General features: G+C 44.2%; 2 protein-coding genes across 2 annotated transcripts; one reads left to right on the forward strand and one right to left on the reverse strand.

The window, feature by feature from the left end:
- Positions 1-43,086: 43,086 nt before the first annotated feature.
- On the reverse strand, positions 43,087-101,252 carry T265_00122 (hypothetical protein; the record flags this gene model as incomplete). The annotated part of the gene is made up of 9 exons (XM_009163779.1): positions 43,087-44,410; positions 51,249-51,602; positions 54,690-54,976; positions 55,544-55,811; positions 65,642-66,067; positions 81,361-81,537; positions 83,446-83,943; positions 90,066-90,239; positions 101,172-101,252. The coding sequence occupies 9 exons, from the start codon at positions 101,202-101,204 to the stop codon at positions 43,724-43,726; spliced, it is 2,904 nt and encodes a 967-aa protein (XP_009162043.1).
- Positions 51,193-54,821, forward strand: T265_00121 (hypothetical protein; the record flags this gene model as incomplete). The annotated part of the gene is given in 4 exon segments (XM_009163778.1): positions 51,193-51,661; positions 54,044-54,151; positions 54,165-54,285; positions 54,704-54,821. 4 exon segments carry the CDS (start codon positions 51,193-51,195, stop codon positions 54,819-54,821), a joined length of 816 nt encoding a protein of 271 aa, XP_009162042.1.
- Positions 101,253-103,151: the final 1,899 nt, after the last annotated feature.

The raw sequence follows: 103,151 nt of genomic DNA on the forward strand, positions 1-103,151 counted from the left end.
TGGGAATCGCATCTGTTCTCTGTTATTATTTGATCAACCTTTATGAAAATGCGCTTTTTTACCTTCGTAATTACGTTCTGGTTAAATATAAATTGTTTGTGGACATATTGTCGGATAACAGAAAGCATAACCGTGTCTATCCTCGTCGCCATGGTAATCGTATTAGGTGATCCTAATGATAACGTTTTTTACACTCAAACTAGAATATCATAAACGAGAGTTTCAGTTGAGTCTCTCGTGAAATCCAAATTGATTTACAAGTGAATGTATTTCTGGGAAACATAGGCTGTGCTTCCAGTGTCACGCCGTTGACTGCAGTCTGGTGACTTACGCAACAAGAGAGATGCTGAGGGTTGCCGTACAGGTTACCCACACTGTGACAAGGCAACTCGTTAGACAACGTTCAAAAGCTGTAGCATTCCCCTTGGCCGCAACAAACAATGTTAGTACACGCGAATCTGTTAATCATTCGCGGGGAATTTCATCAACCAGCTTCATACACCTATTATAGCATCCGTATGAATAGCTCTACATAGCAGGAAACATTCCCACTAGGAAACACTGTTCTTTCTCCCAGACTGTCTTCGCTATTGGTGGGAAAACATTTGACACCGATTACGGTAGTGCCATCAAATAACAGGACGACCACCCTATACCTAAAAGCCGTGAAGCACTGCACAGCTGTTTTGTCCTTATTGCGCATCTCAGAAAACTGCAGTGGGTTCCAAACGTGCGACAACCCAGCTAGTAGTCCGAACATCCAATCATTCGGTGACGACCGGCTGATCGGCAGGATGACTGTCTCGAGCTTAGTGAAGATATATTGCCTCTGAGGCTTCAATCAAGTGTCCTACGTCACTTGGTCTCCTGTTCACCTGGTCACAGACGGAATTGTCACTCGTCGCGTGAAGTTATCCTCCCTCCGAGCTACTGATAGAATTATTTTTATGAAACTGTCCCCCATGACAACTACCTGTGTAGACGAAGCGAATGGATTGTTCGAACTTGACAAATTGTGGAATCCATGAGACCGAACTCTTTAGTACACCCATAAGGAGAAAAACCTCAGCCTTGATTAACAATGGCCGTAGCCTCGAAGTTTCCTTATGCCGTTGTTGTAGTCCCTAGAAAAGCTTTCAGAAGAGGTGATTTGCGATCCAATAGGTTGTTCATCCGTTTCCAGATAATTACTTCCGCATTTGAAGACAACACCTTTTGAATAAGGCATTCCTCTTTTGACTCCAATTTAGGTTGTTTGACTGCAGAATTCATCAATATTATGAACCCTTCCAAAATAAACCCTTGTTGTGTCTCTTGTTATGGACGACATGGGATAAAATTGCAACGTTGATAGATTGTACGATAGTTAATAATCTTCTGGGCTACGTGCCACCTCGAAAACAAACTTTGTTATTTTGTGCCAAGTCAAAGACTATCGTGGCCTCAGTTCAGGGGTCATTCTTGTATGGGGTGAAGTTTATTGGAAGGTCCGCTTTATACAATTGGTCATGCTGTTTTCCCTCACAACTTGTGGATTGATTGATGGCGAATTTCGTTCTGTGCCGGAAAATATATTGTAGGTTACTGTGATTATTATGAATCCTTCATTATTGCGTATGTTCCACTAGGGACAAAATCTTTCGTACATTGGGAATCCAAGTTGGCAGTATGAAAATCACTCACTCGACGGCTAGATCGTCACAGCTTTTCAGCGGTGGTCAGATGGCCATTCGCATATGTCAGCAAGTGAATGTAAGTTTTTGCCTGTGCTATTCTTCTTGATTTCGAACAAAAGAGGAGTAGCAGTTGGTTTCTCTAAAAGAAGTTACCAAAGGATTTTCAAGCGAAGAATCAATAATAGAACACATGATATGAGGATCACCAAAACAGAGGCATGCAAGTCGGTACTTGAAAATCTATCGCAATTGTTTACCTAAATAGTTTAACCAGTTCATGAGAGAGCAAATGGCAGTGAGCATATACATGTGCGTTGTCAAGGGACATGTATCCCTCAGAATTGTCGGTCTGTCAGGAAACTAAATCTCGGTGAAAATATTCAATGTGTCCTTTAGAGTTGAAATGTGGGTACTCGACTGAAGTGAAGTATATTTCTCAGAATGGAGCGCGAATTTCATCACGTGCTGTTTGCAGTTTTTCGTGTGCTTGAACACCGTTCGTTCGTTTCCACCTGCCGCCATCTTCGATATTTTAAGCCATTTCCCTTGTGCACGGTCACGTGCCATACACTATCACAGATTCATAGAGATATGGTTTTGTTTGACGTGTTAAAAAATAGCTTAACCATGTGAGTATAGTTGTTTTTATCGTTCATTTCGAAACCATGACACTGATCCAGTTGAACATTTGCCGATAGAGCAGCCAGCACTGTATTCTGAATTTACAGATTGTGTGAACAAGCTTCTTGCTTCCAGCTACGGACCTACCATCAAGCCGTTCTGATAGCGGATACACACGTGTTTTGAAAGGACGCCTCACGCGTTTCACTGGAATTTTCTCTCTGAAACAGCTCTTTTTCACAAGTAATTAAGCAAGTGGGGAACTTAGTGCGTAGTTAAGTAAATGAGTACCAAATGAAGTGAGTGGGTTGGTAGGGGATTTGAGTAATCCACATTAGTGCATTTACACAGGCCCTGTTATTGTGTTACCCTACTTGCACTAACTGGCTGTGCTTGTACGAAGACAAACACTGAATTGAAAGCAATCTATCGGCATGTGCTAACGGGTTCTAACAACAGCTGTATTCTCTTTCATGGTTAGGGTGATTTTGTGGACACCAAAAATCCCCAACTCCTCGCGCGATCACTATTTGTGTGGTTGTGAGAGCAGACGAGCGCTCAGTGCCTGTCTCAGATATCGATCCTTGATTCATTCAACTGCATGTTTGTCTAACCCTCTTGAATTTGATGAATTTCGAAGCGATTCATGGTGTCTCGTGGCCTGAATTCTGAGGTGATTAAATCCTACCAAAATCCAGGTAGCGGCTTCGTTCATCAATTAAACCTACTCCACGACATTCAATAAATTTACGCCAATTGCTTCAACCCGTCTATTTCCAGACACATTCCCCCCACTGTGGAGAAGCTAAACACAAGCCTCAAAGTCACCTGGTGGCCGTGCTCAAATTAGATTGACTCTCGAGTTTTTCTGTTAATTATTTATGTCAAACCCGAACCGCATTAATTTGAGGCGAACTTATCAGATGTTGGTCCACTCAACTGGTTTGACCGCAGAAGACAAAACTGCTAAATTAAATGTCAAGTAGCCGATTCCACAAACATGATGAGTTCAACTGAGAACAAAAGCGCTCTTACGGACTCGTCTTGTGAGTTTGGAAAGAAAGCATTGCTTCCGGAAAATGAGTTCAAAGCTTCTTGATGAGAGCTGTCGTTTCGGAGGCGAGAAAAGCTCGGAGGCTCAGCATAAACAAAAATGAGATCAGTGAGCTTTTGCGGCACATTTCATGGTTGTTGTGACTGTGATAAAAATCTCGATGAAAAGTCCTGAGTCGGCTCTCGCGGGAGTGGCAACATTGAGAATCATGTAGAGATCACGAATGGTTTGGATCGTCCAGGCAGAATGAAAATTCAGAAGTAATCTGCGTCTGGAATGACAATGAAATCAAGGAATTTCCTCAGGAATATCACCGCCGATTTTTGATTGTCTATCAGGAAAACATGTGTGATTTGATAGCTGAGTGCAAGCACGGATAACAACCATACTTTCGGCTGACCAGTTTGAGTTCACGTAGTTGCGCGAATTCCCACAGGAATGTAAACGGCCGTCGCATTGGACGTGGGATGTTTTGAAGGCATTCCAAATTCGACCAAAAAGCTTTTGATGAATCCTACAGAGAAGTGAAATTTCAGTCAGACGCGGTATTATTTCATATGACTGACTTGCTGCCAAAGTGTCATTTCTAACAGAACATACTGGTGATTTGCTGAACTGATATGTTCTCGAGTGCCGTCAAGGCCGGCTGTGGCCAATCTACGCTTCCGTCTCTCTAGATTACTATGAAGAGGAAAATGTGAAATGCTCTATTAGGTTACACAGAGTGTCCGTAAGGCATGGATAGTCGTTTTAGTCATTGTTCATTATCTTGTTCCGTAGCATTGGGATAAGGAGATGCTTTGAGCTTGTCCCCATCCTTCCTGTCCTTTATCCGCTAAAAAAACTAAATACTTCCCTTCTATGTACAGTTGCAGATGTGCTTCCCGATAGGTTTTGGAGCCACCTTACTTTATCCAGCCATTTGGACTTGCGCCCATCCCCGTAGACTTGGGCTATTGGAAGGTTTCTGATCATGCCGCACTCTCCATCCCCCCATTACAGATGGATGAATCCAAATTGTCTTGAGTCCTCCAGACCTTGTGATCTCCAACGCACATAGGACCTGTTTTTTTTCGGCACCGCCATTCTTCCTAATCCTTCTTAGATAGTTTGATATGTGATGATGTAAAACTACCGTTGTTTGAGTAGCCTGATCACTCCTGTCGAACAAAGCTACTTCGAATTCCCCATCCGGAGTAGATATTAGCAGGTCTCCGTTGAGGCATGTTTGGCGCAAACTGGTATAGTCCCTGTGATTGAACTGTAAATTCCGATGCTGAAGGACCTTGTAAACAGTCTCTGATTTAAACTGAGTGGTTTTGTTCCCCTAAATGAGTGCCAGCTTCATCAATCTGTGTGTGGCCTTTCACAATATGTGCCGAACTTTCTTGGCCTAATCAACTCAGAAGAAAGTGCAAAAAATTCCAACTGGTTGGTTTTTCTGCTATACAGGGCGCGATCAATACCTGCAGAAAGTTTGTTTGGATTTTACTTCGGAACCTTCGAAAAGCAGACAGAACTGGGCCATTAGGTACAATCAGATGTATTAGTCCAAGCCTCACTTCAATAACCGGTTGCTGAGGTGTGATAATAAATCCGAATGCATCTCTCCGATTGTTTGCATCAAACTACTCACAACCAGGAAAACTACGCTGGTGTTTGATAACCATTTTCCTTTTGCAAAACTGCTTCACTTGAGTTCCTTGCTTTTCAATAAACAATTTCTGATGAAGGAGCAATTTGGCTTTTCCGGTAGTGTTGCGCTCGCATTAGACACCATTACAACCACCAGTTTCCGAATTCTTAAGTACATAGGAAACGAAGATGCCTTCTATCAATTTTCTCACCTTCAGAAAACATGCATCGCATTTCCGAACTCAAGTTCAACAGGAAATAGTGTTTGAAATGCAAATGTGATTTGAGCTATCAACACAGCCAGCACACTGTGGCAGTGAACGCTAATTATCCTACCCTCTCTCAAAATCTGGAGTTGTTCCTACCCTGTCTCAAAATCTGGAGTTGTTCACGAAACTAGCGTAAATATGTCAACAGCGAATTAACTGTTAGACTCAAAGCGTTCGAACAGAAGATTTTTATACATGGTTTTGATATGGTATGCAATTTTAGTCGCTAGAAAATTAGTTCATGCATATTCACAGGGAGTACCACTCAAAGCGGAGAGTTGTGGGACATTTTGGAGTTGCCGTTTGAGGTAAACCTTTGTAGGTCTGTGCTTACATGCATTTCCCTTGTGACTTCTAATTTGTGCCCTGGGGGCTGGGTTTTGCGCTCTTTAATGGATATCGGACAGTCGTTACAATGTTCTTCTGTTTTCCCTTATTTTGTTTGTTGAATTAGCGTTGGTCTTCAGTTCACCAGAGATTCGACCAGTTCAGTCGGGTGAATTGTGCCCATTATCAGAACACTTTAAAACGGGGGCGGATAGTGGCTGCGTCAGAACGAAGTGTCAAACAAAGGAAAACATCTGTGCGGGCTAGCTCTGTTTGTAGTATACTATGGGGTGACGCTTCAGGTTAAAATGTTCCGCAGATTAAGGACGGGTGACTGGGTCTGTTGGTTTGGTTTGCTCACATAAACACATAAAATATACCATTTATCGGTCAGTCTAATGACTTAACAGTTACATATAGCGAGAAAGTAAGAATTTCAGCTTTACCGTGGTCACAAACCAAGTGAACTACTGCAGATAAGCACCAGTGTTTGTGTTGCATTGAGTTTGTGATTAGTGAGGCTTAGAATAAACATTCAAATCCGTAGAGGTGGTGATAGTTGATTTTACCTAATATGACGGTGGAAAGAATGTTGTTATATCGCACACTAGTTCACGGCTCCAACATCCACTTTGGTTATTGCGCACTACCGATAGAAAATTGAATCCCACTCTGGAAGCTGAAAAATACCCACAAAGAGGAAAGAAATGGTCCAAATATTTCAACTTTCCTAATATTCCTTTGAAGTACTCAGCGGTTTGGTCTTGATATTTAAAAAAAACATTTTTAAGGAACGAATTCCCAAGGGAAGCAAAAGGAGGGCACTGGTGCTTACTAGTGCACCAAGAGAGGAGAAAGATCATTTAAAACTAAATGTCCTTGCATCCCAGGTTGTCTTTCCGGTTTCTTCCGAGATTGCAAAGGTTTCAGCCCAACCATAAGTGAACGCTCTGGACTTAACACCCAGTTCGTGACACCTCAGGCGGACCTGATTCTTAAATTAAATTGGCTTACAAGCCAACTGCCCAGCGCGACGAACAGATCAACAGCCAATAAACTCACCCGAGCTACCAATATTTCAACAAGTTACCAACATTATGGTAGCTGGTCACTGACACTTCAGTAATCTCAACTCACTTGATTCATGGCTGTTCTGTGTGTGCCACCATTGAGGCGATCATGAGGACTTGTGTTATGTATACACTCACTCGCCTTAGTTCGGTTTTCCAGTCAAAATATCTGTCCAACCTAAGCAACTGAGTAAAGGCCAGTTTTTCTCATTTTTAATCATCATCTACCAGTATCATCCGACAGATGAAATCATATCAAACAGCGGATGGAGGTAAACAGGCGAATTGACCCAGTATTCATTGCCACGTCATCATATCCATGCCAGCTGAGTATTTGCAACGGAACTCTACATTTTTGCCCACCGACCTTCTGTTCTCGTAGAATCAAACTTGTTTTCACCCAAACCGTCTTTAATTGTCCAACTGGCTAGGCTTCTACTGGTTCAACCACTGCTGACCATCAGATCCAATTCGTATGTTAGTCACCGAAGAGGTCTGGTGAATCAACCAACAGTCACTCAGAAATAGTAAGATCTCCATACCTCAATGAAGCAATTTGGCCGCACTGTAGCTCTATTTTGCCAATAACAAAGTTCCGGAATTCAGGAGAGGGCTCAGACGATTTTCCTCTACAGCCAAAATGTATGGATCAATTTTGAGGCGAGATATCATTTCCGTTTTATTCTTCGCGCGTTTTGTGTTACAGCTGTTCAGGAAGAGGTCTACTGTTCCTAAGTGGACTACAGGTTCAGTTCAGTCCTCGATCTGATCTTACATCCAGAAGTTTTCTGCGAAATAACCATCAGATGTACACTGAACGGACTGAACGCCCAAAGGTCAGATCATGTACAGTATGTCGTATTTAAAGTTTCTGGAACGATAGTATTCTAGAAATTCGAACGACATCTTGGCACGGCACTCGTGACTGGTAACCAGCGAATACCGTGATACTGCCGGTTGCTTGGCCCACATTTTCGACCTATCAGGATCACTTTGATGCCGGACCGTTCAGTGTCCCGATGTTTTGGTCAAGCACTTGCGGATAAGGTTTACTAGCCGTTGGGATGTCTAACTATGGTCTGTAAAACCGTTTGAGTCAACGTCCCACCTAACAACACTGGAATCTAAAAGTCAGAGAGTGATGATTTGCCAACTGATCTGGATATGAACCAGTGTGCGCCCATCGGATTTTTCGGCTTTTTGCAGTGTTAGGTCTAAAAAAGGCGAATAGCATGACAATCAGTGCTACTTCCAGACGGAGAAAGTTTAGAGGAAAAATTGGAGTTTAGGTTGACATTCTTCTCTCACAGTTTGAATTAAATCTCGTCTGACTTGTTAGGTAAACCTGGCTCAAAAGTATGATTGCTCTTGACAGGGCACTCTACTCATATGGCTGCTGGAAACTCTTCACAAGTCTTATGGATACCCTGTTTCGTCTGAACATTCTATTGAGATATCTCTTTTACTCTATCACCTGAAATATGAGGTTGTCTTTGTGCAACAGTTTCAGTTGAAGGATGCCATAAGCGGCTGATTTAACTAAAATTTAGCCAACTCTCGATGAAATCAAATTCTTGTATCAATCCTTGTAATTCTTGAAATGCGATTGCCCTTCATATCTTCCGTTCATTACTTATTGTTTTGTCCTAATCTCTCTCAGATAGCTAGTTTCTTAACTTACCACAAAGTGGGCGGTGCGTTGATTGTACGTCAAGAATTTCATCACTTGTCTGTGCCTACTTTTCGCATAAAGTGCAACTGGAAAAGCGTCATGAATGTCTGCTTAAGATCACTGGGCTGTGTAATCAAGTCACGCGGAACAAATCGACCACAGTCACGTGGCTGCGTACGGAGAACAGCAGGAGTCCACCAGGTCCCCGAGGAGCTTGTTCCATCCGTATCTGTTTACACATATTCAGTAACTGCACTCCATGAATTCGCTGCATTCGGAAAAAGCTGCGTGTAGATGATAGTTCACAATGCTGAGGAGACCTTATGGGAAAACGACTATCCGGGTGGTATCTGATCTGTATTTTTGCGCAAGCAAGCTTATTGTAGATACCCAAGATTCGGGACACATCCCTATCTACCCTTGTGCCCGGCTTGTCAAACTTCGAATTATCGACCCTTTAGATACGCTAGCTTCGTGTCTCCGGAACGTCAGATATCACCTTCCTCGCCATCAGCTCTGACTACGTTTGAATTAAGACAGGCGCTGAATTACTCGGCCAAATGTCATACGAAAATGGTCAGCGTGCTATCATGAATGGGACTATTGAAGGGGACCACGTAATGGTCCGCGTTAAGGTACGATAGCATGCTAGCGAGCCGGATCGGAGATCATCTTAGCCGTGATGGCATTCTGCATCGTTGTTGCAACCTATTGTTCGGAGGCCGCACAATCTGGAGGCGTCAGAGATGCCAACTGAATTACGCTGATGGCACCAATGTGTTCCAGGAAGAAGACTAAATAAAGCAAGCATGTGATGAGGTTGTGACAATTATTACAAGAATCCAAGTGCACATAATTCGGCTTTCAGTCCCACCCAATGACGTTTGTGAAGTTGCGTTCCCATTCAAGGCTGTCCGAATTTTCTCCTCTTCTAAAAGAACGGTTGGTTCTGGTAAGTCCCACATACTTTGTGACATACCGTTACACACAAGTGAATGAGCTGTAGGAAATTTTATACTTGCATTGACTCAAAATGACTCTCTCAACATGGTAACTTGAAATTTTCCGCCGCAACTTATCCATCCTACAAATCGACCACAGTCACGTGACTGCGTACGGAGAACAGCAGGAGTCCATCAGGTCCCCGAGGAGCTTGTTCCATCCGTATCTGTTTACACATATTCAGTAACTGCACTCCATGAATTCGCTGCATTCGGAAAAAGCTGCGTGTAGATGATAGTTCACAATGCTGAGGAGACCTTATGGGAAAACGACTATCCGGGTGGTATCTGATCTGTATTTTTGCGCAAGCAAGCTTATTGTAGATACCCAAGATTCGGGACACATCCCTATCTACCCTTGTGCCCGGCTTGTCAAACTTCGAATTATCGACCCTTTAGATACGCTAGCTTCGTGTCTCCGGAACGTCAGATATCACCTTCCTCGCCATCAGCTCTGACTACGTTTGAATTAAGACAGGCGCTGAATTACTCGGCCAAATGTCATACGAAAATGGTCAGCGTGCTATCATGAATGGGACTATTGAAGGGGACCACGTAATGGTCCGCGTTAAGGTACGATAGCATGCTAGCGAGCCGGATCGGAGATCATCTTAGCCGTGATGGCATTCTGCATCGTTGTTGCAACCTATTGTTCGGAGGCCGCACAATCTGGAGGCGTCAGAGATGCCAACTGAATTACGCTGATGGCACCAATGTGTTCCAGGAAGAAGACTAAATAAAGCAAGCATGTGATGAGGTTGTGACAATTATTACAAGAATCCAAGTGCACATAATTCGGCTTTCAGTCCCACCCAATGACGTTTGTGAAGTTGCGTTCCCATTCAAGGCTGTCCGAATTTTCTCCTCTTCTAAAAGAACGGTTGGTTCTGGTAAGTCCCACATACTTTGTGACATACCGTTACACACAAGTGAATGAGCTGTAGGAAATTTTATACTTGCATTGACTCAAAATGACTCTCTCAACATGGTAACTAGAAATTTTCCGCCGCAACTTATCCTCAGGATTTTATTGTTTTATATTATTTTATATTATATTATTTTTTAGTATTACTATTATATTAATTTATATTGTTCTATTAAGATCAGAAAACGTATTTTGTTATGTAGGACAATTAAATACGGCTTTATACGCGTCGCTTAATTCAACGGAATATAATTGGTTTGCCCTCTCGTGGCACCTCACATAAGCTTATTTTCTGGAGTCGTGCAAATAAGGCCATGAAATTGCACCTTAAGTGCTTTGATCTTCATGTCAGCGCCTTGTGGTTGCATATATTTCTTCCTCCTCATCATGTACTCCCGTTTTTTCCAGCCACAGTACAAAATCTTCCGTAACCGTGCAATTTATTAACTCCAACAATTATTACAGCAACAAGAATGAATACCGGTCATTCTCCTAAGCTGAACTTGATAGCAGTCCACCTGATGACGGACGGTGGGAATATCACTCATCCCGGTTACCTCCTTTTTCCAGCAAACGAAATGACTTCACCTAGGCAACAAGTTAATGTTTACCATTGTCTACTTACCAAATTGATTTGGATAACCCAAACTCATTTTCCGGATGGCTGAATTCTTTTGGGATATCAGTTCTCAGAGAGGTCGCATTGTCGTGCTCTGTCTCAAAGATGAATATTACTACGCAGTGATGTGCATTGTTTTCGAGAATGAAGACATATAACCGCGGAGTTTAAACGAACACAGAAAATAGTCAGTACGATGTTCTCCGAACTGAAGATAGTATAGCTTTATCTGGGCATCACGAACTTGGTCGACTGACCTCCCCGTCGTTCCAATTTCTAAATTGTCTTCTGGTGCAATCCGCTGCTGGGACACTTCGGTTTTAGGTCCGCAGTGTACCCGACTACTCAGCGGAATATAGGATTTCAGGAAGAGGGACGAAGTGCTGACGATCAGGTTTGGTGAAAGCCTTTCCCGTGCACATGCTGCATAGTAAAAAATGCGCGATAATTTTCGCTCGCGTAAATTCAAGCCCCACACTGAATATATCCCATCGGAGCAGTCTCAGTGGTAATCTGATGACGTAATACTTGATTTTTTCTGCCCGAACCGCATTTGTGGAGCTTAAAATGAAGATTTAGGATAAAAGTCAGAAATTGGTGTCAGACGTTTACGTTTCTAGCCAGTTCTGGACATTGCAGGAGAAGTGGACAAAAAGATTTTGAACAGCCTCATTTTCCAAATTAGGGATTTCTCTGTTGATGTCTCTGGTAACATATTTGTGTTTAGCTAATGTTATTTCCTCAATATGCACTGAGGATAGAACAAGCTGTCCTCTTTTACGTAAGCCGATGTCGTGAATCAGACAAACCATCGGATCTTTACGCTAATATCAAACTGGAATCCAATGCTCACCCGTCGGGTCTTCCGCGACTACTGATGCTAGTGTGACCCTATCGTGGGGAAGATTGGTAGTCTGGGTAGTCTGGTAGTCTGCCGAAGAGAGTGCTGTTTTCCATGCCCAAATCAGAGTGGCGTAAACAGAGAGGCGGCCAACCCTTGACTTGGCAGAGGAGTATGAAGGAGATCACGAAACGCTTGGGTGCTGTCGGTGCTACTGCCTTCCAGGATGGGGACCGCGTGATCCTCACTGTGCCTGGTTGGAGACACTACAATATATGGCTGCCAACCGATGTCAGTGGCGTTCTTGTTGTCAGTTTCTATCCAGATTGCCTGAGTGAATGTCTGGAGGTGTAGGCACATCGGAATGATTGTGGTAAGCTAGCACTAAGTCCCTCTCCTGTCCACATTTACTCTTTTCTTTACAATAAGGCTTTCAAATAAATCATGGTTGTACGACAGTGAAGCATCGGTGCTGAACACTGATGTCATGCTGTCGATGATGATGATGATGATGATGATGATGATAATGATTGGTAGTCTGGTCACTACTGCCTGGGCCCGTTACAAATGCAGTACGTTCGAAAGTCAACCTGAAATTCTCCCCTCGCTAAGTAAGCTTCAGTGTTTGGACTCAGCATTGGGGTCTGTCTGTTACACACCATCCGTACTTCACGGATTTGTTACATCTCTTCAATCCACTTACCGGCTTTGTCAAAACCATTCTTGAAAAATTTTACACGAGGATAATCAACGCATTGTTACCTCTTGAAATGTTAGGTACTGACAAAGGCATGTTGTTTCTGAGATTACAATAACAGACGCCATTTTTTTCAAGACTGTTTACTGGTTCTGCACTTGAATTGTAAAAAACAACACGTGTCGGAAATTCCCCAGCCACACAACAACGGCATCTGTCTCCCAAGCCTTTTATAGTTGTAAACAATAAATTATGCGCCAATTTCCCCGAAGCTTCCGAATTCTTGTTTGATCTACGCCAACGAAAGTCTAAACCAACCAGCTTCTCATGACCGAGACTATTTTGACTCTTCTCCGAATATGATATGCACGAAAAAGGTCACATATTTTCATCACCATGTTTCCCTCGTTTGCAGTGACACACAAACAATCACAGTTTTTCAGTTTGGGATGAACGGCCTAGAATGAGGTACAACATGGGGAGCTAAGAGAACCGCGTATACAGGAGAATAGGTCACTTCAAAAAGCTGAAGAAATCGTTTTTCTAATTAGAGCAGGTGTTTCAGCCACCGATCTGACCAACGGACCCCAAACCCTCACCAAACATGACAAAATTTGCAAATGTGCAGTGAAAAAATTGAAGCAATTATAAAGTCTAACCATATGCAGGGAACCAGAATTTTCAGCTGTGTATAAAAAGGGAAGAACATGTGCAGAACAACTGCGAACCTAATTTGGGGAACAGTGGGAGCTTACACGTTTTCAACGGTATAGAAATGTGTGTGAACAAAAGACAAATGCTGAGGATTGGGATCAAACCTACCCAGGCCATATGGACAGATGCAAAGTAATGTAGCATTAGCGACAGATCACCTGATACCGCACCCATCGTGCACGTAGGAGGTTGCGAATTCTAACTCCGTCATTGTGGTGTATCATCCCGTCTGGTGTATTCTTACTCAAAATGTTTACTAGAAACACACCGAATCTGTTTTGCGTACTGCAAAGTAATGTGGCATTAGCGACAGATCACCTGATACTGCACCCATCGTGCACGTAGGAGGTTGCAAATTCTAACTCCGTCATTGTGGTGCATCATCTCGTCTGGTGTATTTTTTAATGAAAATGTTTACTAGAAACACACCGAATCTGTTTTGCGTAAGCATCGATTTAAACGAATATCCACCGCGCAATTAAGTGATACCAACAACTGACGCACTGTGGAATTTACTGGTGACACCGACAATTACGGAGGCGGCTACTGAATCCTACCCAAACAGACACTAGCCTTAAAAAATGTCTCCTTTAGGTAATCTAGTACTATCCTCAGTGAAACCGATGCCTTCTTAGAGCACCTTCTAAAACTTTGATCAAGACTATTCTCTGTGCCTCCGTAACACAATATGATCTCCAAACAAGGAGCAGGACGCCATATTCGCGCGTTATGCCTTCTCAGTCGTACATCAGTCAGGTCTGTAACAAGTGTAAGTCACCTGAAAAATTCATTAAAGAGTAAATTATGCGATCCTGACATTTTTACTAACAATATCTAACTGACAAGCTAACCTTCTGGCAAGTGTGTTCTTCCAGGAAACACCTCTCTAAGCAGACATATCTGCACCTGAAATAAAGGCGAAAAAATTACCCAACCCCACAACCCGGAGTGCAGCAAATTTTGCCGTGGCACACTTAATACCAAAAGCCACACTTCGGATTATGCCGCTGTTATATAGCGACGTAGTAATTCTGTGGAGTACCACAGTCATACGGAGATTATTCACAGGCTTCCAAATCAAACGGTTTCTGGATAGCATCTCATTCAGTTTGTTCCTTGGGTCACCTATCCTCTTGGGTTTTCTTGGCTGCTCCACTCATCTACAGCCATTCTCCTACCGATGATTCATCTTCCCATTCGTGCTCATGAAGGTGTGGGCATTATATTAGGTATTAGGCATTATGTTTAGGTTACTGACACGCAGTTCCTGTATTCTACACGTGTAAGGAGCCCCCAAGTACGTCCGGATGCCCGGTAATTTGTGACCTCCCTATTGTCCGGCGGGATACGCGCACTTGGCAACTGCTCTGACGTTAACGACAAAACCTACTAAATTTGTCTTTTATGCTGTTCATTGAGAAGGGCAAAACCAGCAGTAGGCTGTTGAATATTTTTCAGTAACATCGTTAAAAATAAGTTGTGTCAGAAAACCTTTACTATACTTTCACAGTCAAATCCCAAACTGCATTTTCCATTCCAAGGATTATCGTTGGACGAAGACGTGGGATGAGTTGACAGTTCTATAACCACAGTCTAGCCTTAATTCATGAGCTTAACCTTAAAAATAACTTCACTTAATTCAGAATCATCCTGGACTGAAGGATAACAAGAGGACCCCGATGACCGGTTCATCCACATCGGGACCAATCCTTGTTGAGCGTGTGAGATTGTGCGTAACCCTGTAGGTCAGGCAATAGCAGATTGCCGTGGCCATTGAAAGGAACAGCCGATGATTCATATGCGACGACTCAGGTCACATACATGAGCGAAAAAGCACCATCACCAAATTCATTTCCCACATGGTTGGCAACATGAGCCTGAAGAATTCCAGTAAATAAGCGAGAACATGTGCGGACAAAGCGCCGTGACACACGCGCTGATAACTACAAACTTGTTTGTCGGACGATTGTCATGATAAAACAAGATATAGTGAGATAATGGAGCTCCAGTTTTTAGACAAAAATGGCCTTTCAGTAAGTCCGAGTAATCATCAAGGGAGTTCTCTTATCACCGTCCCGAAATTCAATCAAGATTCATAGTTCCAACAGTTTCCTGCAGAAATGAGCAGTTGATAGACTGAGCTATCTTTACTTTGACCCAGTTTTCAGAGAAACCGCATGAGTTGGTCATTCTCCCGCAGGAGTAAACAAGTTCGTAGGGTGATAACACGCCCTCGTCTTCTCCTCTGAAAGCAAGTTTCAAAGATTAGCTGCTAATTTAGAAAATGTGATTTGAACGGACGACTTTGCAATGTGTGTAAACAGTACGAAGCAAGATGTATTTGGATGCGGATGTTCTAAAAATAATCGATATGAATTTCAGTAATTGAGTGGTGGTTGGGAAAGCACGGAAGTTGCAAGTCACAGGGTCAGTCATACAGAGTAAAAAGATGCCGAATCCGATGTGAGAAGTAGTAAACAAGACAGACGACGATATTTGGCAGTAATGTGTGCTGGACGCCTGCTTTTGTAGTAGATCCCCCCTCTAACAGCTCTTCTCCCCTATCAAGATCAATATTCTCGCTGTCACTCTCTCGCCCATAACTTCTAAAGTGTCTCCAGAAAGCTCATCTTTCTTAATAAGACATGCGGTCAATTTGTTAGTTGCTGACGCTCTCAGTGGAGAGTTTTGATCAACATTCATGAGATGCACATTCGGTTCCTAGGTATTTTCCAATCCATGGAACACCAACTTTAAAGAGAAAACGAGATCGTATATTCATCCCCGATGAAAGGTCTTCCTTCTCGAGAGGCTTCAGGCAAGCGAACGGTCGAAAGACGTTCCTGTCCTGTTCCAACTTTGCACTTGGTTTTGCAGCTGGTATTGGTTGATTATACACCCATGTTGCATCCATTTGTATACCAGTATTTGGAACTTGGTAGTTGATTTGTGTACGGTGATCAATAATGGTGCATCCAGTCCGCGATCAACTAAGGTAAGTGGGTCACAACTAAGCAAGGGATTTCGGGATCTGCTGAGGATAAACTTCCACTAGTACTGGTTAGAAAACCGTTATGAACTACCGGTGGCTAGAGCTGTGAGTTGGAGTGGAAACAATTACATAAAAGTCTATCAGTAACGAGTTTTTGGTTCCCTCACTCGATGTGGTAAATTAATTTGCAAATGCGTGTCCGCATAAACTATCGATCACCTCGAAGTCGTTATTGATCGTCTATAGATGCAGCTGAATTTGAAAACGATGGGGGCGATCATTTTGATCCAAACGAATGACACCCAAGCAATGATGAGCAAGAAAGAATGATAACAAAAAGACCCGAGACTTCTGCAAACCTCTCCGTAGACAGAATTGACTCTATCGAGGCTAAACGAACTTTATTCAAGAAAATATCACCTACAGACGATTGAGTGATGTGACTGTCGCAAAGTTCTGATATGATTGCGTCGCATGCAGGAAAAGGGGAAAATTATTGGAAAATCTCCATTGACTAAGCAGATATACAAAAAAACGACGCAAGGCACCTAGTTCTAATGGCCTGAACCAAACTGAGCATTGTAATTATGTACAGACACATAAACTGACAAAACGGAACCGCAAAACTGAAACATCCAAAGCGGTGCCGCCGAGATGACATGTTACGCTCAAAGAGCAACTCATTTTGTCTAGAAACATCGGTGGAATCACTAGGCCTGGCATTGTTTATTGGAACGAAACAGTTTGTGTTGAGTAGAACGAGGGACTTGGTTGATCACCAAGGTATCCTTAAAAGTGGCCAAAGCAATAATTTGAAGGCCAATACTTATTTCTTCCAGCAAATGGAGTCAATATGTAACAAAAAGCCGGGGATTTGTGCACAGCCATTTCAACCATATCTGCATCTCACTAATCTTTATGGGGATTTGAAGACACGATGAGTGTACCTTCCATCGGAAAAGTCGTCACTTGAGGAACCATTCAGCACTTGACCACGTGATGTGGATTCTATGACTGAAGGATGATTAATGTTATATCCTATGAGCAGGTTTATCGCACTGATGAACTACCGCTCGTGGCCGAACGGTTTCGTCTTCAACTGCTAACGGCAATGTTGTGAGCTCAAATCTTCTTGAATATCGTTAGATGCTCTCTGCACATTAATCCGAATAGGGATGGAAAGACGTCTATATAATGCTTTTTCCGCCAGGGGACGACCTCGCTTCCGGAATAGAATCTCTGTCAAAAGCTCAAAAGCTTTTCCATACTATCGACACCAATGAGTTTCGCGTTTGGACGAATTCTCCTTCCATTTTTCCTTAAAATTTTAACACCACCACCTCCGGTTGGAACTTTTCCAATGTTTGCTCCTACGTCATACTGAGAAAAAAAGCCCAAATCAGAAAGCGCTCGAGACTCACAGTTTTGCCAAACGAGTATCTTGTCACACACATCTAGCAGAATTTGTCGCTTCGTCAAACGAGTGGACTTTACTGTCCATTTTTGTAGCCGTAATTTCTCCACTGCTTTGTTTTTCTCCAGATGTCACTTAAAACATGGACGTGACACCTACCAACGACCACCTGTCGTTCATGCACCTGAAGTGACGCCTAGCAGTAGAGAATTGTGAAATTGTCACACGTTGGACAAGAAGATGGTGTGGCCAACAGTATTTATGTTGTCACATGCCCAAGGTTTCCCACAGGTTAGTCAAAGAAACAAAGCGCTGGACGACTGATGCTTCCGTTGTTTTACACCACGGGTGAATTTTCCAATGAACAAGTTGCTTCTAGAAAAATGTAGATGTAGAAGTCAACAGCCAGTGCGTCAAAATGTTTTCGGAGCAGTCACATCCGCTGAACTGGTATGTCAACTCATTTTGAATTGGTGGGAGACAAGTGGATTTGTTGCTTCATGATTTGTGGACAAGAATGTAGTTCTCAGAACTCATCGATACTTTCCAGGGAACACACCACTGGCCTTTAGTCTCCATTATTTTGAACCACCTTTTGTGGTATTTCATGTGTTACTTGATCGCTGTTTGACCTGAGTCATCAAACTTGAATTGCATAGCCCTGAAAGACAAATATTTGCGGTCAAAAGGTCTAAAGCTTCACCCACCAAAGTTTTCCACATGCTCGAAAGACACAAACAGAAGCTGTAGGTCTGTGCGTGCTGAACTGAGTAGGACAGATTTAACACTTAACAACATGTAATCTGTTATCTTAAAAAGTACGTCTTGAAATACGACCATCAAGTAAGCAGCTGGCGATTCCGTGGCGGTTTAAAAATAGCACTGGGATTTACTTACTGACGGTATCCAATAAACAAATAGGTCATTAATATGAACCCGAATAACCCGGCTGCCTTGCAAACAGTTACGCCATCAGCGAACGGTAAAGACTGTGGGGCAAGAGTGGAGATCAGCTGGTTGTTTGATATTTAGATCGTCTTGGACCCACAAGTGGGCCTCATGGTATACTGCAATCCAATCTGACTGAGCTTCAAAAATGACTTCTGTTTTTCCAACTTAGTTTAAAATTTTAATTTCAGAGGTTTTGTCACCAGCGCAGGTGGTACCAACAATGCACATCAGGTTAATGTTGCACCACTTTTTGACGGTGCGGAGGAAGCCCTAGTCGACGTCATCAATGATCCATGTGTTTCGTAGGTCTGATACCTTACAGTAGGGGCGGATAGACTCATTCGAACACTCCTGGGGATCCCAGCTAGGTTACAAATAACCCCATGTCTGCACCCACCGTATGAGTCTAGGGGTCCCTGGTTCCATGCAGTACATCAAACGGGGACCGTGTTGTTTAGACGCTAACACGTGCAAGCTGGTCCGTAATTCTGTCGGCTATTTTGACCTCTGCAATTTTGGGTATCGCGGAAAAGGAAGTTTCAGCATTCTAGCTCCTTTGATCTACTCTCTTCCTAGACTGGAATTCTAACACGATGATTCACTGTTCTCACACAAGGAAACAAAATTTTCCAGTGAGCTTCTCCTTACTAACAGGTTCAAAGCTGCAGCCAGCATTTTTCCAGCGACTTGAAACCTGCTGATATAGACTTGACTTACTGGGGTCGACTTCATCGACGCTTGGATGGATACACTAATGAGGAGAAATATATATGCTATATATATATATATATATATATGTTTCCCCATGTATAAAGATGTATACACATGTTAGCACCTGTGTTTTCTGCTTCACTAATCATTTTAAATGCATTGATTAAACACTATTTTATTAGTGGTTCAAACTTTCCAAAATATCTGGCCACAAATCACCTGAGATCAGCCGTAAGTAACTCCTGTTGCTCAGAGTGAAATGTCCCGAGCTGGTGGAGACACCAGTACCAGCACTACCTGTTTAAGTAGGTTGTGTGCAGTTTTGCTGCATAAGATAGTGAAAATGTCCGAGTTTGCTTAGGCTTTCTGTAATCGAAATGAAGCCGGAAAACAGTAGTGTGAACGTCATGCACTAATGCCGTCGATCGATATTGCCGTCATGAGACAGATAAGTCCAGCGGACATACTTGGCATGATGCAGCGGTTTATTTGATATTTCGACAAACTACGAAACAGCTGGCGGAACGTGGATGCCTGCGCAGCCCCTGTCAGCAAGGCGTGACCTTAACAAATCAACCATACGTAGGAATGCGTCATATTTCGTCACCCTGCATATGGACATCAGTTTGTCGCCCGCTGTGCGTTGAAATGCGAAGCCATCGATTCCAGCCCAAATGACCAACATATTCGCCTTAAATGCAAGGCATTTAGTCACACGTTCTCTTGCATGTGATTTGGTAAACCCTTTGCTGACAAACCTGTGTCTGTTCGACACCATAGTAACCGGCCCGTTTGTTTGCTTACCTGTTTGTTTGCTTACAAAAATTCCTAGTTACATCAACTCGTAACTGAATCGTCCATTCAACCTGAGGCACATTACAGCGGTAATCTTCCAGTCAAAAGTCGTTGGTTCAATCCTTTTAATCAAATTCTTTTCCAAAGAGCATCAAAAACTTGCACCCGACACAATATTCGGCTTCTATGCGAAATAACCGTAGAGGGCCATCAGGGTAAAAGGGTTCAGCGGTTCAAACATCAGTGACACAATTTCGGAGATCGCTTACTAAGAACATGGTACCTCATCTATTCAGACTTACATACGAATTCCTTAAAAACTAAACATGAAGTATTAATTCGAAAAGCTAGTGTTACGAATTTTTATGATTGTGTTTTAGCTCAAGCGTTCCCGAAATTGACTTGCCACATGACAGTGTTATTGACATGACATGTAATATGCTACTCAAATTTGCACTATGCACTAATGTAACCAGGTCGAATTAACTCAAGATATGTTTTATACAGCTGGATCATTCACTCCAATGCTCCCCGCCGACAACGGCCTAAAACGATTTATTCTGCATCAGACAGTTTTTATGTTTCAGAATGAACTGATGTGAGGGAAAGCACGGGAAAGGCTCACATTTGGCGGTTATCATAAACAACACCGCTGTTATTCTATAAAAGAAATGGTTTGAAGATCGTGAACGTAATCAGGGTGAGATCAGGTTAATTCGGTGTTCAGCTACCTGCACTGAGTGCTCAACTATTACTCAGGAGATTTCCGGTGGGATTCCACCTCGTTGTACGTGAGATATTTGTCACCGTTTATTCCACTAAAAATAAGACGGCTGTACAGTACATCTCGGATTCCAAAAACTGGCTTATTTCAGTTACAGCAAGTAGTTCCGAAGTGAAGCGTTATTATCTGTTCAAATATGCTCAGTTGGGGTGTTTAGTTGCACTTCTGTTTGGGAAAAGCCGCACAACAGGTGGATGGATAGTCAGCTATCAGAAGCCGGGATTCAGAGTGTTGTCAAATATAGGGGTATATTTCCCCCATCCATGTAGCCGATCAGGACTGGTTACCTCTGGAGCTCGGAACTATACAATTTCCGAGATTACCTCGATAAGTCCTTATACTTTTCAACTTACTACAACAACTATACTTTTCAACACTCACTTGTATACCAATTTGACTTTCATTGGAGACTCGCCTGGAAACCAGCTGTATCTCTACTTTGTAGTGCCCTGTGCCTAACTGGTGAGAACCAAAAAGGGCGAAACCAGTTGTGGGCTGTAGAAGAGTTCTCAGAAATCTTATGGATAGTGCATTAAGCCTATTTTCTACTCTTCCCACAAAATTCACCGGCTGTGCAGCCAGAAACATGAAATTCAGTGATGCACTTTTGGGGAGCGCATCATATTTTGCCTGCCTGCCTGCCTGCTTCTTAATCATCACTTGACGGAGTCCAATTCAACGGAGTCAGTTTGCGCTAATCCTTTCATCCGTAGGTTGGATGTCTGCAGAATGGGGCAGTTTGTCTAGAGGTGGAGGTATGAAAGAGAAGGACGTTCCCGTGTTCATGGCTTCCGTGAAAAATTTCAGCTAAACATGCCTATTTCGGTGCAAGATATTCGGTGCCATTTGACACAGAAATAGATGGACATTAGAGCCCATCTTCACTCTGTAAACGTTCAGATTCCCCTGAATAGTGCGAGCCGTCAGCCGCGACCGAGAGTCGTCCTTACTGAAAAGTGCATCTGGCGATTCGTTACAGTGCGGCAATTTATTACAAATATATCGATATTATATATCTTCACACCAAGCGTTCGGTTGCTAATTATATCACTCTTGACGTCCTCTCTTGACATTTTCTCATGAATCGCTTACGGCAACATATATGACGCCTTAAAAACCTATATGACATTTAATTTGATACAAACGACTCATTTAAGTACATAGGTTCTTTTAGTGATGTGAGGATTTTTTCGGGGGGTGGGGAGTCAGTCCCAATGCATAAACTGACTGTTCTTCCGCAGCACTCTGTACGCTTTACCTGCACTTTGGTGTTTACTTTAAACGAGACAACAATTTCAGGGACTGTCTGATCAGTACGGTGATTTTCCTCAGAAGAGATGAAGAATTAAAAAAATCTCGCACGACTTCAGTACACGGATAGATAAAAAAATTTGGCTACTTTGTCAAAGTATGGTGGAGTTTTCCACCTCATTCGGAGCAAATGTTTCCGATACCTAGTACATTACCAGAGTTATTACGGAAACGCATCTTCTAATGAATCTGAATGAGTGGAGTTCCGGCGAACTTGCTATCATAAAAATGACCGAGCTTATTGTTGGGAAACGCTTCGCTCCTGACAAGTGAGTTTCCGCAGTCCAAGTGAGTAGGCCGTAATGGTGGTTGCATTTCGATGCGCATGGAAGCCAGTCATCGGGATGTGTATCTGACCACTGACTATGTGAGTGGTGCATCCCGTTTACAAGTTATTGTTGGTTAGTTTTGGGTGCATCATTGTTACGAGCAACAGTTACGATTCGAAAATCGCAGAAATTTGGGTTGGTTCGGGGAACCTTATTAATCAGATTCATGGCATTCCAGCTTGTTATTTATCTTTATCTACCATCGACTAGCAGTTGCCACGATGACTGGGCAAGATAGGGAAGATTGAATGAAAATTGGTTGTTTTTTAATTTCAGTGAGTTCTCTTGCGTGAGAGCTGAATACTACGATATGTCAGATAGACCAGTTCAAATGCTGGTGAACTATTCGCAAATTTACTTCAAAGGAGGAGATTGGAGAAGGATGACTCACGGCTTTTTCATGAGTAGGATGACCAAAGTGATCGGGCTTGCGCAATGAGCTGATTCTTCCTGATTTATTGAAAGATCGTTCATTAACGAGAGATCTCGCTTGTTATTTGGGTCTCTCGTTAACCCCATGAAGTTGGTTGAAGTTAGTTTGCAAATAGGTGTTAAGCTTAACTTGATTGTGATTTGGAATTATGAATCGTTCTCGCCATCAGAAGGATAGCATGTGAAAAGTGATGAGCTTTACATGTTTAAGCTCATCCAGCTTCGAATAGATGGATGAGAATCCAACAAAGTTTCGCCAATCCAAGTTTCAACTTATACCTCTAATCTCACTCGTGAAAACAGAAGTCGAGATTGGAAATAAGTGAGTTGAAGGAGGATGTGAATCACCTGACGCTGGCGTGAACCCACGGTATATTCAAGAAGTAGTTCGTTTCTGTTGGTCTACCCAAACCATCAGTGAGAATAACCGGGACGCAGAACTCTGTGCCACTGTTCCTTAACAAGCATTGTTAACTAGCCATTGCTAAACTGTTTCCGAACAGATGTAGTAGCATTCGGTGGTCAGACAGCCATGCTTGAAACTTTTCGAGGCAGCCATCTGATAATCAACTGCTCAGTAGTTTAAGATTCAAACAGAATTTCGAGTCCTTTCATTCATATAATTGTTAGCTTCGGAAGTGAAGCATTTGTTAACTTGCGAGGTGGTGGCTGTGCAGAACATTACAGCCTGTGATACTGCTCATGGTTTTATCTAACAAGAAAATGCCACGCCAAGCAAAACTGGCCAGACCGCCAGGCAATCGTCCCTGATTACAAGCCGAGAGATATTAGGTGAGAAAGTGGCAAGGCATGGACAGGGCTGCGGATGATCATGAGGTCGCTGGTTTTCGTAAATGCCAGATAAAACTGAAATAGTTGAATAGTTTGATGTTTTACACCCATCCTTATTTATGTTCACCTGAGCCAGCGAAACACCTCGATTAAAGGCTATCTGAACTGATTCTTATAAACTCTGAAACACAAGGGGCTGCTGGAACTGGTGAACTTTTCGTTTGGTGGTGTACAACATCTTGTTACAGTTAACACTAGAGGTGGCTGTGGCGATGTATATTTAAATGCATAATCAAATGTTTATTTTTCAAGATGGAGTAGTTTTAAGCGAAACACATTGATTTTAGTGTAGCACGAAACTAATGTACACGCGTTTCATTGATTTGAACCGATTTAGCAAGTAGTAAGGATTTACTAATATTGAAGTGAATAATCGGGATGGAATACAACCCGATAATGTTGGATTTACAACAGCTGAGATTGATCTTAGTATCAGTCAAGTCAGTACATTATAACCTTTGTGTTTTCAACTCATCCAATCTTATCCCGAACAATTGACGTATAGGTCTACTCTTAGAGATTAAACTACAATGATCTTCCTTAAGGAGTGCTTGTCCCTCCCTGGAGATGTTGTCAAGAGATAAATTCACATTGAAACTTGGGTGAGGAAATTCCGGCACGAAGGCATAGTCGTTGGTAAGAAGCTCAGCTCGAAGAAAACTGTTAATTTACGCTTCGTCAATGAACTTTTCTCGTTTCTCCCTTCATGTTTGATTTCATTTTATCCCGAAGCGTTAATAAAAATTTTAAAAATAATCCTTTCCAGTAGAAATATCCGTCTGTAAAATTCCTATAAACAACTGTCCCAAAAGTTCCATTTCCAAGAAGTCCCGCCAGTCAATCAAAGTTTAAAAATAACTTCTATTTCACAAAAAGACCAAAAGCTACTTTCTAAAGCGAAAGGATAAAAAATTTCCCCGGGACAACTGAAAAAGCCTTCCTTGACAAACTCAGTGCGGGGAGCGTAAGGATGGTAGTCATGACGGATATACCTTGCACTGCATTACATCCAGCTTCATCGCAAAAGTCCAACGCACCTACGCGTTTTTCAGTGATATATTTGGCAAGAAAAGTGTCCATCAGTTGTTTTTGAATATTATTAAATGTATTCCTTCGAATATGAGCTTCATCAGGGTGCTTTACTTCGACAAAATACTCAAGTGTTTATTTCTGATCGATTTCTTCAAAAAACTCAGAGCGTTTTCCATAAAGTCTCCAGCCTTCTTACTTTTTATTCAAGGAAACACAAATAACTGGTCTCTTCGTAGTTGCACGGCGATTAACCCCAAGTACTTAAAACAGTGCAATCATACTTTGGGATGATATTTCAGTAATAATGATGATAATCACGGCACCGACGATGCTGATGATGACGACCTCAACAACCGGGTCCGTGTACAGTAGGCTTAAACGTGATCCATATCGAAGTAGGTGGTTTCAAGTTCATCATTATACTCTGAAGAAGATTCCATCCGAGCCGATTGCGAATCATATCGAGCGAAGTTGTTTTTGTGGGCTTTCCTCCCTAGAATATATTACAGTGCGGTGTTGGAGTTTTTGTTTTGTCGGGCCAACTGCAAGAGCTCCTTACATTGTTGGATGTGAATAGTAATACAATGATATATTATTGATAATGATATACTGATAAATGATATTAATAAAAATAATAAGATGACACTAAATCTTCCTTTGTCCTGCGAAATTAACTGATGAGCAATACGTCATTGACCCGTTTACGTTGGAAACAGTAGCACCGTCCGACATCAAACCAAAAAAGTTGCAGCATTATTTAAGTTGTATGTAACATTTTAGCTTGCGTGCATGTTTCTTCCATCTTGGTGGACGATGGCCGACCACGCTAGTTGGTTGGTCACCTCACCCATCTACCACCTAATCAGCATGCGCAAGTAGAATGACCGAAAACTCCAAACACCTGTTCCAACATGCATAATCAAACAGGTAAGCGTAGTTTGGTCGCTTCATCGCAAACATTGGGTTGTGCCGTAAAGTGGGAAAATCGATACACCCCTACTGTTATCTACAGTTATTTCCACGTTTTTAGTAATAAAACACCGGTCATATGTCTACTAACGTCAGACGACCACTGTGAAGTGTGATCCCTATCCACGTAACCAATGTACGATGAAAGGATGGTTCGAATCAATCCAACTGTTACTATAAGCCCGACCCAACGGTACGGTTGGTTTTTACAAAAGAAAAAGGCATGGCCAACGCACGAGGTGGTTTTTTGGATAGCTTCTGCGGGAAAAGTACGTAGCGAAAAAATGCCGTGCGGTGAAAATTCGTTTCTCAAAGATAACTGCCCGTTTCCTGGGTTCTCAAAGGGTGATATACTGTATATACCGTTTATCATCGCATAGAATTCAAGGTCTCGATCGCCTTATGCGCAATTTACCAGCACTGGTTGTCTGTGATGAGAAAGTTATGCTTGTTGCTTCAAGAAGTTGAAAATAACGATCAGTGTTTCAGCTGATCAGCCGGGACTGTTACATAGGATAAATGCTAATCGACAGTGCAACACAATCTATAGGAATGATGAAATTCCTCCCTCATTCCATTGCCGGTTTTGTCTTTTTTCTTTCTAGGTGGGCTGAAGGTACGCCCCTCATGTCAATGCTGTTTCCAGCTTCAACGCTAAGCTTTGTGCGAGCGAACTGTACTGTCATTTGTAGGTGGTATTCCGTCAAGAAAGATGCCGATATCCTCAAAATGGTTCCAAATATACCATGGCAGTGAACTTGTTGAGCACATCCAGTGAGAAAATACCACCATAATACAAATTTGAAAAAAGCAATTGACTGATCATGCAACTATGGAGCAGTCCCCGAGTCAATAAGCTCACTCCGACTGGAATCAACTCCTTGCCGCGTAGAGCCATCGACTGAGAACCACTGAAACCATGGTAACCAGTAACCTGTTGGGAAATTTTCCACTTTAATGTTACTAAACAATAGATACTTCAGCAATGTTACACATATTTCCCCACGTCACACAGACCGCTAGAACTGAACAGTTGAAAGTACTATCTTCCGAGTCGGACCTAACTGTCAACAGAAGACTGAAGAGCGGTCTCCTCAAGGGATGGGNAAGGGATGGGTCTGCACTTGAGAACTATTTTCATTCTAACTCCGAATCGGTAATTTTATTTTCACCAGTTTAGCCCAACTTGCAAGAAAACGGTAGATTCATGGGACATTAAGAATGTCACAATAGTAAGCATGAAAAATGAACAGACAGCCACTTCTTTGGAACCATTTACTAGTCCCCAGCTGCATGCATTTGTGCACAACTTCCATTGTCTATCACGTCAACAAATCATAAATTTTCTGGTTGGGCATTCAAAAGACAGCAACAACCTCTTGTCTCCAACGTTAAATTTCCACGGTTTCGTTTGTACATTCTTCGTTAATGCCGGAAAACCAATCGCCGGATAGTTCATTCATCAGTTCGTAAGCGGCCAGCACTAGATTTTTACGGACGTGAAAGCCAGTTGAGATAAACTTCGTAAATACGCCTTTTCCCGTTATTTTAAGAGAAACAGTACGCTTGCTTCCATCGTGAATGCTGTCTGCGAACGACTTTCAATAGTAAACCTAACATAAAGTTTGGAAACGGTGTTAAACCTCTTTGTGATCAGGGAGACGTAGATATTAAATTTCCAAACGAATATGACTAGCAAGCGGTACACAGGGTAAATGAAAACGCAGAGTTTCGCAGAGTTATTAAAATCAGTTTCAGTGCATAGTTCTTGTTGTGGGAGCTCGATATGACTCAGTAGTTAAGGAGCGAACTTAGTGACCGGTGGGTCCGTGGCTCGAACCCAACCTCTGCATCTCGACTGCCCATGTTTACGCTTGGGCAACCTCGCAGTATCTCGGCCTTCGTACTTGCTTCGGGTGGAATGGCAGCTAGGCCCTGAAGGGGTGATAAAGTCGAACCATTTCACTTTTTCTGCTGCGCCAAGATAGGTTTACATTCTTATGTTCAGTAGTACACTAACTATACCTGAAGCAATAAAATCAGGGCCAGATGCATGCGGAATATATGTACCTCGGTCGTTAGACTGTTTGCCATTTCATCACCGTGGGTTCATCACTAATCGAGGTGACATCGGCAGTGTGCATTGATGATGTCAGCTTGACATGTGCTGAAACGTTTGTAATCCAACTGCTAATCTTGGAAGACAGGCCAACAATCAGGTTTAGATGCCAACAAACTGTCCATTTTGCACCGTGTTTTAGGTGCGCATATGTATGCCTGTATGCATCTACCGCATTGAGGCTGCATAGCAAAACATCAATACATCACCGTTGTCATATCTGTAGTAAAGGAATGAGCGAGGCTTCCGAAATACGACTCCTTCGACCGTTCTTGTCATTCGTTTTATTTGTTGAGACAGTGCGATTTCTTCGAGATGTCCGAATACAGGAAGCGTAGTGATGAATAGGAAGGAATAGTTTTAGTACACTGTGTAATAACCAATAACCCGATTTTACACCTAAGGATAACACCAAACTAAGACATGATTTGTAGGCTTCATTGGGTTAGAAGCATGATCTTTTAATTCCCTTGGATGAACCTCCCGAATTCAATAGCTTTAGATGCACCAAACAAATGTGTAAGTGCCTGATCTTGATTAGGGGAGCACTGATTTATCTAAAAGGCCCTTTTTTTATCCTCAGGCCTTCAACGTCAGTTTTATACTCTACTGACTCGAAAATATTATCCGTAAATTAATATTAATGTATATTCACCCCCCAAAAAACATTAGAAACTTTCTTGATTTCGATCGCCAAGCAAAACGGACAGGTGTTCATTAGTTCATACAAATTTTTAAATTTCTAATTACATTCCGAATTCAAAGAACTCTTTTCGGCTTTGACACCACCCAGTAAGTAAATTTCCAATGAAACGCTAAAAAATGGCCGAAATTTTTACGCGAAGCTCTGGGACTACATCTTGAAGGAATTTATTCGTTTGTTCTTACTCCCGGTTTCGTTAATCCATTCACCCTTGGGACACAGCTCATTTTGACAGCCCTAGAAGGATTTTTTTCTGTAAACGCATCCGGCACAAGAGAACCAATATCTTCCGTTTTTATACCACCCGTTGCTGACGGCGCAACTTACAAGTGTGGCAACAAACAGGCAGCCTTGCGAACAGTTGTTTTCTATAGTTTTTCAGCTGACAAGTGCCTGCGTAGATAAGAATAAAATACCGAAAATGGGAGCGGGGAAATGTTGTCTAAAGTTGTCGAAATATGGATTATTATGTATGCTGGTCGGTGTCGATTAGAGTGTAGTGACTGGTTGACCAAGGCACAGCCCATGTAATCACGTGAAGCTTTTAGTGAAATCCAGATGGTCAATACAACCTAATCGCAATCACTTCGGCCGTCCCGAGTGCACGAGACCCTTGAACGACTGGGTGCCACTCACTGAACAACTCAGCCAAATCGAAGTGGTCATTTTACTGTTCTCATGACCCGAAATATCATTCGTCACCTGTCCGACATTGCAAGTTTCACCTTATAATGACGTATGCCTAGTCATTTTTTGTGACAAGCATCAAATGGTGAGATTCACACAGTGGAAAAATATAATTAGACTCAGCAGTTAAAGGTGAAGCTCTTTTGGTACCTGGACTGGACCCACAAAGTAAAAGATTCCATCGAGAAATCGCTGACTTGATACATTCACACGTGAATCGCAAACCAGCCCAAAGAAACGATTCAACTATGTTAGTTTAAGGCACAGAAAGGCCACAGTGGATTCATAATTGTTTCTTATACTTAGTATAGATGACGATAGTCCCAGTCACTGGGAAGCAACACAATAGCATACTGCTAATCAAACCTGCATTTGGTAGGACGCCACACAAGCACATAGGCGAAAAAACAGGTGAATTCCATTCCATACAGATACAGCGACTAAAGCATGATCATGAACAGCCGCACGATGTTATGGGCAACGAAATCACTCATGTACGCGCACGATAACACGCAGCTGGTAATCATAGTGTGATAATAATAAGACGCAAAAAATCCCCAGAGGAAGGTGTTTTCACTAGGTTCACTGCAAACATGAGTCGACAGACGTAGTTTTGTAGCATGTTTCCATACTACAGGCTCCGTACTTTATCTTGGCATAGGACCTTATTGTCCGCGTTATGGTCCCTCGTTGGTGTCACGGAGAGCTTAAAAGTAAATAAAGTCGATGCGTTGGTCCATGAGACCGCGTTGAGTTGTATCCTGTATACTTACAGACAAAAATACGAATTTAGTGCCTTTGGTCGATTAGCTTGTTGTGTGTTACCCACTCCTCATGGCTGTGTTTCGTGCACAGGCGACGATCGACATCGGTCCTCAGCCGTGGTAGTACTCAGGTTGTTACGCTAACGTCACAGGCCATACGCCTGGATAGTTTGGAGACGACATGACCAAGAAAACATCACGGTCAGTGTGATAAATTCATTTCGGGTGAAGTGTTGCAGCTTGCGGAAACAAGTAAGAAATGTGATAGGTTTATATGTGCTTTAGGACAATGATGGTAGCTTCCAGTTTGCCTAGTACCGGGAGAACGAACGATGTAATTTTGGTTTATGCCAGTTAGTTTAAATTATCCGCAAAACTCCCTAAATAACAAACTCTACTACTAATTCCAGTCTCATTGTTCTCGTTACTTAATGTTTTTAGAGATATCGGTGAACCTGGTGAAAAACCATCTTAAGTAGAGAGTAATATAATGACAACGTCATAAAGTATAGCTCAAAGTTTACGAGATCAAAATCACAAACAAAAGCGCGTTTCCCCCGTGAAAAAATGCCTTTTTTCCACAAATACACTGAGGAGTTGCCACGTACACTACGAAATGTTCCAGAATGAGGCATTCGAATGCATTGCTTAGTTGTCAGTATGTTCGCTAGCTTTCGCGCCGGAATTGCTGAACAGAACAGCAGTTGAACACATACTAGTAACAGAATGGCGAAACAGTTATTCAAAAATGGAAAAATGCGTTTCTAGTAGTTTCGAAAAGTCCATAGCCATTTGACCATGATCAATTACTTTGGCATTATGTATATTTTACTTGTGCAAAAATTCAACTAAGGGCTTAAACATATCCACTGAATGTCATCTGTAAACCTAAGACGGTACCATGAACGAATGCTACCTTTTAAAAGAAGAAAATATATAATTAATTCTCCATGATCTAACAAGTGGTGTGCTTTGACAGTGTTTTTGAACAACAGTTTCTACCGAAATGGAATGAATGTAGATGGTAGATAGATGATGATAATAGATTATATAGATGTTCCGTTTCTAATCTTTGAGATCTACAGCTGTCGATTGAGACAAGCTAAAATACTGGATTGTCCAAACTAAAATGGGGCATCCTTATGTGATCTGAGCAATATTACTCGCGATTCTAAACAAATCAGATGGCAGTGAACCCTTAAGCGTAGTCCACTGCTAGCGAGGCTTGTACGAGAAGACAGAATATCTACTGACTATCTGACTACCTACGATGAGCTAACAGCTGAGGAAAGGCCTCGTCCAAAAAGCCCTTACAATCAATCCAGTTGGTGTGCAGCTGACTGTTAATCGTTATCGCTCGTCCCGAGGGTTGCCGCAACTCCATGGTTTCCGTATGCAGTTATCTTGGCATCGCTTTCTCTGGTCAGATTTCTCAGGATTGCAGCAGTCCTGAGCTTAGAGTGAGGCGACACCGACAGTCGTATGGCTTTCAGGGAATTGACCAATCACAGAGAAGTTCGTTCCGAGTGGCATGACCCTTAGGGAGTACATGTGAACGTAGAGTCGCTATATCACGGACATCTGGTCTGGCATTCGAACTCACCTAATGAGTGGGTCGAATCGTCTGTAACTGTAAAGTTAACTTTGCATCGAAAGAGTTTCGCCAACCAGTTGTTGCACGAAATATCAAGACTTTGTTGCTACTGTACGCAAAACTTTCTAATGTAATTCAAATAGCATAAACAGCCTCTACTTTCAGAAAAAAAATCAGACGGTGTAGGGAGTTTTACACAACGGAAAAGTCACGGATAGCATAAAAGCCTCTACTTTCAGAAAAAAAAATCAGACGGTGTAGGGAGTTTTACACAACGGAAAAGTCACGGAAAATTCAAAATGGAATCAAGACTGATTTGGCCAGGTACAATCCCGTGGACACAACATAACGAACACAATTCAGATATGGCGTGATGCGACCATCAATCTGCCAGCGGTCAAGGTCACAGAAGTCACAGACACTGTTTTGAATGTTCTGTGTATTTTAGGACCATTCTTAAACCACATTCCGCTCATTTTGATGATACTTTTCTGGTCAGCTATTAATTTCATCTGGTAATTCAACCCATTCGTAACCAGCAGCTGATATCGAGGCAGTAAGTGACAGAAAATTTGGAACTAATTCCTTTGACTTAATCTGGATGTAGTGTGGCAAGCAGAGCATAAACCGGATGAAGTTTTTCCGTTGTTTGCAGTTCTTTGAGCGCTCTGCTGATACTCACGTGAGGAGGCCTCATCAAGGCTAAATAAGTTTCGTATAAAGAGTAATCGAGATATTTCCACAAAGAATGCTGTTTCGATATCGTCGGAACTCGGCCCAGGTTTCATGTGACCCCTACCCCCAATTAAGAAGAAACACAGAGCTACAGTATCGCAATGTTAAGGTTAGTAGCTAAACCACTGTTGCATATGTTGAGGAACAAACTTAGATAGCAACTTTCGTTGGTCACATTTAGGTCACACAAGAGACCATTTTGAATCGCACCGACGACTCTACGCTACTTTCGCATCTCTATCGTACATGCAGCATCTACCAAACTATTTGATTGCATCGAGATCTGACTGCAAACTGTGAGCATTCTAGCTTACAAAAAATTGGCCAACAAATGAATGATGTTCCAAGTCCAGTATCGAAATTCCAGTATGATTAAGAACAAGCGCCACTGGTTCGGTATAAAGAGAGTAGAATTCGAGATATAATTTCCTCTTTGGGGTAGGATGGCCGCAACATTAGCACTCAGACGATGAGTGGATCCAAAAAGACACGTAGTGTCATTTAAAAGGAGAGTTTTCTATGCTTTGAAAAGCATAACTGGACATGCAAATCTGATGCGCTCGCGAGGTTTAGACCGGATGTTTCAAACCTAAAACCCGAAAGAGTCGATTCAGCTCATCCTGATGACATGAGACGTTTATATTTTGCATCTGCGTTACGATGAATGTAACGGACAGAACTTATTTAAACGGCTGTTTATCTGTTAACTGAATCCAATAATTGCTTTGCAAACGCTTCCTCATCAGTTGAGAGGATACTGTCAGAGTGCGACCAGTTTTCCTTCTCTATTACACAGGTCTATCATTTTATTTAAAAAGGAAACAAGGCAATTCGACATTCCGAGGATAATTCCCGTGACCCGTTTACAATTCTAATTGCGTCCCGCTTTATCTTCACGTATCATACGTTTCCTTGCGTTCTGACCATTTTCGGACATTATTCCGGGATTTGACATGAATTTTCGTTCTCAAAAATGCTACACTAAACTAGGCAAAGCATCAGATAGCACTTTTTATTCCAGCTTATAGGCCACACAACGTTTTCAGGAAAAGGGGAGCAAGTGAACTTTATTCCTATCACAATTATCACTAGACGGAAAACTGAAACCAAAGGCAAAAGTCCACATTCATTGGACTCGTTGGGAATAGAGGAGCGCAACGTTGTTGGTAGGCATGTCCGGGGTAGAAAAGATCAGTTTCACAGCGAACAAACACCAAGTCTCGATAAACGGAGTCTTAATTTAGACGGCGTTTACAGGAATCCCGTATCTTCATCTTGTATACAATAAAATGAGCAAAGGAAGAATAGAATCACCCAATTTGACGTTGAACGCTCTGATGTTTGAATCTATCACAGACGAACCTCAGCTCACCTTTAGAAATCAACTGATATGACGGAGTGTGATAATATGATCCAAGTCTAGTACAGACCCGGAGAGTTAGTTCGAATAAACGAGTAAGCCATATTCAAGGCATAAGGTCATATGGGATGGAGTGGCACGTAACGTCATGAGGTTCTTTTCATTTTGCATACAGAATCCTCCAACTCTGCTCTCTGAATTTTCTCCAAGCTGAAATTCTCACTCGCAATAAGTGCAGCTGCAGTGTACTTGTATACCTCCTTAAGTTTGACACAGGAGAAAAATTAGGCGAAACTAGTCTGTAAGTCCATATACACGTCCTTGTTCAGGTAATGTTAACTGTTTCTGTTTATGTTTTATGCCAGTGTAAAACGGGATTAATTCGCTAGTTTTATTTCTGAGTGAATCCCCTATAGTTTAGGATATAGCACATATGACTTCATTTTTCTCAAAGTCAATTTCGAAACCTCGTTTGATTCTTCTTGTCTTGATTTTCAACTTGGCAATGGATGCCATGTGATGGGCCTCTGGCACCATTCTGACCTCTGGATGGGCAACAGGAAAATACCCTGAAGAGATTCCGGAAGACCGGATAGTCTAGACATGCGAAACTTTATAAGTAAGAAGGCGGTGGTGAAACGAACTTTTCGACTTTCCTGGGACTGGCCTCTCACCAGCGGAGTAGATTTCACGCAAAAACGTCACTGATTAGACGCATCATCGTATTCTTCTGATGAGTGACTCCTCCTACAGGAGTATCCCCCAGGGAGATAAAGGCTGTACGTCCCATCGATTTTAAATCCAGTTGTACTTACCTCCGTGTTGAACACAACTTTTACTAGACACAGTGAAACTGCATAACACTTTCAAAGTATTTTTCTTGATGAAATGGAGTGGAGTATGTCACACTGAAAGTTCCAAAGTAAAGAAGAATCTGCAATTTCTGAAACAAGTTGGCCGTACTGTTGACCCACATAAGTCTTTGATGTGACCAATTGCCAGTCATTTCTCAGGGTAAGTGATATTACTAACTCGATCGAACCCACTGCAACCTACTCCAAGAGGCTTTCTTTCTCAAATGTCCACAAGGCATATGCTGCTTTTTACCCCTGAAGTCAGAATCGCAATACAGTAGCCCGTAAAAGGGCATCATTACGAGGAAAAGAGTCTATTGCTCTAGTGTAGGAAGATGACGTTACTTTATAAGTGATTTTAAACTGTATGTTTCAAGAAGAAATACCGGTTTAAGGGGACTGGTACTAAAGACTGATATTTCGGAAAATATCTTGCAACTACTCAAAAAGCCATTCGATGGGACTAACCTGGACTCGGATGCGAGGATAATTTATCTGTAAATACTGGGATACAATGACCACATTCCAGGTCGAGAAATCTAAGGACGGGCCGAAAGCGAGTTCGTCTAAGAACCTCATCCGTACCGAATATATGGAGTCCGTCCACTTGAACTTGTCCGATGCAAGAAAGACGCCACTTTATCCCACCGGTCAACAGGTGCATTTGGCTTTATCAAACTAACAACTTTGTTTAATGCCAGACCTTGTCCAGCAAGTTGGGGAACAAGATAGGAGTGCAACCATAAGTGCTAAGACCTAGTTCTATATCATATTCCAGACAAATTTAATGTCGGTTTGCTTTTACTAAGCGTCGATAAATCCCAGACGGGCAGAAAACATGAGAAAATAACCCGCCTATCTGCTGTGTCACTACAGGGCGAAATGACCGCGGCATAGAATACACCATAAGCCAGTACGTCCCTTATTTAATCTCCAATTGTTTTGGTATGGTATACGTGAGAGAGGGAGAGAGTAAGAATGTGGCCAGATGAATCAGAGCATGACTTATAGATCTCCCATCTTCGGATGTCTATACTTATAGCAGAGAAAAACAACACGGTTTAACATGATAAACTACGGTTGAAAAGCGAGTGAAATCGAAATTTGCAGAATGCCAGTAGTAAAAGAGAAAATGCTCGATGGTGAAGGAAGAAGAAAACGTGTAGCTCACATTGGAAAGATTAATGGCACTGACGGAACTACGGATGAGAGAGGGGTAAGCGGATTGTTCACACCAAACGCGACAAAGTATGTACACCAAACTGTCAACGGGCTTGCAAAGTAACTCAATGATTTGCAGTTCGCATTCATCTTGTGTGACCGCTCTCCTACCATCCGTAAACCGAACAAAAGAAAACCTTTTTTGCCACCTCAGTCGGTCACCAGACTGTTGTTGCAAAGTAAACCCAAACGAAAAGTTAGGAGAATTTATGACACTGTGTAAAACGTCGGTACCACACACAGACTGGACAACGTGAAGCCACAAAGGTGAGTGGGACACACCTCTATATCAACCGCCTGTCGAGAACTTTGTGGTATACATCTAACAACCAAATATTATGAGCCTCATTGTCAACTTATGCCATTACTGTGAAGCTGTGGTCTTTCAGCTATGCGTTGCTTACTGCGCCATCGTAAGGATCCGCCAGGGGTGCTGATCCAGAATCATGGAGTCTTTGTAATCGTTCTGTTGAGTAAGTTGTCGGTCACAAACAAAAAAAAACATAAAAAGCGTTCCTCCCAACAAATACATGCTTTCCGCGATGCATATGTTGATGCTGTTCTGGAGCAAGTGTTGCCATTCCACATAGCCTATGGAACCTGCATTCTACAGCTAGCCTTTTCAGGCGGACTGATGGGTTTTGCTAACCTTAATATACCCAAAGTTAACCTTATTACTTTGGGTCTCAATTCAGATTGGTACAATCAGTTCAGGCGACACAGTTGTGTGTCTCGCAAAGGAAATAGGGACGATAATAAGGCATTTACCACGATGGTTTACAGGTTTTTCTGGAGAGAAAGTTAATTCAAGATCATTCAGATAGGCAATTAAAACTTCATGTGCTAAAAGCGAAAGCCCCAAACACAAGAGCACTAATGACCACACGAATTTCTCAGCTCCCTAAAGCTACAACAAGTCCCGTTAGAGACCCATCCAAAGGGATCTCATTCCGATGCGAGCGAGGATGATCCTAAAGGCTTGCAAACTCAACTGTTAAGTCAAGACCATATATAGATTGTTTTAACACAGCAAATGTCTGGATGGAATGGACTCCGTGGGACGGAAGTGCATCTGGCGCGAGCCCGGTTGCCCAATTCAAAAATGGGATATGGATAATTAATTAGCTAGGCGTCAAACTCGGTTTTAGTGAGACATTGACTTATCCGGACGATTAGCTAGCTCCTGGTAAGTAGGAAAGCTGTTTTCTCGAATGAAAATCAATTCCCGGGGAGAAGCAACATAATAGTTGCAAACCAGCGGGCTTGGATCTAACCGGAAGTTTTATCGGAGACGGCCGTAAACAAAACCGTAGGAATAATTTGGTCCTCACAAGAACCCATCAAGGGTCGTACAATGATCAGACAAATAACCGTTTGATTCGGGCTCTTGCAGTTCCGTATGACAGTTTGAATCAGGTGACAGATAATATGGACAGTTATCTGATTGCTGGATGAGCTGTTCTCCAAAGGAGGATCTTTGATCCACTTGAACACTACGGAACTACCGTTCACATCCGAGCCGGCTGACACTTTTTGTTGTCCTGTGCTTTGCATTCACTTCTAACAAACATGAGTGTCACGTCGAGGTATAGATTTCCATATCGAATAAATGGCACCACTTTTCGTCGGATCAACAGGAATGTTCCGAATTCCCAAGCTGACGGATTTGTCACTCGGCCTGTTCGAACGTGTGGGGTTTATGTTTAGATGGAATAAATTTGACCAAATGATGTGACGCTGTCATTTAAATGCCAGAATTATTTTAAGAAGAGAATATTCAAGTTATTTGTAACAGCCGGCGCAGTAGCCGATCCAAAGTTCTAGAATGTCAGCAGGCTCACTACCTGTCCCACAAACTTTGGAAGCATTTATAGCTCGAATGCAACAGAGGATTACAGTACTATGCCAACAAGAGGTGTGGGGAGAAATGGGCCGAGAGACAGATTACCCGACCACTGGATGTGGCAAAACGTTACGAAAGCTTGCGCAAACCTACAGAAAGTTTGAAATTCGGGGGACAGCACCTGTGGATAGTATGAATGTTTGGGTGAGACACCACTAACCAACAGACATTACGGTAATATCCGTTGTTATGCGAATGAAAACTCCGCTCGCATTAATGAGGAAGGGCCGCTGAGCAGCGTGATTCAGTACTTGCCACAAAAGAACTCTAGAGGCTTGTGCAACTCACTGGGGATAAAACACGCACCCAGCGAATTCGGCTGTCTGGCTAAGCAGATGACCTGATCAGACTAGTACCACAGCGTGCTTTGGAGGCTATGATTACTGGATTGAATCCAGGACATTTTGCACAAGATGCCTTGTTACCACATTGGAAACTAACACCATAATAGAAGTACACGTTTATGTAGCCTTAACGGTTATACTCTGGAGATATTTATTCCCTTCTTTGGTCCCGAATTTTTCATTTTTCAGAGTTCCCGTACAGCATAATGTCTGTTCACAAATCAAAGCATGCAAGGACTGCATGGAGTGGTCGGCAAAGACCACTAGGTGGTACCTCCAACAAAGTTTTATCGAGGCGCATCCAATCTTTCCTAATACAGTGAACGCCTTGTCGATAATACCTCCTATCATATTAGGGATGAATTAGCAATTCTTTTAAGTCCAATACCGCATCACTCCAAAATTGTTTTGTTGCCTATGAGACTGTTCATCGAACACTGTGTTAGCGGAGTAATTGTTGCCAAGTATCAAGTAGTTGGTGAAGGTTTGACTACGGGAGAACGACCTTGAGCCACTCGGCCACAAATAAACATTCACTGACAAGTATGAGTGTTCCAACGCGCAGGAGAAAGTGTGCTGAGTAGACATGCCACAATAATGAGTCAACGCGTATCCTTCGGCTTGTATTGTGGATGACAACTGTGCGTTGGATTAAAGCAACAGAGGGATTGGAGATCCCGTCAAAAGTAATCCGATCCTATCAGAACTATATCAGTACAGAAGCAGCCATTGTGACACATGACTCAATTCTTCTAGACAAATCGGACTAGGTGAAGAAACGAGGAGCGATAGTGTTCGGAAAAGATTAGACTACGAGGAAAATACGTCTGGGTAAATTGATGAAAACGTCTCAGTAAGTTTTTTTTAAAGACAGAATCCACCCTTACGGATAAGCCACCACAAGAGTATTCTTGTTCAGTCCCGTGGATATTCCCTTTACCAAGAGAGCACTGCAGCCCATTCGATCTTTGCGCTCCTTACTGGGGTCTCCAAACTTGGCACCAAGTTTTTCACCGCTGATTGTAATGGTGTATCATGCAAGGTCATCGAGTGAGACTTGGTGCGTTCGAGAAGTGGGGCCTCAACAGTGTCAGAATATCGATGCTTGTACTAGCTCTTGACCACATGACCGTTAGTGCGTTCGCAAAGCGTGACAGTTGTTTAAAAGCCAAAGCAGCCGTTGGTTTGTCCCATGAGCATGTACTGTGCCTCTGCACTACATCCTTCGGGTGTCCTAACAACTGAGCGAGAGGCCTCGATATCAAGAAGGGGTGTTAAACCTAAGCGATGAGTCTCCATCTCCTAGGATAACTCGAGTTAACTCGATGATATCACCATCAAGACAGTTTGAGGATTTATACACTACGGCTGACTCCCAGACGTATAAAAAAATCCTTGTAGGTCTGAACGTAAATTCACGTTTCGGATGTGTTTTCTTTAGGGGCAGCGTCGTTCTATAGGCACAGCGTTGTGTGGTCCCCTGTGAATTTATAGAAACTATGTAGCGCACAGAGATCATCATATTGCAGGGGCTTTTCCTAGGTGGTGAGTTGACACACCAGTGGTGTGTCAGCCTAGGTGAAAGTGAAGCAACGCGTAGATGAGTTCTACTACTTGGACGGGGTTACGTAGGAGCGACCACCCTGAATCGTAGCGTTCCATCACTAAGCTAACTGGATGCATGTCTTTTGTCCCCTGCTGGTACTCGTTTACCCGATGTAGACATGTGCGGACCGGCGAGAAGAAACAAACGACGATCAGCGAACCACTGGGGAAATCATTCAAAGTTGACGGTACCAAACAAATGACTGATGTATCGTAGCTTGGTCAGACACATCACAAGATCATCAGCATTTAAATCAATCAAATCGGCACGAACATGTTTTGCTTAATCCGAAGAATGCACACATCGTACCAACTTGGTTTTCAAGGGGGACTCGAATGAAACTTAACTGAAACTCTCGTCTATGCTGCACCAGGAGCCTAATGCCTCGCGATACCTGAGAGATACATTACATGCCACGATAGCTCGAATATCGCGACAACAAAAAACAAGATGGCTTTGTACAGCAAATTCAGTTGAAAAACATCAACGACGAGGTTTCAGGCGGGCCTCTCGTGAAATCCTAATTTGTAGGCAAATAGGAGTATTTGTCGGATTTGGTCCAAGTAGAACATATGGTTGAGGAAACCGGAGGAATGCTCCTACCTGTTGAGTCCCAAGATGGGCGAAACTAGTCGTAGGTTGTCGAAGAGTTGTCAGCAACCTTATGCGTAGTGTTACGTCTATGCAATATTTCGATTGACATACGGTAAGAATAACGACACGCCAAACGTGCTATCACGTTTGATTTGCCCTACTAATAACTGGATATTTACTTGGCGAAATACGCCCAACTGCAAATTAACTTGGTGTTACCGGAAAACTCAACTGAATCCAACCTGAGTCCTTCATTTAGGATATTCTTCAAACGAATGTGTGCAGCACAAATGTTGCCCTCGTGTTTCAGTTGACACAATAGCCGAAATACCGTAGTTGACGCGAAACCTGCGTCTACCTGATGAGCCCTAAAAAGGGGAAAGCGGTCGTGGGCTGTCAAACAGCCTTCAAGGGACCTCGGAGTGACATAGTTCGTCCAGAGATCTATTTGTTTTGATTGCGTCTACCGGGGGTTGGATTAAGAGATAACACGAAGCAGTGAGTCAGGACCAGTGGAAACCCGAGTGAAAAGTGATAGAATCGGACTCGTGTAAGGTCGCTCAAGGTTCACGAGCGATACATACTGTGAACAAATGTGAGCAATCATTCCGATCAAATCAGAATGTTGCTTTGTAGAACCCTTCCCATTCTTCAGACTATTCGTTTTGCCTGCCACATTTGGAATGGAACTAAAACATTAATAATTTAAGCGCATCAATCGAACACTTGAAGGCCATCTAATCGATCTTCTGACTCAACCAACGTAATGTGGTTTGTTGAGAAGGTTGATGAAGATCATAACTGTAAGGTCACGGTGCAAGTGGTCACTGAAATACAGTCTCATTGGCTTTTTGTTTATCAGGTCCACAATGAGGACCCTGAAAAAAGTGAGGGATAGGATTTGACTGGCCTAAAAAAATCAAGTTCCGAAACAAACTCATTGCATGGACTAAACCAAGAAATTGATTTAATCCACAATCTCCACGCTTGTGAGGTTGGCAGCAGAGTGTTGGTTAAAACTATCAGCCAAGAGGACACGGAATCGATACTGATATATGCAGTTATCAGCTCCAAATAAGGACGAAACGCGCAATGGATTGCTTCCCCAGAACGAACCACAGCCTGCTCCTATGTTCGGCGGTTATAATCGAACTTCGGGCGGAGGAATTCTCCAAGTTTTTGGGACCACTTTTCTGTATAGCGAGTCCTTTGAGAAAACGGGATATAAGCTCTCACACACGTGGGGATGGTCCTTGCTGTAACACTCTGTCGGTGCCTAACTGCCATGCCACCCGAAGGTTGCACGGAGGCTGGGATACTGCCAGGTTGCCCAAGCCTAGACAAGGCAAGTCAAGAGGCAGAGGTCGGGTTCGAACGACGGACCACTCGGGCCATCTCGACCCCAGATGGTCCTTGCATTACGCTATCACCGAAGAGAATATAGCCCACTTGTCCAGACGGGTTCGCATCCCAATTTATCGCAGTACGTAAAGCTTGTGGCTGACAGAGTAATTGTTTGCCGATTTATTGGTGAGCCTTGAAGAACACGGTAATCCGAAAACTCAACCACTAAGCCAACGAGGCTTTTTGGCCAGGTTAACATCAGCAGCAGTAGCTCGCAGGTAGAATTACCCGCTTTTTATGAATTACGCACAGTAGTATTTCTTCTTGGGAATAATCAGATGCTAATGGAACAATAAATTGTCTCGCCAGCCATGGGGTGTTTGCTTCCTAGAAGGTAGGTCCCAATGGAAAAATTTCTTGCGCCGAAATTATACTCTCGAGGAAATGGTTCCAACTGGATGGGTTTGCCGTAGTGGCAATCATAACGAGTGCCACAGCAATGATTATCACACGTTACTGTGTGATTCTTCTCAACAAGACTCAGACAGCTTACACAAGCCATCTATTAATAGAATGCAATGTTGACTGATTCATGAAAAACAGGAGTGATAGTCTCGGCGATTAGCTTCCTAGGCGGGGTACAACCGGCATTTATGTTGCAAACGATTCTACCCAAGGGACAAGCAATTAAAGGAGACTGCAAATAGCCAAATGCAAGATTAAACTAATCATCACAATAAACGTTGTTCCTTTACCTATCTTTGAGCCTCAGTACAAAATTTCCATCCAAAAGCTTCCAGCCAGTTAAACGTGTGAGCAGAATCAAATACCATTCTGAACGTGTCCCTATTTACATCAGCAGCTGTATGGGGTGGGTCTATTTACTCGCCAGCAACCACTGAACTACTCAGCACTCTAAAGGATGCGAATTTTGCCATCGACTGAGATGTTTTCCTGTTGTACGGACAACTGACAAGATGAAGGAATTATTGGCAACGGAAACTTGTTTCGTACACTGTTGTTCTCTTAAGAGGACGGAGAGGAAGCATCAAACTCAGTGGAAGTGCCAGGCAACAATGAAAGCCTAAAGTGAGCAAGTTTATTTTTGTGTCATCACTCCTGAGACAATATGCGTACAGACTACCAGGATGATTACTGGTAGCTCGTTTGAAGGCACCCGTGTGCGTTTCGAACCCGAATCGTTGAAACGATCGTATCCGCTTGACCAACCCGAACAAAAAAGGTATTTAGGGAATCAGACAGACAGATGATAACCTCATCAAGCAATCTATTTCGATCTCTACTAAACTGTATTTGCAAAATCTGGAAAAAAACGATAGATTCCATACTCGCGAGCACTGAACACGCCAGCGAACTCGTCAAATAACGCAACGGAAAGTTCCGGAAATTTGGTCAGTCCATTAATGAGTAGAACACTCCTGTCAGTCAGCATGCTAAAACCGAATGATTTTATCAACGAATGCGGAACACCACATTCATTTGTGAGTAGCAGAGGAACGAAACTAATGCATTCCCACTAGTGCAGTATAGTTGGAAAGGGATTAGACAGATCCAGACAGATAGGTGAACATATGGAAATGCGCGATGACCGTAGGTGCAGTAGATGAATCAAGTCAGTAGTGAAAACAAAATAGGATAGGAAAGGACGCAAAAACACAATCGCAAACAAACAAACTGCGGGGTTCGACCCGGTTGAACTAACACAATTGTGTACCTATGGTAATTTCGTTGTTTTGTGCAAGGTAAAAGGCGAGTAAAGCGCCCTTTGTAGACTGTTTTTCTTTCTAAAATCGTGACATAGGAAGAGTGTCTGGAGGCATGTTACAATCTGCAAAAATTCATACGAAAAAAGGCTCTGCGTGAGAGGAGTGTGCGCAGTGAGCTACCAGTTACTGAGGGGGGGACGGAGCGCACGGACGAAACCCCCTAAGAGATCATCACAGACGAGGCAGCGGTTGGACTGCAGGAAAGTCTGGCATCACCAGCGTAGTGAGCCCTTCGGGAAAGATGTAACAGGAAAGAAAACTTGAGAAACGCGTATAGACACCGGAGGGAATCTCCCTGGAGTAAATGGCCTGTGATCACTCGCAGATATATGGGATTGATCTATGGCTGGGACCAGATGATTACGCTTTGGTATAGTGCTACTGAGAACGATTTATGGGGTAGTAACATCCATGACTAGGCATAGCGCAAACGACACAAGGACTGAGCACCCTGGTCCACTACAACCAACTGTCGGCTGTCGGCCAGAGCTACCAGACCGGCAAGACGTCGCAGACCAGGTTCGGCTTCAATTAGGTATGGGGGACAACAGTCGACGGGGCGTGGAAAGTCGACACAATTTGGGGAGTCACAGGACTGCCGATCGGACAAATTGGGGTTGGGAGAGGCCGACGATTGGACGGAACGCTGAGACCTGGGGGAAGACGACTCGTTCCGAACACTGCACCATGCACTCTGTGGCCAAACGACCACACCTGACCTCCTTCGGTCCGAATAGCTGGCTAAAAGACAAATGCCGAGGCGATCTGAAGGGAAGTCGTCCTCCGATACGGGCGGCCGAGCAGCAAACACACCACCAAACTGACCACGAGGAGAAAATGCTGTATTGGACTGGGCCGGTGGTAGCCCGGACAAACTGCACCGATCCACTCCAAGTGGTCCAGTATTGAGACTGAAGCGGGCGTCCCGACTGGAGCCGGTATTCAAGGTTAATGTACTTCCTACAGGTGAGCGTTCAAAGTAAGTAACTTCGGAAACAGCGCGCGGAGTAGGCATGGTTGTTCGACCCATCGAAGGGGCGTTTTCAGTTCGAACGATTGGTGGCGTCAAAAGGTTTATTTGCACACCATCTTTGGAGAACACCTGTGAGAAATCGAACAGTGAATATCAAGGTGAATCAGTAGAATGGCACAGAGAGTAAATGTAACATGAGAAATTCAACGCAATAAAAATGATACTGTAGAGACTGGACTCTGAGAAAACTTTTGTAAGAACAACTGGTGGGTGAGCGGGTAGGGTTGTTACAATTTGATTTGAAGGTGAAGCCCAGTAAGCAGGAAACAATTGTCTATCCCCTTAACCTCCTAGACAGGGGAATTGAAAATAAACCCATTGATATCTGGGCCTGGGAAACTAAATCCCATCATTTGCCTGAAGAAATCAGCTATGAAGTTAAGAAACTAATACAGACTTCGTCCAAAAATGCGATATACGAAGAGAATCAAGACACAGCGCTCATATTTGAATCAACTCGCGAATTTCTCCTTTCCATTCACAAAAGTGGTTGGACCTTATCGTGGTGCGTAACCCATAAACCTCTTGAGAGACAATAAGGGAAGCTTTCCTACCAAGTTTGCCACCGGATAGTGGTCGATGAACAATTTAGTGGCCTTCCAAGTTGAGGACCAATGACCGACTCCTTGCGGTAAGGCTCCTGAAGAAAAGACTGTGACTGAGGAATCTAATAAACCTACGGTCTACGATGGAATACTTTGTCAGTACCTCAACCCGCAAACAAAAATTGAACAAGCAAATAAAGGACTTGCATGCATATTAGCTGTCAAGTGACGATACCAGTCGGATCGTATTAATCGCTGCATCCGGCAGGTGAGAGAAAGGTGCCGGCTGATATCTCCCATCTCTTTCCCCTGTCAACTCATAACTCCCCTTTTGTCCCACTTAACAACCGTTCTTCTGTAGCTCCCAGCTGCAGTCACATTAGTCAGGATCTAGGAGAGTCACCAATTGCATGACATCGTTCAAGTCGGCCCCTTCGCGCTGAGATTCGGATCGGACACAGACCTGTTTGCCTCAATAACTTGCAAAATCTGAGGCAGGTCAGCTAATCAACTTCTCATATGTATATTCTAGACACTTGATCGATGAACATTCATTGCCGTTGCGAAACTTGCTTACGATACTATCGGTATCTAAAGAAAATCGAATACAAACCTTGAGTGACTCTCCAACTGGTGAAGCGAGTTGCACCGGTGTTGTCGCTCCCATACTCAATTCGGCAGTCGTGGACGACCAACTCTGTGCCGTCCAACTGTCCCGTTCCATAAGACTTTGAGCCGGTCGATATAAGCACCAACCAGCTGTAGTGGAAGTCATTATCTACCAACAGCTAAACAATCGCTTGTCGACTACAGATAGTTCATGTAATAACAAAGTACAAGTAGGCAAGCATGCACGAGTACGGCACCTCAATTCACCAAAAGCTTCTGTTGAGGCTATACGTGCTACCACTTATCAACCAGGCTAGTTTTTCTGTTGTTGCGCACCGTGATTGTTTGGTGAGATTCTTAGAAGGCTCTGGTTTCAGCATGTCTTATATCTCCCTCAAGCTCGCCGATCAGATGTGGTCATTTCAATATCAAGCGGAGCTATAACCACCTTGCTTCTCAACTGGGCCTTTTTGCACTAAGTCTGTATCATTTTCAAACTATCATGATGTTCTCTTCACGGCTCTGTCGCAGTCAAGTGCGCTGTCGATGATCAACTCCATATGAACAAAAACGCAAGTAGATCGGAGACAATTGGGACTACTGTAAATGAAGATGATGAGGATGACAGGAGAGTGGCGTCTGCATCTAATGGCGTGGAGAGAACGCATGGCCCCATGGGCATGGGTTGCAAGATTTAGGAGAATCTTGGGTCCTCCGACTGACTGTGACACTCAGTCACTGCAACACTGTCAACAAACCAGAAGGAAGCTACAATAAAACGATAAACACAACAATCATACACGGGCCTGCGAGAAAGACGAGTAGAGAACACCAGAAAAAAATGTAATTATGCCATCGGAAGGATATAGTTGACAAGAAGCAAAACAGATAGCAGGATCTATTCGGTAGCTCAGCAGATATTACGGCAAACCAAAGCACTAGACAACGATATCAACAGCGAACAGATAATGACATAAAAAAGGAAAACAGCTTGAAATGCACCAGCACATTTAACATAGACCGTAAAGCCACTGTAATCCCTCCAAAAGTCCACGGATATGGGTCACGGGATGCATGGCGTGACGCCTGGAAGTGCAATATTCGAACTATCCACCCTAAAATAGTCCACGTAGAAGTTAGTATGATGCAGTGAAAACTCTCACCTTTTTGTTACATGCACTATGGCTTCAAACACCAAAAGCCGACAGTACGGGTGCTCCACTTCTTGGGCACGTGTTTTATTGTGGATATAGATGTGAATGGTGGCTCAATTCGCTAAATAAAAGGCCCCGATTGCGTAGCGTACACAAAACCGCAATGCGAACAAATTTACTGATACACTAGAAAAAAATCTACGTCTCGCAAACTAGATGAATCAAAGGTTTCACTTCAATCGGCTCAGCTCATAGGGATGTTGGCAACGTCAGGTGAAATCAGATGTCAAGTAAACAATCGAATCTACACTAGTGACCTCGCCAGGTGTGGCCAACAATGTGCTGCTCCAAGGCATTCCCTATATGTCTGTGAACACGATTGGCTAGCTTACCCTCAAGTGGGAGATAGGTTATACCAGGCTAAAAATATCATCCACACAAAAATCACAAATGTAAAACACCAGGTGGGAACCACCTATCACCTAGCCAAAGTGCCGTTGAATATTTAAAACCATTATGCAATCATGTATTGCCTCAATTTAAATCTTAAATGAAAAAGTAGAACTCGACGCGGGTCTGAGTATGCTGAGGGTCCTAAGCATGATCAATCCACAGATTAGAGAAATAGAGGTACCTGTGCGCTACTATGACTTGTTCCAAATGGATGAGATTTATTAATGAAATGCATGTGGAATAGTTTTTAAGTTATAGGTACTTCCATTTTCGCGTCATCGCGATAGAAAGTGGAAAAAACGATGATCGGTGAACTAGAGGAACTTCCGCTTTTTTCAGACAACAATATGGGCACCAAATTCAACGGCGCCCTCCATTCATACAACCGCAGAAACACCATAACACTACCGTACGGTTGGTCCTCCAGCGAGACCGGAAACATTGTACGGATGAGTCGAACGGGATGAAAACAGCCAAACCCTTCTAGCATGGTATGTTTGTCGAGTGAAGGGTAGTTTAATGGAGTGACCGAGAGAGTAGGAGGTGGGATAATGATGTTGTCGATTCAGGTAGGCCACAGAAAAGTGATCCTGACTACGTTTAGCACCATTGGATTTCGCTGAATATACGGATTGTGAACTGCTACAGCTTCACCTCTGTTGCTCCATCGAGTACTCGAAACCAAGGTAAATGTGGCATAAAACCTCTCAACACTTTACGGTTACCGACCCGTATCGATAGCATCTTCTACGAACCGAGAGGAGCCTCGTTCTCTGCACACCCAGTGCCTTCAACAGAGCAGCAGTTGGGTATGGGAGCTCAAGATAGCTCAGTCGTTAAGGTGCCACTTTACGAACCGGAGGGTTTGTGGTTCGAACCCAACCTAAGCACCTGGACTGCTCCTGTCTAGGCTTGCGCAACCTAACAGTATCCCGGCACTCGTGCCTCCTTCCGTTGATATGGCAGCTACGCATCGAAATGGTTTAACAGCTAAACGATTTTTTAGTTGAGTGTGGGTGAAAGCAGGTTAGGAATCTAGATAGCCGTTCACCGACTGAGTGTTTCAGCAATGTGAAGCAGGATGGGGATTTGGCGAAGCGTGGCAACAATATCGATCGAGAGTGACCAGCCAACATTATCCAGGAAACCAGGTTACCGCATTGCTTCAAAATATTCTCATGACCTGTAAACCAAGCATTTCCGTGCGCGTTGAACAAACCAGCACGGAGAGTTGGCGTGTCACGTGTTGACGGAACACCCTGACACACGATGAATGATAGACAACTAGTTGCAAGACAAATGTTTGCATGAATTGGTTTGGATGACGCCCCGTGGAGAGGAGGAAACAAACACACTCAAGGCCAAGTACAACCCGTGATGGACGAGTTGCTTCGTTCGATCAATTCCCGTTGCTTTTATTATGGAAAACAGCCTGGTCATTTCGATGGACACAAGCAGAGGGTGAGAGAGTCTCGGTATGAAGGATAAAATGCCTGTTGGAATCCTTTGGATTTAGAAAGGACGAAGGAAATGTAAGAGCCTCATTGTCTCTACGAGTTCTGATCAAGAGGAACAGCGGTGGAAATGAAGAGTGGTCGGTTACAGCATTGAGTCGTGTGTTTTGTAAGCCAAACGGTTTTGTACATTTTGTCAATGGCAACAGAAAAGTATGCATGGGCGAAAAAGAGATGGCGGTTAACCAGCTACCAATCGGACTGCATGAGGACCGAAAGAAAGGACCTAGATTAGATAGCAAATTAATGTGAGACTACTATACTGGTTACTTGAATTAGCCAACTGCCCTCGTCAGCATTCTCAAATTAAGTGTATTCACATCCAAGGCATACTAAGAACCACAGCGACTGGCTGCCGAGTCGGCTGAAATCGAATATGATATAACTGAGAGGTTAGTGCAACTCCTAACCAAATGATCAGTCTCGGCTTGTCTAAGTTAGGGAAGCTAGCAGTCCACCAGCATGCTTATGGTTGCAGCAAAATGTCAAAGGGAAACGGTTTTCACTGTTTTCGTAGAGACCAATAATTGAAGGGAGACAGAGCAGGTGATGCGGATCAGTTGTGTTGACAAGTGATGGTTTGTGGCTGTCAACGTTGAGACAAGTTACCAGCCAAATGGGTTTGCATTTTCGAGGGAAAGTCGACTAGCTTGTCCATCCGTCGTACCTTACATGTTTCACGTGACACAAAAAACGCCACAACCGACAGACGGTACTGATGCTTCAACCCATCTAAAAGTGGCGAAGGATTGCATTGATTCATTCATTTGTCTGCTTTGAACCCGGCTCGCTGATCTTGTCCTAAGAAAAACTTTGTGCTAAAAATGAAGAAGTATCAACCAGTGGACCTACCGATGATCTACCAAACAATAGTTCTGAAACAGATTTAGACAGCTGTCACCAGATAAGATTCAATGGGTTCGATCAAACAACGAACAGGAAAGCTCGAAAGAATACTCTAATGGTGAGTGTTCATAGGCAAGAATTGCAGAAGTATGGTCCTCAAGTATCGCTATGAAACTCTCGACGTTACCCTTGCAAATCGGTAGAAATTGGAATAATAGTACCAGAGATACGCATCGGACCAACCTATACGGAATGTGCTAATTTAACCCCAGGACAATGAGGGGCGTTGGAGTTTATGTTCCACATGGGTATCCCAGGATGAATTCCCATGACTTCCCAAGCTTGAAGGCATCCCTCAGTTTGGACTCAGGTAATGACGTTCCAGTGCCAGATGTGAACTCCGACACTACTCTCAGGACCAGCGCAAAATGTGAGCTGTCCATACGACACTGTGGATAGATGCCGCTATCTGAGACTACTAACAAGTAGATGTGCACAACGGGTGTTCCCACCAGCCGCGAAGTGCAATGTGATCAGCTGAAGAGGAGCCACATTGTCACGTGAGGGATTCATTTCTAAAATAAAAAATATATATCAGGATCTAGTGTACCGTAGCGATGCCCAGTGTGCCTTTGATAGACAAGCCATGTTGAAGCCTGACCTAGGGGCGGAGAACCTGAGACGTCTTCATATCTTTGACCACCGGTGCCTCTAGCTGGAGTCAGCTAGAACCAACAGATTCGGAACGAGGGAATCAGGAGACCAGCTTTTGGCAAAGCAGACGAAATTCACTCAAAGAATGTAGGCATCACTGCAAGCTGAAATGCCTGGGCTATGTGGTGCGCATGTCGAGATGAGTGCTGTTTTTCTTTGTGCATAGTTCGGGGTGGTGGAAAACTAGAGGCAAATAGAATGGGGTACTCGTGATACTTTCTATGCTCGGCCGATAACCGATCGAACCTGAGATCGAGATGCGGAGGTTAGGTTCGAACCACGGACCTTTCGATCAGTAACTACCACTACCGAACCATCTCGAGCTCCTTCTTTCGATTGTAAGGCTTTATTCAAGTAAACTGACATGGGAACACGGCAGTGAAGTACTAGTGTTTTCATCTGACGTCGCTCTCAGTGATGACAAGGATGATGAAGCTGGGAAGTTGAAAGATGACAGAAGCTGATCTACCTCAAAGGTCATCCGTGAAATCCAACTCCTTATCCTTTAGCTTCACTCTTTACGTCGTGATATTTCGAGAACTGAATATGGCAACCCAAGATCAGTCATTCTTCGGAACGTGTACATGGCAATAACAAATTTCAAATTAAGAATTCGCCCAGTAAGTTAAGTCAGACTGGCCAAAAAACGAAACGCATTGTACAGCTGTTTCATCCTTATCATGGATCATCATCTCATCAATCACCACGACCATTCGAACTCGAACACTTACGGATAAATCAGTTGGCCACGAGCAGCAATTTAGCGGAATATGGTACCACTCACTTACAGAACGCATCGTACAGTGGAGATCTCAAAAATTTCTCACACTATCAACAAATGAATCGGTTGAGGATACAACAACTAATGAGTGGACGCACCAAAAGACGATATTAACTGGACAGGAAAAACATTGTGTTCAGTTAATGAATATGGTCAACACTCGGAGGTTCTAACTGATTCACAGAGTGAATAAAAGAACAAAGAATCGGATCGTTCACCGTAGTGACATTGATGCATGAAATACCACACACATGAAAGAGTTGAAATACTCAGCCGCAAAACAGAACTCACCCGTATCGTGGAACCAGTTGACAGGATGAGTTCTCCACTATCGGTGGCACACAGGCCTGTAATACGGCGGAAATTTCGGGGCTCAGGGGAAAAGAGTGTAGAGGCAGGGTGCGAAGACCTGTCACCAGACTGCTCTGCTGTGCGAGGCGTTGTAAGGGATCCCGAAAGGCTGGGTTCGTTGGAAGAACTAGCCTGGACGCCCACTCCGACGAACGGCCGAGTAGAGCCCGTGACCGGGTTGCAAAGAAACACGCAACCAGCCCCATTGTCAGCCACGTACAGAGAGCCCGTCAAAGGACACCGACACGTGCTCGTGGGTTCGATGAACAGTGAACTGTGGATTGACTGTACAACCTGTTACAACGACCAAAATCGAACTATCAGCTTAGTCTCCCTAGAGCTAAAAGTAGCGAGTGTTTATAAAGAAAAGAACACGATAGTTTGGTTGATAGCAGGAGATAATACGCTAAAATCTCAGCTATTTTAGCAGAAACTAATCTAAACAGTGGGCAAACAGCAACAAAAGGTTTGGAAGTTAAAATCCACTCCGTTTACAAGCCCTAATTACGTGGATGCTCAGAAAAAATGTTCACATAAACCTAAGCATGTATTCTGGCACATGTGGGAAGTGAGTAAGCCTAGTGCTAATCGTATACAAACATTCCGATGTAGTTGTACATAAAATGTTCATTACTTCGTACGAATGTTGCTGATTATCAGCTGGGTAGTTGTATCCTGAAAAGTGTATCAGTTCGGCTATTCTACTGTTTTTGGTAGCATACCCTCCGGGCAATTCATATGTTGAATTGCTGGGTGTGGAGAACAGCAATATTTTCAACAGCGTCAGCAAGTTATCACGGGAATCTTGAACGCATTCCCCAACTGAAGCACCTACCACATAACTGGGCGCCCACTTCCTAAACAATTGATCTTGAATCCGCTAATTTCAGTCCATAAAAATGTTCAAATTCAGTAGGATCGGCCGACGCGAGACCTCTCTAGAATGGATAATCGCAGTGGGTGAGGGTTCACCTGCTGAAGCCATCATCAATACTTGCTTATGAGTTGCAAAAATTTCTCAGACCAAAGCAGGATGATATTCACTCATAAGCCACACCCATTCACGTGGCAGACAACTGCTCATGTGTGATCACCAGTGACTAATCCTAGCACGTGAGAAAGATGGGGGAAATGTCATATCTATAGTGCGCACATGACAACAACAGTTTGGCAATGAAATCTGAGTTGGTAAATCAGAATACTGCTATTGACAGCTGGGTAGGTGTTAGGGGATTGAGAAATTCAACCTCAGGAAAAACGCAAGGGTTTGGTCATCTAGCATTGAAGAGACCAGCCTCAGAAAAACCCATTGTTAGTTAATCTTCCGAAACACATTGTGATAGAAAGCTTTCTTCCAAAGGAGATTAATTTTGGACATATCTTTGAAATGGGCCCTCTAGACGAGGATTAGGACGTCGCTGATGTTTGTGTGACTCTCGCAACCGATCACATCACGAACCTCCGTTCAGTAAAACCACAGCAAACCAGAATAAAATGCTGTATAAGTTTCTAGAACCCGTTGGCGTAAGAAGCCATAGAATATGCCCTGAGTCAGTGATACTGAGCTAAATGCACAGAAAGCACAAACCCCTTTCAACTTTGACAGAGTTCTGCGATGAAAAATAAATCAAGAAACATATCACAGAAATAAACATACAGGTAAGTCTGCCTGTGCCAAAAAAGTAAGGGTACCCTGGATAGTTTCGCATAACGGAAACTACTCACAAGGTTGTTGAAAACCTTTCGACAGCCCTGGATAGCTTAGGAATTACCCAGTGCCTCACAGACTGATAGGTATGATGTTCGAATCCGTTCGCAGCCTCTTGATTTTCTCTGTCAGGGAAGACTTGTACGATAGCTATGCATAAACAGTGTCAGGATTGACTTTGAAAAGCAAGTGCAAGACTATTAACTCTTGAACGACAGGCTTTCAAAGAATACGAAAATTCACCCTGCTAACGAGACGTTGCCTCAGCGATACAACGACACATCAACGCCACATCAACGATCAATCACCAAAATTTATCGTTCGCATGACTCATAATTGGGAAAACTCAGTTCAGAATGCACAGCAAACGAACCAAAATACCCCGAACCGGCCACCGTAAGAAACAAACCCATTCCCCCAGTGACCCATTAAACTTGACTCGGCATGTATAGCAAATATGCCCGCAAACACTTCTAGCTGTCAGAGTTGAATCACGGATAAAGCCTGGTTCAATTGATACTCACGCGACTCAATAACGAAATACTGTTCACTCTAAAAGTGCACAACTGTAATCGCTGTCGTAGGGCCGGGTTTGTAAGATGCGTGATATGCCATTTTTCAAGGGCGCGAGCGTTTTTTGCCGAAAAACACATTGACCACCTAATCATTCGATTACACCCAGCAAGTGCCAAGCTATCCACTGATATGAGTTCAATACCGGTGCACAACACAGACTGGGACAATATCCCTGAGTAACTCGAGTCAGTGCACTCCAAATCATTAGCTCACGCAATAACACTCCACGGTCTAACCACATAACAGGTAGCCACAAAGACACAAAATTTATTGACGTTTTAGCTGTGCTGTCTACCGACAGTTTTACGATTCATTGGTCGGAGCTGATCACGAAAGCATACATTCACCCCAGAATGTGCTTCGGATTCAGCGGTGATCTCCATGCATAACATGAGGGTCATCAGCATCACCGAAAACACAAGTGATAAACACTAGTACTTAACTGCCATAGGGGGCGAGATAGCTCAAGTGGCTAGAGCGCGAATTTACCGACCGGAAGGTCCGTGGTTCGAACCCGACCTCCAAGTCCCGAATTTATCTGTCTGGGCTTGGGTAACTTGTTAGTATCCCAGCCCCAGTGCTTTCTTCGGGTGGCATGGCAGCTAGGCACAAAAATGGTGCTACAGTTGAACGATTAACTGCCATAAGGCGGACAGATCAAATCCAGAAGAGCGTCACTGGACTCAAGAGATTGTGAGCAGGAAACGTTTCGCTCAACCGGAAAACTGAGCAGTTTGTTGAAAATCAGCTTGCGCACAACTAGGCACCTAATCCGGTGATTCCCCAGCGAGACTAACAGACTGACGATTCGAGGATACCTGGAAGGGCCCAAGTAGGATGATCTGATGTTTAGCCGCTACAAGAAAACTGTGGTACGAAGCTTATCAAGGGTATCACGCCAGTATGTTGGTATTGTCTGGCTGGTTTACTTCAGCTACACATACCGACATGACACATACACAAGAACTCAAACCTCCAACATTCTAAAGCGAGATAAGACAAAGACAACTGCTCTTCAGTCGTTATGGCGGACAACTCACAAGCCCATCACAAAGCGGGTGGCTTTTTACAAACGCAGAAAACGTAGCGTTACTAACTTTATCTGTCCAAGGATCAAGGAGGTAGACGCGCTTCGATCGCCAGTTGACAATCCAGAGACCTTCAGGAGACCAGGCGATCCCGGTGGCGGCCTGGCCGACCAAGGGGGCGCCAACCAAGGTGGTGTGTAACGCCCCTGTGTCCGGGTTGATCACAAGCAGCCGGCTGTTACCCGTATCCAACAGATAGATAAAGCATGTGCCGTCTGAAGTGCACTCGCCGTTTGTGCGTGGATAAGGACCGTAGGCAACCGCGAACGGTTGGATTAATCCCCGACCATCCGAACCTGCATCAGGGGAATTATGAGGTAGAACTTGCAATGCTATTATCAAAGTCCACAATGTTCCTATGTTGACAATCTACCTATCTTATAAAAGTTCACTACAAAAAGGAGCTGATCAGCAAAATGGAGAGAAACTATACACAACTTATCCCAATTCTTCAAGAAAGACTTTTCAGAAGAAAATTCGCTGCCATTCAGAGAGGACGTGGAGCTTGGTATCTTCGCATAGCCTTTCTGGGGGTCGGCAACTAACCCCATCCCATGGTAGTCTCCTTTAAGAGCAACTATCTTGTACGCAATCAGACTTGCGAAATTCAGGCATCCATTGTGCTCCAATAAGCCTGGTACTCGACCACAGGTGCGTTGGGCTGCATTAGCCACTCTTAGCCAACCAGCTAAATAGTTGGGTGCTTTACTTTCAGTAAAGATGCAATGTTTGAAGGTAAACATTTGCAACGGGCCGTCGGACTAAGTCCAATATAGAAATAGGAGGAATGACAGCGTGTTACGAAAGTAGCAAACCGAATGGTAAAAACTAAACAGAGGAATAGCGGAACAAGGACCGCTCACCTTCGGTGAAGCACCAGCTTCGCTGCTGTGCTCGTCGTACGGATAGTTGAAAAGGAGACCCTCTAATAGGGCGGCTGAGAATATGCACGGACAGTTGGTGCAGTCCCGCAGTGACAGGACGGATGAGCAATTCATAGCTGCCATCACCCATATCGAACAACTCAGTTGGTACGGATCGGCCCTCTGGGTCGGTGAGGACGACATCGATCGGATCAGTCCCTCCCGTAGACTGAGGCCGACCATAATAGTCGACGGCTTGGATGCTTGCCTAAAAATACGGAGCTTCGATGAGGTGTAATTTCGGAAAACTGAGAGTTAGGAAATACACAAAGGAAGAAAACCTATGTGCCTAATAATGTCCAGTTCTGTTGGCAGTTATACTCTCTACTATGGAAAGGAATATTGGCAGCTCGAAATTGTATGGATAGCTGTCGATATGTTCGTAAACCTTCCTAATTTGGACACCAGATGAATGTGCAATTCACGGTTGTATTGCATACCAGTCAGTAGGGGAAAAGATATAAAACATGGAATACTGGTTTTGCGTCGCTTCAAAGTTTGCGTTGATTGGAAAGTCAAACGGACCAATGCCAAATGAAACACCGAGGGCTGAAGACAACATATGAAGAAAATTGAAGATGACAAAAGGCGAAGCCACTGATCCATTTGAAAAAACGGTGCATCCGTTGGCGTTCGAAGATCACAAAACACGTCGTTTTGAGAAGCACATTCAGTAGATCAACTTGGACTGGACGATAGGTACGTCCCCAAGTTCTGTGTTTATGCGACACAAATGAGGTCTGCTGAAGGCCTTGTCAAACCGAATGTGCCAAACAACGTCTTCGGACACTGTTGTATGGGACATAGAAGATTTGTGTCACAAACTGAGTTTCCAGTGGTTAACTGGAACGGTTCGTTCAGAAACATCCTCAATACTAGATCAACAACGTCCGTCGTTTTGAGTGCCCGACGTAAACTGGGTGTCCTCATCCTACAGTTCGAGGACGATAACGTTTCGCACCTAAGTAGGCACCGGCTAACTGAGACCATAAGCCGCGCCTACAACGTAGTTCAGTTTACCCCTGTTGACAAGAAAGCGCGAGTACCCGACACTGCATATTCACACATGGTGGGCAAAGGTCTAGTGCCTGCGTTTGTCAACCCAGCTATGCTGTATACCTGTAGATCTGAATGGAGATATTTCAGCTGCTCCAGGGTGACACCCAAGTGGTTGATCAACGTCAACAACCGTATCGTGAGAACAGCCATAAACAGAATTACTTCACAGCCCACAACCGGTTTCTCCCTTTTTGGGGCTCATCAGGTAGGCACAGTTCCCGAGTTTCTGTCGACCCTATGTTCTACTTGAAGCCAAATTGCGCGAAATCAGCGAAATACAGCAACCTTATGAGTAGTGCATTACGATATCGCGATATCTCAAATATCTTAGCGACTGAAACATGAGGGGGCCTGGTGCAGCACATTTAGCTGCCTGGAAACATCACAAACGAGGGATTCAGCTGGATTCCAGGTGAGTCTCTCACAAAACCAAATTTGTTTGTTCGCTAATTTCCATGACCAGAATCTTGTAGCTTTTGGCTGAAAAAAAAGCGCCCAGAATAATAGCGCACTAGCAAGATCTCTCCTTATTCCCCTTGCAGCAAGTGTTCGTATGGCCAGTCAAACTCCTTGATCTGTGAAGCGAAGTGTGGCTATCTTGACCGTTGCAGGCAGCTCACCAACCCAACCAGCTTCTTCTGCCCATATATTCCCCTAAGCTTATTCGGTCTGTTTATCTCTTAATCCCATATTTCTGACGTCTGGATGCGACTTTTGTTACTATGTCCGCCTTCCTAATCCGCTTCAAACAGGATGTTGCAAGGTCGACGATGTGCAGTCCTCGCTATAGGCCAAACACCAAATTTGCACGCACCATTGATATTGCTGGTTAGTGAGTTCCGATCGAAATGTCATTGAAATGTACATCAAAAGAATCATCTACCATATTTTGCGTAACAAAAACACAAAAGGTCAGGTGATAAATGTGAAAAAGTGTGTCGAAGACATGCGTTCACCTAACTGAACGGCAGGATGCAACTACGCTAGGTTGCAAACGAGGGATAGGCAAATGATGCGAAATGAGGCGAAACGCAGAGGACCGAAAAGAAGCACTTCGAAGAAATAGAGGCATATGTTGTGGTTCCGCATATTGTCTAGCCTGGAAGGGGAAATTGCTTAACAGGGTGTTACAATAAAATATTCTTTTCCCAAGAGAGAAGTTATGGCATCGATTTCTTTGGTTAGCTTGTTTTATGAAAGGATATGAATGGGTATATGCCTCCGAAATGCCGTTAATTGTCAGCCGTGATTTGGGTAAGAATCACGACACCAGTAATGTCTTAACGATGAAGTCTAAGAGCTGTGAGTCAAGATACATTCCACAGCAGTCAAAGACCCGAAAGCGCACACAACAGATGTCTCTTCACGGAGTCTTGTTGGTAGCATCAAGTGCGACGAAATCAAAGTTCATCCCGAAAAAGTTGAGACGTAACCGGGTTGAACATATAAAAGGGCGCTTATTTGAAGGGATACAAGACAGCTTCCCGTCGAGGAAGACCTGAACTATCTAAGTGCACACTGAAGTGACTTATTTACTTTTACTACAAGGCGACGCTTCTGTAGGATAATAAGTCGGCTCCGAAAATATCCCCGGTCGTTGTTGCTCATGAAACATAGTCGAAAACACAGCGTCACCCAGCTCCTGTTCCACTGCTTGATCCAGTGGACCAACTGAAGGGCCAGCAGTACGTCAGCCCTGACTGTTGAGGGCTAGGTTTCCAATTGTGTCCTGGTACGACAGCACCATTATGAGCAGGACAGTTACAACACATAGTTTGGACAGTTCGGAGTAGGGTTTGTAGAGGAAGTGTCCACGGTCGCAGTGTACACACGGAGCTTTGTTCGAAAGTTGGTTTCTTAGCGTCTCCATGAAGTGGTATGAAGCCATATAAAAGTCTTCCCGGCGCTGTCGATGCGAACGCTTATTCTTTGTTGCAATTGCGCATTTGGGAGGATGGTAGAGTTCAAATATTTAGAACAATCGACTTGGATCATGAACCTTCTGTTAATTAACAATAAGCGGGCTATACTGGATTTCCGTACTTGTGGTGAATAGTTTTGTACTTTTCAAAATTTATTTCAAGTTTAATCAGCGACAACTAGTGCCAATGAGGTCAACGATAGGGGGGGTTTCTGTCGCACCTTTACTCAAGACGACGATCGCGCCAGCGGAATCAAGGCATGTGAGCCATTTAGTAGGGCTTACTGGTACTCCAGAGGTGTTGCTGAAAGTGGTGGTGGACAGCCTTACGAACACTGGAGTTCACAGCAATCCCATATACCCTGAAGCAGGCTATTGTGCCTGGGAAGTAGACTGAACAGATTCAGCAGCTCATCGAGTACATTATCAGATTTCAAGATAGACTGAATCAGATGGCGCACGGAAGCCAGTAAACCACGAGTGGGTTAGTTGCTTAAACTTGTAGTGGGTCAGTCGGAAAAAATGTGGATAGTCACATCTGTCTCCACACTTGAAGCCACTTCTGATCAGTAATCCGCATGATATTTTTGGGTTGAGTGGATGGTCTGGTGGAATAAGCTGCAAAAATTGGAGGGGATGGCCGTAAGCAGCTTGTCAGCTTTCTTAGAGAGATAGACGGCCCTTTCTGACACCCAGATCTTGTGGAGTCATATTGTAAATCCAAGAATCCGCTTGACGGCTTGTTGTATGGACGCATTTAGATGGGGCCATGACTCGTCGAAGGAGATTGGTTAAACTCAAAAAATAGCAGCTTAACAGGCCAGTTGAGGACAGAAGAACAGAAGACACTTTACGGGATCTTAAACAGAGAAGCAATAGTCGCAAAGTATTCCATCAAATCCTATTCCCCGAATGCCGATCGAGGTTGCTTGATGCCGTAGGCATATACTCAAATCAAACAAATTTAATGAAGTCAGATTTTGCTGGAACATGAGCTGACAAATTCACTTCTAAACTGATTATCAAGAAAGTTTCGCCTCAATAACTCAATTATTTTGGTAGTACACCGGTGGAAAAAACTTGGGATAGTTTCACACAGTTTAGACTCCGACTATGCATTCCATAAACGTACCAAATCAGGAGGTGGGAGCTAGTTCCCTTGCTGATGAATTGCCCTCACTAACATAATAAATTCGATCTATCGAGAAATCCTTGCTTAACGTTATACTGTAGCTCAAGCTCTTTTGGAGAAAGGGGAAAATAGGGCCGGCCAATCTCATAGCTCCGCCAGACAGCGAATGACAGAGAACAGCGGATAACGATGTGAGTCGCACAGTTTCCGCTTAGGTAGTCAAATTCGTTAAACAAACTAGCGTTTTCTGTGCTATCAGCAACCAATATATCAGTTATATTTCAAACGAGTTCATGAAGATTCCACAATGACAAATTAAATTGCTGTTAAAGAGGCACCCAACTGAAAAGTATTAACACCTAGTTGAGTTGAAAATAAAAATTCATCGCACCACACGTACCATTTAATGTTAAAGTGAGAAATACGAATGACAGATACAACAGGCTCCAAGGAAGGATTGGATTTTTTAGCAACCTTATTGGTGTTGTGTTGTTTCAAGAAAAGGAGAACACTTTGAAGTGAAAACAACCATAAACGAATCTTCGCAAAAAATAAATGACTCGCTGGCCATCTACTTGACACATGAAACAGGTCGAACCAGTCGTCATTACTGGGGAGCTACTGTTTTCCAAAAGATTCCCATTGACTAAACATTTTTCAGCTGTGGATAAAATACATCCTCTCACCATTCCACTATAACTGCAGAGTTATATAAGCGGAATTCACGGGAGATAGGTTGATTCTACTGTATGCTTTCGAAACTACGACCACCCCCCTGCTACAACATACCGTGTTTTATCTACGGATAATACTGTAGTCCTAAGATGGTAGCAACGGAAAATCAGTTCGATGCGTGCTCTCAAAGCTGAGGACGCTGGAAGCATTCGGGTTGTATGTGGGAATCACATAGCTCATATGGCCTTTTGAGCGGTCGTCTTGATACGTACCTTGCTACAAACGCGTTGCTATAGTTCACAAAAAATCGACCGCTACGCTGAAGCATAGATTGGAGAGATGTGGATAGAAGAATGTGCTTTGGACAGGTCATCCGCCATTGAAAAAATGAGGACACTCATTCACAAGGGAGGCTAATTCCTGTCGAAACTTTGTAGGTGTTGCACGATCCGACACACAAACACTTTGAACATGCACTTGGCATCGTACAATACATGAAGATTTCGGCATCACCGAGTCTCATCTAACTGAGAACGAACGCATTAGTTAGCTAAACGGAGTCCTAAACAGTAAGCTTTGTCAAGCTGAATGTATGAACACAGTCACAACTGTTCTAAGGACACTACTTTTGGCGTTCCTTCAGTTAACACCGAATCCTTCTAGCCGACATTGTGCACCATGTGTGACCAAAAATAATTCGACCATGGATCGTTGGACCGTGCACTAACACAATGATCCAAAAATGGGCGAGAAATGTTGAGGAGGGCAAGACATGAATGCTTGGAGTTTCGTGACCAACTGCAACAAACACAGACGTAGGATCTTTTATACAATTATGGAGAGTAAGTAACCTTGAGTGTCGTAATCAATGCGCAACCTATCCATTTTATGAAGTCAATCAAATGGCCAATTGGAATTGTTAGAGATAAAATCATTAGGAAAATACAGAAATAACGCAGACCATTTGAAAACAGTTAGAAAAGGGAGAAAGTAGTGGGAACGGCTTTAACGATGCTAAGAGTCGTCGTACACTCACACTCTATGAGGTCTGACGAAACTGCTAAGAGTCTTGATGAAGAGAACAAGGCTACTAGGATCTGCACAAAAGAGTCCACTCTGTGCCACCGAAGCAATACCTTGAATAGGGGAGGGATTTTTTCGGCAGGTTTTCAAGAAAACATTGCAAACTATGGTAGCATAGGTAGCTAACAAAATAATGGGGAGTTGTTAGGCTGTCTTTGGAACAAATACTGCAACACTAGTAATGCTCCAACATTATTCACAAAACGGATGGTTTACCTGAGGTTGCTCAACCCCGGAGACGGCCAGCTCACTGCTCTCATGAACTAAGCATACTCGGGTGTGCCAATGTGGCTTTCGACTTAAGGTAAATAGGCGTTTTGATATGCTCTACCATATTCTTCGGTTTCTTTCTGTATTTGCAAACACTACTTTGTGTCACAACCAATCTTGCCGAACCTTTGTTCTTTTTTATACGGGATTCAGACACCTCTCAACTTCGGAGAATCGTATTATGGAAGTTCTTACTCTATGTCCTGTGGTGTGCAATTCGCAAATCGCGTCCGATTTGGGTTCAAGTGGGTCAAGCGGCTACATGAAGGTCCTCAAGAAGAGAGTGAAACCGGTCTTAGCTGTCAGGGAGCTTTCAGCAACCTTCCGGTAGCGTCCCATCAAGAACGATATTCTGTTTCCTGGACCCCTTAAACTCTTACCTAATTGTCACGTGTTAACTAGAGACATCCTGTTCGAAGGCATTTCAACGCATGATACACGTGTAGAGGTGATTTGCTGGACGTCAATCAATCCTTGTGTGGTAACTTATCCGAAACCAGTGGACGTATTTGAGAACCATAGAAACGGTATTGACTCACTAGCGTTACAAAACAATCATGAGGTTGCTGAAAACTTCGACAACCCACGACCGATACCGCCCTTCTCCCAGGTCATCAGGGAGGCGCAGTCGCCGAGGTTCCGACAAACTTGCTCATCTTGACACTAAATCGTATGCAACGGTCGAAATACAATCATTTGCAAATTAAGCTGTAGGTTCCAAATGAATCCCGTTTGAGCCTCTCGTTTACGATATTCATCAGCAACACTAACTTCGTTTGCAACTGATTGTATTTTACCAAATTTGTACAGTTCGCTCTGTAAGCAGCACGAAGCTGAAGTAAACTATGGATTACGTTTGCCTGGTGAGCCCTGATTATGATGAAACCAATAGCGGGCTGCGAAAGCTCCCAGCAACCTTGTGAGTAGTGTGTTCCCTCGAGAAAGTATACTGAGATGTCTCGAATACCGTACGAGCTGAAACATGAGGCGGTGCTTGTGCAGCAGTCAGTTGAATGAGAATTGCAAATGAGATTCAGTGCAGTCTCTCGTTAACAACAAATTAACTCCGGACCCATATTCTACTAGCTGGTGAGTAGGTCTGTCACTGTCCAATTCGTAAGCCAGTTTACGTAGAATGTGTTGCAAAAATATGTCATCTTCACGACAGGTACAGCAAACGACCTTGACCCTATCACCGTAGAGAAAACCTTGGTAGAATATGGCGGTGGAAAACCATAAGAGAAAGCCTACAAATGAGACAGGAAGTAACATAAGCATTGAAAACAGGACAAAGCAGTGTGTAACCAGTGCAAAAATGGTCGCTGACGTTATTACACATGTGGACGCATCACTTCCATTTGAGCGATCCTCGCTTGTTCTAACCTGATTATCCTGGTTAGCTTACGGACAAAGTGAGATAACAGTAAACTAGGGTTCCAAACTTTTTATGGGAGATCACAAGTGCACATCGTTAGCCGCGAGACACGAGAGACAAACGAACCGCATTCTGAATGCAACTGAATTATCGTATCCTTGTGGTGTTCATGTCCGACAGTTAAAAGTGGTTTGCACGAAGCCTCGGTCGGTGACCCAGTAATCGTTCAGCCGTGGCACCCTTTCGATGCCCAACTGCTATGCCACCAGAAAGAAGCACGAGGGCTGGGATACTGCCAGGTTGCCGAAGCCTAGACAGGGAAAGTTGGGAGGCAGACGTCGGGTTCGAACCAGACCTTCCGGTCAGTATATTTGGGTTCTAATCACCCAGTCATCTCACCCCAGTAAATGACAGGCCAGTAATAAATTCCTGTTAAGAGGACATCACGGAATCCTGAAATATTTTTCTTGTGTGGGCAGTCCAGCTATATTTTCAGTCTGTACTAATCGATCAGCAGTTCATCTGACATCAGATGAACCTGAATGACGTTTTTTCACTGCATGGCCTGATACTCAATAATAATCGTTCAGTCGCATCATTATCATCATCATCATAGACAGCATGATATCAGTGTTCGACACCGATGCTTCGCTGCTGTACAACCATGATGTATCTGAAAGCCCCATTGTGAAGAAAAGAATAAAGGTGGACAGGGAAGGGACTACAATAATTCCGAGGTGCTTACACCTCCAGTTCATTCAGGCAATCAGGATAGGAATTGACAACACGAACTTCACTGACATCGATTAGTAGCCATATCTTACAGCATCTCCAACCAAGCGCAGTGGGAATAACGCGGTCCCCATCCTGGTAGGCAAGTAGCACCGACAGAACCCAGATGTCTCGCAATCCATTTCATTCCCCTCTACCAGGTCAGTGGTTGGCCACCTCTCTCTGAAGTGGGGAAGGAAAACAGTGCTGTCTTCGGTGAATGATGGTCCGGCATGCGCAACCCATGTCCCAACCAACGCAGCTTTTGGTGCTGGACGCATTCTTCAGTCGAAGTTCCCGTTGCACAATAGAAAACTCACCCTCTAATTGCCTCGTCACGGTTTCGCCGACACCAACCCAAACGAGCTATGGTCTTGGAAAAACGATTGCCGAACACCTGAAGACGTCTCAGTTCTGCAGCTCGAACACGGGAAATCTCACAGACATATAAGACAACAGCCCACATTGTAGCCTGATACACACGTCCCTTGAGATTCGGGGATATACCACTTTAACGTCATAGATGTCCCAAATTAACAAACGCGAACCCAGCCTTGCATTGACCTCATCTGTCACACTATAGTCAGAACTAATACAACTTCCAAGATACAGTAAAATTCGAGTGCCTCCCGCTGGATTGTAAGTGTCGTGCTCAGTGACTGCACGTCCACGAGCACGATCCCACACTTTGTGAGTGTATACCAAACGACGGGTCAGTTCATCCAAAAACACCTAAGCCTTTTTCTCCTCTTCAAAGACGAGAACGATATCGTCTGCGTATTCCAAATCGACAAGGTTTTCGTCAGGGGCTATCTGAACACGGTGGTTTCGAAGACCTTCCACCGTTCGTCTCATTATCTCAGTCGCACCACCTCTTCCGTGTCCAGCTGCCACGCTACCCGAAGGAAACATGAGGGATAAGATAGTACCAGGTTATATAAGCCTGAACGGGAACAGTTGAGATGCTGAGGTTGGGTTCGAAGCACGGATATTCCGGTCAGTAAGTTCGCACCTTAAACATTGAGTCGTTTCGAGCAACTGGAGCCGAAGTAGTCCTGGTAAATTGTTTCCAGTTACCTAAATGACTGGTTGATTGACTTTTAACATTCACCGACCCGAATGAGCATGCGAGCAGAATAACTGGGAACACTAACCGCGCGGAACACTGAGGTAAACAGCCTTTATGGCATCCTTGATCATCCTTGGATTCTCCATACTGAAAGGATGGGCAAAGTTCCGCGTAGCCCAAAACGGATGCACTCAATTCTCGTGCATTGAAACCAAAACACAAAGGCTTTTTGTCGAGCGGTAAAGATTTATATCCGAGGAACAATCACACCGGCTGCAAGTTAGGTTTGAGAGCAAGTGAGATTTACCGAAAATGAACTGGGATCTGATCGATCACAGATTAACTGAACACGTGCCAAAATTCCATGAACACAAGGACGCGTGCGAACCAACTCAAACATCATTATGAAATTAGGGATGGATATGGCAGATACCAACCGGATATAGCAGTAACCAACCTCTACAACGCTCCTCCACCCAATCTCACAGCACGAAACAATAGTGACTAAAATAACTGGAGCATATCAGTCGGATGCGCACATGCATGCGCGAACGAATTTGACGGCTGACTTTTGAAGAGAGACAAAAACTGTTCTGCTCGACAAGAGCTCAGTGAGGTGAATCGGAAGAACAACTGACAATCTATTGAAACTAAAAGTACATGGAAACAGAAAACGCGCTCACTTTTGCTATCAAGTAGGTTACCAGCTGCGAAGGTAAACGGGCTGTGCATAGAGCAGGATAAGTAGTGCTGACCAGAATCCGACCGAAAGCAGCAAGGCAGCGAGCGATGTCGATTAGATTGGAACCAGTGGAATTCGAACTGGTGTCTGTGTTCTGTCTGAGAACGGGCGAACTTGACAGTGCGCATAACTCGCTTGTTGTGTTGGGAACCCGATCGGAGATTTGTAGCATTGGTTGCGTGGTTGGTGGTTGGGACGTGGAGCTGGTTAAAGCATTCCTTTGCCGCTGTCCTCGACGGAGACCGCGCGTCATCATGCAATCTTGATAATGAAGGAATGCGTTCTCTCTTGGTTCTGTGAGGCTTGTCACAGTGTCCAATTTATCATTCAGATAGCTGATGGCCTTCGAGATGCTCCGAACGTCGAGCTGTTGCAAGTAAACAAAAAAGCGAAGGATGAATAATCCTTGATTCCAGGTACACATCAAGCTTAGGTCAACGGTCTAGAAAATTGAGCGGCAAACCGAAATACTTCGCGTTCGGGAATGTTGAAAGCGCAAAAGTAGAGGCAAGTCCATTCTAGCTAGACTTCGTTTGGGGCATACTCAATACATGCTGCTTCTTGTGAGAGGGGAACGCAACTAATTTCACCCATTCTGCATAGCTGCAATGCTGAGTCCATCGACGCTGCTCAAGTACGACAAAATAGGTCAGTTACGAATACACGTTCCTCTTGGGCATTGAATGTACTATATTCACGTCACAGGTCGTGATCAGTCCCTTCGCTATTTCCTGGACATTCATTTGTAAATTACATACCCACTCAGATGAAAAGATTTACTACACTTACCGCTAAACTGGAGCTCGCAAAAACCTACAACACGATTCCAGTTGGTTTCGAGCGAATGCATGACCATAAATGATCTCCTAGCCTCCACTAGAAAAACGTTTCCTGTCAACCGGAAACGCCCAGTCAGCCAAATAAGCAAACATGAGCCAGATGATTTTGTGCTCTGGTTGAAGTAATTCGGACGGTAATCGCAAAACCAATACGACAAGTGTCCTTAGATGGCGTCCACCTGAATACAAACAGAGAATTCCCCCCTAGGGAGTCCAGTTTCAGAGATTGATCACTTTGGTTTCTAACCTAATAACAAATGTCCCTTGTTCGAAAGATGAGCCATCGACTAAAACATTTCGAAGTTTTGTTGAATTCGGACATGGCAATCTTTCAATGAATAACCCATGGTTTATTAGAAGAGGTACCTTTGGACTCGTACAGCTAAGTACGTCCCGTGAGTGTGTGTGAGTGGACTAATACGCTTTTCTGGAGTACTTCGCTTCTAAGGAAGAGAATGTTGGTATCTCAGCGAACAAGTCAACGACCGGAAGAGCTTGTGGCCAGTCGCGTACAGAAGCACCTGAGCATTGTGCATGTGAAACGCAGGGCTGTAAAGAGCTCACATTTAGTTAAACGAGGTGTTACAATGTGGTGCAGTATGAAGCTGTAAAAATAAGGGAAAGGTGGTCCAACAGTCCCAATATATACAACCAGTGACCTCTCCTAAGAACATCCATCCGAAGATGGTCAGAAAACTTTATTTTTGATGGTCATCCCCTATTTTCGGAGTATAGGTGTAGTTTGGATGAAAACCCCATAATACAGGCGAATACTGTGTGCCGCATTATCTAGTGGTCCGCACTAGTCATAAGAAGCGTCCATGGTACATATTTAAAACTAGCAATCGGTAATCAATAAACAGCTTGGTCTGTATGGTACTCAAAGGAAATCACTTCTGGCACCGGGATGTCCAGAGTGCTGAAGTGGATCACTTTCAAATGCAAACGAAATTTCAAAACACAGTGAAACAATGAAAAACCGTATTACAAGCCAAGTGACCTACACCCACCTGGCGAACTATACAAGGCTCTTACAGGTTTGAGTGGTGATACCTCTCTGAATGACAGTGGGAGCTGTCTACTAACCGCTACAAATAGCATAAGCAGAGATACACATGACAATATTGGTGATGAAGCCCCTTGCTAATCCCATGCAGGTCTACAAACAATTAGTCAGTGAGGACTCCAGCCACCAGAGGAAGTGTTGGCAAGTCAGTATCCTGCAAAAAAGCGGCCAGTTACGGTCTATGGACACGAACAAATGAGTGAAGCCTATGAAGAGCTGGCTTTTTCAGAGGAACAGTAAGCATCTGGGTTTTAACGATTTATGCAACGGATTCTATAGACTACCATGGCAACAGAAAATAGAGCTCAGTGTTGGAAGGATAGACGGCAACCCCTGTAGAGTTGACATCGGAAGTTTCAAGAGCCGCAAGAATAGCAGTTCCTGTTGTATGATTCAGCAATGCTGAAAACGCGTGACAGATAAGTAAAGCAAGAAGAAATAAAAATATATGGGGATTCGTAATCACTCGTCTGAATACTCAGCTAATGGTAACTTATCTATTTGTGCCGTAAATTCACGATGCAGGAGACAAGATGGGAGAGGTGGAATCCCCTGTGTTTGATAGAAATCCGGTGTTAACGGAAACCAAAAACCTTGGTCAGTTTAGTTTGGCTAATTAGGAGATTAAACAGAACTACGAAATGTTAAGAGACTAGTGTTTCCAACACCGATGTCATCCGTTGCTGCTGTATAGAGATGATGGGGAAAGGTTGCATATACACGAAAACTTCCGCGGCAATTACTGCAGTTCACGTACTGATTTCCACAGGCTGAACATGAAGTTTATAGCCCCGGTAATTCGAACGAGCATGAACAGAAACGGAAGGAAAGCCAGCACCATTCAACTATTTAACGGTGAGAAAAGATGTTATGAGTAAACTTATTTTCGCCATGTGGGCCCGCTGCTATTATTAGACGGCAGATATTGAGTTTAACACTCACCCAAGTCCAACTGTTATCTAAAATGGGAGAACAGGTGCTCAAAATAAAATACCGGGTTTGCGAAATGGGCTTATTGCTTGAAAGCAGGTATGGTACTCCCAGTCTAATACGAAATCTAAGAAGTAAGTTGAATTTGGCTATCATAGATGTAGTCGTTTAATGAAGGGAAAAGCCACGTTGGGTGGTTTTCCCTAAAGCACTCGCGCCATTCACAGTAACACAGCCATTTGAGGGAAAGTCATAACATTGAGGATCGTTGTAGCACAGTGATGCCGTAAAGGCTAACCTCTTCAAACTTGACAGTGTTTGTAAAACGCTGTATGCTCAAAGAAGGAAAGACCGCAATCAGTAAATAAATCACTCCTTTGCACTACAATTTTCTCCTGGAAGCAGTAGAACTTGATTTCAGGAGACAGAACCACTGGTTCGTGTGTGACAGGGAGAGCAAAAAAATCCTGTGCCTATCAGACTAGAAACATCGTTCCCATAGCCAGACTGTCACTCAAACCGACCAAAAGCACGAGACCTTGTGCTAAGTTCGTCTGAAGTACACATCAGACGACGGGTGCACTTTAAACTACCACAAACAAAAAGGAACGCTGAACTATCGGTCTACCGCGTGGTACACTTGTCTATAACTGGGTGGCTGATGTGAGAAATTCCTGAACAGGGGGAAGAATAAGTTTGGCTTTTCAAGCGACACACACGAGGTGAAGTTGTGCCATTTCACCATGTAGTAGTAAGATGCATCAAACTTATTGTCTTTAAAGAGGATGGCAAAAAAAGGAGAGATAAAAAGTCATCAAAAGTTATCCGGCTGAGAAAAGCAACCGAAAAGATGCGCGACAACTGAGAAAGAGTTACACGGCCGAAGTCGAGACAAGAACTAACGAAATTTAGGGAAGAACTGGACCATGAACCAATTGGTCAGTAGCTAGCGACTCAACCGCTGAGCGGTCTCTAACTCTAAAAGAATAAGCTATCCATGAATTAATTGAAGTCGTGTAAATAATAACTATGTCACCAAAGAGCTCATTAAAACTTCAAAAAAGGTTCCTTAGGGTCAACAAATAAAGTCCAAGGAAGGGAGTAGCGACAATGAGGAAAAGGGGAAAATGGGTTGAAGAAGTAAGGTACAATGGAGAAACTTCATTCAAAACCCGCTTGCCGGTTGAAATTCGCCTTTTGGCAGGGAACAGCTAGATCAACTATTTTTACGGGCGTATTTGCAGCCGAAAGTCATGCGTAGTGATGCACACACTAACAACCAAGGTGTGTTGTGTGGAACCTACGGAAAGGAACCGAAACGGACCGTAGGCAGCGCACTGACAACCACCTGAGCAATTGCTATGATAAATAGATGAAGAGAACCTAACCAAAGACCACAATGGTAACGGCATAAAACTAACACACCAGTGGCACGTATCTGGGTTAACGACATCCCGTCCCAAAAATGGACTAAGCACGCCAACATGCAATCAGGAACACACGCAAGGTTTGGCGACTGTAGTTCAGAAACCACGAGGGGAAAACATTAAAAAGCCGTAGAAGTGGTTTGAGCTAGATTCGGGCCAACTGCACCCATCTCCGCTCCTCAACAAATCTACACTCTTTAAAGTGCTAAGTAGATGCGCATCAAGGAAACATGGGAGAACCAATCCCAACCGATCAGAGTATTTGTAGTGCATTCAGATTCCTATATACAGGAAGACAAACGGCCGGGTACCGGTGGGAACAAAGACGGACCATTTGTTCTAAGCACGACGAAGATTCATTGAGGCTGAGTTGTAGTAACCACAGTTCGCAACAAACTTAAACTATGGAAACTAGTATAAATACGGGTATGACGATTTCAAGAAAAAGATTTTGACGAAGGATACACCATGTGGAGTCCCCTAAACATCGCAACTTACTTTAGGTTGAAGATTATTGAAAGTAACCTTCTCTACTCGGAACAACGCTGCTACTAACGGCGCTCAAACATTCGTCCCATAAGGGGTTACTACAGTAGCGGAAGATAACCGCAGAAGAAGAATGAATATTCTACTACAGATCGATAGAGAGCTCCAAAACAGCTGACAAACAGCGTTTTCAACGTGTTGGGAATTCAGTGCATATTTAGGCCACTAGAATTAGTAAGAAAACTGGTTTTAGTAGCAATAACATGTAGGGAGCAGATATAAAGTCTTAAAAGACCATACACCTCAACAATTAATATGGGGGGAATATGAGGAGTCCACGGAGTGGATTCAGGGCAGATTCTAAGCTTATACCGCGTAATCCAAAACAAATCGTCTCACTTTGAGCTGAATAATTACACAGGGGGTGAAGATGGCTAAATACAAGGAGTGGCAGAAAATAGTGTCCAAAATAGTGCCCCTTGTCGCGAGCCTAAATATTGCCCAAAATAAGCATGACAAACTAATGACTCGGATTTGAAAGACTCTCATCTTTGGCTGATGAGCATCTTTAATTGATGACCACTTCTGAAGTTTTGACGGATGTTGGCTACCGTGCCACCCGGAGGAAACAAGAGGGTTGATATACCGCCAGGTTGCCCAAGCCTAGACGAGCAGTCGGACATTCCGGTCAGCAAGTTCGCCCTTAATCACTGAACTATCCCAGGGAAAGATAAAGGAAAACTGGCGTGGAAATAACATACTACTCATGAAGTCGCTGATACATGACGCAGTTTTGTGCAGCACATTCAGTTGAAGAATACCATAAAAGTGAAATTCAAGTAGATCCAGCTGAGTTTACCGTCAAAAGCAAGTTAGTGTGAAAATGAGTGTATTTGGAGAAAACTGGCGTAGTTTCGTGAATGTATCTCCAGCTGCAAACAAATCAGGTTACCCATCTTCACCTTTTATGTTTGAGCTTGGGACGAATGTATAGAATAAAGCCAAGAGCGACCGAACTATATGAAGCCCTTTATATATGTATATACTATCATGTTAGGAAACCATTTGGACGAAAGCCGCGGAACGACAATTATCAACCGACATTGTAGCCTCAATGACATCAGTTCCTCATCGGCTTCTAAAGGATATAACCAGTTTGATGTAACATCTCCAGACACGACCTCGATACAAACGGGTCAGTCCCCGCACATCTTGGAAAAATTTCTGTTTCGTCAAATTTGATATGCCTTCATAATTGGCTTTTATTTCGTCAGACCCAGAGGCAATCTCTCACCCAGAAGGCTTACACAGAACAGTTTCCGATAATTGATTGGGTCTAATGCGGACTCAATAATCGTTCAGCAACATCGCCTTGGAACACACCAATTTTGACCGTACTCAAATAGAAGATGGACCTAACGCATTGGGTCTAAATGATCCTCACTTGGGTGACGGTGGTGTTCTGCGACAGTGTTGCCTGCAGGCAACCAACTTCCAACAAGCTCGTAGCTCAGTTGGACTATGTTGCAACTAGCTACTAGTGAAAACTTCACGTCAAAAGTTCCGTTCCTTCTAGGGTACACAACTTGACTCTGACTACGGTGTTGTGCGGAGACACGCGTCAATCTGCTCCCCCTGGGGAATACGCCGGCTAATGCAAAGCCATTCAATTGAACAACTCCGAGGAACCTACACTACCGAGTTGAGTTGATTCAACAATTTTCCGAAGCCAGTAAGGTGACGATTTGGAGGACGTTTGGAAAAACTGCTACAGACCGTACTCATGGGAGCCTTCAAAGGTGGTGATCTTGTAACTAGCCTTATTAACCAACTGCAAAATATCTAGAACGAGGAAAGGACAGTAGCGGAATGGAGCCTGCTTAGAGTGATTACGATCCTCACACTATCCGCGCATCACTCTAGTGGAAATGGACTGTCTACCACCGTCTTACACAGGTCAGTCCATTATACAAGTGAACGTGCGTTTCATCATGGTTGATGTTGCATTGATCATACTTCACTTTGCGTCCCTAAGAAGGATTAACAATTTTGAACAGCTGAAATACTCATGGCGAACTGTTCGACATGTGTTTAACAGCTGCAAAGTGGAAAATGCCGCCACACGATTGGGTGGGATCAAACCCAAACCTCATGCTTGCAAATGGATCAATGGGTGTGGTAAATAAATTGATCGATCCAGGTGGCCGCATACCTCCCAGAAGACAGGCATAAGGGAAAATCACCTTCCAAATCAGGAAGGCCAGGGCGGCGGATAGAGTGCGCACTGCGGGAGTGCTATCTATCTCAAGTTATGGATCAGAGACGTAGCTGTTGTCTGCAGATATTCGAAGACTCTATGTTTGACCATCCGTGTCTCCCAAGTATTGCGCGAGTTGGGTGGGAATATCAGATTAGTAACCCTGAGGTCGGCCAGATAGTGCTCGGTAAGAATAATTCTCCGTCGCTGAATTAAATGGTCACACATCGTATGTTAAACTGGCTAAGTGACGTACAGAACGGGACAGTCTGTCTCGCGAAACCCTCCGTGTTCAATAATGTGTCAAACGGAAACAACCCAGAGACCACTAGCCCGTGACTTGGTAACGAGGTACGAAAGTCCTTGCGAATCAATTCAGTCACGTCGCAGAGTGCCATTTTCCCCAAACGGTGGACCCGGAAGAGACGTATCAACTATGGTCCTATCACGCACCGAATGGCGGTCCTGCATTAAATTTATTGCCGTAAGTGAGTAGCCATCTCGCTCCAAGCTCCTGTAGAAAATAACTTAACACCAAGGAATTAATTGGGTCATCGCCTGCAATAGTGGCTGTCATTGCTTTACTCTCCTTTTCCTCAATGAGCGAAACTGCAACAGATGGAATCATCGTACCTCAGTGTAGGATTTGTACCCGTACAACTGACTGACTGACTGGTTTTCCGCCAGGATGATACCAACTTTCCTCAGGTTGCAAGTAGAACCAGCTGGTTTGAAATGGAAGCATTCTTAACGCTGTTACAGACTCTATGGTGCTACGGCACGTCAGTCCGCTTCACTTAGCTTATCTTCACTTTTAGTGAAGCCATTTGTTCAAACACCTAATGCTTTGTGCGATGCATAAACAAAGCGATTCCATGTTGCCGGGGTGCGCCTTAGTATGTCATTGCAGTCAAGCTCAGCGACAATAAATCCTTTGTCAGCGCTGTCCTGTGGTTTCGTCACTGCGCTTCCAGTCACCGAAATGGATGAAAACCAAGACATTTTGAAACGGCATTTAGTAGGATTCGAGGATAAATACCTGAAAATGACAGCACTAAAACCATCATACCAAGTTGAATGAAACCTATGAACAGGAGACTGAACATCATGGAGGAGGGGTAACGGTCAGTAGACCGGAATCTCACCAGCGAGAGAAGTCATGGAAAACGTCTAAAACAAACTTACAAGGACTTCTGGCGTTAAAACAGACACAAATCACAGACAAGTAATCGACTCGCCTAAGCCAAACCGATAATCCCTTTCGGGCAGTCTGACGATGTGTGATTAGTCGCACAGAATAGGTTAACACAAAACCCTTCCCTAATTGCGACAGCTTAATAGTGCCCGACCGGGACTGAAAACTGGACGTCCAATAAACTCGGTAGGTAAACTGGCAATCGACAATGTTTTCTGCGGCCAGTCCATCCCAGCCGCTAAAGTCAAAGCGAATCAGTGTAATTTTCGACGACTGGGAAAAATTAAGATTGATAGAATCAGTCTTGTAAGGCAATGAATGCATCGAATTACTTTTCCACAAATTCGTGAATCGCATTCGGTCGCCGGCAAGGACTTGGTTCCTTCATTCGTCCTCTAAACGACTAATTCCAACCTCGTCCGAAATTCTAATCAGGCACTGTAGTGACCAAACGTGATTTTATTAGTGTTCTTTATCAGAGTGGATTTCAGACCGTGATATGGTCCAGCGTCTCTCATCACATAACTCTGTCGCTCAAATCACCCAGAGCCGTATCCTTTCTAAGCACGTTTTTCGAGAGCACCTGTACTTTCTACCTGCGATCCTGATGATACAAAACTCGGACTGCTTGGCCTGTAATCTCGGTAGTTTTACATGACAGATCACGCCATATTGCACAACTATTTTGCATATTTATCTTCGGTTTGCATGGCAGGTGAAATGTCATTGTCCTAGCGATTCGTATCTCGCTTTGGAAATACACACTCAAACAGGCATCTACGTCACCGCTGTCACAGGTTTTGACAGGGCTATGTCACTGCAAACTCCTCGCACGCAATCACAACCACACTGGATTTAGTCTAATAGGGTTAGGGGGACACGGTGCAAGCGAAGACACGTTGTGGGGGTGTTACAGTGGATTAGAACTGCTTCAGGTGTTCATCGAAGTTGGAAATCAGTGAATTGCGAAGCGATACGGGCTACCTCGTCTGCCGAGGTACGATTTCTCTGAACAATTAAGGCAGTTGCAAAACATTCTGCTAGTCGCCCACAGAAAGGCACAGATGCACGACCATGCATGCGTAAATCTAAGATGGGTGACCAGCTGCCACTATAATCTGAACCTGTTATGACCTTATTTGTCTTTCAAAATGGTACCAGTTGTCGTAATAAGTTAAAGTAAGGTGGAAGCTGGATGGCTCTGATCCTCGCGTTCGCCCGCTCACTACAGGAGTTTTTTAATGGAACTAAGGCATGGAGAATAAACAAGAGTTTTAACATTCACGCCTAAGCAGATGTTTATCGTGGGATACGATGCATTTGGCAGGGACAATTTGGCATTGCAGTCATCTGACAACTTGCAATAATAACCATGTTTCTGTTCTACCAGGAAAAAAAGTGGAGTTTATTCGAGCGGATATAGATGACGATTTAGTGAGGTTTATCTCAAGTTACCTAAAATGCTAAAAAACACGAGCCCCACATACCAACAGGAACCATCAAAATACAGCGGAACGACAGTACAAATGAAACAACTTCCTCTCATTCTCCGGCTTGAATATTAAAGTTCTAAATAAATCAGTTGAACCGCATCGGTTACTGACAGTTACCTTTGCTAATCGCTGTACCGAGACTTTTGATATTAGGTTCACAAAAAACAGGCAATCATCCTAAGGACGCTTGTCTTTCAGAGCGGCAATCAGCTAAGGACACGCGGATACCAGAGCACATAAAGTAAAGCAAAGCAAGCACTCCATCCGTAGGAAAAATTGTTTCCTCACAGAAAAAACATCACAGATAAAGAACAATCGAGATCCCCAAGGGGGGTCTTTATGGGGGAATGACAACCAAGTTGCGTAGGTTTGAAGGAGGTGAACAGATAGTGTGATCTCTTCCAACTAGCGTTGTTTTTGGTCAGTGTGGACTACAAATCTTGCAGCCAATGGGTTAAGGGGGGAACTCGCCTGAATCTGGGATTTGTTCTTCTGGTTCAAGGCACTTAAGCTGATGATTCCCCTTGAGTATCCTCTAAAGACTGTTGGTCTGTTTGCACATGTTGCAACGAATTGGGTGAGGGAGACCATAATTAATTTGTACGGTTATATTTAAATCGCTTCTGTTGACGATTCCTCTCCACTGGTAAGCACCCTGCAACTATCAGCAGCACCGACAGCCTCACTGCCATACAACAATACTTTGTGATTGAGACAATGATTATCAGACATCTGAGAAGGCCTTGACCCCGCTGTTCGCAGAGGAGACGTCTCATAACCATAAAACGAAAAAGCCCGTACTGTAGTATTTATACAGCCTCCAACATAAGCAAAACGCTCCATAACCTCAAGTGCGTTTCCTTGGATTGTAAGTGGTGTGCTCAATGACAGAACGAACAGGAGCAAGACAACTTGCGAGTGGAAATCAAATACCAAGGAACAGGATGACTGTAACACTTCATCCCAAAGGCATCTATACCTTCCTCGTACATGGGGATGATATCTGTATATTCCAAATATCTTACCAGAGTTTTGAGGAATCTCTAGCGTTCCCATCATTATCTTGTCGATCACGAAGTTGAACGCTGATTGAGGAAGCGTACATCCTTGTCAGACATCACTTCCTGAATAAGGGCTCTTGGAGGACTCGCTGTATACTTCCATAAGACCACAGGTCAGTGAATACAATTTATTAAACTGACAAAATTCCAAGGCAGTATTTGTTGCGTAAGCATGCCAGAGTCAAACGCGCCCTGTAAATCCAGCAGTACCGGCATGGTGGGCGGCTTATAATTATGGCTTGGTTCTAGCACTTGGTAGTGCGAAGATGTGGTTAACGCAAGCCCTACTCGGTGGAAATTCCGCTTACTGCTCTCGAGCCCATTTTTCACGGGTTACCGTAAGGCGACGAAGGATAATTGACGCCAAGAGTCTCGCGCACCACCCTTTGTTACCCAAACATCAGTCCCACCCAATAATGTGGCTTTACCGTTCATGCCTTGCCACTTAAAGAGGGACCACCCTTCAAAACAGGTCGCTTCTGGCTGGGCCCTCAAAGCGCACTTCAACATCAAATTTATTTCAAGAGTAGGGTGGATTTTCGGCCGGTCTCTTGAAAGATGGTCTTTACACAAAGAAAGGACTGTTGGAGCGGTTCTCTCCTGAATGGAAATACACGTAACTTTTTCTCCAAAAGCAATTTGTCCATTCCCTAAGACACACCACTGTGTTAGTAAATATGCTGCAGGAAGTAATTCAATGAGTTAGACATTCCGCACTGCTGAAGACGAATGGATTTAGAAAATTACCACTAAAGTTTCGTGACCACCAAAACCTCCTCGGCACATAAGAAACACATGTAACGCACTCGAAAACATCTCATGTAGTTAGGTGAGCCTTCCCAATAATTTCCAGATCTACTCAGAACTTGTGAAAAGCATTCGGTTGGGGATTTCCAAAGAGGAATAAATGGTTGTGGGGATGCAAAGCACAGCACCATATACAGAACATGAAGTCGCCACAAATATACACTTTCCCTCGGAAAAAGATGCACAAGGGGAGGGCGTACCGGCGAAATGTGTGTCGACCCTGGTGTGAGTAAAGGATCCTTGTCAGATCAGACAAGCTGAATATGATTTTTAGGATCATCAACACTACTATGATCATCATCTTCAACAACAACAAAGCGGTAGATTGACTAGAAAAACAAGCGAATGCAGTCAGCGATGATTCACCAGCGCAGAAAATGATTAACACACTGGATGTGGGCCAACTTCTGGTGGTGACTGGTTAGCCACCAAATACGGGAAACGGCGCAAACATCAATCATGTCCACGGGCGAATATTATGTGTGGCTTGGATAACGCGAAACCAACATCCAATTACGCGAATTTCCCATTGTGACCAGGGTCGCAGGTGTATCCAGCTGTTTGCCGTGTGATGACTCAGCGAAACGCAGCTGTCAATTTATCCGGACGGAACCGGCTTGACTAAAAGGTTAATTGCGTCTCTTGACAGACAGAGAAATGAAGACACTGATGACTGGTAGCAGGTGTAACCTGTCTGTTCGATCGAAATTTACGGATGTTCGAGAAAATGTTGCGTTCACCCCTGTAAGTTGAGCAGCATGGGATCAAGAGGGACGACGACGAAAGATATTAGTCGAATTCGTTGCGATAGATTTTCAAGAAAGATGAATTGCAAAGTCAGTACTTCGGAACTGAGTTCCCGACATCGGGTCAACACAGAACTGCAATGGTTGGTGTACTGGAGGGATGGTCGACTCGGGGTGCTGCAACGGTTCCAATAGCGGGCAGTTGAAGGTGATCCTGGGCTATGGACACGCTAGATTGCAGAACTTCACGTTTGGGCAAGGTAATTTTTCAAGCCACTGATATCCATACTCATGCAATGTAGTGCATTCCTAATTATATATTGCACATAGTGACCAGGTTTTGACGAATTTCGAGGAAAAGTACACTTGCGGACAATTCATGACTTGACACCGAACTTGCAAGATAAGAATACGAGTAAGCACGATGCCGATCGGGGAAAGGACGGCAACAGCAGTAAACACATGACGTCAAACAACTTTTTGGGTGGCGCGATCACACCATGGCACGTGAGATAACATGGAGCGCAAAGCAGTTAAACAAACTGGGACCATTCGGCTGAGGGACAACGCTGACCAAAAAGCACAACCTACGCGGTGGACGGATGAATTAATTAAGGAACCGATGGGTGGAAAAAGTGACCCCATGCAAATGTGTCCAACCACATATCGATCAACTATTGAAGGAATAAACAGACTGTACATAAGAGCATCTAGGCGAAGGACATGAAGAAAAGAACAGATACGAAACTGGCTGCAAACTACAAGCGTTAATTACAAGCCCTTCCAGAATCAGTCCTCTAAGCCTTTGGAAATCCATACCATCTAGCTCAGTTGTTGACCACTGGACAAATAACAGCTTAGCAAGGTTGACACATGGTCAGCAGCATTAGACTCAAATGTTCAAACGATCTCTGTGGCAACTAACTCACTCCTGTTCGATTTTCAAATGTAGATCCAACCGATGGCCTTGGGTGGTATGCCTTTTGGTCACACAACCCACAGCTGCTTGAGAATAACTCATACGACTAAGACTGGCTTTAAGAAACGTGCCAAACAATGCACGGAGCAGAAATGAGGACTCGCAAACAGTAAGGTCAAAATCTAAGGGCAGAGTAGTACTTTGTTGGAATTAAATGTTCATTAAGACCCTGGGAAGATATTTCGACACCTTGCATATCGTTTCAACTGAAACACGAGGTGGCCTTTGTGTAGTGCATTCAGTCTAAGAACACTGCACATGAGATTCGGTTTGAGTCTCGTCTTAACACCACCTCGATTTGCCAACGAACACTTAGCTCTAGTATAGGGAATAAGAATGAGGGGATTCGGCCTAATGGATAAACCCAAAACGGGCACAACCAGTAGTGGGTCTTCCAGGAGTTTCCATCAACCATCAATCGTTTCAATGATAACACTCGTTTTCTCCTAGATCAAACCCAGAACGAGCAAAGCCCGACATTTTTTCCATAATGGATGTTAGGGAATGAGCTCGCCTTCTTGTAACGGTACAGCGACAAACAACCGGAAATGGGGATATATGGTAGCTAGGAGTGTGATAAACTAATCAAAAGCAACAGAAGGGACAAGACGGTCACAGAAGAGTCTATGTGCACAGGCCTGACTAATTTTCATTAGTCTGGTTAGATTCCCCCACAGAATTTGAGAGATCAGCTACGATTGGACGTAAACATACAAGATAGATTCAGACAGAATTAAGCCGATAGAAATAAAGCTGATGTTAAAATGATGAGACTTTGCAAACCTGACACGATGATAAGCGCTTGCTAGCCCGTCAGCCAAAGGTCGTGAATGTGATCATATTAGCGAAATACACTCATTCGCAAACAAATTTGGTTTTGCGAAAACGGTCGTGGGTTGTCGGAGGATTTTCAGCGACCGTCCAGTAGTGCTTTAAGTGACAATATTGTTGTAAATGTTGACAGTCGGCAAAAAAGGTGGAAATATGCTGAAGAAATCCGTAAGAACATCCCCTTGATGTTATACAAGGGAAGAAAATAGCTTATTTACGCGTCGTTTGACGCCGGTACACTAACCTAGACATTATGGCCCAGCGGGGTAAACGAACTGTTGGTAAATACAAAGTATTGTCAAGTAAAAACAAGTGGGATAGAAGGAATGCCAATGGCCAGAGTTCCAAACACACGGTTAGCCTTCTGGCGCCTATACGCATCCCCGGGCGCTACCGAGGAGAAAGTATTTGATGACAGATGTGAGTAACCTTTATCAAACATAAAGAGTTGGTTTCACTTGATTCTACAAACCTGACTGCCGCTCTTTAGCGGTCAGCTTTTAACTCTGGAAGGAAGATGGCCGGATTGGGATAAACTGCCCCTGAGGGATTCATACCTCCCACAAATAAAAAGCACTCGGCACATACGCTGGCTTGGCTAGATACTACATACTGTCCACGAAAACCTGCCAAGATAATTTCGGTCGTTACAGCCCAAGGCCTTCTAATTGATCTAAATAAAAGAGTAGTCGACGTTCCTCAGAACATTAGGTAAATACTGTGAGAAATCATACACAATTACATCAAAATTCTGTGATTTCCGGGAAAGGTGGTAATAGCCTGATGATGAGAACACAACGAACCAAGATCGGTCAAAAAGAACGTCAACGCTTGAGACGTGCAACTGAAGCACGTGCAAATGATCATGAATCAGACTGGTGTAAATTCCAAGTGGGAATCCCGGTGGGCAACTTGCTCTCCCCTTACGGTGGGTCAGAGGGGCGTTGGACTCGGGAAACATAGGCGTTCAAGATAACTGCTTGCTCTGTGATGACTATTGGAGGGTAATCTCCAGGGAAGTGACCGGAATTTAAACCAATCACATAAAATGGGCGCTTGTAAAACGCGCACATTCCAACCACCAATGTTTTACTCGCGAGCAGGTGGGAACAACAGGATAGGAATAAGATTCTGAGCCACAAATGACGAGAAAATGGATGATTATCCATTCGCCCGTTTGTTAAATGAAACACATCTCTACTAACTCCATGCAGAATTCTTCCACAGTCGTGTTTTCGTCCCTACAAGTAATGACCAAACAACGGTGTGGTGCCACTGAGAAGCGAAATAGCTTGGAGAACTGTGCACTTACCTACCTTTTCGTAAACAGTCGAAAGGAAGTGAACAGTCTGTTGCTCACGTCAAACCTCCGGTTGGCCTGATTGTGCTAGCTATTTATCATTGTCAGAAATGCGAGTATGGATTCGCGTCCGGATACCATAACAAGAACGAACTTAATGGAATAAACTGGACTGTCACCCACCCCACTCCTCCAAAAACGGAGTAAATGTACGAAGAGCCCCCCACCCCCCAAGCCACTCACAATTCCTTTGAGACTGTTGCATTCGCGACGGATTGCCTCACGTTCGGATTCGATCAAAGCAAGTTGGTCGACAAGCGCACGGTGTTTATCGTTTGCCAATCGACTGACTGTGTCCAACAACTCAGCTTGGCGACGCTCCACCAGGGCGATTATCTCGGAGAATTTCGAATTGATGGACTGTAGGGAGAAAGAGATGGAAAAAACGGCGGGAGGCATACCCGTGAAACGCTTGTAGATGTTAGTCAGGGACAAGCGAATGGATACACGGTACTTCAAGATTATTCGGATTAACCGGAATGTCTAGACAGTAGTGTTTGTGTACGAGACTTGAAAATTTTAAATGATGGTGGGGGGGGGTAGTTTCTGCTGAGTACGCTGAAATACGAACGGCCGACAATCCACTTAAAGTGTGTATGGATGCAAGGCAAGTTTGAGGGATGTAAAATTCATGTGATGTACAAATACTGTTTTGAATAGTTCCATTGTGAATAGCAAAGGTAGTCTGGGAGTGAGTATGTGTGTGTTGATCGGCAAAGTGCGTCTATACAGTCGGCCCAACTGAATATCGAATATGAGCCACAAACACTTGAGCGCAAGAATTTTATACGGGATAAAAAACTTCCTTCAATGTGAGGCGTCTAGTGTCGTTGAAACAGGACTGTTTAACAGTCCACGGAAACTGTCTGGGTTGACAAGTAAACAGTATTACCTCGAATTGGGAAGTGTCATTCGCTGGCCTCCTTGGCTTTTGCTGGTGTGCATGGGACAGGGTAACGCTAACAGACTGAGGGGACCAATAGGAGTATGCTCATTTGGGTAAACTGGCTATTTATGAAAGTCTTCCTCAGGTTCGTATTGCCAGATATTCGGGGAAAGAAAGACAGCAGCTGGCAACATAATCCAGCATGGTTATTTTCACCTTTGTTCCGTGCTCCATATCCCTTATACTGACTTCATCCCGAAAGGTACTTTGAGGAAATCAAGCTGAGGGTTTTCAGCTCATCTACATCCTTCCCATCAAAGACTGTCAATGCTTCAGATATATCAAGTATAAGCCACCGAATTCCTGTCCGGTTAGTCAGCATGGTATTGGAGGAGGAGAATGAAAACACCCCAGCTTTACACAACAATATACCCTTGAATGGATGAAATTAAATGAAACGTCCAAAATGAAATATATCTTTGTAAAATGTCTTTTGAAGGGCAGATATTTCATACGACAGGGGGAGACAACCCAAAAAAACTGTTGAGAACTGGTACGCAAGTATCATTCACCTACAAGGATATACATACAAAACGTCAGGTAGCCTGCAAAAGGGCAAAGACCACCAGAGATCTTGGGTGAGTTGTGCAGCAATGTTGCCAGATTACGGGATGACTCCAATGGAGTTGCTGATAGTGTGTTACACCAGAGTGTGAAAAGTATGGATTATTCCGAAAGACTCAATAATTCACAGCCCGAACACGCCCGGAAATACAGTTCATCATTCTGGTTGCGAGAGTTGATTGCCGATTCCTGTTTTCGTCTGTTGTAAAGACACACCACTCAATGTGTACATAAAAGAAAGGAAAAAGTGAACATGAGTACTTAGTCACGTTTCTTCGTGTCATCCGTCAGGATGTCATCGAAAACCCGGCACACCAATGGCTAGAAGCCCTAAGGACATCATACGACCAACGGTGTTATTGTATCCACTCCCTTACCCTTAACCCATCAGTTGCTCGACGCTAATTGACTCCACTGATTGCCCTATGCATTATTAGTATCCAGATGTCTTGTCAACACGAACCAAAGTAAGCTCGCAAACGATTCACGATTGAATTGCGCTGGTGTGCACCGGTGAAGGGAATGACGCTGAACAACAAGATCAACACAACTCAAGATAAACGAAAATTGACGGGATCTGGGACATACGAGCAATTACAACACCTGTAGTTAATTGCATCCGAAGAGACCGCCTGAAATTGCACAGCTAGTATGGGTTTGGCGTCGTTCTTCTAATAGTATCAGGAATTAGAAGAAATCTACCAGACAGTATATGAGGACTACGGACAAGAACGACCCACACCGTCCAGAGCACGTACCTCAACGCAAAGACTTTTATTTATCGACAGACGGTCCAATTCAGCGGAAACAGCACTCTGCGCACGATCCAACTCCTGTATACATAAATGCATCTTATACAACATGATCTCGGTGCACCTCTTGATGGCGACATTGAAACTGATGACATTGTGGTTGAGTGCAGAGGTGCCGGAAGTTGTGGGCGTTCCAACACCAGAGTGTTCGTTGGAAAGGCATAAGGGAACATTGGCTGTGTCACAGTCGCTCAACGCTTCACATCCGGACGGGTGAGCTGCGTGACTCCGACCACGGCACTCCGTGCAAAACACAACATCACATGTTTCACAGAACAACAATTCTTGGTTGGGGTGAATACGACATTTGGGAACCACATCGCGCCGCTGAGTTGCCAACAAATCCAACAGCTGGTTGACGATGAAAGCCGGGGGAAAGGACGATGCGCCACCAGTGGGGACGGGTATATCTTCGCGGCAAATCGGGCAACGAAGTGAAGTGGCCTGAGACTAAAAAACACGAAGAACAGGGTAGTCAACTGGATTTGAAGTAACCGGTTTCAACATCATCCCACAAAAACGACCGAAAAATAACATTATTTGAGGAATATGAATGCTCCGGAAAAGTACACGAACCACATCAAACCAAGTGCCCCCAATATCGAATGAGACGAATAGCGGTAATGTCTCTATCTGGGGTTAAAACCCGTCCGCAGACTGGGGCGTTGCGAATTCGAGAGCTTATGTGGAGGTCTAAAGTTTATTGGATTTACTGTGTCGTAGGGTAGTAAATCTTGATGACTTTGGAAGCCACAGTAAGCCATCGAATGAGAGCATGCACAGACTATCACTAGTACACTTAGCTCTCCGGTGGATGTGTTGGAGATGTACCCAGATTTCTCTGACGATAGTAAAACATGAGAATAATTTGGACCCATCACCTGGAGACCACACATTAGGTCATGGCTGGCAGGGGACACTTGTTTTAGACCAACTGAGAAAATGATCGCGTTTCAGAGGGGTTCCCTTGGATGAAATGTTACCCAAATTTGGTGCAAAACAAACAGCTGAATAGGGAAATCCCTTTCATTATATCATTATCGAAATCGAAAGTGCATGAGTTCAAACGCAACAATCGACAAATAAGTACTCAGTGAGGACATACAAACCGCTGAACTGAATCTACAGCAAGATGAGGACTGCATAGGTTACCATAACTTCAATGACGGCAACAGCAGGGCAGTGGTGTATGAGAACTCTCATTTGAAAGCAGTAAAATGATAACGACGTGGTTAACCTGTGGTGGCATCCGAAGAACAAAAGCAAGGTAGCTCAGCTGTCTTATACAAAATACAAAACAAGGTCAGCGGTAAGTATACCGCAGATGCGAGCAAAAGTGCACCAGCGGGGGATCATTCGGTCAAATTTCATCAAACAAACTCGAGTTGTGTAATCCCGTCGTTGCATTCTTGCAGTTCATAGGTTGCTCGACACAGCTCCGGCAACCTACTGCCAATGCGAATTCATAACACGAGTTATGCTCTAAGTTTCAGTTAACCTGGAAACCATACTGAGCGCAAGATCAGAGTGTCCCTGGCCTAGCAGTGTCTGTGTAAGTTATGGTCTCGAGTAAAATTGCTAAATGTGTGACTTGTTAAAAGGATTTTCCGTTAGAAACGGCAATGGCCCTGACATATATTCCCACGACCAGCCGAAGAAAGCAACCAAACCTCAGGGAATCAGTTGGTTGGATAAGTACATCTTGATATCTTAGGCTACGATCCAAGAGAATTAGCGACACATTAGTTAGGCTCGATCCGTAAAACAGCAGAAGCCATTTGATGATACAGGTGAAGGCATGTGGGTTCTCGGAATGAAGGTCGCCGTTACATAAAACAGAAGTAGAACCGTTTATTGAAGTGCTTTTTTGTTTTGACCCACGTGAAGAATTCGTTAGGAAGTCTGATTACTTGAAGATAAAAATGGACTGCCATCAGGTGGCCAAACTTCCTATTACATTTCAACAAGAATCCACTTAGCCCCGTATTCTGCAAACGCATAGGTGCGAACAGTGTCCAAGTCACACGCAACCGACCCTAACATTCAACTGATCAGTTCCAATCATTTGCATTTCAGGATTAAGCACACTCTGCATTGTAAGGGACCGTTTAGTTGCTTTTTTCTTTTTTTTTTTCAAAAAACCACCTATCTACCTGGGCGAACAAACCCATCAATGTTAAAATAAGATAAGAAGTGAAATGAATCGGTGTTTATGGAGAAAATTGAACTCGATTAGGGGGTATGCTGAATTCCACATCGAATTCCACATCTGGAAAATATATGAATGTCTTTTACATCGCCATATCCATCATCTTAGGCGTGAAGTCCATCTTATACCGGGTGCATTATCACCGCCGACTGCGATTTTTTTTATTGAAGAGATCGACCCTAGCACATTTCGTTCCGGGGGGCCAGTTGTTGGAAGTTTCTCCCCATGTTACGATCTCCGAATGAAGTTGCTATGGTTTCCATATAAGCAGATTTTGTCCGATGCCATATGGCTCTCTAAATTCAGATTTACAGCAAAATAACTCACCCTCGATAGATGAACTGATCACACTGCACAGGTTGCGCTGGCTTGGCCACGTGTTGCGTATGCCAGTCGACCGACTTCCTCGAAGGACTCTTTTCCCCCAACCATGTGGAGGGTGGAAGAGAGCCAGAGGCGGCCAAACAATGACTTGGCAGTGAATTGTGAAAGCCATTACCAGCAAACTCAGCTGCGCTGGTCACTGCCGTCTTCCTGGATGGGGACCCCGAGACGGGCCACATCAATGGCTAGAGACATCAGACATGGCCCAGTCACGTCCTCAATGGCGCTCGTGCACCAAAGCTATTGCCTTCAATGCATAGCTCCTTTTCCAACCCCCAACCCCCACTTGATAGCCCAGTGACAGTGCTGGATTTATGCACCAATTTACCAGCTCGCGCGTGCAATGCGCAGCTACCTACCCCCCCCCCCCCCAACACTGCTCGGAGGCAGCTACAACCACTGTACGACGAGTACGCGGTTCTTACAGCTGACAATGATGATGATGATGAGATTTTCAGCAGATCTCATGAAAAACTTGGATTAGTTGAACTCACTACCAAAGAGAAACCGAACCTTGTCGGAGTATGACGGTTTGTTCGCTTTCGGAACTCGCTGAGCTTTACGGTGACCCTCGCAGTCTCTCGCACCAGTTTAATCGACGAATGGAGGTCTGAATAACTGTTCTCTGGGGCTCCAGTCTAGCGGATGAAACATGTGGTGGTGCAGTGTCGTCAGCAGGGTCGCCTCACTTGCTGCATACAGCAGGGCTGGTAAGCAAAGACGTGGTGACACCCGACCATTCCTTTTCATATACTCTTCTCCTATCCCTTCCTCACTCCATTGACCATTCCGTCCTTGCAGGCCCATCCGTTAGGAACAAAGACACTATTCATCTCACATCACGCTTAGCTGTGACATCTGTGCGTCAGTCGGCGACGACAGTATCGTGAAGACTTCTAAATCACTGTCCAAGCCTCGCCGCTCCATTTGTTCGACCAGTTTTAGTGTTACAAGATAAGAAAAGCGCAACAACAGGTTGCTCATGCTCACTCACTGGATTCATCTAAAATTGTACTGAAACAAGGATTCCAAGCCTGAGTAAAATCATTTAGCCGATCGTTCCATCATCCACCAATCACTTCCAGCTGCGCAGCTCTGGCGATCCATGCTGCAACAGGCTGTGCAAGGGTCAGTATCGTTCCACGCAACCTGGCGGAAGGGTAGTTGATAAACTGGATACCCATCGATAGTCGCTCCTGTAGGGTTCGTTTGAAAACGTCGACAACGACAGACTGTTAGTTATTAGTTATTTGTTTATCGCGTCTTCCTTCACCCCGACAAACTCCAGTTCTGACACCATCAAATAAAGTTTCCACGACACTTTGAGCGGTATAAAAGCTCTGATACCGTCCAAGGTTGCCGAGGGGGGGTTGAGTGCACAAATGATCAGTGCAGTAAGGCTGACTCTAATGAGTGGCGGACTTAAATTCGGCACGAACTGGCAACAGAAGAAAGATTGCTTTACTTATGTGCTGACCGCAAACTGTTTTTAAGCAGCACCAACTCTCGGAATAACTGAAATTTCCTGATTATACGGTGGCCCTCAACAGCGTGCCAGACATGGGTCATGAATGACCACGCCGCCATCGCCACCGATGGCATCGTCAATAAATAGGTGTTGTTCCTATTGTTCCTCGCATGAATTGTTGTGTGTGTTTGTCGCATGAATTCTGACCGACCACTCATCCGAAGTAGCCTCTCTTTACTCTTCGATGCCACACAGGCGGTGAAAAACTCGTCAAGAAACTGATAGGCACGCAGATCGGGTTTAATAGAATTCAGCTACTGAGCCCTCTTCCAACTGATCCACAATCGAATGTTAAATGGCACTGGGAGGATATCGCTTCATCTTTGCTCAATGCCGGGAGTTTTGCCTGCAGAATGGCACAGCCAAATTCACTCAAGTACTGGATATCAGGTGGAACAGTGGCAGTGCTTGAATGTCAAAAATGATTCCCTCGGTTCCAAGTATAATTTAACCGGGTGGGTTATCATACGTCTGTTGAGAATTAGTGTGAGCTGACCGTGAAGTGTAAGGAAGCAAAACGGACGAGGAATTCATGAGGCTCAGAGATTTTCCCGTTGATCCGTGCAACGGTCACCTGTGGACGGAACCATTAAGTATCAAATCGGTTCATTAGTCTTCAATAACGAAGGACCACTGGGCCGCGCATCCTAGACAGTAATGCTCGTGACCTTCAACTGCCATGCGGCCGGAATCTCGAACAGTACTAGAGCCCACGAAGGTTATCCTGGGACTTCCTCGGAGGTTAATGATTCGAGCGTCCCCAACCTCCTGGTTCCGTTGACTTTTAACCAATATTGTCCTAGGATAGCAATAGGTTCCCAAAGGTACTAGAGTTTGCTAAACTGCAGGCAGGTAATAATACTACTGTGGGTATCAACAGTGGAGAGAGTGCCGTCGTTTACTACAAAGGCGTCATGGATTTGCACAGCTTGTGGGCTTTTACCAGTGAATTTTTTATTTCCCGTCACACCACCATTCCTTCCATGAACACCATCCGTCACCTGAATCGACGGCCTTCAGTCACATGAACAACACGTGCATCTGAACTTTATTGCAACAGTAGCTATGTCGAAACAACATCGCCTTCCCATATTTTACTCCACAGCCTAAACCAACGCACTTTTGACACAAGGTTCATAAACCATACTAAACGGATCACACTTAGCTATCTCACCATCCCAATTACGGCTTCGATCGATAAGTACCACTGAGTACTAGCAATTGTCATAGGTTATGAAGCACAGGATCGATGCAATTCACATCGTTGAGGCATAAGTTTTGTGGCGTTGACATTATTGAATCTTTCAAAATTAGCATTGGCTAGACTGTTGCTTATGCCTGGCCTAAAACACAATAAACAAAACCAATGAAAGTTACGCAATGGTATTCTGAAAAAAGAAAAAACGGCTGAGTAGTGTTTAAAAGACCTGGGTTCCACGAAAGATGCAAGCCAAAAACGCTGCCAAAAGGCGGTAGAGGTGAGCTATCAAACTCCTCAAAGACTATTGCTTCAATATTATGATGATATCAATTTAGTGTCCTACTGGTCAAAAAGGTCCACAATAGTTCACGAAAAGAAAGACCAGTGTTACCAACGAGGAAATGTAGAACTTAGTCCATCAGCCATTTTGCACTTCGCCTTGGATATAGGAAATTATCATTAGGATCAACAGAAATTTGTGCTAAATGCTGAGTTACTTAGAAAGCCACTCTGGGTCACCTTGAACACTTCCGAAAAACACTTCTGGAACACTGCTAAAACACTCAACTGCTCTTGTGTGGATGCACGGTAATGTCTAAAAAGAAATGAAGAGTAATAAGGAAATCTAAGTCATACTTTGAATTCTGTCCTGTCAAGTTAAAACACCACATTGAGAAGCTGGTCGAACATTATGGACAATGCCGAAAACCTCCTGAATCTTGCATGACTCAAACACACGGTATTTCACACGTGAAACGCACGCCCTGGTCGGACTACGGTTAGCTGATGACTGCGATGAACAGTCTGCATTGATACAGAAGCCGATACAACAAATCTCCAAAAATACAAATGGAGATTCCAATACCCTGGTTAACTCCGTACTTCAAATATATTTTCTAACTTCCATACAACTTGGAGTCTCTCACCGAATGAGGTGTCTAATGCTCGCATCAAACAACAGTTTTACAATGTTTCCGTCCTGAAAAATAAGTTTGCGCCAGGGGTTGCTTTGCCACATTTTACTTGGGTTCGCGCTAAATGGCTAAGTGTTGAATTCTAAATAACAGTTACCGAATGCGGATAAAATTAACCTCGCTGTGAAAAAGATTAAGCGGAGCGAATGGAAAGCAACGATCTAAGTGTCGACGGATGGTTGACATTTAGATTGAATATATCCCGGTAGTTGTGCGAAACCACAAAAAGCACAGTAATGTACCTCGTTCGATTACACGAAAAGAACATACCTGGGTCTCCAAAATCCGATCTAAACACGATCGACAAACAGTATGCGAACAAGGAAGTAGCTTAGCCGCATGTTCGCAGGTATCATATCCAGTGAAACACGTACCGCAGGTGAGAAAACTATCCGCGAAATCGTCCACGTTGATCATAACAGTTTCAACTAAACGCGACGCCATCTGAAGAATGACAGAAAACCTTGGTTGAAATGTGGGTATCAATATGGGTAGAAAAACTGAGATGCAAACAAATTCTGCCAGTTTTTCTGCTGGCAACCAGACGAGTCATATAACTGCTGTAGTCCAGAATTTAGTCAGATGCGAATGGGAAGCGCTCTAATGGTGCAAATAATGATAAACATCAGCATCAGTATCAGCGCAGACAACAATGTCTCGCCATTATAATTTTTTTTCAGAAAAAAAGAGGCCGAGCAGAATATCGTAAAAATAAAAAATAAATCGTTCAGCTGTAACACCCCTCCGGCGCCTAGCTGCTATGCCACCCGAAGGAAGCACGAGGGCTGGGATACTGCCGGGTTGCCCAAGCCTAGACAGGGGAAGTCGAGAGGCAGAGGTTGGGTTCGAACTACGAACCTTCCGGTCATTAAATTCGCGCTCTAACTACTTGAGCCATACCTAACCCTAGAAGCAAAATATGAAGCACCAAGTTTAGCTTAGTTGACCGGCTATAAACCATACACCAAAGATAAATTGGCCTCAGCTGCTACAATTTTGATAAACGGAAAGTGGGATAGTGTGGGATATATAAGCAAGCATTCGAGGCGACGCCATGTTCAGTTAGTCCGGATACTGGGAAGCCGCGCAATGGCTGTGTTAGCTTTAATCCACCAGCCCCATTGATTGCACGACTGAGCCATGTTTACCAGTGTCATTAACCATTAATGAGTTGAGTTTCGGAGTCACCAGCCTTGGAGGTGGTAGTTATTGACCTGACTCAGTTCACCAGTTAGTTTTTCTCATAATTCATTGTTAGATCATATTGTCGGCTTCTCCATCGCTTCCACTCAGCACAAAGCTACGTGGAACTGTGAAGCAGGCGGTTCTCTAGTATGCGGGGTATTTTTTCATGCGGGATATATATATCCCAATTAGCGCAACCTATTAGGCGTGAGTAGCTGATCCATCGTGTGTGTGTGGAGGGTTCGCTCTTCCTAAAACCACCTGACTTACCTCAGGATTGCTGGTCCGATGTTCCAATCACACTCGGCCAATTCTTCAGGGACACTGATGGTCAAATGCTGATAGCTTTTGTACATCCTCTGCGCGTAGAGGCCATGTTTCTAGTCCATAAAGCAGTATGGATCAAACTGCCGTAGTGCACGTTCTGCTCTCGGCAGACAAACTGACGTTAGGCCGATGCCATAGGTGTCAAAAGCTTCTCTCGATTTGAGAAGTCCACCGGAAATTATACAGCTGACGAAAAATCTCTGGGCTAAATGTATTACCGTACTCATTTTGACAATAGTCGATGTGCTCTCGTCAGTATCCAACTGCCTCACACTTGTCCCCTCAGATACTTGAAGGACACGTAAAGTATACTAGCCTGTCCCCTAATTAAGCACCTCTGGTCATCCAGGAGGTTACGGCTAACTATCCGAAAAATTCCTCATATCCGGTGGACGTTGCCATAGCTGCCTTGTTTCCTCTTTTGTTTAACCTTATCACTGACACAATCATAGAGTGCGCACCCTAATGAACTGCGAATAATGCCATTACAGTAACATCTAGAGAAAGGTCAATGAAGTCAGACTATGTGGGAAACATTTTCTCGCTATACACTGATCAATGTCTACTGTATACTCCAACGAGTGACCTTCGTTTCAGCACACGTTTCGCAACTTCAGAGGGCACTCTCATTTCAGGATTTCCAACTCATTTGTATCGTTCTGAGACTCCAGGAAGTGGGTTTGAGTTCACATACATATCAACACAACTGCTTAAGGCATGATAACACCACGATAGAAATCGATGCACGCATAGTCAGGGCAACATTTGACAACTTGCGTTGTGAATGGAGTCAGGAGAGTGTGCTTGTTGGCTGCAAAATCTGACTCCTCTGATCTGAAGAGGAATCGCCGGTACCACCAATCAATAGCTGTCTGGAACGCTTTCGCAACCACGTCGTGCGTAGGTGCGCATTTAGTAATCAACCAGATCACTAGATCGACAAGGCTGGTTAGGTTGTGGATGGAACATGTACCACACATGTCCAGCGACCATCTACCAAAATAAAATACAGATTCCAACCTCGGACTATTGGCAAATTGTTTCCCATAAGACAGGCCAAGACATGGTTGAATGGCAGATTGGTAAATTAACTACTGGTGTATCATCTCTGGTTGTACATGTGCACACATGTCTCAATCTCCAACCCGGAGGATGAGGAGACTGTGTTCGTCAGACCCTTTGACCAACCTGGTATGAGATACCTTGTAAGCGTCGCGCGGACGCCCCCAGTATAGCTCAATGATTCGCCGAGGTACACAAACTGTCACACCACGATGAGGTTCAGTCTCTTCCTGACGGATATCATTTCTGAATAAATATGGTAGTGATATACCCCGACGAAATCAATTCGCCTCAAATTCGTGCCACTTCTCAACTCACGCAGTGTCAGTGTGATAAATCAAGAGCATCTGTCGCAACCGGAGCGAAATCGAATGCTCAGGCGTACAGATATTGAAAATCAGGACAATGGCTTTTTCGTAGAGGATCCTAGCAGCTCGCAACAAGTTACCGATCGAATCCATTTACATAGAGATTCCATCGGACTAAAAACCACATGTACTATTGTGAACGTCAGTTTTTGGAGAACTCGTGGCTGTTTTTTGATATAGCTGTGAAATTCGGCCGTGAGACCCGAAGGTCATGAATGTGTTCATATTTTTTTATGATAGATTTTATCACGGCATAGCAGTCCTCAATTGGCTGCATCATGCCTGTAATGAAACGGCCTCTAAGCAAGTATAAGGTTATTAGTTGGATTCACGACAGTAGAAAACAAGGCCTATTAGGTTAATGTGGTTGGGACATGTGTGGCAAACAACTGTCTATCAACAAGAGCTATGTTTTCCACTCCTAGCCCTTGTTTTGTGGCGGCAGTCGATGACGTGGCAACTAACCAGTGTTGTGGAATCTTCGCGCCTTCCTGGGTGAGGTCCACGTGATTCTCCACACACGCGGCTGTAAAGCGTAAGAGGCATTGTACGTAATCGATTCTAGTGACGAACTTTCTGTCAGTTTCTAGCTGTGCCAAATGGCTAACACTTGCCTTCATTGTGTGCATTATGTTAGGTGAGGTTTACAAACGATCGTGGATCAAAAGCGCTGATGGTGTCTAGCGCTAACATGGTGCTTAAATGGCTTAAATGGGTTTGGGAATGAAAAGGTTCTCATATTTAACGGTTTTTAAGAGAACTTGCAGTACATCCTCCCTTCCTCCTCCATTTCGCTCCTCACCAGGAACTTCTTCCTCCGTAATAGCTAGACTCAAGTGCCCATTGTTATACGACTGTCCGTGCTGATGACGCCAGTGGTGATATAAGGCAGAAAGATGAGGCAAAAGACGAAACTGAAAGCGCCGATACAGTCCAAACAATTCTCTCCTCACTTCAAAAAGCGCCATGGTTTTGAACCTAGATGAGTTTATGCACAAAATTCAGCGCATTCTGAGCCACCACCCACCTGGTGTTCCCCTTCAGATACGATACAAGTTCAGTGCGGATAAAAAGTGCATGGAAACTCCGAGGATGGAAACGAAACAGGAATGAGAATAAGAAATCAAAACCGAATATTCGGCCGCGCTGTTGCGGCATTCAGAAAATTGCGCCCTTGGACGCCGAGTCCAGTGGCTTAGTCACGTCCCAAGACACCAAGATGGTAAAATAACTGTTCATAAGCCAGCGTAATCAACCTTCTCTGAGTAAATATGTTGGCCGGTGGACTGAACCGGTCAGACGATATGTTAAATGCTTAAGTGTACAACCAGTTTACGGTGTTTACCATCATAATCAGGACGCGCGTACAGATCTCGCTCGACCTCAAAACCATTCCTGAGCAGCTATGATCCGCGAAATCACTGAAGGTTACTCATCATCCAGTAGGAACAGAGCTCGAGATAGCTCAGTAGTTAAAGCGCAAAATCCTGGTTTCTCAATTACCCCCATTTGGGCTTGAGCAACCCGGCAGCCCTCATGCTTTCACCAAGCTGGACACAAGCCATAAACTGAAAGAGTGCAACAGCTGGACGAATTGTAGTGGGAAACAGTTGCAGAAATTTAAAGTAATAAGCGCCCGTGTTTTCACACACGACGCTCCCCCATTATGTACGGCAGTGAAGCATCGGTGTCATGCTGATGTCATGCTGTCGATGATGATGATGACCCCCTATTATGATGGTGGTAACTATCCATATAGGATTTTCAGTAACAATCTCCAGAACACCAGAAGCAGCCTGAAGAAGCGGTGCCAAACAACCAATCAGCATCGAATCCAAATTGAGCATGTGGCTGAGATCGATCACTGCCTGACGCTCCTTCTAGAGTACCTTTGTGGATTCTGATTATGGAGTTGCCTGTTGCTGCTTTTCATTGTGCTTTTCTGCCTTACGTAAAACTCACATACTTCACCTAACTACTGATAAATTCCAGGACCCAGCAATCAAACAAACCTGTCAAAACCGACTCTCCCGACGCCTGCCGGCTGCTCAGATGTCGGATGTCAACGGTCATTGGAGACATGTATCCAAAGCGCTACTCAATGCCGGAGCTTTTGTCTATGGTAAAACCCAGCCAACCTTATCCAAACACTCAACCTCTGATAGAACCATGGCTTTCCCGCTCCTGATCGCAACCCCAACTCAACCCGAAGCATCTTCCGGTGCCAGGTGGAATTGAGAGTCCCTGTAGAGGGAAGCTTCCCGGATCCGAAAGGTTGAAGAAATGGAGGATGTGAAAAGTGCTGGAAACGTCCGCAGTCTGTTCCACTGGATTCGCTCAATTGGTCCTCGGGTGCCCCTTATTGGCAAAACCATCAGGAACCGAAATAGTTATCCGATATCCAGTAAAGAACGTTTGTATCGTTGGGCACAGTTTCTCCAACAATTCAGTCGGTCACCTGCTACTTCCAATCCGGAATCCTAACCTTAAACAGAGTATGTGAATATGGAACACCCTTTGGCCTCAGAAGAATACGAATGTATATCTCTACTCAAGCGTCACCATGGTCCTGGTCCTGACGAATTCCACCTATTACGTTCAAGGGTGGTAGTGCATTCCTTTGCCAGTGCCTATCGAGTTTACGTGTGTCTGTCTTGGAGAAAAAGGGTAATCACAGTGAATCTGATAACCACAGAGGAGTCATACTTACCAACGTTGTACTAAGGTATCTGGCGTCACTGATTCTTCGCCAACTTAAGGTGGTACGCAAGGCTTTCACCCACGACCATCAAGCAAGATTTCGACCACATCTTCACACTCTGGCAGTTGTTAGAGAAACGCCATATGCAGGCGGCCCACAACCTTGGTGTTCATTGACTTCAAAGGTGCGTGCAATTTTGTCGATCAGTTGGTGCTCTAAACCACTTTTCCTAAAGAGGATATGCCCAGAAGTTTGTGAACACGATACGGTCTGACAAGGACATCCACACTTCCCATTCTTGTTCAGCTTTGTCACTGATGAAGTGAGGGGAAGGTCTTGAAATTCCCAGTGCTCAAATCGCTGCTGTCGTTCTGTGGTACGCAGACGACATCACCCTCATCTTTGAAAACGACCGCCAAGCACAAGTAGTGTTGAATAAACTGACCACCGTTATACCATCTTTCGACAACCGCCGTGCACCTTCGAAATGGTCTATGAATATACGTCTTACGAATCAAGGAGAATCACTAGAGGTTGTGGAGAATCCTACATGCCTCGGCACTTGTATTAGATCCGATGGAAGCGTGTCTGATGAAGTCAGTGCACTAATCTCAAAGGCCCGATTGACGTTTGCTAATTTGGATTACTTGCGGTGTCAAAACGGTATACCATTCGGTGTGAGGACTCGTTTCAGACTATAGTAAGGGCTGTATCGTTGTGTGGTTGCGAGACATTACTTATGCGGACAGATGTGTGGCATCTTCAGGTCTATGACAACCAATGTCTCAGAAGTGTTCCTGGCGTCCGATGGCTTCAATGGATTAGTAACAAGGTGGTTAAAAAACGGATAGCAGGTATTTCAGTCGCGAAAAACATTCAGCAACAACAGCGACGGCTCGGTCATGTGCAACGCATGCCGAAACATGGTTTATCAGGACGAACGTTGTTCTACGTATTTCCTTCAGAATGGCGCGAATTGCGAGGTGGGCGATGATGTGTGACTTGGTAGAAGGGTGCAAAAGAGATTATGAAGGATTTGGGTGTCGTTTGGCATGATCCGTGAGATCCTTACGCCTGATTGGAAACACTGTGAGAAATGGCAGCTGATGTCAGTGGCATTCGTCGTCAGTTCACTTCCAGGTTGTCCGACTGGGCGCTTGGAGGTGTAGGCTTCTGATAGGCTGGCGCCAGTTCCCTTCCGTCACCCACTCTTTTATCTCCTCAAACGAAAAGATAACCATTCAGCTACCAGGGACGGTTCAGTGGTCAGAGCGCGGATTTACTGACCGGAAGGTTCGAACCCGACTTCCAGGCTTGGGCAACCTGGCAGTACCCCCAGTCCTCGTGCTTCCTTCTGGTGACATGGCAGTTATGCACTGAAGGGATGCTATAGCTGAGCCCGATTCAGCTATGAAAATCTTCCTCTGTCTATCTGCCATGCCACGCGGAGGGAGCACGAGGTCTGAAGCAGGCTGCCCAAGCCTAGACAGGAGCAGTCGAGATGCCCAGGTTGAGCTCGACCCAAAGAACCCCCGATCAGTAAGTCCGCACCCTAACAAGTGAGTTGTATAGATCTTTTCCTTCAACTTTAAGGCTGCAAATCTGACAACACAAAGCATCCTTCAGTAGGATATCTGTACTACTTTGCGCTACCGATGCGTAGTTCACGTTAAGCCTTCACTTTGCTGTTGAGTAAGAGGATAAGCAATATAGTTGAGCACGAACAGTACTGTGAAAGCACCCAGACGCTTGAAGTTTTTTCACCAAAAACGACAGGACCATCAGTCTTAGAACAGCTACAACGGTGCTCTGCACAAGAACTGGCTTTCCGATAACCTTCGATAGTCCAGAGGGTTGACATTTCACCTGACAGCTTCGCGAAACGCGTAAAGGTAGATGAGTTTTCTAACTTCAAAATGATTAACCTTGAAAGAAAAGGGGGGCGATATATTAGGGACCCTTGCGATTTCGCTAACTAGCTGCAGTTTTTTTCTCCCGCACAAAGTGTGTCCGCGTAATAAATACCTCGTTTATGACTGTAGCCGTACATAGCCAGTGGATGGTACTTCATGTGGTACTGATTTGTGTCGATAACACTCGCACCGCGTGCAAGTAGAAACCGTGCAAGTCGCCGGAGATTACATGATAAGGACGTTATACCTTGAGCACACATGCAGTGAGCATAAACCAACACAAAGTTACATTTACATCCTACGGAGACTTCCATGTCGCAAAACCGAAGAATCGAAAGGTTGTGGCAATTGACATGTTCTAGAATGCAGCGTTTGCCATTTTGGTTGAATTATTGCTGGAGTATTGAAGTACAATCTTGCTTACTAGGTTTCGGTTCATGAAGGTTTGTTCTGTTTCCATCCCCGGAACCCTCACCTAGGAAGGATCACTGTATCCCGGCACTTCCATAAAATGCATGCTGCAACTTAAAGTTTTATGCTCGTAATCATTTCCAGCTGAAATTCCATCCCATTAGGCGTGCGCATATGCACCCTAAGGTTTCGGTTCATGAAGGTTTGTTCTGTTTCCATCCCCGGAACCCTCACCTAGGAAGGATCACTGTATCCCGGCACTTCCATAAAATGCATGCTGCAACTTAAAGTTTTATGCTCGTAATCATTTCCAGCTGAAATTCCATCCCATTAGGCGTGCGCATATGCACCCTATCTGTTTACATGCAAACAGCGGAACACACAGCGAAGCGGAAATTTAAAAGGCCCGACGGCGTGCGCACACCCTACCTGTTTACATGCAAACAGCGAAGCGGAAATTTAAAAGGCCCGACCGGGTTCGTGGGCTTCTAAATTATTGACTGACTTGGCTTTCTTCGAAAAAATTTCAAAACCCATTGCATCCGGACAGGGCTAACAGTTGCGTTGCAGTCTTGGCTGAGGCAAACGTACAGCCTGACTGCGTCCCATAGTACTCGGTCCCACCGCCTAAATCCAAGGCATCGAAACTAGAATAGAACGCCGTAGCTAGTTACCAACCGTGTTTGCGGCAACATTTTGCATGGCCAAAGGATGACGAGCGAAGCGCCTCACGACGCCCATCTCAAGTCGAATGTTTCGGTTTCCAGAGATTTTATCACACAGTTCTATCAACAAAATTGTTCGCCATATATAACCCGCTGTGAAAAAGGTTTCTATGCGACAGTATACCATTCGGTGTGAGGACTCGTTTCAGACTATAGTAAGGGCTGTATCGTTGTGTGGTTGCGAGACATTACTTATGCGGACAGATGTGTGGCATCTTCAGGTCTATGACAACCAATGTCTCAGAAGTGTTCCTGGCGTCCGATGGCTTCAATGGATTAGTAACAAGGTGGTTAAAAAACGGATAGCAGGTATTTCAGTCGCGAAAAACATTCAGCAACAACAGCGACGGCTCGGTCATGTGCAACGCATGCCGAAACATGGTTTATCAGGACGAACGTTGTTCTACGTATTTCCTTCAGAATGGCGCGAATTGCGAGGTGGGCGATGATGTGTGACTTGGTAGAAGGGTGCAAAAGAGATTATGAAGGATTTGGGTGTCGTTTGGCATGATCCGTGAGATCCTTGCGCCTGATTGGAAACACTGTGAGAAATGGCAGCTGATGTCAGTGGCATTCGTCGTCAGTTCACTTCCAGGTTGTCCGACTGGGCGCTTGGAGGTGTAGGCTTCTGATAGGCTGGCGCCAGTTCCCTCCCATCACCCACTCTTTTATCTCCTCAAACGAAAAGATAACCACTCAGCTACGAGGGACGGTTCAGTGGTTAGAGCGCGAATTTACTGACCGGAAGATTCGAACCCGACTTCCTCTGTCCAGGCTTGGGCAACCTGGCAGTACCCCCAGTCCTCGTGCTTCCTTCTGGTGACATGGCAGTTATGCACTGAAGGGATGCTATAGCTGAGCCCGATTCAGCTATGAAAATCTTCCTCTGTCTATCTGCCATGCCACGCGGAGGGAGCACGAGGTCTGAAGCAGGCTGCCCAAGCCTAGACAGGAGCAGTCGAGATGCCCAGGTTGAGCTCGACCCAAAGAACCCCCGATCAGTAAGTCCGCACCCTAACAAGTGAGTTGTATAGATCTTTTCCTTCAACTTTAAGGCTGCAAATCTGACAACACAAAGCATCCTTCAGTAGGATGTCTGTACTACTTTGCGCTACCGATGCGTAGTTCACGTTAAGCCTTCACTTTGCTGTTGAGTAAGAGGATAAGCAATATAGTTGAGCACGAACAGTACTGTGAAAGCACCCAGACGCTTGAAGTTTTTTCACCAAAAACGACAGGACCATCAGTCTTAGAACAGCTACAACGGTGCTCTGCACAAGAACTGGCTTTCCGATAACCTTCGATAGTCCAGAGGGTTGACATTTCACCTGACAGCTTCGCGAAACGCGTAAAGGTAGATGAGTTTTCTAACTTCAAAATGATTAACCTTGAAAGAAAAGGGGGGCGATATATTAGGGACCCTTGCGATTTCGCTAACTAGCTGCAGTTTTTTTCTCCCGCACAAAGTGTGTCCGCGTAATAAATACCTCGTTTATGACTGTAGCCGTACATAGCCAGTGGATGGTACTTCATGTGGTACTGATTTGTGTCGATAACACTCGCACCGCGTGCAAGTAGAAACCGTGCAAGTCGCCGGAGATTACATGATAAGGACGTTATACCTTGAGCACACATGCAGTGAGCATAAACCAACACAAAGTTACATTTACATCCTACGGAGACTTCCATGTCGCAAAACCGAAGAATCGAAAGGTTGTGGCAATTGACATGTTCTAGAATGCAGCGTTTGCCATTTTGGTTGAATTATTGCTGGAGTATTGAAGTACAATCTTGCTTACTAGGTTTCGGTTCATGAAGGTTTGTTCTGTTTCCATCCCCGGAACCCTCACCTAGGAAGGATCACTGTATCCCGGCACTTCCATAAAATGCATGCTGCAACTTAAAGTTTTATGCTCGTAATCATTTCCAGCTGAAATTCCATCCCATTAGGCGTGCGCATATGCACCCTATCTGTTTACATGCAAACAGCGGAACACACAGCGAAGCGGAAATTTAAAAGGCCCGACCGGGTTTGTGGGCTTCTAAATTATTGACTGCCCGGAGCAAGTAACGACCATGCAGACTATCACTATGGACCACGAAAACGTCCCAGTAAAAACGCCACCGGTGGCTACGATCGGCCAAAGGTGTAAACCGAAAAAAAATAGCTCGACTTCATTGGCTTTCTTCGAAAAAATTTCAAAACCCATTGCATCCGGACAGGGCTAACAGTTGCAGTCTTAGATTGGCTGAGGCAAACGTACAGCCTGACTGCGTCCCATAGTACTCGGTCCCACCGCCTAAATCCAAGGCATCGAAACTAGAACTCAACGCCGTAGCTAGTTACCAACCGTGTTTGCGGCAACATTTTGCATGGCCAAAGGATGACGAGCGAAGCGCCTCACGACGCCCATCTCAAGTCGAATTTTTCGGTTTCCAGAGATTCTATCACACAGTTCTATCAACAAAATTGTTCGCCATATATAACCTGCTGTGAAAAAGGTTTCTATGCGACAGCTAATACATTTGGCTTGTATGATTAAAGGGAATCAGTGGAAATAATTTTCCAAAACTAGGCCACCTCTGGCTGTGTTTACTGGGGCATCCCACTGCAGCATAAAGCGTACCGACGCAAAAGCAACACCATGCAAACCATGTTAATCTGAAAATCGTCTGAAACGTACGTCAGTCATGGGGGCCGTCGAGACATCAGTCATGAAGCAGAAAATCTGCGCTTTGCTGGCAAAGGAGCACAAAAGACCGAGTTGGCGGACAGTGCGCACCCAGCGCTCTGATTGGGTGGTTTTCGGAACACAGCACAAGGTGACCTTGAAGCGTGAACTCGTGACCAAATAATGCAAGTGGGGCTTACAGTTCAGTGCAAACATTCGAACATTGTATTCGACGAATTATCCGGAAGTGTGGATGCATTACTCGAAAAATATGCAATATTGCGTTATTTTATGAATGCTGATAGAATCCTCGAAGCAATTCATCACCCATCCAAAGTCACACTTAAGCTGCAAAACCTAATAAGAAACAGTGAAAACTAAAGCAACAACCAAGAGTTCCATATGTTTACTTCGCCTCAGAAACTGAGCAAGGCAGTTTGCTCGATAAGTTGTGTGGCTAGCCTTGCTGCTGCGACACAGGCTTAGCCCACGAACTGCTACCGAAATCTCAGGACCCTCGGGGCCCTGCCTAGGTGATGGCTTCATCCATATAAGGGCATTATGCGCCACCTTGAAGGTGAAGCTCAGACCGACTTCAGGGCAATAAGACAATCTGGGACTTCAGATTTTCCACCGTATGGGACCAATTACCTGCCATAAATTTGAGCGAAATACCTCAGACACAGTGGATTGCATTTCAGCGCAGTATGCTGTAGAAGCTAAGAAAGCAGTCATCTTAATCAGTCTGCTATCAGCCAAAGATAAGTCTAAGTGTATCACCTCCGGCCATGTTTACTGATCCTTTGTACGATTATCTGCGATTCTAGACACGCGTCAAAACCCTGAAATCATTAGACTCACATTACATCCCCATCACCTACCTAAAAAACCCTTCGGGTTAGCATTCTTCAAGAGAGCAGCCTAACGTTATAAATTTAGTAGTCGCCATCCCACATTCTGCCACAAGAGTTGGGTTACACAAAGATGCCTTAACACTCACGGTGGAAGGAAGAAGGCCTTCGCTGCGGAGTTATTTATTCGGAAGTGCCAGCTGACCGGTTACGGACCATCGAACAAGGAAGCAAAAGTCTAATCTGCATCTTAGCTACAGAACCTGGACACAGATCTTCTCCCGAACGAGTCCTCCTGGAGATTCATTGCCTCCAATCATTCGTCGGTCAAATTAAAACAAATGTTACAGAGTGGCCCCACAAATTCCGCAACAGGATTCCATTTTTCAATCGATGCAAAGCGAAATTCTACGAACAACACATACTACTCGCGTGCCTCCCAATCAGTAGTATCACCGTTACACGCCACCCCTTAAAGCTCGTTCGCATGCCATCGATTTTCATTTACCTCCGTCAGGTCGGCTTCGGTAGCCGGTCTACTCGGCCGCTCTCCGGGTGTATCATGCCACTTGCGAAGCTGTCCCATTCACTACTTTCGATCCCCGACCATCGATTTATGGGAAAATAGCATAATATTGCTACGCACCATTTCCATTTAAATGTCGTTAGCATGCCACCGGCTTTCACTTACCTCCGTTAGGTTCGGCTCCGGCAGCTGGTCTATGGGGCCGCTCGTCATGCCACTCACGAAGCGGAGTTCCATGTGCTTTCTACGATCCCCGATCGTCTTGAATTTTATGGATGTTATCCTGGCAATCGAAAACGACCCAGCTACCGCGACCTCAGTCTACTGCTTCCAGGATTCCGATGATCAGTTCACTTGACCTTCGCACCCATGGGGAATGGTCGTGCCTCCCTACTTACTGTTTTACGCCTAGTCCTTTCCTGGACGGCGGCCAAGTTTTCTCGATCTCTCCTTCTATCTCCCCCTGGCTCCTCCGGAGACAAGCGTGTTGCCGGCCACAATCCAATTTCCTGATCAACCGGAAGGTGCGGATGTCGACCGTACACTAACATAAATGAGGACTTGTCTATGGTTGACTGCGTGGGAGCACGGTGAGCTAACAACACCATTGACAAG

The sequence above is a fragment of the Opisthorchis viverrini genome (genome assembly GCF_000715545.1).
Source record: "Opisthorchis viverrini unplaced genomic scaffold opera_v5_1, whole genome shotgun sequence".
NCBI lineage: Eukaryota > Metazoa > Platyhelminthes > Trematoda > Opisthorchiida > Opisthorchiidae > Opisthorchis > Opisthorchis viverrini.